The sequence below is a fragment of the Rhododendron vialii genome, chromosome 1a (assembly GCF_030253575.1).
Source record: "Rhododendron vialii isolate Sample 1 chromosome 1a, ASM3025357v1".
Classification (NCBI taxonomy): Eukaryota; Viridiplantae; Streptophyta; class Magnoliopsida; order Ericales; family Ericaceae; genus Rhododendron; species Rhododendron vialii.
In genome coordinates, this window is record NC_080557.1 from 43,770,782 (window position 1) to 43,909,259 (window position 138,478).

Consider the following 138,478-nt stretch of genomic DNA (forward strand, 5'->3'; position numbering starts at 1 on the left):
TGAACCAAAAAAGAAAGGATAAAAGGAGTCATGGAATGTACAAAAAATAAAGGAAAGGAATCTTGGCGCTTGCTCAAATAACAATGCTACAACTACACACAAACAAGCGTGCAGTGCACTAAGTGCAGTATGTGTGAAGCGCATTTTTTTTTTTGAATGTGCATGTAAGTATTTGCGTTTAGTTGTAAAATTAATGATTGCCCAACCCAAAATAGAACCGATAAACTTTGGTCACGTGCGGGGGACCACCAAATTTTCTGTTGTCTTCTTCTCTCCACTTCAACCAACGTTCCGGAGAATCGATAAAGCGCACTGCTCTCTACTCCACAGTCCACACTATCATCTTCTTCCTCTCCTCTGCTTCTCCCTAGCTCCCATTTCCATTCCATTCCATTCCCCATCCAATTAATGGAAGTTCCCAACAATAATCCAACCACAATATGCCACGTGGTGGGGATGCCTTATCCCGGCAGGGGCCACATCAACCCCATGATGAATTTCTGCAAGCTACTAGCCTCGAAGAGGGACGAAATCTTAATCTCCTTCGTCGTGACGGAGGAGTGGCTCGGCTTCCTCAGCTCCGAGCCCAAGCCGCCGGCCAACATCCGCTTCGCCACGATTCCTAACGTAGTCCCGTCCGAGGAAGGTCGGGCCGCGGATTTTCCAGGTTTCATCAGAGCTGTTCTGACCAAGATGGAAGAGCCCTTCGAGCGGCTGCTGGAACGGCTCGAGCAGCCGCAGAAGCCAAGCGTTATAATTCATGATACTTACTTGCCGTGGGTGGTGGGCGTCGGGAATCGGAGGGATATTCCGGTGGCTTCGTTTTGGACCCAGCCGGTGTCGGTGTTCTCAGTGTACTATCACTTTAATCTTCTCAAACTGAATGGCCAATTCCCTGTCGATGTCTCAGGTGCGCTTTTCTGCTATGTACTCCATAATTCAAGTGGAGTAACTAGGGCCGGTTCCGTTATGGTTCTTATTTTTTATTTTACGAGACAAATCATTCTATCACAATACATTATATTTAATTCAAAAAATAAATAGTAGAACACACCTAATTTTGCCAAGGCCACAAAAACACACAAACACTTGCGACTCCTCCTGTTAGGGTGTATAAGTGTCGGTCTGTGCGTGAATTTTTGCAAACAGATAGGAAGGGAATAGGGATAGGGCTTTCTGTCTAGTAAGTGAAGGTCCTAGTAGCTCTTTCGTAGATCCTTAATTGATCCACTCCTATCTTTATTTTTTAGAATACAAAATGCTTTGAATCTAGATGAACGGACACATATTTGGTTCGGATAAGATGTGTTCTAAAGAGTTCAATGTACGGTCCACAAGAAGTATACGATTCAGGTGCATCGGATGGTTCAGAATTTGTTTGTCTCCACGTCATTGTTTGGACATCTACATCCTTAATTAGCATTGTTCTTTTTCAATCTTACCTCGAATTCATATTTGCTGACTGTTTTTGGAACAAATTAGTATTATTCTTCCCAACAAAGATGCATTCTGAAGACACACAAAATGATATCCGTTGGTTATGATTTATGACGTGGCTAATGATCCCTACTGAGGTGTTATAAAGTCAGCATCTTTTGTCAGCAAAATAGTATTCCTGAAAATGATCCCAAAAACCCAACGGTCCAATCCAGTTCATTGCCGAAGGCCCGAGAGAAGTTGGGCCCAAATGAAATACGTACAAATATCCACCCCAAGTTCAAAAATAACCAAAATTGGGCACAATTGTTGTTCAAATATATATACACCCCAGTTAACAGAGTGTATCAGATTTTCTCACACCTTGGTCGAGCCAAATGCCTGTGGGGCCTGCACATATTGTGTGAGATCACTATCTAATGATGATTAGATTCATCTCATATTGCTTAAGTGTAGAATAGCTCCTTACTTAATATAATGTTTAGAGAATCCAGGCTAGCACAGTTGGCTTTCTCGGACCTGGAGACCCTGCCAAGCAGGGGTGCTTGGCAGGGGTGCCGAGCACATTTCGGTCGTCCAAAAGTGTTTTGGACGGCCCAGATGTGAAGGTGCCGAACAGATTTTTTAAAAAAAAGAAAGGAAAAGGAAAAAGATGTTTCGATCCGGGCCGTTGATTCCGAGATGAATGGCTGGATTGGCCACTTGGCATCCGCTCGGCAGGGTCCCCGGGTTCGGCTTTCTCACCCTCCCCCACAGTAGTTGCAAAGGTTCGAGCCCAGCGGGGGCATTGTTTGGGTTCAGGGTTATGGACAGCTTCTGAATCTTCTATGAACTAACATACTAACACCCCACTTTACCCCGTTGATAAATACAATATTGGAAAAAGAATACTCCATAATGTTCAACCTCTCCAACTACAATATTTTGTAGGACTTATAGTTTTTACTTTTTAGATGGTATGACCTCATTTCAGATCACATTTTAAAATTAAATATCACATCCCATGATGTGAGACTCAACAAAAATATCGCAAATAATCAATCCAACAACAAGATGCTACAACTTATGGATCTCAAATGCGGCTACATGATAGGGGATGTTGTTAACAAATACAATCCAACGTTACTTGCACTCGTTACAAGTAATGGGTGATCAGTTAATATGAGTAGTGCTATATGTACAGAAAGGGGGGGGGAGAGATTTCGTACCGACGGCCGCCGGTGGGCCGTCTCCGGCCACCGGACGGCCGATCCGAGCCGTCCAAAAATTCTAAAAAAAAAAAACCAGGGGGCCCACGCGGGAATCAACGGCATCCAAGGTGTGTAAGATGCTTGATCCGAGCACCCTTTTTTCGTGTATATATGTATATTCGCGGAATATACATATATACACGAAAAAAGGGTGCTCGGATCAAGCATCTTACACACCTTGGATGCCGTTGATTCCCGCGTGGGCCCCCTGGTTTTTTTTTTTTAGAATTTTTGGACGGCTCGGATCGGCCGTCCGGTGGCCGGAGACGGCCCGGCGCGGCCGTCCCTACGATTTCGGTACCGAGGAGGTCGGTACCAATATCATTTCTGAGTTAATATAATGTAGTAAATAATATTTCTATCCAATAATATAAATTTTTGAGTTGAATATGAAGTTTCTACTTGCCAAACCATCATGTTGTATTAGGTACAAAAATCTTACAGCATTCATCTTGTATCAGATTCACATTTATCCAGTTTTCAGCTACTTGAATGACAATATGACATATTACGTGGCCATATATGTTTCACTAGTGGCATCTTAGATTGCTGATGATGAAAAGAATCTCATTCCATGCATTGTACCTTTCTATTATGACCATCCAAACAGGGCCTTACTTTATTAATGCAATGTAACAGAGCGGGGAAACGAGCTGGTAAACTACATACCAGGAATTCCGCCAACCCGCATTGCAGACCTTCCAACAGTCTTCCATGGCGATGGACTTAAAACTGTGCATTTAGCTTGTGAAGCCGTTTCACGAGTCCCAAAAGCACAGTATCTTCTACTCACTTCAATCTACGAGCTCGAATCCCAAACCATCGACGCCATAAAGGCAGCAATTCCAACCCCAATATACTCGATTGGTCCATCAATACCGTACTTCAGATTAGGAGACAATTCCTCTCTATCTATTGATTCCCAGAACGGTGAAACCAGCTACATGCAATGGCTAGATTCTCAGCCTGAATCCTCTGTTTTGTACATTTCTCAGGGTAGTTTCCTTTCAGTTTCCAAAACCCAAATGGATGAAATCATTGCAGGGGTGGATATGAGCGGCGTTCGGTTCTTGTGGGTGGCGCGTGGTGATGCTTCACGGATTAAAGAGGGATGTCGTGGTAAGTACTATTAGAAAAGTATACAAGAAGCTTGAAAGCTCTATTTGGTGGTTGGTTTCAGAATCAATTTTGTGAATTAAAAGAAGACTTTATTTGTGAATTTGGATTCCGTAATAAATGAATGTGAAACTGATGAGGGTTTTTGTTTCAAAAACAACTTCAGAAGAGTGTTGTGAAATAAAAACGACCACCAAACAATTTTCACTTTATTTCTAAGCTTCCACAAATATTTATTCATCTCACAGTTTTACATCTTTCCCATTTTATTTCATCTCAGTAGCTATTTTTTGGTCTATATGTTATTATTGTGTTTGATGTGTTTTTCTTTTGATCCTTTTATTCAAAATAAAAACCATGTTTTGAGCAGATTTGTCAAACAAGGGGGTGTTGGTGCCATGGTGTGACCAATTGAAGGTGTTATGCCACCCTTCAGTAGGGGGGTTTTGGACTCACTGCGGATGGAATTCAACAAAGGAAGGTGTTTTCGCCGGAATCCCATTCCTCACTTATCCAATATTCTGGGATCAAGTTCCGAACTCCAAGACTATAGTGGAAGACTGGAAGATTGGGTGGAAAGTGAGGAGAGGAATGGGTGAGGAAGAACACTTGGTCACAAGAGAAGAAATTGCTGAAATGTTGCAGCGGTTCATGGATTTGGAAAGCGACGAGGGGAAAGAAATGAGGGGAAGAGCAAAAGAACTCAAGGAGGTTTGCCGAAGAGCGATTTCCAAAGGGGGTTCCGCCGAAACTGCCATTGATGCTTTTATTCAGGACATTTCGCGTCGTCACGACCGTTAAACCAGATTTTCCGTAGTTTGTTTTGATTGATTGGATCATTGTTTTGAAGCCCGTTTTTATAATTTGCAAGAATCTTTACGAAAATTGCAAGTTCAAAATAAGACTAGCTAGTGATCAAATGCTACAACTCCATTTGTTACAAGTATTTTTCTCTGTTCTTGTGAGCATTGGAGTATCGGAGTTTCAAGTGCATGATTTCCCTGGTACAGGATTGCCTCTTACACCAGCACTGTTTGGTCTAATAGCAAAGAGAGGGCCTGGTGGAGGCTCAAGGGGTTTATGGGGCAGGAAGGGGAGGAGCGTAGTGCTTGCATACGGGTTTTGATGGTGCCGGGGGGGTACATGGCGAGGTGCTCGACGGTGCCGGCAATGGAACCGGCGAGCATGTACTGGTAGAAGTGGAGGCCGTCGTGGGAGGGGGGGCGACGGTGTACATGGGGAGGTGGGAGCTGTGGGTCTGGGGAGTTGAATTGGGTTGCCGTCATACAAAGCTTGGAGTCTAGTAGATCTTTAGTGAGAGAAGTTGATTGTTTTTTGAGTAAAAACTCCATCTACGGAGCTGAGAAATGTTGGAAAGTTCTTACACCAGGGAGATCTACACCAGGACGTACTGCTTATCCTCGGGGTGATGGTCTGTCTTTGATCGGACCGAAGTGAAGAATAGTTTAAGTGTGAGTAAGTTAATTTAAACGCATCTAAATGTCGAACCAAAAAAGAAAACAACAAACAAAAATTAATTTTACATGTCAATCATATTAGTACAAAATGGTACTCCCTCTGTCCCATAATGTTTGCATTTTTAAGAATGCGTGTCATTTTTAAATTGCATATATCTTTTAATCCATAATGTTTTAGGCGATTTTTTGAACTTTGTTTAATAGAACAAATTAAACTCTATCAAACAAGATCCATATTGCTTATAAAAAAAATTATGGATTAAAAGATATAGTTAATTTTTTCATAAGGTTGGAATAGTAAAAGTGCCAAACATTATGGGACGGAGGGAGTAATAAAGTAACACGGTATACCAAATTAGATTTTTTTATTATCTTAAATTTACGTGCATCTTAATTTATTTCGAAAGATCAATCCCTGCAATCATTAATGTGAGTTCAAATGGTTTGAATTTGCATTTGATGTTTATCTCAAAATATATCTATATATATTTGATATTAGACTTATTTTAAAGGTACTATTATTATCTTTTCAATAATACCGATTTTATAGAAATAGAATGGGTAATGTAAAAATTATATGTAATTGACGGAATTCTAAAAAAAAAAAGTAAATAGAATATACTCCCTCCGTCCCATAATATTTGTCCGGTCCACAAAACGGAGACGTAAAAATAATACAATTTTTGTAAGAAAAATTGGAAAAAAAATTCAACAATTTATTAGATCTTGACGAGTTCTTTTAACTTATGAAAAAAATTTGAATTTTTTCTTGAAAGAAATACATTATTTTATAGTTCTCGTTTTGAGGACCGAACAAATATTATGGAACGGAAGGAGTAGTTGGAATTATAGTACGTAGAAGGGAGACATGGAGATGGGTCTCCATTTAAGAATGAGAATTGAGTCTCTATTTTGGAGACCCCAAATTGAGATGGGTTGAAGGGCATGAATTCTCCAAAATTGAGTTTTTGTGCTCAAATGGAGATGGGTTGTAGTTGCTTTAAGAGTATCTTCAACCCATCTTTAAAAGTCCAAAATGGAGAATGAATGTGACATATTAAAGATAGATTTTATAATTTATTTTTATTTTTTGCACTTTATGAGAGAATCTATGAGGACTCATCGTATTTTTTTAAAAATTTTATCTCCAAAATAGAAGTAGGATCTCCATATTTAAAAAATCAAAGGCAATTTAAGGATCCAAATATCTAAAAAGTTGGATAAGTCCCTTCTAGATTAGGGTTAGAAATGGTCAAAATATAGAACCGATAAACGCTGGTCACGTGGGGCGGACCACCAAATTTTCTGATGTCTTCTTCTTTCCACGTCAACCAACATTCCGGAAACCCACAAAGCGCCCTGCTCTGCCCACTCCACAGTCCACACTATCATCTTCTTCCTCTCCTCTGCTTCTCCCTAGCTCCCATTTCCATTCCATTCCATTCCCCATCCAATTAAGTTAATGGAAGTTCCCAACAACAAGCCAACCACAATATGCCACGTGGTGGCGATGCCTTATCCCGGCAGGGGCCACATCAACCCCATGATGAACTTCTGCAAGCTACTAGCCTCGAAGAGGGACGATATCTTAATCTCCTTCGTCGTGACGCAGAGTGGCTCGGCTTACTCGGCTCCGAGCCCAAGCCGCTGGCCAACATCCGCTTCGCCACAATTCCTAACGTAGTCCCGTCCGAGAAAGGTCGGGCCGCGGATTTTCCAGGTTTCTTCAGAGCTGCTCTGACCAAGACGGAAGAGCCCTTCGAGCGGCTGCTGGAACGGCTTGAGCACAATGATGGGATCAGGGGGTCTAGTAGCGGCGACCGTCACGACAAGAATTTTAAAAAATGCAATTATTATATGTAAAAAAAAAATTTATGCCCAACTTATATAGTTTCGCCACTATTAAATTTTTTTAGTATACATTTCGCCACTGCTAGGGTAAAATTCTAGTTCCGTCCTTGCTTGAGCAGCCGCAGAAGCCGAGCGTTATAATTCATGATACTTACTTGGCGTGGGTGGTGGGCGTCGGGAATCGGAGGGATATTCCGGTGGCTTCGTTTTGGACCCAGGCGGTGTCGGTGCTCTCAGTGTACTATCACTTTGATCTTCTCAAACTGAATGGCCAATTCCCTGTCGATGTTTCAGGTGCGCTTCTCTGTTAAATACTCCATAATTGCCAGCTAAGGCCACGAAAACACACGAACACCCGCAACTCCTCCCATGAGAGTCTGTGCAAGTGTTCGTGTGTTTGTGGGTGAATTTTTGCAAAGTGATAGGAAGGGATAGGGCTTCTATCTAGTAAGTGAAGGTCCTAGTAGCTCTTTGTAGATCCTTAATTGATCCACTCCTATCTTTTATACTTTTTATAAAATACAAAATGCTTTGAATCTAGATGTACCGATACATATTCGGTTCGGATAAGATGTGTCCAAAAGAATTCAATATACGGTCCACAAGAAGTATAGGATTCAGGTGCATCGAACAGTCCAGAATTTGTTTGTCTCCACATCTGTGTTTGGACATCTATGTCCTTAATTAGCATCGTTCTTTTCAATCTTACCTTGAAAATCATATTCATATATTGGCTGACTATTTTTGGAAAAAATTAATATTGTTCTCAACAAAGATGCACTCTGAAAGCATACAAAATGATATCCGTAGGTTATGATTTGTGACGCGACTAATGCTCGCTTTTGAGGTGTTACAAAGTCAACATCTTTTGTCATCAAAATATTTCTGAAAATGATCCAAAAAAACCAACGGTCCAATCCAGTTCCTTGCCAAAGGCCCGAAGAGAAGTTGGGTCCAAATAACATACAAATATCCACCCCAAGTGCAAAAATAACCAAAAATTTGGAGAGATTAATTAGGGCACAATTATTGTTCAAATATATATCCACCCCAGTTAACAGAGTGTATCAGATTTTCTCACACCTTGATCGAGCCAAAAATGTTGATTAGATTCTTCAATCTCATATTGCTGAAGTGTGGCATAAGTGCTCACTTAACATAATGTTCAACCTCTCCAACTAATATTTTGAAGGAGATATAGTTTGTAGATGGTATGACCTCATTACAAATCACATTTTAAAATTAAATATCACAAACCCACGATGCTAGACTCGACAAAAATGTTGCAAATAATCAATCCAGCAAAATGCTACAAATGTTGGATAGCTGCAGGATAGAAGATATTAACAAATACAATCTCACATTTCTTGCACATGTAATGGGTGATCACACAATATAATGTTGGAAGTAATATTTTTACCCAATGATATAAACTTTTGAGTTGGATATGAAATTTCTACGTGCCAAACCATCATGTTGTATTAGGTATAAAAAAAATCTTACAACATGCATCTTGTATCAGATTCACATTTATCAAGTTTCCAGCTGCTTGAATGACATATCACGTAGCCCTATATATATTTCACTAGTGGCATCCTAGATTGCTGATGAAAAGAATCTCATTCTATGCATTGATTGTACATTTCTATTACGACCATCCAAACAAGGCCTTACTTTATTTTTGCAATGTAAAAGAGCGGGGAAACGAGCTGGTAAACTACATACCAGGAATTCCGCCAACCCGCATTGCAGACCTTCCAACAGTCTTCCACGGGGATGGACTTAAAACTGTGCATTTAGCTTGTGAAGCCGTTTCACTAGTCCCAAAAGCACAGTATCTTCTATTCACTTCAATCTACGAGCTCGAATCTCAAACCATCGACTCCATAAAGGCAGCAATTCCAACCCCATTATACTTGATTGGTACATCAATACCGTACTTCAGACTAGGCGACAATTCCTCTCTATCTATTGATTCCGGTGAAAGCAGCTACGTGCAATGGCTGGATTCTCAACCCGAATCCTCTGTTTTGTACATTTCTCAGGGTAGTTTTCTTTCAGTTTCCAGAACCCAAATGGAAGAAATCATTGCAGGGGTGGATATGAGCGGCGTTCGGTTCTTGTGGGTGGCTCGTGGTGATGCTTCACGGATTAAAGAGGGATGTCGTGGTAAGGACTATTAGAAAAGTAGTATACAAGAAGCTTGAAAGCTCTATTTGGTGGTTGGTTTCTGAATCAATTTTGTGAATTAAAAGAAGACTTTATTTGTGAAAGAGATCTTTTCAAGTTCTCGAAATTTGGATTTCGTAATAAATGAATGTGAAAATGATGAGGGTTTTTGTTTCAAAAATAACTTCAGAAGAGTGTTGTGATATAAAAACGACCACCAAACAATTTTCAATTTATTTCTAAGCTTCCACAAATATTTATTCATCTCACAGTTTCACATCTTTCCCATTTTATTTCATCTCAGTTGCTATTTTTTAGTCTATATGTTATTATTGTGTTTGATGTGTTTTTCTTTTGATCCTTTTATTCAAAAATAAAAACCATGTTTTGAGCAGATTTGTCAAACAAGGGGGTGTTGGTGCCATGGTGTGACCAATTGAAGGTGTTATGCCACCCTTCAGTAGGGGGGTTTTGAACTCACTGCGGGTGGAATTCAACAAAGGAAGGTGTTTTCGCCGGAATCCCATTCCTCACTTATCCAATATTCTGGGATCAAGTTCCAAACTCCAAGACCATAGTGGAAGACTGGAAGATTGGGTGGAAAGTGAGGAGAGGAATGGGTGAGGAAGAACACTTGGTCACAAGAGAAGAAATTGCTGAAATGGTGCAGCGGTTCATGGATTTGGAAAGCGACGAGGGGAAAGAAATGAGGGGAAGAGCAAAAGAACTCAAGGAGGTTTGCCGAAGAGCGATTTCCAAAGGGGGTTCCGCCGAAACTGCCATTGATGCTTTTATTCAAAACATTTCGCGTCGTTGCGACTGTTAAACCAGATTTTCCGTAGTTCGTTTTGATTGATTGGATCATTGTTTTGAAGCCCGTTTTTATAATTTGCAAGAATCTTTACAAAAATTGCAAGTTCAAAATAAGACTAGCTATTGATCAAATGCTACTACTCCATTTGTTACTAGTATTTTTCTCTGTTCTTGTGAGCATTGGACTATCGGAGTGTCAAGTGCGTGATTTCCCTGGTACAGGATTGCCTCTTACACCAGTACTGTTTGGTCTAATAGCAAAGAGAGGGCCTGGTGGAGACTCAAGGGGTTTATGGGGCAGGAAGGGGAGGAGCGTAGTGCTTGCATACGGGTTTTGATGGTGTCGAGGGGGTACATGGCGAGGTGCTCGACGGTGCCGGCAATGGAACCGGCGAGCAAGTACTGGTAGAAGTTGAGGCCGTCGTGGGAGGGGGCGACGGTGTACATGGGGAGGTGGGAGCGGTGGGGTTTGGGGAGTTGAATTGGGTTGTCGTCATACGAAGCTTGGAGTAGATCTTTAGAGAGAGAAGTTGACTGTTTTGGAGTAAAAGTTCCATATACAGAGCTGAGAAAATGTTGGAATGTTCTTACACCAGGACATACTGGCTTACCCTCGACTTGATGGTCTATCTTTGATCGGACCAAGAGAAAACTAGTTGATGTATGAGTAAGTTAGTCCGAACACATCTAAATGTTGAACCAAAAAAGAAAACAACAAACAAAAATTAATTTTACATGTCAATCATACTAGTACAAAATTGTAATAACGTAACGCGGTATACCAACTGAGATTTTTTTTTATTATCTTAAATTTACGTACACCTTAATTTATTTTGAAACATCAATCTCTGCATTCGCTAACATGAACTCAATTAAATTTGTAAAAACACCAGTATTTTTTTATTTGTGAAGATTAACAAAGCCCCGTATATCAATCTACTTGAATTTTGACTCATCTCGATTTGTTGAAAGCTCAAAAATGAGTTTTAATTTATGACCGCCGAACAATTTTCACTCTATTTCTAAAGCTTCCACAATTATTTATTCATCTCATAGTTTCGCATGTCAAATTTCCCATTTTCTTCCATCACAATTGCTGTTTAATTAGTCAGGTTTTTGTCATTGTGTTGATACATTTTTGTTTTGATTCATTAATTCAAAAATAAAAATCATTTTTTTAGCAGATTTGTCAAACAAGGGTGTGGTGGTGCCATGGTGTCACCAGTTGAAGGTACCGTGCCACTCTTCCATAGGCGGGTTTTGGTCTCATTACGGGTGGAATTCAACCAAGGAGGGTGTTTTTGCCGGAATTCCATTCCTCACATATCCAATAATTGGGGATCAAATGCCAAACTCCAAAACTATTGTGGAGGACTGGAAGATTGGGTGGAAAGTGAGGAGAGGAATGGGTGATGAAGAACACTTGGTTACGGGAGAAGAAATTGACAGTATTTTGTTGGATTTTACCCATTGATGAGAGGGGTCCCAATTGAAAGTGACTCAGGCCCCAAAGTCAAAGATCTTAGCCACCAACAGCTGAGATTTTAGGCGCTGGATCTTGGCAATTTTGATTCTCGCGTGACTGAGCCTTAAATGGCTTTGGACTTTTGTTTCACCTTTCTTGTATATATACATGTATGTGTAAGAGTAGAAAGGTGTGGAACTGAGAGAGATCAGAGAGAACTAGAGTTGTTTGAGATAGGGTTTTCATGATTTGTATTTGAGTCGATTAATACAAAGTCGGAGTTTTTTCCTCTCATAAATTGTGTGTGACTCCCATAAAGCACAACAATTGGTATCAGAGCGTAGTTGTGAGGGTTGAGTCGCCGGAAAAAATGGTTTTTGGTCCTCTGTTCAGTTCGGTCGGATTTTGAAAGTGGTCAAAACTTGTTTTTGATCACGGTGTTGTGTTCGCACGGAGAATACGATCACAACAGTGCTTATCCGATTTTGAACGGCCAAGGGAAAAGAGTTCACGCGCTGTTTGGCGCCGGCGCGTGTCGGCAAGTGAAATCTAGTCTCAAGGTGTGTTTGCACGTGATTGCTGGAGGAAGGTGGTGAGTGGGTTGACACGAGCGTGTCGAACACGCATAAGAGCTTCTGTCCGAAGTGGGAACAGTCCCAGTCAAATAAGTTCCTTCACAGTTAAAGCATAGTTTGCCAAGTCAGCGAGGAGCGCTGAGTCGGCAATGAATATTCAAGTGCAATATTCCAGTTTCGTGTTTTGCGATTTTAGAGCCGTCTAAACTCCGATCTTCACGTGTGAGTAGTCGATTTTCGACTATTTCGACATTCCAAAACCAACTGTGTGCTCCGTTTTTAAAGATTCAATCTCGACATTGCTGGTGTGCATGTTGTATAGCCCGACGAGGTTATATTTGGTGGTCGTGAGTCAACTGTGAGCTCGGGAAGCTCATTGTTTCTGTGATTTCATGCTAGGAGGTGAGCTCCGTAAGATGGCGGAGGTTGGTACCAGCTCCATGATTTTGTTAACGGCAACCAGTTACGCGATTTGGAAGTCGAGGATGGAGGATATGCTGTACTGCAAAGATTTGTTTGACCCTTAATTTGGAGCTAAAAGGGGTCAAACCAGCAGAAACGAAGGCAGATGATTGGAAGAAACTCAATCGGAAAACGATTGGGTTGATCAGACAGTGTGTTGGACATGAGGTATTTCACCGCATAGCCCAGGAGATCGATGTCTACGATCTTTGGATGAAGATGGAGACGATGTACCAGTCAAAGACATCGTGTAACAAGGCATTATTAATGAGGAGACTGGTGAATCTGAAACTCCGGAGTGGTAACTCCATTGCCGGACATACCAGTGAGTTTCAAAGCTTGGTGAATCAATTGGCGAGCTTCGATCTGAAATTCGACGATGAAATGCAGGTCCTATTTCTACTCAGTTCCTTGCCAGATGACTGGGAGACCTTGGTGGTTTCTCTCAGTAATTCCGCGCCAGACGGGAAGTTGACCATGAATATGGTCTCGGATACCTTATTCAACGAGGAGGCTAGAAGGAAGGAGATGGGTACTTCCAACTACGACGGCACGCAAGCCTTAGTAGTTGATGGGAGAGGTAGATCTCAGGAAAGAGGCCATGGGAGTTCCAACCGAGGAAGATCTAGTTCGAGAGGTCGCAGTTTTGCCTGCTATCATTGCGGCCAAGAAGGGCATATCAGACGGAAATGCCCAAAGTATAAAGCAGAGAAAGGAAAGGATACGAACCAACCAGCGGAGGCTTCAACTGTTTCAGTACCTTTCAGATATAAGGATGATCTGGAAGATGCACTCATAGCAGCAACCAATACATCAGATGCAGGGGAACCAGACTGGGTGTAAGACTCAGGATGCTCAGTACACATGTGCGCGAACAGGAAGAGCTTTGTGGAGTACGAGGCATGCGATGGAGGGGGTGTCAAAATGGCCAATGGAACAGCTAGCAAAATTGTTGGCAAAGGGACAATCTGATTTCGTATGTCAGACGGAAGGAGGATGAAGCTCACAGAGGTTCGGCGTGTTCCAGGACTGAGAAAGAATCTTGTTTCTCTTGGAAAGATTGATGCGAGAGGTTGCACATTTTTCTTCTGAAGGGGGTGTTCTAAAGGTTTTCAAGGAAAACCGAGAAGTGTTGCAAGCAAAGAGAGTTGGTGGCCTATACAAGCTGGAGGGAGATGTTGTGACAAAAGGAGCTACTGTCAAACATGAGTTTAGCGGTACAGGATTCAAGAATAGTGGACAGGGAGCGAGACGGTCGCACAGACACACACTAAACAGACGCAGGAGAAGTCGCAGGGCCTTGGTCGATTCTCCAGCACAGATAGTTGGATCCAAAGGTGTGCAGGGGCTCCGAGAAGTTCACAGGGAAGCTCAGAGCAATGGGTTGAAGTCGTGTTTGAAAAGCTGTATAGCGCAAGTGACCCCGACGACTAGAAGGATCTCATTTACTCCAAATTTAATTAGTTACGGATATACCTCCGAAAAAATTCCTGCAGGATTGGGGGAGGTAGAGTCACAGGTTGCAAGGCGATGACTTTGCACGGCACTTTGTTGTGGGGGTGCAGGCACTCCGGTGAGGGGGTGCAGACACCTTTGGTTGGAGGTGTGGGTTTAGAATGACAAACTCTGGTTCATGGGATGCAGTTATTTGATCGAGGGGTGGAAGATTCTCTCATTGGGTAAAAGGGAGTGATTGTTGGATTTTACCCATTGATGAGAGGGGTCCCAATTGAAAGTGACCCAGGCCCCAAAGTCAAAGATCTTAGCCTCCAACAGCTGAGATTTTAGGCGCCGGATCCCGGCGATTTTGATTTTCGTGTGACTGAGCCTTAAATGGCTTTGGACTTTTGTTTCACCTTTCTTGTATATATACATGTATGTGTAGGAGTAGAAAGGAGTGGAACTGAGAGAGATCAGAGAGAACTAGAGTTGTCTGAGAGAGGGTTTTCATAATTTGTATTTGAGTCGATTAATACAAACTCGAAGTTTTTTCCTTTCATAAATTGTGTGCGACTCCCATAAAGCACAACATATTGTACCGCGGTTCTTGGATTTGGACAGTGATGAGGGGAATGAAATGAGGAGAAAAGCGAAAGAACTTGATGATTCAGCTGAAAGTGCGATTGATGATTCTTTTATTCAGGACATTTCGTATCATCGTGATTGTTGAAACATATTTTCTACTGTTCCGAGTGATTGATCATCTTTTGAAGCCTTTCGGAATTGTGTGCAACGATCTTTATAAAAATTGCAAGCTCAAAATAAGAAGCATTGGACTTTCAAATTGTCAAGTATGTGTAACAAAATTATGAACGGCTTGGATTCTCTTGAGTTATGAAAAACAGATACTCCGTGCCCTTTCAAGGAGACCTACTCGGGGTGACATGATTTCCAGTTGCCACGACGTAACACTGGTTTGGTAGATCTCACCTTCTTCTCCTGGAGCTCAGGCGTCATGGGGAGCAGTTGAAACTATCCAAATGAGAAAAAAAAAATTCAAATAAAAACAAATATATAAAAAATCCTAAAAGTACTTTTAAGTGCATAATGGGGTCTAATACGGAGTATAAGCAAGTGCTGAATAAAAATATTCCTCTTAGGATACATTAAGACATACACGGCAACTTTTTTGGTTGGCCGGAATAATTAAGTATGGATGACTCCGGTCTCATACTTTTAAAATACTACAAAAATCCTACATTCGTCGGATAGAAAAATAGCGTAATTTCCCTACGAATCAACATACTTCTTTTCTTTTGCTCCGACTCTTAAAGAGCATCATTCAACCGTTTACTCTTGAAGCACATCATTCACCGATTAGCTTTACAGATTTACAAACCAACCAGATGTAGATTTCACATCAAAGAACAGGGAAAAAAAAACCCTCTGCATGTCTAGACCCTACTAGTGTAAAATACCTATACATAAATTCTTCTATGTAAAGTACCTTGTGAATAGCGAATCTCGGGCAACATGCCGTTCAAAGTCGAGTTTGTTCAGGAAGTGGAAGGGCGAGGAGAGAGAAAGGGAGAGGGAGAGAGAGAGAGAAAACAATAAAATGTAAAGTACCTTGTAAATAGTGCTCAGATAAAAAAAGCTAACCGTAGTAAAATGAATTTTGCCTTCCCTCTTCACCTAATATGTTGCAACTTGGTTTTCTCCTTTGAATAAGTGAAGCAAAATGGATTTTGCCTTCCCCTTCTCCTTTGAATAGGCTGCAACCTGATTTTCTCCTTTGAATAAGTTATAAGTAGCTTGTTCTGGTTTTCTCCTTTGAATAAGTTAACTTTGGTCCCGATACCGAATCTTCTGTCGTCTTCTTCTTTCCACTTCACCAAAGGGACATTCCCGTAATTCAACCAACATCCCGGAAACCCATAAAAGCGCTCTGCTCCACAGAATCATCTTCTTCCTCTACGTACTCTGCTTCTCCATAACTAGCTCCCATTTCTATTCCCCATCCAATTACATAAATGGGACCCAACAACAATCCAACCACAATATGCCACGTGGTGGCGATGCCTTATCCCGGTAGGGGCCACATCAACCCCATGATGAACTTCTGCAAGCTACTAGCCTCGAAGAGGGACGAAATCTTAATCACCTTCGTCGTGACGGAGGAGTGGCTCGGCTTCCTCAGCTCCGAGCCCAAGCCGCCGGCTAACATCCGGTTCGCCACCATCCCCAACGTTATCCCGTCCGAGATAGGTCGGGCTGCCGATCTTCCAGGTTTCTTCAGAGCTCTTCTGACCAAGATGGAAGAGCCCTTCGAGCGTCTGCTGGATCGTCTTGAGCAGCCGAAGCCGAGCGTTTTGATTTATGATACTTACTTGACGTGGCCGGTGGGCGTCGGGAATCGGAGGGATATTCCGGTGGCTTCGTTTTGGACCCAACCGGTCTCGGTATTCTCGGTGTACTATCACTTTGATCTTCTCAAATTCAATGGCCAATTCCCAATCAATGTTTCAGGTGCGCTTTTCTGCTATATATACTCCATAATTCAAGCCGAGTAATAGCAAATATTCTTATTTTTTTAAGTACTCCTATCATACTATATCATTTTTAATTTAAAAAATACGTAGTGGAACAACCCCTAATTTTGCCGAGGCCACGAAAACAATCGAACACCCGCATCTCCTCTCATGAGAGTCTGTGTAAGTGTTGGTGTGTTTGTGCGTGAATTTGCATTTTTGCAAAGAGATAGGAAGGTATAGGCCTAAAGGGCTTCTATCTAGTAAGTGGAGGACTTAGGGGGAACTTTTAGAAGAAAAAAAATGTAATTTAAAATTCAAAAATCATGTATTGACGCAAATAATTTTTCTACAAATATGGATCTTGATAGATCTCATTGAGATCTTTTAAACGGTGCAAAAAAAAATTTAAAAAATATTTTTGATTTTCATTTTTATTATATTTGAGCTTAAAATTACATTCTTTCTGAAAAAGATTGTTTAAAAAGAAAGTGAATCGGCATCTTAGTAGCTCCTTAATTGATCCACTTTTATCCTTCACTTTTTAAAATACAAAATTCTTTGAATCTAGATGCACGGACACATATTGTCGGAACACATATTCGGTTCTGACAATATGTGTCCAAAATAGTTCGATGTATAGTCCACAAGAAGTGTAGGATTTAAGTGCATCGGACGGTTCAAAATTTGTTTGTCTTCATATCTGTGTTTGGACATCTGTGTCCTTAATTAGCACCGCTCTTTTCAATCTTACCTGAAAAATCATATTGGCTGACTGTTTTTGGAACAAATTAATATTTTTCGCAACAATGATGCATTCTGAAAACATACAAAATGAGATCCGTTGGTTATGATTTATGAAGCAAAATTGCTATGGGTACACCATTTGGTGTACACCAAATGTACACTGCCTTCTATAGAACCCACTTAGAGATTTCATCTAAATGATCGGAGCCGCTCAACTTTTTCAAAATATTTTTTTAAGTAACCTTGTAAAAAATCAACTCCATTGGATATTGGTAAATGCTTGATCGATTCTACGCCTGATTTGCTGATAGGAAATTGGGCGTAGAATCGATCAAGTCTTTACCGATATCTGACGGAGCTGAATTTTTACACCACTGCTTAAAAAAATGTTTTAAAAATATTGAGCGGATCTGATCATTTGTGTGGGACCCTTAAGTGGGTCCCATAGAAGGAGGTGTACACTTGGTGTACACCAAATGGTGTACCCATAGCAGGTCTCTTTATGATGTGGCTAATACTCGATTCTGAGGTGTTATAAAGTAAACTTCTTTTGTCATCAATATATTTCTGAAAATGATCCGAAAAAAACCGACGGTCCAATCCAGTTCCTTGCTGAAGGCCCAAAGAGAAGTTGGGTCTATATAAAATACAAATATCCACCCCAAGTTCAAAAATATCCAAGTTTTCGGAGATAGATTCGGGCACAATTGTTTGTCCAAATATCCAACCCAGTTAATAGGGTGTATCAAATTTTCTCACACCTGGGTCGAGCCAAATGCCTGTGGTGCCTGCACATATTGTGTGAGATCAATATCTAGTGATGATTAGATTCTTCAATCTCATATTGCTTTTACAGAAAGTTTACACACACAGCAGATCTGTGCACAGATTGTGCACAGATTTTATTGTGGGGCTCACCACGGGTCCCACACAAATCATCCGAGTCATTCATTAAATGTAAAACATTTTTTCAAGGCTCCGCTGTAAAAAATAAGCTCAATCCGATACTTATAAGTGCTCGATCTAACCATATAACTTTTCATTATCCGAAAATCTGAATGAAAAGTTAGATGGCTGGATGAAGCACCTATAGTTATCAGATTGAGGTTGTTTTTTACGGAAGCCCTTGAAAAAATATTTTACATTTAATGAACGACTCGGATGATTAGTGTGGAACCCATGGTGGGCCCTACAACAAAATCTGTTCACAATCTGTGCACAGATCTGCTGTGTGTAGCAGAACTCTTGCTTTAAGTGTGGAATATGTTCTTCTCACTTAACATAATGCTCAACCTCTCCAACTAATATTTTAACATAATGTTCAACCTCTCCAACATTTTTGTATGACCTCATTTCAAATCACATAAATTAAATATCACAGCCCACAATGCTAGAGTCAACAAATATGTTGCAAATAATCAATTCAACGGGACGCTACAATTGATGGATCTCAAATGCGGTCGCATGATATATAGGAGATGTTAACAAATACAATCCCACATTGCTTACATCTGTAATGAGTGATCACTTATTATAATTAATGTTATAAACCTAATGATATATAAACTTTTGAGTTTAATATGGAGTTTCTGACAGGCCAAACCATCATGTTGTGTTAGGTATAAAAAATCTTAACACGGTGTTTGAATGACATATCACGTAGCCATATATAATTCACCAGTGGCGTCCTAGATTGCCGAGGAAAAGAATCTCATTCCATGCAATGTACATTTTCTATTATGACCATCCAAACAAGGCTAAGTACTTTTATCTTTGCGTATAACAGAACGAGGAAACGAGCTGGTAAACTACATACCGGGAATTCCACCAACACGCATTGCGGATCTTCCTACAGTATTCTACGGCGACGGACTTAAACTTGTGCATATACCTTGTGAAGCCGTTTCGCGAGTCCCAAAAACACAGTATCTTCTACTCACTTCAATCTACGAGCTCGAATCCCAAATCATCGACGCCATAAAGTCAACAATTCCAACCCCAATATACTCGATTGGTCCATCGATACCTTACTTCAGACTAGGAGACAATTCTTCTCTATCTATAGATTCCCAGAACGGTGAAAGCAGCTACGTGCAATGGCTGGATTCTCAACCCGAATCCTCTGTTTTGTACATTTCTCAGGGTAGTTTCCTTTCAGTTTCCAGAACCCAAATGGATGAAATCATTGCAGGGGTGGATATGAGCGGTGTTCGGTTCTTGTGGGTCGTGCGTGGTGATGCTTCACGGATTAAAGAGGGATGCGGTGGTAAGGACTATTAGAAAAGAAATATACAAGAAGCTTGAAAGCTCTATTTGATGGTTGGTTTCAGAATCAATTTTGTGAATTAAAAGAAGACTTTATTTGTGAAAGGGATCTTTTCAAGTTCTCGGAATTTGGATTCCGTAATAAATGAATGTGAAAATGATGAGGGTTTTTGTTTCAAAATTAACTTTAGAAGAGTGTTGTGATATAAAAACGACCACCAAACAATTTTCACTTTGCGGATCAAAAAAAAAAGAAGAAGCAATTTTCACTTTATTTCTAATCTTCCACAAATATTTATTCATCTCCCAGTTTCACATCTTTCCCATTTTATTTTATCTCAATTGCTATTTTTGTCTATATGTTATTATTGTGTTTGATATGTTTTTCTTATGATTCTTTTATTCAAAAGTAAAAACCATGTTTTGAGCAGATTTGTCAAACAAGGGGGTGTTGGTGCCATGGTGTGACCAATTGAAGGTGTTGTGCCACCCTTCAGTAGGGGCGTTTTGGACTCACTGCGGGTGGAATTCAACAAAGGAAGGTGTTTTCGCTGGAATCCCATTCCTCACTTATCCAATAATCTGGGATCAAGTTCCAAACTCCAAGACTTTAGTGGAAGACTGGAAGATTGGGTGGAAAGTGAGGAGAGGAATGGGTGAGGAAGAACACTTGGTCACAAGAGAAGAAATTGCTGGAATCGTGCAGAGGTTCATGGATTTGGACAGCGACGAGGGGAAAGAAATGAGGAGAAGAGCAAAAGAACTCAAGGAGATTTGCCGAACAGCAATTTCCAAAGGGGGTTCCGTCGAAACTGCCATTGATGCTTTTATTCACGACATCTCGCGACATCGCGACCGTTAAACCAGATTTTTCCGTGGTTTGTTTTGATTGATTGGATCATTGTTTGAAGCCCGTTTTTATAATTTGCAAGAATCTTTGCGAAATTTGCTAGTTCAAAATAAGACAAGCTATTGATCAAATGCTATGTGTTAGAATTTTTCTCTTTTCTTGTGAGCACTAGACTATCGGAGTGTCAAGTGCATGATTTCCCTGGGAGAGAAGCCGTGAATAACTTTCTCACGGCTCCACGCAATTTTTTCCGTCCATTTTGATAATCAATGGCTGAGATTACTTTTCAATTTTGACCGGTTAATTAATTTTCACAAATTGTCCAAAGTTTTGGACGGCTGCGATTAGGTTTTACCCGTCAAAATTGGTTTTCTATCTGAACTGCCCCAATATAATTTTGGACAGTTGCGATTAGGCTCCATAAAACCTTCTTCACGGAAAGCTCAGCAAATAAGATTTTCTCTTCGCCTAGTACAAGATTGCCTCCTACACGAGTGTTTGGTATTGCAAGAGAAAATAAATATAAGTATATATAAATATCATGTAAACCATTAATAGAGTGTTTATTCCCGCTTGAGCCCATTCGGTTTTTGGCCAATCCAAACAGAAAAATGGATTCTTTGGATTGGCCATCTACACCCGTCAAATGCCGTTTATTCCCGCTTGAGCCCACTCTGGTTTTATTTTTTGAATTTTTGGACGGCTCGGATCGGCCGTCCGGTCACCGAAGTGTGCTCGGCAGGGCGTCTGGATTCCGATCGGGATTTTGGGACGGTAAAGGTAGACTTTCCAAACCTTAAACCATTTCAATGGTTTACATGATATTTATATGTATTTATAAAATAAGAGCTTGGGCAATCATGAAATTTTGAAATGATAAGTATGAGCTTCGAATTGCACGATGTTTTACGAACGATATATTTGAGCATGTGAATGACACGCGAATACTCGGGGCCCATCGACAGGTGGGTGCTTGACAGGGGATATCGGGGTCCCATAAATAGCCCGACAGGAGCTAAGGCTCGTATTGAATACTCAAGGCCTAACCTACAAGGTAGGTGCTTGGCAGGGGATATTGGGGTCCCATAAATAGCCCGGTAGGAGCTTTGGCTCAAACACACAAAGGATACGATATGTTAAGTCACGAGTTGAACGAATATGACTTATGATTCGAACAAAAGAAGGATTGGTGATAGTTGGACACTTGATCGTGATAATTGTGTTCATCTCCGTAGTCATTTGATTTTTTATCGTTCATTCTTATGTATTGCTCATTTGCATATAGAGTTTGCGTAGACTTTTCTACCGGGCGAGCGTAGCTCAAGCTTTATATTATTTTCAGGTGCTAATCCGGAATCATAGCTTGCATGCCTGGAGTGCTTGGAGTATGGACATTATTTTTGAAAGATAATCGAAGAAGTTACCTATTCATCTTTGTAACTATCTTTAGAAAGATGTATTTGTAACTTGTAATTCTTTGACTATGGAACATTTGTAAACTCTTTACTTCCTATTGATATTTGATATTTACGTTAATTTGGGGCCGTTGTGCCGGTGATGTAATATTTGGAAGTCCTATGGGAAATGGAAGTACAGTAATCTTTTGGTTATCGACTGGAATATTGTGAGGTTTTATTTATAAAAATCTCTTATATTTATGTTGAAAATCAAGGGCGTGACATTTTCCATGGGATCTTTTCATTCCATGGATGGTTCCAATTAAGGGGTAATGAATTTAGCAGAAGGCCTAGAAATGAGTTAAATTGTGTCCTTTTTCATTCAGGTTAATTTTTGTTGATTCGTTTCTTGAAAGATGGTTAAAGTTATGTGGCAAGCATATACCGATGACTAGTAGGGCTGTAAACGAGCCAAGCTCTTAATGAGTTGAGCTTAGTCTTTTACTAAATTAGTCTCTTTAATCAAGCCGAGCCTCCCTTAACAAACCGAGCTTTTGTTGAGCGAACCAAACTCCACCTGGCTCGTTTACTAAACAAGTCAAAAACTCATGGTCAAGCTCGGCTTGTTTACTTAACGAGCCGAGCTGAGCATATGCATGGTGCATGCTCATATAAGTTCCTTTTGCTCAATTTTGTAACAGCCCATTTGAATTGTGGGAAATGATGAGATAAGAAAAGGGAATGGGCCAATCAAACATTTCCAAAGGGGCTGTAAGCGTCTATGAAAGTATTTCGCAGTTCCACCCTTCGTTAATTTTATTTTTGTTTCATAGAGCACTTTCCATATTGAATTATTTGGTGTCAAGCATTGAAAGAAATCGGCATTAGCTTAATTGCTCTAATTCAGATGTTGGATGACTAGCAGACTCATCTTTGGTGTCCGGAAGTCCTAAACAGCTCTAGTACTTCCTCTTTCATGCAGTTCAATGGTTTCCTCACATTGTCGTAATCGTTTGCACTAAACCGAAGTTTTGGTTTTGCAATGACTTTACCGCATACTGAGATAGGCTTTGAGTAGGCATTTGGACTTAATACTTGATAGTTGATAGAGGTTACTTTGTCTTATGCATGATCTAGTGTCCATTCCATCTGTTTCGCAGACCACTACGGATCTCTAATCCTGCTGAACAACTTGATTTCTCTTCTTCTGTTGATGCGATTTTGATAGGAATTTGGTTGCTTTAATTGATTATTTTAGTAGATAAGTAAAGATTGTGAACAACGGTACCATAATTTTAAGTGGGCAATGGTTATGCTTTGGGCAATGGTTGAAGGATAGTGGAAAAAGATGGATACAGAGGGCTCATGAGGGGATGGATGCCGAGGATGCTTTTCCATGCTCCTGCGGCTGCTATCTGCTGGTCTACGTACGAAGCTTCAAAATCCTTCTTCCAAGAACTAAACAGTCGTACAAACAAACAATGTTGGTCACTTGGGAGATCATCAAGAACAAGGATCCTCGTTATTCTGCCTCTGCGGAATTGGAATCCCACTTTTTAGTGGCAGAGAGAAGTTTATAGGCTAGAAGCGAGCAGGATGAGCAAACGATTTTCAGGACGATCCCAGTTTGTGTTATTGGCATCGGCAAATAGCTCTTTGGTTGGAATAGAAATTTGTTTATTTATAAAGTAGATTTTTTAGGTCAATTTTGATAATTTTATTGATATATATATATATATTTGCTCGGCTTTATTGATTTGTATTTGTGAATAGTGTCCAGGTAAAAGAAGCTACCGTAGCAAAATGAATTTTATCTTCCTCTCCACATAATCTGTTGCAAACCTGGTTTTCTCCTTTGAATAAGGGCAAATTATAGTTACCCCCTCTAACTAACCCTCGCGTACACTTACCCCCCTCTAACTTATTTTTTAGCACTTAACTCTCTCAAACTAACTGAAATTCAAACGGTCATAATTTCAAACGGTCATAACTTCTTCGTCCAAAATCGAAAATATGCAAATTATGTATCGATTTCGAGGTCTTGAAGTCAGCTTTCTAATGACACCAAAATCACATCACAATTCAAAGCACACAGAAAGTTATGATCAAAAGAGTAAGGGCTGATAGACAGAAAGACCGTTTTGATCATAACTTTTTGTGTGCTTTGAATCGTGATGTGATTTTGGTGTCATTAGAAAGCTGACTTCAAAACCTCGAAATCGATATATAATTTGCATATTTTCGATTTTGAAGGAAGAAGTTATGACCGTTTGAATTTCAGTTAGTTTGAGGGAGTTAAGTGCCAAAAAAAGAGTTAGAAGGGAATAATTGTACGCGAAGGTTAGTTAGAGGGGGTAACTATAATTTGCCCTTAAATAAGTGAAGCAAAATGGATTTTGCATTCCTCTTCACCTAACCGGCTGCTACTGGTTTTCTCCTTTGAATAAGGGGGTGTTCGGACAAATAAGCCATTTTGGCTTATTTTTTGTCCTTATTCAAATTTTTTTCGTATCACTTGGCTTATTGTTATTTTTTGGGGGATTATTACATCCTCACGTCAAGAGGAATCTAAAAAGTAAAAAAATTTGACCGAAATCCAATTTTTTTTGAATAAAGCCGAAAAAAAATCAATAAGCCAATTTTTTCGTCTTTATTTGAAAAAAATTGGATTTCGGTCAAAATTTTTAACTTTTTAGATTCCTCTTGTCGTGAGGATGCAATAATTCCAAAAAAAATGACAATAAGCCAAGTGATGCGAAAAAAATTTGAATAAGGACAAAAAATAAGCCACTGTGGCTTATTTGTCCGAACGGGAAACTTTGGTCATGTGGGGGAATGGTGCTATTGGTACAGATTTAATATCTGTACCATTGAGTACAAATGACTTTTTCGGCCTCTTTTGGATTTTAAAAAAATAATCGGAACCGTTTATTTTGTTTAAAATAATTTGTTTATGATCCTTGCAAAAAATATGCTCAATCCAATATCGGTAAGGCCATGTACAAAACATCCAACTTTGTCATAGAATTCTGACTTGAATTCTAAAGCAAAGTTGGATGTTTTGTAAACGTCATTACCGGTACCGGATTGAGCTTATTTTTTGCAAGGACCATAAACAAAGTATTTTAAATAAAATGAGCGGCTCTGATCATTTTTTTTAAACCCAAAACATACCCAAAAAGGCATTTGTACTCAGTAGTACAGATTTTATGTCTGTACCAATATCATTTCTGTTCAACCAATATCCCGGAAACCCATAAAAGCGCACTGCTCCACAGAATCATCTTCTTCCTCTACTCTGCTTCTCCATAGCGACTAGCGAGATCCCATTTCTATTCCCCATCCAATTACAGAAATGGGACCCAACAACAATCCAACCACAATATGCCACGTGGTGGCGATGCCTTATCCAGGTAGGGGCCACATCAACCCCATGATGAACTTCTGCAAGCTACTAGCCTCGAAGAGGGACGAAATCTTAATCACCTTCGTCGTGACGGAGGAGTGGCTCTGCTTCCTCAGCTCCGAGCCCAAGCCGCCGGCTAACATCCGGTTCGCCACCATCCCTAACGTTATCCCGTCGGAGATAGGTCGGGCCGCCGATCTTCCAGGTTTCTACAGAGCTATTCTGACCAAGATGGAAGAGCCCTTCGAGCGTCTGCTGGATCGTCTTGAACCGCCGAAGCCGAGCGTTATGATTTATGATATTTACTTGACGTGGCCGGTGGGCGTCGGGAATCGGAGGGATATTCCGGTGGCTTCGTTCTGGACCCAGCCGGTGTCGGTGTTCTCGGTGTGCTATCACTTTGATCTTCTCAAATTCAATGGCCAATTCCCAATCGATGTTTCAGGTGCGCTTTTCTGCTATATACTCCATAATTCAAGCCGAGTAATAGCTTAGATTTTTTTTTTTCTTTAAGTACTAATTTTCGTTTTATGAAACAAGTTATCTTCTCACAATATATCATTTTTAAATCAAAAAATACGTAGTGGAACAGCCCTTAATTTTGCCAAGGCCACGAAAACAATCAAACACCCACAGCTCCTCCTGTGAGAGCCCGTGTAAGTGTTAGTGTGTTTGTGCGTGAATTTTTGCAAAGAGATAGGAAGGTATAGGCCTATAGAACTTCTATCGTGTAAATGAAGGTCTTAGTAGCTCCTTAATTGATCCACTTTTATCTTTATCTTTTTAAAATAAAAAATGCTTTGAATCTAGATGCACGGACACGTATTTGGTTCCGACAAGATGTGTCCAAAAGAGTTCAATGTATAATAGTGTAGGATTTAAGTGTATCGGACGGTTCAAAATTTGTTTGTCTTCGTATCTGTGTTTGGACATTTATGTCCTTAATTAGCACCGCTCTTTTCAATCTTACCTCAAAAATCATATTGGCTGACTGTTTTTGGAACAAAATAATATTTTTCGCAACAATGATGCATTCTGAAAACATACAAAATGAGATCCGTTGGTTATGATTTATGATGTGGCTAATACTCGATTCTGAGGTGTTATAAAGTAAACATCTTTTGTCATCAATATATTTCTGAAAATGATCCAAAAAAAACCGACGGTCCAATCCAGTTCCTTGCTGAAGGCCCAAAGAGAAGTTGGGTCTATATAAAATACAAATATCCACCCCAAAGTTCAAAAATATCCAAGATTTTGGAGATAGATTCGGGCACAATTGTTGTCCAAATATCCAACCCAGTTAATAGGGTGTATCAGATTTTCTCACACCTGGGTCGAGCCAAATGCCTGTTGAGCCTGCACATATTGTGTGAGATCAATATCTAGTGATGATTAGATTCTTCAATCTCATATTGCTTTTAAGTGTGGAATTTGTTCTCACTTAACATAATAATGTTCAACTTCTCCAACTAATATTTTAACATAATGTTCAACCTCTCCAACATTTTTGTATGACCTCATTTCAAATCACATAAATTAAATATCACAGCCCAAAATGTTAGAGTCAACAAATATGTTGCAAATAATCAATCCAACAAGATGCTACAATTGATGGATCTCAAATGCGGTCGCATGATATATAGGAGATGTTAACAAATACAATCCCACATTGCTTACATCTGTAATGGGTGATCACTTATTATAACTAATGTCGTAAACCTAATGATATATAAACTTTTGAGTTTAATATGAAGTTTCTGACAGACCAAACCATCATGTTGTGTTAGGTATAAAAAATCTTAAACACGCTGTTTGAATGACATATCACGTAGCCATATATAATTCACCAGTGGCATCCTAGATTGCTGAGGAAAAGAATCTCATTCCATGCAATGTACATTTTCTATTATGACCATCCAAAAACAAGGCTAAGTACTTTTATCTTTGCGTATAACAGAACGAGGAAACGAGCTGGTAAACTACATACCGGGAATTCCACCAACACGCATTGCGGATCTTCCTACAGTATTCTACGGCAACGGACTTAAACTTGTGCATTTACCTTGTGAAGCCGTTTCGCGAGTCCCAAAAGCACAGTATCTTCTACTCACTTCAATCTACGAGCTCGAATCCCAAATCATCGACGCCATAAGGTCAACAATTCCAACTCCAATATACTCGATTGGTCCATCGATACCTTACTTCAGACTAGGAGACAATTCCTCTCTATCTATCGATTCCCAGAACGGTGAAAGCAGCTACGTGCAATGGCTGGATTCTCAGCCCAAATCCTCTGTTTTGTACATTTCTCAGGGTAGTTTCCTTTCAGTTTCCAGAACCCAAATGGATGAAATCATTGCAGGGGTGGATATGAGTGGCGTTCGGTTCCTGTGGGTGGCGCGTGGTGATGCTTCACGGATTAAAGAGGGATGTTGTGGTAAGGACTATAAGAAAAGTATACAAGAAGCTTGAAAGCTCTATTTGGTGGTTGGTTTCAAAATCAATTTTGTGAATTAAAAGAAGACTTTATTTGTGAAAGGGATCTTTCCAAGTTCTCGGAATTTGGATTCCGTAATAAATGAATGTGAAAATGATGAGGGTTTTTGTTTCAAAAATAACTTCAGAAGAGTGTTGTGATATAAAAACGACCACCAAACAATTTTCACTTTATTTCTAATCTTCCACAAATATTTATTCATCTCACAGTTTCACATCTTTCCCATTTTAGTTTATCTCAATTGCTATTTTTGTCTATATGTTATTATTGTGTTTGATATGTTTTTCTTATGATTCTTTTATTCAAAAGTAAAAACCATGTTTTGAGCAGATTTGTCAAACAAGGGGGTGTTGGTGCCATGGTGTGACCAATTGAAGGTGTTGTGCCACCCTTCAGTAGGGGGGTTTTGGACTCACTGCGGGTGGAATTCAACAAAGGAAGGTGTTTTCGCTGGAATCCCATTCCTCACTTATCCAATAATCTGGGATCAAGTTCCAAACTCCAAGACTTTAGTGGAAGACTGGAAGATTGGGTGGAAAGTGAGGAGAGGAATGGGTGAGGAAGAACACTTGGTCACAAGAGAAGAAATTGCTGGAATTGTGCAGAGGTTCATGGATTTGGAAAGCGACGAGGGGAAAGAAATGAGGAGAAGAGCAAAAGAACTCAAGGAGATTTGCCGAAAAGCAATTTCCGAAGGGGGTTCCGTCGAAACTGCCATTGATGCTTTTATTCAGGACATCTCGCGACGTCGTGACCGTTAAACCAGATTTTTACGTGGTTTGTTTTGACTGATTGTTTGAAGCCCGATTTTATAATTTGCAAGAATCTTTGCGAAATTTGCTAGTTCAAAATAAGACAAGCTATTGATCAAATGCTATGTGTTAGAATTTTTCTCTTTTCTTGTGAGCATTGGACTATCGGAGTGTCAAGTGCATGATTTCCCTGGGAAAGAAGCCGTGAATAACTTTCTCACGGCTCTACGCAATCTTACCCGTCCATTTCAATAATCAATGGTTGAGATTACTTTTTAATTTTGACCGGTTAATTAATTTTTATGAACTATCCAAAGTTTTGGACCGCTGCGATTAGGTTTTACCGGTCAAAATTGGTTTTCTATCCGAACCGCCCCAAAATAGTTTTGGACGGCTGCGATTAGGCTCCATAAAACCTTCTTCACGGAAAGCTCCGCAAATAAGATTTTCTCTTCCCCTAGTACAGGATTGCCTCCTACACGAGTGTTTTGTCTAATAGCAAGAGAAAATAAAAGAACTTTGCCACAATGTGGTAGTAACTGGTAAGTTAAAATGTTTAAACATCATAAATTAAACGAATTGAATAATAAAATTGTGTTCGAAGTTTTCAGAGAGTTTTCAAAAAAAATTCAATCTTGATCATTTAAATTAAAACTCAATTCCGAGCTTTCAACAAATTGAGATGAGTCAAAATTGAGTTGGTATACTAGGCTTTGATAATCTTCACAAATAAAAAAAAAACTGCCTTTGCTGCTAATATAAATGAGTCCAGTTAGCAAATGCAGAGATTGATGTTCCAGAATAAATCGATGTACGCGTAAGCTTAAGATGAAAAAAAAAAAGAGCTCAGTTGGTATACCATACGTTATTACCATTTTGCACTAGTATGTATGATTGACATGTAAAATTAATATTTGTTTGTTGTTTTTTTTTTTTATATTGACGATTAGACGTGTCCGAACTAACTATCCTCCTCTTTTGTCCGATAAAGACCATCCACCCCTAGGTGCATTTCACAAGGTACGAGGCGGTGAAAAGGGGGCTGTTGCTGACGAGGGTTTCTTCGGAGAGGGCGGGGGAGGAAGAGGAGTGGGCGGTGCATGCCACCGCCGCAGGGGCGTTGGTGGCGGGAGTTACGACACCGCTTGATGTGGTCAAGACTCAGCTGCAGTGTCAGGTAAAAACTTGAGTCTGAATTTTTTTGCAATACTATGCCTAAGCTAAAGTTTCTTGGAAATTGTTTGTGCTTAGTTGATTTTTCTTACTTCGGTTTAAGAGTCCACAGTGGGAATGCTTACATTTTTCCATGGGATCTTTTCATTCCATGGGTGGTTCCAAGGGGTAATGAATTTAGCAGAAGGCCTTGAAATGAGTTAAATTGTGTCCTTTTCCATTCAGGTTAATTTTTGTTGATTGGTTTCTTGAAAGATGGTTAAAGTTATGTGGCAAGCATCTACCGATGACTAGTAGGGTTGTAAACAAGCCAAGTCCTTAATGAGTTGAGCTTAGATTTTTACTAAACTTGCTTATTTAATCAAGTCGAGCCTCCCTTAACAAGCCAAGCTTTTGTCGAATGAGCCAAGCTCCACCCGGCTCGTTTACTAAACGAGCCGAGCATATGCATGGTGCATGCTCATATAAGTTCCTTTTGCTCAATTTTGTAACAGCCCATTTGAATTGTGGGAAATGATGAGATAAGAAAATGGAATGGGCCAATCAAACATTTCCAAAGGGGCTGTAAGTGTCTATGAAAGTATTTCGCAATTCCACCCTAGCACCTTAATTTTATTTTTGTTTCAGAGTGTTGGGAAATTTCGGCAGTAACGGAAATTCTAGAGAACAATTTCATTGATAACATAACAATTACATAGCTACAAATACATAACAGATTACAATGAACGAGAGATACAAACAGAATTTGTAGAAGATGAACCGAATCATATGTGATACCACAGTCTCCTTAAGAAAGATTCGCCGCCTACCCTGGGAGTTGTAGGTTGCGTTGGCGACTTCTTCCCAGGGTTTGCTCGACTAAACCGCAAGCCGTCGAAACACCACCGTCGATCGTCTTGGCGAACTGACTACCGCTTGTCTCTCTTTCTCAAAGAACAATATGCTGGAAGGTTTAGTAGCACACTTGAATTTTTGATCCATTCTCCAAAACGTGAGCCTCCTTTATATAAAGTGAAGGAGGTATGAGAGGCGTAATGCTGCCATCAAATGCTGATATGAATTCAGCCATTTGAATGAGGGAGGTTACAATAGTGAATGACCATCATGGTAAGGGATTACGGGAGTTACGAAATTCACACATCAATACGTTTATTGATTGTGGTGCGTTCAGATACAACGAACCAGGGACATGCACGATTGCCTCAGGAGACTCTCCGGTAGCCCCGATTTCATACACCGTAAATTTCCAACACATGTAACACTTTCCATATTGAATTATTTGGTGTCAAGCATCGAAAGAAATTGGCATTAGCTTAATTGCTCTAATTCAGATGTTGGATGACTAGCAGACTCATCTTTGGTGGCCGGAAGTCCTAAACAGCTCTAGTACTTCCTCTTTCATGCAGTTCAATGGTTTCCTCACATTGTCGTAATCGTTTGCACTAAACCGAAGTTTTGGTTTTGCAATGACTTTACCGCGTACTGAGATAGGCTTTGAGTAGGCATTTGGACTTAATACTTAATAGTTGATAAGAGGTTACTTTGTCTTATGCATGATCTAGTGTCCATTCCATCTGTTTCGCAGACCACTACGGATCTCTAATCCTGCTGAACAACTTGATTTCTCTTCTTCTGTTGATGCGATTTTGATTTTCTCTATAGATAGGAATTTGGTTGCTTTGATTGATTACTCCCTCCGTCCCAATTTACTTGTCCCAGTTCTATTTTAACTGGATAAAAAAACTAGTTATATCTTTAAATTAGTAATTAATTTTATATCCAATATGAATCTTATTTGATAGATCTCGATTTGTTCTGTAGTATTTTAGTAGATACTTAAAAGATTGTGAACAACGGTACCATAATTTTAAGTGGGCAATGGTTATGCTTTGAGGATGCTTTTCCATGCTCCTGCGGCTGCTATCTGCTGGTCTACGTATGAAGCTGCAAAATCCTTCTTCCAAGAACTAAACAGTCGTACAAACTTAACTCAGTCACCTGAGAGACCATAAAAAACAAGGATCCTCGTTATTCCACTTTTAGTGGCAGAGAGAAGTTTATACGATTTTCAGGACGATCCCAGTTTGTGTTATTGGCATCGGCAATTAGCTCTTTGGTTGGAATAGAAATTTGTTTATTTGTATAGTAGATTTTTTTGGTCGATTTTGATAATTTTATTGATTTATATTTGATGTGCTATATAACTTTCTTTTTTCCCTTCTCTTCTGCGAACCTTTTTTTTTTTGATAGGCTTCTCTTTCACGAAACTCGCGAAGTGGGTAGCTTAATTTTCATTCTTTGTGCTCCTCTCTTATCATTTTTGATAGAATTTTCTCATTTGATCTTTTGGCTCCTCGTCAACAGAAGTTGTGTCAAGTGATTGCTTGGTTAGCTAGCGAAGCACGTCATAAAACGAATTGTTTTTTTTCCTTGGATTTTTGAGGACTCAATAAAGCTGTTTTTTTTTTCTTGGATTTCTTTTATTTATTTCAAATCTACATTCTTAGTTGCTACTGTACGATAAATAAGTACTTATTTTTTAAGAAAATAATTTCAACATAAAAAATAATGGACTTATTGAAATATAAAAATATGTAATATGGATCTTGTTTAAAAGATCCCGATGAGATCTTTTATACGGTGCAAAAAAAAATCCAAAAATTATTTTTTATTTGCATTATTTTTGAGTTTGAAAATGTAAAATAAGTACTTATTTTTTAAGAAGTTATTCTGGAACGGGGCCGAAATCATTTTTGCTATCATAACGCATGAGGGCATCCACATCTCTCTCTATTCTTCTTCTACAGCTACAGTAGCAAGTAAATTACTCAAAAGTGTGTTGCACCAGTCTCGTGGGCTACCTCGCCGCTTTACAGAATTTGTAGTTTTGCTACAGTTACTTGTTATAAGAGCATGTACATCAAGCATAGCAAAATTACCTATCCAAAAAGGCACTTTTATGTTTTTCCAATTCACTTTTTCCCTCGACTCTACACCAGACTCTCTATCAAAAAACCAAGAAGACTCTCTATCATAAAATATACCCAGAACTCCTATAGATCAACGGATGAAAAGCAGAGAGCTGGAGATCAACTCACATCCGGATGAGGAAGGAGAGAGAAAAAATAATATTTTATTGGATACCTTCTCAACAGTAGATCGATATATCTAGAAAGGTTTTTGGATTGAGGTAAAATTGCTTCTTGTTTACCTAGGCTGCTGTAAACTGTTTTGGTGCCTTTAATTAGGTAAAATAGCTAAAAAGGTAGTTTTTGTTATTCTCATGTACATGCTCTAAGAAGAGGGGAACTATTCACAAGCTACTTAATATTTTATTGTTTTATTTGTGTTCTCCTTACGTTTCTTTCTTTCATTATTCTGTTATTAGGACCATGTAGAGCAAAAACTTGATTATGTGAGCTCTAGAGACAAAAATTAATTATGACTTTTTAGGATAAAATAATCAAAAAAAATAAGATCTTCACATTGGTTTAAATATATTGAAAATTGAAGCACTTAATTTTTTATCCTTATTTTTTATATGAACAATAATTCCTCTGTAGCAGCCGAGGAATTCCGTCGTGGCCGGCGAACACGATCTGTCCCCGGAATTTTGTGTGTTTGTTTGGGTGAGTTTGAATATTTTAATTGAGAAGAGAATGAGAATAAAAAGCCTGATGCAGTAGATATTTTAAAAGTAGGTAGCTAAAATAATAAAGTAACTTTTTGAAGTGTAAATTGATCCAAAATTTAGAGAGTTTGGCACGGATGCTCTAACAGAGAAGAAAATATAACATGTTTGTTTGGCTAGGTTGTGTGAAAACCGAGGTGGCCGGCACTTTCTAAGAGCATCTCTAGGAGCCTCGCTCCAACCCTTGCTTGGCTTGCTTCTCTCTCTCTCTCTCTCTCTCTCTTGAAAATCGAGGTGGCCGACACTTTTTAAGAGCATCTCTAGGAGCCTCGCTCCAGCCCTTGCTTCTCTCTCTTTCTCTCTCTCTCTCTCTCTCTCTCAGCTGCAGCCTCATGGTCGGAAGATAGATTGGAGATTGGTGCTGGGTTGTGGGTTTCCTGGTGGGGGTCTTCTGATCGCCGGCGGTGCGGACCAATCGCCGGTGTCTAAAGGAAGAAAATCTGGAAATGGGTGAGAAGGGATGCGTGTGTGTGAGAGAGGCAAAGGGTCGATGGGTTTGAGAGTGTGTGTTTGAAAGAGAGAGTAACAATGGCTGACTGGCAGTGGAGGCAGGGATGGTGAGAGAGAGAAAAATGTGTTGTTTTTGTTTGGGATTAGTGGAAGGACCCACTAAGGTGATTTATTAGTATTTTTTTCTGAATGGCTATGGTGTTTGAGGAGATTGTTGTGTTTACAAATTTAGTAGCTAGCTATCATCTTTTTTCTCACCAAAATGGCTAAAAAAATGGTCTAGCCGTTGGAGATGCTCTAACAGGAGAATGTGGATTCCTTTTGCTATTCCAAAACGTTAATGCAAGAGGCACATTGGATTTCAAAATTTTTGATCGATACCACACTGACGCAGTCACACAGGTTATCGTCCTATAAGACTACTTTTAATTGACCAACAGTTGCTCGTTTCCTTTTGTCCAACAGTTGTTCTTGTTTCCCAATGTATTTTAGTACTACTAATACATTACTCCTCCATTCGTCCCAATTTGTTTGTTCAATTGTCAAAATACGTGTCTTTCAAAAATATATTTATTTCTTATATTTTATAATATTTTTTATGATTTCGAATATTTTGTATAATAAAGTTAATTGAGATATATCAAACAAAATTCATATTACATATTAAAAATATTACGAATTGAAAATTATAGCTAATTCTTTAAAAGGTTAAAAACTCTCAAAAAAATCAAAAAATAGACAAAAAAACTGAAACGGAGGAAGTAGTACAAAAGTGGTATTGTCAATGTCAAGTTCTTTGCAACTAAAAATACAACTGTTTCCCAATGTATTTTAGTACTAATACATTAGTACAAAAGTGGTGTTGTCAATGTCAAGTTCTGTGCAACTAAAAATAAAAGCCAGTCCGACTACCCTGATTGCTCTATTTTTTCATTCGTTCAATTTTATTGTTCGTCTCGGTGTTTAAAGGTAGGGATATGTTTTTACACTTTAATTGGTAAAAAATATGTCCGACCGGTAACAATTTAGTTTTAATCCAGATCGACCATCCAAAATATTTTTAAACGACAATACGAGAGCGGTGGTAGAGCTGAACTTTTGGAAAAATTGACGGATCAAAAAAAAAGAAAAAATCGACTGATCGGTTCTGTTTTCGGTCAGGGTAAGGCTGGTTTTTTTTTTCTGACCGGACCGAAATTGGTTAGGTCTCGGTTTCCTGAAATTTTCGCCAGACCAAACCGAACCACTATATATTTTACACATATAAACTTTAAATTAAAAGGACATTTTATGTTTCGAAATCTCTGGCCGGACTGATTCCACCCCAAACCGCGTGAACTCAACTCCAATCGGGATCGGTCCTGAAAATATTTGGACTGAACCAAATCGGTCTTCGAAAATTTAACCACGAACCAAACCGAACATAACCGAATCACCCCTAGCTACGTACTACAGTCCCGGGTTCATTTCCCTCAGCTATTTTTTTTTCCTTCTCTTTTACCCCGGCACCAAAGCGGAAGAAACCCTAATTCCGATAAGATTCACCCGGATTTCGATATAATCTTCTCGTCAATATTCGCAATCTGTCTACCTCATTTGGGACAATGAACGTTGTATCCAACACTAGCAATTTCACCCCCAAGGTAACCAACCCACTACTACATAGATTATTGATCACAGTGACAATTGTTTCAATCAGTTCTTTCAACTACGAATCTGCTTGTTTATACAATCTTCTATCTCTCTATATATATATTTTAGCATACCAAAGAGAGCTTTTTTTTAGCATACCAAAGAGATCTGAGAGAGTTTAATAGTATTAAATTATTATTGACATAATAATACTGCAATGTAAGGAATCCTGAATTTCACACAAATCCGTACACAAACGCACATGAGAACTACGAAACTCTGGTCATGCGGAGGGGACCATCACACCCTTATTGCTTGCTGTGTTTTGTTTGCAATTTTGAGATTAAAAAATTCTATAGATTTGCGTATTTTTTCTGTTTTTAGTAAAAAGATTTAACATTTGGAAAAGACTACAATACACACCCCTTATTTAGGTGTGTATCATATGCACCCTCTAAAATGTTATGAATTGTAGAGAAAATGTTACGATTCGTATTACCAAAAAGTTACGAAGTGTATAAAGGTTACGAGATACACTAAAATGTTATGAATCAAAATGAAAATGTTATGAATCGTACTGTTGAAAGGTTATGAATTCTAGAACAAAAGTTACGAAACACACTAAAATGTTATGAATAAACCTTAAAATAGGTGCATATGGTATACCATTTTAATTAAGGAGTGTGTATTGTAGACTTTCCCTTAACATTTTGACGAACTCTTTTATTTTTTGAATAAAATGTACGCTATGTACATCCAAAAAGTATAAAATAAGTAAAAAATTTGACCAAAAATCACTAAAGACGAAAAAATACGAATGTCGAAATAGTCAAAAGTTTAGGAGAGATTATTTCTGAGAGGAGAACCAAACAAAGTGAATCATGTTTCGCCTTCTTGTTCCCACTTCAGCAAGGGGCATTCCTGTCGCACAGCCTACAAATACAACTTTAAAATATAATTCCAAACACAATCGTGTCCCCTTTCGACAAATATGAACTCATGTGCATCGAATAGTTCCGGTGCAATGGTTTAAAGGTATGTTATAGTAGCATTGCTCTTCCCGTTATTCAACTAAAGCCCTCTGCTTTGCCACCTCGGTACGCTGTATCATCTTCTTCCCCCCTCTCTCCCTCTCTCTCTCTCTCTCTCCATTTCCGGAATCATCGTCCAGTTAACTCCACACTCTTTCGTATATATAAAAATGGGATCCATAAACAACCATCCAACCACAATATGCCACGTGGTGGCGATGCCTTACCCCGGTAGGGGCCACATCAACCCCATGATGAGCTTCTGTAATCTGCTTGTTTCCAAAAGCGAAGAGATTCTAATCACCTTCGTCGTGACGGAGGAGTGGCTCGGCTTCCTCGGCTCCGAGCCCAAGCCGGCCAACATCCGCTTCGCCACCATCCCCAACGTAATCCCGTCGGAGATAGGTCGGGCCGCCGATTTTCCCAGCTTTCTGAAAGCTACTCTGACCAAGCTGGAAGACCCCTTCGAGCGGCTTCTGGATCGGCTTGAGGCGCCGAAGCCGAACGTCATAATCCATGATACTTTCATGAAGTGGGTGCTGGGCGTGGGGAGTCGAAGGAATATTCCGGTGGCTTCGTTTTGGACCCAGCCGATGTCGGTGTTCGCAGTGTTATATCACTTTGATCTTCTCAAACAAAATGGCCAATTCCCTGTCGATGTTTCAGGTGCGCTTTTCTGATACATATTTTAGGAGAAGGAAAGAGATAGAAACGGATAGTACTGTCCCAGTAACCTCCAGATTATATTAATCAAGTTTGGTTGACTTAGCAAAGCGATATGCTATAAATTCTAATGATATTGGTTTCACCATCCAAACAAGGCTTACTTTATCTTTGCATGTAACAGAACGTGGAAACGAGCTGGTAAACTGCATACCGGGAATTCCACCAACACGCATTGCAGATCTTCCTACAGTATTCTACGGCGATGGACGTAACGTTGTGGATATAACTAGTGAAGCTGTTTCACAAGTCCCAAAAGCACAGTATCTTCTACTCACATCAGCCTACGAGCTCGAATCCCAGATTATCGACACCCTAAAGGAAGCAATTCCAACCCCAATATACTCCATTGGTCCATCAATACCATACTTCAGACTCGGGGACAAATCGTCTACTATATCTATTGATTCCCGGAACGATGAAGGATGCTATCAGCAATGGCTGGATTCTCAGCCCAAATCCTCTGTTTTGTACATTTCTCAGGGTAGTTTCCTTTCTGTTTCCAGAGCCCAAATGGACGAAATCATCGCCGGGGTGGATATGAGCGGAGTTCGGTTCTTGTGGGTGGCGCGTGGCGATGCTTGTCGTATTAAAGAGGGATGCGGCGGTAAGAAGTATAAGTATTTTCTACAACTAAGTTCGAACCTCTATTTCGACGTCGTTTTCTGAATCAGCTTGTAAATTGCTAAAAACTTGGTTGATTGAGGGTTTCGAAACTTGCGTTTTCACATTCTTATGGACATGAACTCCATTCAAGAAATTATTGAAGAGATCTTTTCAAATTCTCAAAATCTCAGATTCATTTTATAAGCGATACGATATGATCGAAAATGACCACCAAACAAGATTCTCTTCTTCATTTCTAAACTTCCACTGATTTTTATGTTGTTTCACATGTCAAAATTTTCGTTTTTCTTTCATCATAATTTACTGTTTGTGTTTGATATGTTTTTTTTGCTATTCTTTGTTTCGGAAGTAAAAATATTTGTTTTGAGCAGATTTGTCACACAAGGGGGTGGTGGTGCCGTGGTGTGACCAATTGAAGGTGTTATGCCACCCTTCAATAGGTGGGTTTTGGACTCACTGCGGGTGGAATTCAACCAAGGAAGGTGTTTTTGCCGGAATTCCATTCCTCACTTACCCAATATTCTGGGATCAAATTCCGAACTCCAAGACTATTGTGGATGACTGGAAGATAGGTTGGAAAGTGCGGCAAGGAATGGGTGAGGAAGAACACTTGGTTACGAGAGAAGAAATTGCTGGACTCGTGCAGCGGTTCATGGATTTAGAAAGTGATGAAGGGAAAGAAATGAGGAGAAGAGCGAAAGAACTTGAGGAGATTTGCCGAAGAGCAATTTCCAAAGAGGGTTCAACTGAAACTGCCATTAATGCTTTTATTCAGGACATTTCGCAACGTCGTGACTGCTAAAACAGATTTTATGTTTTGTTGTTCTAAGCGGTTTGAAGCCTTTCGTAATTGTGTGTATCAATCTTAATGAAAATTGCAATTATGTTAGAATTTTGTGCAACAATCTTTACGAAAATTGCAAATTAGTTCAAAATAAGAAGCATTGGACTTTAAAAGTGGATCAAGTACGTACGTGCATGATTTACCCAGTAATATAGGACTCCCTCTTACACCGGTATTTGGAAAACTCTGCTCTATATATATTTATTTGGATTTGGACTAGACTAAACTAGTAGTATTTTATCGGACTTAAAACCAACAGTCGATTCTAGGTTGTCAAAATACATGTGGTTCTAAGGGGCAAGTAAAAAATTTTAAACATCGTAAATTGAACAAATTAGTACGAGTAGTCTTATAGTACACATCCCTTATTAAGGAGTGTACCGTACGCACCACGATTTTAAACCTTTGGATTTCAAAGGGAATAATCCGGACCACCCATTTATTAAATCAATTAATAAAATTAAAAAAATGGCTTAGCAGGTAACAAGTTGTTCTCTTCTCCTTGACTTTCTCTCTCTCTCCCTCATATGTAAAATACTACAAATTATATAACATAACCACAATTGTTATGACAACACAAAAAATTGGTACTTTCTTTCCACAATGTGTCGTACCAAAAGAAATCGATCAAAAGATACTAGATACAAGACCAAAATATGTCGTAGCACAATCAATAATTATTATACTCAAGTAAGATACATGTTTAAAATATCACAAATTAAATATCGTATAATTTGACATCCACTAACGACATTTAGATTGTACATTCAATTTATATTTGATATGAAACCTAGTTCTCTATTGTAGTTAAATGTAAGGTAGTCATGCAAACCGTGATACAATAATGACAATTAAATCCGTTGAAACTTCAATGACTAACTATGTAATTTATCCTAAAAAATAACAACATTCTTTTAAAAGAAATAGGAATGAAGGGTGCATGACTTGAACTCCAGATATTTTAGATAAATGTCCAAACTCCAACACCTTATCATTATGGTACACAATATTGAGAATTTGTAATACTAAAAGCTATTAATTATATAATACTTTCTTGTTCGTTGGGGTCCTATTTCCCAATTGAAATTTGAGAAGACAGTGGCCTCAAATGCCTCTGTCATAGTGCTGGGCTTGCACGTGTAGATCATATTATAGCCTATGTCATATTGGTGTAATCAATATGTCGACTATAATAATTTTTTTTGAAAGAAAGTACAATGACAATAAATTACAAAATTATTTAGATTGTACTTCCACAACCTAGTTCCAGGGACCACCATTAAATTTGGATTGGTATGCATAGGGTGAAGGTTTGGCACCGATCCACGGGTCAAACATATAGTGCCAATTGTTAAATGCACCGCCCTGAATATTAATAAGATTGGGTAGTAATATAATTAATTTCACCAAATACAAAAAGGAGAGTAATTTTCACACTCTATTTTTTGATATTCACGCATATTTTTTTCTACTCCATTTTAGTGTCGAAAATGTATGTATTTGAGACAGTTGGATAATTATTTTTTTTAGTGACATCTCATTTTTCCACGAAGGAATTTTGATTTTTTGAATTAAATTTTGTAGAGAAAGAATCTAATTTAGACTAATATTTTGAGAGAAAATTGTAGTTGCATTCGAAAATTTGGATACAGTACTTATTTTTTGGTGAATTTCTTGGATGAAAATTTTGTGAGAGAACTTCATTTTTAGTTTAAATTATTGAGGTATTGTATAGGAAAAATTAAAATTTGAAAAAATAGTGCGGAGGGAATTGAAAATTAAGATAATATGGTGGAAATTTTCAAATTTTGAAAAAATTATGTGGTGAGAATTGAAAAAAATTAGGTTAAGTTTCGTACAACACATTGTGCTATGGTAACAACAATCTATGGTATTGATACAATATTTGTGATTATTTTATTCAATATTTGGTATTTAATTTACGTATATATTTTGTTTCGGTATAACTATTGTGAATTTTTTACAACATATTTTTATTTTGTTAAGGAATATATCATCACAAAAAATATATATACAACAGGTTGTGGTAAGGTAACGCCACTTTATGATTTTATTATAACAATTGTGGTTATATTATTTAATTATGGAATGGTATTTTGACGATTATAACTATCGTTAACTGAACAAGCTAATTGAATTTTTTTTATACGACACGTTGTGGGTATGAAAACGTCAATATATAATGTTGTCATAACAAATTTGGTTATATTACTGAATTTGTGGTATTTTAGACACGTCTTATTATGGAATATTTTAATCAATTTCCTTTGGTACGACACATTGTGGTAAAAAAAACGTCAATTTATGGTATTGTCATAACAATTGTGGTTTGTTACATAATTTGTGGTATTTACATATGTTTTTTTTTTTATACGACACGTTGTGGTAAGAAAATGACAGTTTTAGGTGTTGTCATAATAATTGTGGTTATTTTATAAAATTTGTGGTATTTTACAAATATTTTTGGATTGGGTATAACAATTGTTGATTCTGGTACAACAATTTTTGATTTTGTTACAGAATATCATATGAGTCAAAGAATTTTTGGTACGACTCATTGTGGTAAGATATTGCCAATTTATGCTGTTGTTATAACATTTATGGGTAGCATTATTTAATTTTTGATATCGTACGCATATATTTGGTTGGGATACAAGTATTATGAATTTTGGTACGAATAATTATTGTTACATAATAACAATATTTTTTAATTATGAATAACCTGCTAATGACCTGTTGAACAGGTAAATTTTAAAGTACAAGTCGTAACTAGCACCATTAATATGCATTAGAAAACCAAAAATCGGCATAATGAGAATCACAAATTGTTATAATTTAGACATACGGTATACTCTGTGTACCATAGCTTTCTCCAATTAGTACTAGTGGTAGATTGTGTTGAAAAACTTAATTTAAACAAGACTACAAGAGATTGCCTTTTTCACAGAGGCTCCGCAAACAGAGTCTCCGCGCCACCCCATCTCACCGTTCGTCTCGTCAATGGACGGTCCGATTTTAAAGAAACTATTCTCGCGAATAGTTTAACTGTTTAAACTATTCACGAGAATAATTTCTTTAAAGTCGGACCGTCCAACACATATTCGAATGGTTGAAATTGATCCGCTCTGCAAACACCCAAATCACGGACCCTCTGTGAATTAGATTCTCTCTTTAAACAAATGGATCGAACAAGCTTTAAACAATTGTTGAACATAAGTCACAACTCAGTAACTACAAAAGGTAGAAGTGCCAATACATATAGGCCTTGTTGATTTGGAAAATGATATTGGCACTCTAAAAATTGATGCAGGCACTTTAAAATTGTGTCTGCATCAATCAGGCACAATTTTGAAGTGTCAATATCATTTTCCGTTCATTTTTGGGTCTCAAAATCTCTAGGCACAGTTTCCAATAAATTTTCTCTATCTATATCTCTCTCTCCACTCATTACTCTAAAAAAACCTCCCTCAAAACCTCCCTACAACTCTCTCTCCCTGTAAGTTGTCCATGGTGTTGTTTCCCATTTTCTGCTTTCGTTTTTGTCTGTTTCCATCGGTGTTATTTTTATCTCTGATTTGGAATTTGCACCTTCCTGAGGCAATTAGATGGACAGATTGCTAGCTCCACGTGATCCAACCCTTAGAGGCGGTGTGTTGTGAGCCTTTGGCTCAACTAAAGATCTAGACATTAGCTTGTCTCTTTGTCCCAGCATTTCATGTGTATTTCTCTGCGATTTGTTGGTTGTAATTTTCCTTTTCATTGTTGTGAATTGAATCGCTGTAAGTGCCGTTTGGCTTCTTAATGGAATATGCTTCGGATAAAAAAAAAACTCTCTCCCCCTGTCCTGCGAGTCGGATTGGCACAGAGGTGTTTAGAATTAAATACAGAAAATCTTACCACTCTTGATCAACAAGCACCAGTGGTCTAGTGGTAGAATAGTACCCTGCCACGGTACAGACCCGGGTTCGATTCCCGGCTGGTGCATTACGTTTTCCTTTTCCCACTTTTTTCCTACTCCCATTTTTTTGCTTCCTTTCCTTTTGGTCCTCGGAGGATTGAAGAAACCCTAATTTGAATACTAATCTTCTCTTCTCTCGTGTCTACCATCTCTCTCTCTCTAAACCCTAATTTGAATACTAATCTTCTCTCGTGTCTACCATCTCTCTCTCTCATCTGCGACAATGAATGCTGTATCCAACATTGACGATTTCACCCAAGGTAAATGCTAATCGGATCTTTCTATCTACCATTAGTTTTATCTCAGGAATTTTTCATGCTTGTAATCTTTTTTACAGACAACACCGAGGGAAGCGATTCTGATTCCAACGCCGACGAATTGCCAGAATACTATCAGCCAATTTCCAGCGGCGACGACGAACATGACGAAGATGTTTCGGATCCCGCGGATTCCAATCACAACGACTCCGATTTTCATCGCTTAGCAAACGGATATGCACAGGGCCTGGGAAATGAAATATGCTCCATCGATCTAAGCGATGGAGAAGAGGAAGGACAAAACAATGAAGGCGAAGGAGGAGAAGAAGAGGCTGCTTCCGAATCGGAGATCGTGAGGGCGTTCAGAGAGGACGAGAGCCGTCGCAATGCTCCGTTGCCGCCGGAGGCCGCCGCGAGAGTCGTGGAGGCGATGCGCGGAGTGTCGTTCAGCGGATTGGCTCCGGATTGGGCGGATCGAGTGCCGGAAGATCAGTGGATCAATCAGCTCAGAGGATTGAGAAACAGTTCGTGATTGAGAAACAATTCTGAGGAGAGATGTTGACTAGTTTTTTGTTTTTCGTTTTCCATGAGATTAGTTTCTTCTCTTGTCTATTTGGGGAGAAGAGACTTGAATTTGCTGTACGAATAATTTGGCAAGAAATTGAGAGACTGGGAAATTATATGTTACGCTGCTTACAATACAGCCAAACAAATCTCCAATGTTTTGTGTAGTATTTCCCAATCGAAATCAAGGTATTAGTAGTATGTTAGTTAAGTTAGATTACTACAAGGAGTATCGGCGTTTTCCATCAGCTCGAATCAAGAACCAAAAGTACCCAAGTATTGGTAGACGACCAGTTGAACACGTTATGCAATACTGGAGAATGAGGCTGACCAGGCAATCTCCGCGAGGCTTCGTGGATGCAACCGGGCTCCTCTGAGAGATGGCCAATGATCATCATATCCAGTGATTTAGAGGACGAGGGCACGACATCCAGGGTGGTAGAGGACGATGATGAGGAGGAGCCTAAGGAAGACCCTAGCTGAGGCCTCCAGTACACCAGCCTTCTCTTACTCTCTCCTCCCACAGCTAGTATAACTCTCTCTCTCCTCTAGGTGCATAATTAACGGTTCAGCTCATCGCACGCTATTAGGTGAGTAAATAATGCCTTAGCATTACATCTTTTTAACCAATGTTTTGAGGGCTCCTCCTCATCCTCGTCGTTCTCTACCACCTTTTGATGTCATGCCATCTTCCTTTGAATCACTGGATATGATTATTGGCCTAGAAGTCTCAAGCTTGTGAACCAAATGCTTCATTTTTCATGGTTATTGGGTTGCTATTCATCGAGTGTAAGGCTGTTCACCGACTACCTCGAGCATCAACAGGCTTAATGTCTGCCTCTTTAATCCAATTTTCTTGACAATGCCTGCCATAACATGTAAAATGATTGACACAACAAACCTCAGCTGCGTTAGAATAGCACAAAGATTCAGGGGCTTTAAGCTACACAGAATTCTAGTATTGCAATAGTCTCGAGCTCAAATCGTAAAGGACAGATCATTGTATAATTTCAGTTCTTGGGATGGCTACTCGTGAAGTGCAGATTTGGTAATTACCAAGATACTGAGTGAGCTGAGCTTAGAAGTCGAAAGCTACATTCCGTTAGTGGGACGAGGGACTACACATAATCGAGAAATTAGTCGAGACAAAACTTTGAATGACCTGATCATTTGCAATTAAAAGAAAAGAAGATAGAACGACTCGAATCAAAATCGACATTGCTTCATCTAACAAAAGACAATGTATTTCCTGTTTGATATCAATTTAGTTTCTGTTTGGCAGAAAGCACAAAATATATATATTCAGAAAGATAGAATACTATCCAAAGAAAATCAACCACAGAGAGATCATGTTCCATGCAGAAAGCTATAGTGAGTAACATGTATCCAATCTAAAAAAACAGCAGCAATTAGATATACATTAAGCTAGGCTAGATATTACCATTATTTTTCTTTCGTTGCCGCAAGATACCTGATACATCCATGAGAGTGTGCATCTTGGACGCACACAGCGTGGCACTATTGGTCCATCCCAGCATTCTGTCTACGAAAACTACTTGTCCCGTTATTTCATTGTACTCTAAACTATATAACAATTTTTTGTGTTTTGGTGATTTTCATCACATCAGAATTCAGACAACTTTTATAGATCGGGTTGAAAGTGTCAAAATTTGAAAGATAAATTAAATATCGAATGAGTATAGTAATGGGTGTGGTCCTAGAACTACTCTTTTTTGAAACAGAGAAATCCACTGGTCATATTCCAATGGTGCCACTCTAGTGTGCGCCCAATGGGCCTCCCTCGCTCTTCTTCTCCTCTCCACGACTCTTGTTTCTCTCTCTCTCTCTCTCTCTCCTCATGAGTCTTCACTCACACTCCCCCTCGCTGGGATATTATGGATGTTATAACAACGTAGGAGAATTGTGGAGTTTATAAATACCAGAGCAATTGTCTGACTAGGCCTCTCTCAGATCTTGGGATAGAAAGCATGGAGTTAAGAGTACTGAGATTAAAGCCTTGTACGCAAGGGCATTTGTGGGTTCTTTCCGGCTCATCTCGATGATCGGGATTGTTCATCGTTTGGTGCTCGTTGACCACGCAGTTTTATTGAAAAATGATTGTCAAATCAAATATATATCGATCAAGAAACTTTGAGAGAGCACGTTTTTCTTGTAAAAAAAAATCAATTGGCAAACTGAACCTATTTATCTCAAGATGAATCTACGGCGATCCTGCATTCATCGATACCCAATTAAGGTAGGAGAAATTTTTTTTTTTTTTTTTGCATAGTCGATGTTCTCCAGAACCTAAAAAATAGTAATTGTTCCGATCATCGAAATGGGTTTGGAAGCCTTTCAAAAAAAAAAAAAGGGTTTGGAAGTAACCCACAAATTGCCACAACGTAAACGTTTCAGGGATCGGAGATGATCCTGTTTCTCATCTCAATTGGATAAGAACAAAAGCTCAGTTGGCCATTGGACTAGATTGAGAGAACACACGCCACCTTCAAGAGGGGACACGTTTCATAGGCGCCAATTATTGTAGCCTACGTTGCACCCTGTCTAAATGACACGTTGCGTAGCTGGGAATTTCTTATTGTTTCAAACATATTGACCTTTAGAAAAATATTTACGATTTGTTTATAAGGCGAGTCAATCTCCAACGAGCTTTAATCGAATCGGTTGCAATGCAATCTTGATTGTCTTGAATTTGTTAAGCGTCATAAGTCAAACGAACTGAATGGTAGCTTGTTCATGTTGGTTCGAAAATGTGATGCATGAGCTTCGGTAAAATATTCAAACTTAATTTATTTATATTTGAAAGTTTGAACGAGCTTTTAAGTACAAATTCAAACTCAAGAAGCCTACTTCGTTTATCAACTCTACCCTTGGACGTTCTTTTGTTCTTGCATATTGAGATTGGAGTTTGTAAAAGAGATTGGCTCATTCACGGAGAAGCCGTGAATAAGTCATTTGTGGAGCTGAACCATCTTAGCCGTTTATTTTGGCATTGGACGGTCTTGATTTTAATGAAACTTTTTCGGGAAAGAGTTTAACTCTTCCTCCGAAAAGTTTCGTTAACATCCGCACAGTCCAAAAAAATTTTGGACGGTTGTGATTGACTCCTTAAACACTTTTTCACGAAAAGCTCCATGAAAAAGTTTTTCTCGAACACCATTAAATGTTTGGTTTCGATATCAGATTGGACTAAGATAGGCTCAAAATAACCAAAATTGGACCTAGTGTTTTTACCATAACAAGAGAGATTGGGAGAATCCATTGCTATTCTGAAACAAAGAGATGTACTCTATCCGTCCTATAAAATTGGTCCCCTAGTAATTTTCAAACATAAAAATAATGTGTTTACTAAATTATTTATTTTGATTTTTTTTCCATCTTTCAAAAGATCTCATCGAGATGTATCAACAAAAATTCATATTGCTCAAAAAATTATTTCGGTAAATATATTATTTTTAAGTTTAAAAATTACACGTAATTTTGTAAAGGACCAACTTTATGAGATAAGAGAAGTAAAGAAAATGGGTTTACTAGGGCCTGTTGGCAATTTCGGATACGGCCCGGGTTAGACATCTTGAAAAGTGGAAATAAACTGTAGAACCGTTTGGTTCATTTTCGGGCCGAAATAAAGGAGGCCCGGTCCACAGTCTCCAGACCAGACCCAAATCAAGAAGAATCTTCATGCAAAATTCAAGTAAATGAGTCTCCCCTATTCTATGCCCTTTTTCTGTTGGGAAAATGACGTTCTGGACATGTTTTGATAATTAATACCCGTCAAGAACATGTTAAGAACATTTGTTAATGCTAAAAATGTCCTTGGCGGGTATTAATTATCAAAACACATCATTGACTGTCATTTTTCCTCTATTTTGGGAAAATGACGGCCCAGGATATGTTTTGATAATTAATACTCGCCAATGACAAGTTGAGAACATTTGTATATTTTTCGAATGCCTGTTATATATCTTTGTTGGGAAATTCAGTTAAATATTTTTTTCTGTTGAGGATGGGTAAGAGGGTAATTCCACTTAACCACTCACATCAGCATCGTTGAATAATATTCAAAGATTTATGCATCGTATATGCAGAAACCAACATGCTTTAGAGGCAAAATTCCCTACCTTCTTTTGGGAACTAAAGGTCAAATATAGAATTCCTAATCCATCACCAACCACATGTATTTGATCAACATTGGTCCTACAGTTTAATAGTTTATATGTGCTACAGACTTACCCCCAAAAACAAAAAAAAACAAAACATTAGTCCGACAGAAACAAATTCGACCACACATTGGGTTAGAGCCGGTCCACACCGAATGTATAAAAAAAAAGGAGTCTTGAGCACCACATAACCATACTCTAAGGCATTGAATAAATTTCTGTGGCAGCCTAGCCAGTTTAACTCCCCCTTTTTTTGGGACTAGGGCCCTGCTGGGGCATTGTAGGCTACAAAGCCTCGTATGGAGCTTCAAAACATATTCCGAACCGTTTAGATCTAGACGTGAACACCACCCTAAGAAAATCAAGTCGGTTAGGCATTGGCAACTTCGCTAATTTTCCTATGCATTTTAAAAGTGTATTGGTTGTTCATCTACTAAAGAAAAATGTGATTTACTTATTGACTTTCATGCTTGATTGTCATTTTTTACGGAATTATTATTCGGGTCAAAATATACGACATGAACGGTGCGAATTTTGAAGTGGTCTACTTTTTTTTACTTGGCCCTCCTTTCAAGTGGAGGAAGAGTTATTGTGGTGCTCTAGATTCTCTCTACATTACACATTGTTGTGAGGTTAAACACCAATTGTATAAAATTCTTTGTCAATATGTGGTCGAGCACGGTCGCCCTTGATATTTTGTGGCCCTTAGGAGAATTTTGAAAATCGGCCCCTACACAGATTGTTGCAAATATATATACATACAGTCAGTCTCAAATGAGGGAGTTCGTATTTTAGTTAAAATGCGGACCTCCTCATTTCTCTCATTTTCCAATCGAATTTCGATGATCCAAGCCACTCAATGTGTTCAGAATGTGATTTTAAGGGTACCCGCCAGAAATCGGCAAAAAAATTGATCGGCAAGGGCTTCATCCAAGCAGTTTTTGTTTGAACCGTTCAATAAAAAATAAACAAAAACTGCTCGGATGAAGCCCTTCCCGATCATTTTTTTTGCCGATTTCTCACTAGTACCCTTAAAATCATGTTCTGAACACATTGAGCGGCTCGGATCATTGAAATTCGATCGGAAAAGGGAGGTCCACATTTTATTAAAATAAGGTGGTCCTCATAAGAGCCGGACTCTATATCAGTCAGTCTCAAATGAGGGAGTTCGTATTTTAGTTAAAATACGGACCTCCTCATTTGTCTCATTTCCCGATCGAATTTAGATTAATGAACTTTCTGAAAACAAATGCTTGTATTCAATACGAAAAAACTAAGAAAATAGATCATGAAATAGATTTTAAAAAATGAACTTTTCTTTCCTGACCGACTAAAAAAAAGGGATTCGTAAACTGTTAACCCTTAGTTAGCTGACTTGCTAACCTTGGCCGAATCACGTGACTCAAAAGATTAACATCAAGTTATACAGTAGCTGCTCAGATTTTGTTTATATTTTACTTCCATCTCCGGTGCCTCACCAACATCGATGTGGGACTTTGCCCAAGATGCGTTCTTACAATCTCTCCACCTTATGATGCAAGGTCCTTGTTACATTAACCCAGCAACCCATCCTTGGTGGTCATGGTGTGATAATTAGCTTTGTACAACACATCATGAGGCTTGTACCCAACTATAGAGGCAGCATTTATCATGTATACCAGGGTCAGCATTTATCATGTATACCAGGGTTGTGCTCTGATAGACATACTGTTGTGCGGAAGCGTTAACAAACACAGAAATAGACGTGATTATTTGCTATGAAATTAAACAAATCATCGGGGGGGGAGGGGGGGGGGAGAGAGAGAGAGAGAGAGAGAGAGAGAACACAAAAATATACGTGGTTCGGTAATGAATACTTACTCTACGGGCAGTCAGACAATCGAAGGTTTCACTATATGAAAGTGAACGGATGCTCAAAGGGCTACAAATAAGATCTCTCAAAGCTTCTCTCTTGCCTCTTACGGAAAAAGATGCTATGAATGCAATACCATAAGCAAAAACTCTGAAAATTGCTTATATATGAATTTGTCCCGTCATAGCTCGTTCGGACGAAGTGTTCGTCGGTCTGGACCAGAGCAACTGAGAGCACTTATCAAAACCAGGACAATAGAACGTGGCTTGTCCGAAACAAGACCAAGACTTGGTCCGAACGAGGGTGGCTTAAAACTCCAAAAACGCAAAACAAGTGCTAGTCCAGACCACCAAAACCTTGGTCCAGACCACGAAAGCTGAGAAGTTCAAAAATGAGCCAAAAACTACACATACCTTATAATTGGTGAACAATTATCTTGTTAATTGAACGACAAAATCGTAGGAGTATATATGAGGTTAAGCATATACGTCTCTTATCTTTAAGCCTTATCTTGTTCTTTTTCTCATCATCAAAAGTCAACATTTGTAATTGTAGTTAGTGCGATTTAAACCTCTATCGATCAAATGCATTGAACTACATGGTTTTATCAATAAAGCCTCATCTGCTTTGTTGCCTATTTTTAGTTACACACATCCTTCGGTTGAATTTAATATATCTAGCATGTGTGATCTTATTTAAGAAAAATGTTTTGATGAATAAATTTGGTAAATTATCCTCGTGCCTGACACGGACGTTCTAATAATAATGATTAAATTATCTCTTTTTTTCTTCTCTTTAAACGTTCTAATAATGATTAAGCCCAAGAATGCGTCCATGGAAAAAATGAGAGAAAAACTTTGGTGCTCCCCACATGGCGAGTTTCTAGTTGGTGGCCAAGTTGGGATCCAGGTGTGACCACAAATTCAACGCCCCAAATAAAGCATCATCTAAGGGGGAATGCCGGCATGGATTTTGCCTCAAGACTTGAGATTGGTCTTTTTCTTTTTTCATAATCGGATGTTCAGACCAGTTTGCTCTCCCCTCGATTGATTTTGGCAGCCTGAAGCTAACGACTGGGGAAATCTCCAATGGCCCCTAGGTTTTGGAATATCCGGCCTACATAGAATTCGAACCATGTCATTTTATGAAGGACAAATACTTATTAGCTTTCTCATGCCCGCTTACCTTGATTGCTTGGGGTTGACTTGAGATTGGTCTTTTCCACCCTCTGGAAAGTAAAAGCTGAAATAAGGTGGATTACACAAGTTGATGATAAATACTGTATTTTGTTTGACCTATCATATGCCGGAAGACAAACGAGTTCAGCTTTTCTTCTTCTTTTTTTTGGGTAATGCAGAGTGTTCTGTATCGACTTGCACACACCTTGAACTAATCCCCATAATTCCTCCTTCAGCCGTTTCACACGCTTACTCGTAAAGGTAAGATAGCCCTAATAGTGTCATGCATCATGGATAACACTGCTAACGACACAATATTTTTCTTCTTTGTTTTTTTTTTTTTTAATTTGTAGAGAGTCTAAAAGAATTAAATAGAGTGGTGAATTCAGTTCTACGAAAAGGGTGGGAAGTAAAATAAGATTTCATAGATTGGTTGCATCGCAAAGTTAGCAATGAACCCAGGAGATCATGAGTCAAGTCCCCGCAAGAGTGAATCAAAAATTGAAATACCTCGAACGCGCCCCGTGCTTTTTCAGCCAATGGAAAATTACTGCACGATTACCGGGACGACTTCGATGATCGATCGACTCGAAAAGAGAACTATACTTCAACGCAACATGTAATTTTCTGATACGGGGCTGGGAGGGCCACCAAGCCCCAATGACGGTGGTAGTTGCGGTGGCAGTGGTTAAACAGAGTTTCAGTTTTAATTTTGTAGGAGATGGGAATCGTCTCAGGATTTAGTTAAAAAAAATTCGAAGTAAAATTTGTTCGAGCTCAAAGTAAAATCAGTCCTTAGAGCATCTCCAATGAGAGATGCCAAATGTGATGCATAAAAGCTACGTGCACAGCATTCTGTGCACAGACCCCTTTTTCTTCAGCTTCGGGTCGCACAAAGATGATCGGAGCCGTTCATTTTGTTCGCCCCAAATTCTGAAGTGATTTTGGGTGTTTTGTTAACGCCTCTAACGATATCGAACGAAGGTCATTTTTTACAGAGACCTCAAACGACATATTTTGAACAAAATGATCGGCTCCGATCATCTTTGCGCGACCCAAGGCAGGAGGAAAAGGGATCTGTGCACAGCTGTTGTGCACGTAGCACAGCTCAGTGTGATGGGGAGTGTTTAACGTTCAAATTTGACATTGGAAGAAAAACCAATCCACATGCTTCTCGTTGACATGGATGAAGGGGGGAAGCATGCCAATTTTGACATGGATGAACACATATGCCAAATTTCAAAACCTGACGGTTATGATTTTGAAAATGTTCCTTTAGAATTTTTTTTTTTCCGTTTCAAATAAATAGAATTTGACATAAGGATTTGAGAGAAAGGCTTCGATGTCTAATTGAAGATGCAAAAATGTCACGTAAGCCTTCAAAAAAAGTTTGGCATCTCCAATATAAAGTCAAGGGTTGGAGATGCTCTTAATTTGCAGAAGGAAGGAGGAAGCCGATATGACCAAAAAGCCTACAGATGGTCTTTCCCCAAATAGGAGAGTTCGTCAATTCGATCCCAAAAACAAAACAAAATAAAGTCTAGTTTGGACCCAGGGATGCTATTATAAGCATCCCGCTTGGTAATAGTGCCGAATGGCCCATACGTCCTTTTATCTCGACAATCGACAGTTCGGATTTTAATCTGAGCAACGGACAATCCAATTTTATGCACTCAGATTAGATCCGGCATCTCTGCCAAGAACAAATGCTTGGCAGCATCTCCCATCCGGGTTTGACGTTGGTTAGAACCTAAGGGGTTTAATGTGTAGTATGGTCCCTGAAATTAATACTGGCAGCGGAAAAGTAGCCGCCTCCATAAAAACTGGGAAATAGAGATGGGTACGGGAAGAGGGAGAATATTAGGATGAGTTCGTGATATTGTCTAAACGGTTTTCGATATTTTTGTTATTTTAGTCCAAAAATACCCATTATTCTAACCGATTCATTTTTTTTTAAAACCTTCGTTGTCTAACATTTTTGATAGTTTTAGTAGAAATAAGTGATATTTTGCGTCTATCTAAAAAGAGTGTGTATATATATATATAGTGAACTCACATCAAGTGTGAGAGAGAGACATAGATGGGAAGGGGAGAGGGTTCAACTTTCAAGTGCCGAAGCCGTGTCCCCTCCTAGTCTCAAGGAAAAAAAGGGCATAGAATTCAGGCGCGTTATTTAGTTCAAAAAAAAGTCGAGCGTGAACAAAGTTTCAGTACACAACTCTAGATATAATAAGCATGTTCGGAGCATCCGATGTAGGGAGGTTCATGTGTATCGAACGCCTCTAGATACAATTGTGTATTAGAATTATTTTCGTAAAATTGCTCTATAAGTTCTTGTACTCAAAATAATTCTACAACTACTATTTCTATTTTTAAAGAGAGGTGAGCAGTGTTCACATTACTATTTCAATTTTTGTTTTACCAAGGTGCGTGCGTTAAATTCTAAATCACATAAATAGTAGAATGTGAAAGGTATGTTGGAATTGGATCACATAAATATTCCTGATTAAACCTCTGCATTTTGGAAAATTCCTGAGAGTTGGACAATAATTCTACAAGTACACATGCACTGTCACACAAATAATCAATGCAATCAGATTCTTAAGTGTTTGATTAATTCGTCAAATATATATATATACAGAGTCCCCTTCTCCTAAGGACCACCTTAACTTAATAAAATAAAGACTTTCCTTTTCCGATAGAATTTCGATGATCCAAGCAGCTCAATATGTTCAGAATATGATTTTAAGGGTACTCGGGATAAATCAGCAAAAAAAAATGACCGGAAAGGCTTCATCCGAGCAGTTTTTGTTTATTTTTTATCAAACAGTTCAAATAAAAACTGCTCGGATGAAGCCCTTCCCGGTCATTTTTTTTGCTAATTTTTCACAAGTACTCCTAGAATCACGTTCTGAACACATTGAGCGGCTCGGATCATCGGATTTCGAACGGAAAATGGGAGAAATGGAAAGGTCATTATTTTAGTTAAAATAAGGATCTCTTTATTTGAAAATGACTCTATATATATATTATATTTGCTATAAGTGATCTAGATTTTTTGACAGTGTCTTACCAATAAGATTAGCATCTTAATTCTTTTTTTCTTATCAGCAAAACAAACTTTTATAAAAAACTCGACCAGGTTACATCGAGGGGAGGCATGGAGGATAAAACTACTACAATTGCCAAAAGAAAGAAAAGAACAACAATAACAACAGAGAACCTCCAACAGAGAGATGGAGGAAAAACCAAAACTCCTCAAGAACACTACTAGAGTTTCAACTTTCGAATACCGTCTAAGAAAGCCTTAAATTCCTCCACTGAATAGAGCTACTTTTTTTACTATTGGTGTCGAGATACGAAGCAGAGATTTGGGCTGTCCAATGGAATCCAATATGAAGATTGAGAGGATCCGAACCAACAAATAACAATGTTTTTAGATTTTAAAAAATAGGGAAAATGACGGCCAAGAATGTGTTTTGATAATTAATACCCGTCAAAGATATTTTCAACATTAACAAATGTTCTTAGCTTGTCCTTGGCGGGTATTAATTATCAAAACACGTTATGGGCCGTCATTTTCCCTAAAAAATAAGTATGAGCTTCTACTAATGTGTTCGGTAACGTGGTTTCTTGCGATTCAAGAGCGGAGTTAACCACAAAAACAACATGCGCGTAAGCTGTCCTAAATACTTTAAGCTATCAAAACATGAAAAAGAAAGAAAAATGCTCAACTTGTTATAGGATAATTCAAAATACAAATGAGTTTGTTCCACTAACTACTTATTTTTCGAATCAAACGTGATGTATTGTGAAAGAATGAAATGCCTTGTAAAATAGGAAATCAGTACTTAAAAAATAAAAATATTTGCGGAACGGTGCCTAAATACTCATCTTTCAAATAAGTACTTATTTTTTGAATTAAAGATGATGTATTATGAGAAAATGACCTGTTTGATAAAGGAAAAAAATAAATAATTAAAAAGTAAGAAGCTGAGCAGGACGGACCTGAGTTGTTATATTCCTGAGTGGCCAAAGAATTCAACCACTTATGTTTGGGGGATTTGACTAAGACTGATTTTGGTTGAAATTTGGTAACGTTGACTTTTTCTAAATTACTAGTATATTATTTAATGATTGCAATAACCACAAATTTAATGTTGCCGACTCCAAACGATATTGATTAATTAATTAACTAATTATTAATTTTGAGCAATAGGAGGGGTTCCAAAAAAGAGTTGACAGACACACTCACAAGTGATGTTGGGATGGTGAAGGACAAGCAATAGAGACATGCATGATTAGTTTAATTGGACCGAGTTAAATTAATTAAGAATAAATAAATTAAACTGACAGCTGACAGTATATATACCTATCCTAAAATGGTTAAAAGCCATAAAACAGAGGCCAGGAACCCTCTTCCTATAATTAACCATGCACTCTTTCACTGGTGTCCAGTTATTTTGGAAGAATTTTGAGTCGTTTTTAATTAATGCGCTAAGCAGTGATTAGTTTCCGGGGCTTCCATTCATATTTCCACTACTGGAGGAGTACTAATTAGTTGCCTGACTTGGTTTTGATGTTTTCTAAGAAAATAAATGTCAAACTTTTTATTTTCTGGTGTTCAGTTAGCATATAAAAAATATTTTCAGAAATCTATAAAATATATAGTGTAGAGAGAGGGGGGCTTAAACGGTAGAATTGAGAAAAATATTTTAAGAAATCTCTAAAATATATAGTGTAGAGAGAGAGGGGGGCTTAAACGGTAGAATTGAGAGAGAGAGAGAGAGAGAGAGAGAGAGAGAGAGAGAGAGAGAGAGAGAGAGAGAGAGCAAATTGAACATGGAGCAATAGGTTCATTTTGGAAAATAACTTACGGAAGATTTAAGAGTAAATAATCTTTATCCAATTAATGGAAAATATTTTACATGTAAAATGATGTTTTTTTTATTTTTTATACAACCAAACACCGAAATATAGGTAAAACATTTTACATCGAAACAAATGGAGCATTAGTGAGAACAATGTTATACTGGTCCTATAGACTACAAATCCTGTCTAAATTTTTTCTCATAAATTTAACTACATATTACCACACACTCATGTGAAACCCCACATTTTGGGGGTTCAGTTATCAATAGCCCTGAACTCACAAAACGCTAACGACGGAGCTCAAATCTTAACCTAGTGCTCTCACAAAAAAAGAACCAGGTGCTATCATTGGGCTACAAGCCCGTTGGTGCCTAATAACCTAGTTGCTCCGGGTTTTTTCCGTGGCTTGACCAAAGCAAACTGGACTTGCACCTGACTACGTGGCAATTTGGATTTTCTCGACCCATGTAATAGTTTGGGGAAGGGGTTTTCGACCGTACTACAGGGTCTTGCCGAGATGAAATTCACGCCATTAATTATCGAGATGGACGATTCGGATGCCGCACTATAACCCTTTAATGCGGCCCTGACCATTCAATCGTTTAACGCTAAACTTTTATCTCTTAACAAGTGTCGGCTAGACTTGCTCCTGAGTCGTAGACACCGGTTCGACTGTGTGGACAACCCTTTGGGAGTTTGGATTTTCTTGGCGATGAGTTGGCCTTGGCCAATGAGTCGTCAACTGTAGATTATGGACTTATGGCGAACCAAATTTTTTTCTTCCGGGCCTAGGCTGTGTTGTTTTAAACTTAACTTAAATCTGTAAAATTTATTCTTATTTGAATTTTATTCGTATTTTTTAGTTTTGCGCTAAACTTTTATGGGTTATTGATTTGTCTCGACGAGAGGAATCGGAAAAGTAAAAAAAATTTACTTTTACCCAAGTATTTTGATAAATAACCACTTTTTAGCACACAAAAAAAAAGGGGGACATTTTTAGTTAAAAAGTAGTAGTAGTTATTTCTCAAAATACTTGGGTAAAAGTAAAAAAAATTATTTTTCCGATTCCTCTCATCGAACTAACAAATGAGAAAAAAAATTTAAATAAGGACAAAAAAAATCATATTTTAATTAAGTTTAATTTAAGTTCAAGAGAACGCAGCCTAAAATGACTCGTTTGTTTTTTTAATTACCTTGCAAATACTCAGCTTTTTCTTAATTAAACATGAAATTATCTTTTCCTTCAACAAATTAAACTTACAAGTCTGGGGAAATTAAAGTTTACTTTGAATACAGCACGGTTTTCAAAAAAAAAAAAAAAAGTGGCTTCTTGGATTATTTTTTGTTTTGTTTTTATTCAATTTTTTTTTGCATTTGTTAGATTTGCGCCAAATTTTTGTGAATATGATTCGTCTCGATAATCAGAAAAGTAAATAATTATGACTTTATTCCCTTTTTTTTTTTGAAAATATCAAAGAAAAAGTGCAAAAAGTAAAAAATTGGATAAAAATCATAATTTTGTACAGGGACTTTGGGTTGGTGCTTGCAGTGAGGTGCTCCAAGCCGTCGGATCGTGCATCCGACGGTTCGAATCTTATCTCGGCAACCAACGATCGAGAGTCGTTTCATTGTCGAGATGAGATCCGAGCCGTCATAATCCGACGGCTCGAAAATACGCAGCACGATATTGCACACACCACTGCACAGCACCATCCTCTAATTGTTTCGTACCCTTTCGACTCATCTCTTTGAGACGAGACAATAATTTACTACAAAATTAACAAATAAAATAAAAGGGCAAGTTGACTTTTTTTCCCCTTTGGAAACTAGGCCTACCGTACTAGTCCACTCCTCACATAACTGGATTTCTTTTTTGTTTATTTGTAAAAAGTTGAGATGTAATATTTATCAAAAGATTCTCATAAAGGAAGGTTGGGAGCTCACTCCTACGGACAGGGCGTATAAGCACGTAGATGCACCGTATAAGCATGTAGATGCACCGCCTTACAGAATAAAAAAAAAAACCCCCAAAAGAGGACAAAATCAAGGAGGACAAACTCCCCAAAGAGAAGACAGTATTAAAACAAATAACAAAATAACAGAAGCACCGCTAAGACATCCATCGCCACTCTTTTCGCAACCACCTTGATAGACTCGTAATTCACAAAATAGGAACATATCATTAGGTGGTGGTCGCCCAGCAAACGTGACATACGGTGTCAGATCATATGTGAAAAGATTGAAATTGAGAAAGGTGGTGGACAACATCTTATCCGTAACCACTGAAACCGAAGCCTCAGAACGCCGCCAGAAAACGATCTCTCTAAAAAGTTCCCAATGAACGCCCGAACTTCAGTCACAGGATTCAAAGAGAAGACGGTTCGACAGTGAGAAAAAAAGAACAGAGGGTGAGGGGGGAGGGGGGGATTCAAGATTGGAGGGGAATGATCCCTCCCCTTCTGCCGTCTAAGAGAGAGGGGAGGGGAGGGGAAGGGTTGTCGACTGCTAGAGTTTGGAGATTTTTTCCCCTACTGATGACTACATAACCGTATTTCAAGGGAGAGATAACGTAGTCGGCAGCGAAAATCGTGATTAATACGTATTTTGACCAATAAACAACAGGAAATGGAAAATTAAATCCGTTCCTCCAATCCAGAGATACAACAAACAAACAAGCCCCACCCAAAACCTAATTGGCCTCCTTCCTTCCATACGCGCACCAATAGAATTGGGTCAATTGACTCTGTTGCCTGCCCCTTCCCTTCCCTCTATAAATACACTCCTTCCCTTCCCTTTCTTTCCCCACCATTTTCATCACCCTCGCTCTCAAACATACCATCCAATCATAATACAGTATGGGAGGATCTGTAAAGCTCAGGAGGGATAGCGCCACGGACACTACTAATGGCGGCCGCCGTCGTGGAGGAGGGAGGTGGCGCTATCTATCCTGAGTTTCACGGATTCTTCTTGCTATCGCTCCGGTGCAGCTTTCAGCCTCTGGGATTCGAAATTTCTTTCATCTAGGTATGTGCTGGCTAGCTAGCTGCTGTGTTCTCCTGCATGTGGGATACGAATCATATATATGGATCCAACTTTTCAAAACAAAATCATGAATCTAGCTCCTGATTTCACTAAATATGATCTAACTTTTCAGGCCGAAAAAACCATGGCGATCTTTTCGTTTTGATCTTGTTATGGTTTCTTACGATGATAAAAAAGAAAGAAAGAAGAGATCTTGTTGTTTCTTAGACGTACTTCATTCGGTTTTCCATCCATAATCGCGGACTTGCGTTCGTTTACCGCGTTATTGTATGTTTGTTCCCGTGCAATTTCACCTGCAGATTCACACAAAAGACTCTTTTTACTGATCCAAATAGAAGGAGAACGTCAATACTGAGGTCTTTTCAGTACCGATGATTCGAACTCCTCTCGAAGGGATTAGATGACATGTCCGGAATTGATCTTTTATCAAATTTTCAGCAATATTTCAGGATTGTTCCCATCTAATTACTGCCTTTTACGTTTTAATTAATTTCACTTTTTTAAATTAATCATGGAATTAACGTAAGGCGTGACTGATCTTTTCCGCTGGAGTGATGATCATGGTCTTTCTTCCTCGTCTTCCTTTGTAGTTACTCTTGGGTTTTTTGTTTTTTTTTTCTCTGATTCCGTACATAAAAACCATATAAATAATTAACGCATATTCTTCTTTTTATTTCGAGTGGGAGTAAAAAATATTCTGCCATTTATCTTACTATATATAGTTGTCCCAGATATCATAATAATACTATGATACATAATCTTGAATTTTCGCATATGCTTCTTTTTCTTTTATAGAATATTTTTTTTCATCCTTATCATGATTCCTGAATATATACAAAGCAATATATTCTTCCTTTAACCTGATACCAGGTTGATTTTTCTTGTATGTTTAAATAGGGGATTAGGGGAACTTCTAGGAGATTATTCTTTTGTTGTCTCTCTTATATTGTGGCATCTCTAGAGTTACGAATTACAACCGGTTTTCTGTATTTCTTCTTTACTTTTGATAATAAATTCTCTTTCTCTTCACTCGTGTATATATCCATCCTGAAAAACCACGTAGTATATCATGTGCCTCTTGTGATTTCTTGTTTGTTTTCTCTCTCTCGTTTAGCTTGCATTTATAGCGTTCATTATATATATATCCCACCATATGGGCATTTTCTCCTTTTGCTTTCGTATTCTTTTGCTCATATACAGTACGTAGTTCGCATGTGGGATTTGCATCATTCGTACTCAATCGAGTTGGTTACAATAATAGAGTGCAGTACTGATTAAAGTGAGGAAAAACTTGTCTAGTTTTATTTTAACAAATAAGAACAATGCCTGCGTTCTATTGAACTATTGAACTTAAACTTAACTTAAATCTGAAAGTTGTCCTTATTTGAATTTTTTTTTCATTTGTTAATTTTGCTCCAAATATTTGTGGGTTATTAATTCGTCTCGACGATAAAAATCGGAAAAGTTAAAAAATTTTACTTTTATCCAAATGTCACATTTTTTTTTGTTGCTAAAAAGTGGTTATTTCTTAAAATACTTGGGTAAAAGTACAATTTTTTTCTTCTAAAAAGTGGTTATTTTTAAAAATATTTGGGTAAAAATACAATTTTTTTTACTTTTTCGATTCTTCTTGTTGAGAGACTCGAGACAAATCAATAATCCGCAAAAGTTTGGGGCAAAATTAACAAATACGAAAAAATTCAAATAAGAACAATTTGCAAATTTAAGTTAAATTTAAGAGAACGCAGCCTATTATTATTTCGAGTAAATAATATTGGAGTTGTGATTTGCGGAAGAGGCAATTACTCGATCTATATCACGAATAACAAAGACGGACAAAAGCAAGGCGAGCTCGAAATAATTATCGTCCCACACAACAGACTCCGGTTTCACCCCTAAGCAATTTTTTTTTTGTCATCTACGCAATATATATATATATATATATATATATATATATATATATAGGTTTTTTCAGGTCCACACCGTCCGGACCTCCCATTTTTCCGATCGATTTGCGATGATCCGAGCCACTCAATGTGATCAGAACGTGATTTTAAAGGTACCCGAGTGAAATCAGTAAAAAAATAATCGGAAAGGGCTTGATCCGAGCAGCTTTCTGAAAAAAAGCTGCTCGGATCAAGCCCTTCCCGATTATTTTTTTGCTGATTTCACACGGGTGCCCTTAAAATCACGTTCTGATCACATTGAGCAGCTCGGATCATTGCAATTCGATCGGGAAAAGGGAGGTCCGGACTGGAAAACAACTATATATATATATATATATATATATATATATATATATATATATATATATATCGGGACGGTTCAAAGGACACCCAAAAAAATACCTTATAAATTTTCAATCAAATTTTGATAATCCGAGTCGCTCAATATGATTAGAACGTGATTTTAAGGGTACCCGCGAGAAATCAGCAAAAAAAATGACCGAAAATGGCTTGATATGAGCAGTTTTTAGCTCAAATTTAATGAACGGTTTAATAAAAAACTATACAAAAACAAGCACTTTTCGGTCATATTTTTTGTTAATTTTTTGCGGACATCCTTAAAATCACATTCTGCACACATTGAACGGTTTGGATCTTAAAATTTTGATCGAAAACTATGAGATTGAGATTTGGAGTGTTTTTTTCAGGTATTTTTTTGGTGTCCCTCAAATCGTTAATCTATATATATATATAAATAGATAGATAAACGATTTCTCTGAAATAACATCTCCTTAAGTCTTAGATCTTGCAAGAATGTACGAATTAATAGAAGGAATTAGATCTTCTTTTGTCCTTAATTTGGACCAAACGGGACAATTCAGATTTCAATCATCCATTGCTGCAATTCATAATTTAGAGTTGCTAAAAAACTTTTACTGATCGAAAAGTCTCTTAAAAAATACGAACAGTCGATTATACATACTAATGTATGGTTCAGATTTAGATTATCTCATACAATCAATTATAATTATTACTGTATGGTTCAAATATAAACTGTTTCATTTCGTTTAAAATTTGAACCGAAGAGAATCCGAACTATTAATAAATTGACTAGGCACCTACCTGAAAGTACATTTACTGGAGTAATAAATTTTTTGTCCTAAAAGAATGTTGTTCAGATCAGATATTTATTTTTTACCATGGGAAAAAGGATAGTACGCAGTATTTAAAAAAAATTGGCAGTATAGTGGGGGAGCTGGGTATTAATGGCGGTCAGTCTGAAATCTGATGAATATGGTAGTGTGTTCCAGAAGGAATCCCTCAGCGAGAATTAGGGTTCGCATTGAATTGTTTTGCAGGCTTTTTCAATTATGGGGGGGGGGGGGGGGGGGGGGGGGGGGGGGGGGGAGGAATGGGGATGAATTTAACAGAACTGTGGATGTTGACTCCTTTCCCAACTCCTTCGTATAGGTGAGTCTGAGTGATACTTTACTTCCCACCTTTTCTTGTACCTGTTTTTGCTATTGCTCCTGGCTAGTGGCTCTAATAAGCGAACCGAATTGCTCGTGTTTCGGTTTGTTAAGGCAAAACTCAGCTCGGTTCTGTTTCACTCGTTTAGTAAACAAAACAAGTTTGAATTTTAGGTTTGACACTAAAAAACTCGGCTCGTTTGAAGAGAGGCTTGTTGAGTAAATTAGCTTGGCTCAATAGTTATCCCGAGTCACATGTAGGATTACCATATACACATCTCGACTAGTTTTTACGGAATTTATTTTACCGTCTAATGATGGGGTCTAGTTAAAGTTGGGACAAAATCTTGTATGAATTTAGCTTGGAGTTTATAGCATCTAATGAAAGACAACAAAGTCATAAATCTCAATGTCTCATAAGACCAACTGAGTTCTCCGGAGTATTGTATTACTGATGCACTTCCACGATGTTCAAATCCCCTGATATTTCCGTTCTTCCATGCATAACATTAAGCAAACGAGAAAATCTTTTCTTTAACGGCGGAACTGTGAATAGTTGTTTACGGAGCCAATCGTGACTGTATGTCCAAAAGTTTCATTAAAATCCGGACAGAATAGAACACTTTTGGACGGTCGCGATTGATTGCTGCTGTAAAGAACTTGTTCACGGCGGAGCCGTGAATGAATAAGTTTCTCTCTAAGCAAATATTTCTAGTTTCCCATTTTAAAGAGAATACAAAAACTCAAATCCATCACAAAATTGGCAACAAAAAGTATAAAAAATGAACCCAATTTCATAAAATTTGTGCCACAAGGGACGGCAGGGGTGCTGACCGTAGAAACGGCACTTTTTGGCTCAGTTGGTACACATTAAATGGGACAGGATTCTTTGCACAGATGATTTGAAAACCACTCATTTTTTTTAAATAATTATTTTATGATTTTTTTTTTGGTTAAAAAATCAGTTAATCGGATATCGGTAAATGCTTTTTTGAATTTGTAGGATACCTCGGATCTCGCAAAGATTATTCGAACCACTCTTTTAAAAAAAAAATTCTCACGAAGATGATTTTTTTTTTGATCCGCACGAAGATGATTTGAATCACTCATTTTTTTGAAAATATCTTTTTAATGGTTGTTTGTAAAAAATCAGGTCAATCCGATATTGGTAAGAGTTTTTTCAGAATTCATAAGATGTCTCAAATCTCACAAAAATGATTTGAACCACTCGTTTTTCAAAAAAAACGTTTTTATGATTTCCTCTACAAAATCAACTTAATCAAATACTATCAATAAAGACTTTTTTAGAACTTGTAATACGGAGTATAATTTTTTTTGATAGAATGAGTGATTCGAATCTTTGTACGGCCCGAGATGGGCCCCACAAAAATCGTGTGTGCGTGATTTGTGCAAAAGAATCTTGCCCGATTTAATGGGTACCAAACAAGGACTAAACAAGCGCAAACAAGGATTGCCTAACTGCACCAAAACGGCACCGTTTCTTAAGGTCAGCACCCCAGCCATTCCTTGTGGGCAGCAGGGGCCCGTTTCCATTTGTTCCAGACAGAGAAGATTGCTTCAAAATTGAGTCATTGGTCCCTGAAGGAAGGGGGGCTGCTGTCCCGGCTAAAACAATATCGTTCCGGGTCCAAAAGCTTGATCTGAAAATTTACTTGAAAGATCTCATCGCGTACTAAGGCCTTGCAAAAAATCAAATCGATCGAGTATATATAACCTAGTAAACGTTTTGGATCAAAGCTTTTGGACTTGGGACGACATTGTTTTGGCCGGAAGAGCAGCCCCTTCTTCCTCCCCTGAATTTACATATTTTTGTGTACAGTTTACCGTTCGTCCAGACGATAATCAGTTAAAAAGAAGAAGAAGAAGAAGAAATATCTTTGATCTCTCAGATAATAAAAAGAAGAAGAAAGTGTTTTTGAAGAGGCGCAATTAGAGAGAGGTACTCCCACTGGGTACTCCAATTTTGTTGCGTGGATGATATGATATGACTTTAGGCGCACAATGTGTGTGGGTGTCTAGTTAAATGGGGACAACGAGCCAGTTTTGGCTGTGACAGATCTCTATCTTTCTGATCTTCCTGCTCCTATAATAGGATGTTTCAGATTTTCTGGATTGTGTGTTGAGGCCGGCACCAATGTGCTTCAACAGAACCACCCATCACTCCCCCCCTGCCCAATAAATAAATCAACTGTTTTTCTTTTTTTCCCTACTGTTACGCTACGTACTGATCAGGTTGGTGATATGTCAGGTGTCGTTACAGATTTATCGATATTAGTACTGTTATTGTCTCGCATCGAAGAATTTACGGTAGTACTCCCTCCGTCCTTTTTGAGATGTCCCAAAATGATGTGCTTATTTCAATACTTTTCAATTTTGGATATATATATTATCATATTACCCCTTATTTCTCCCTCCCAAATTCAAAATTTGAACTTGATTTGAAAAGAAAGTGGAGTAAATTATTGACATGACAAGAAAGTTGACGAAAAGTCATAAATTACAAATGGGTAAAATAGTAAAATTGACACAAAGTCAATATAATTATGATTTTTTATTAAATTACGTGAAAGTCAAAATAGGTGCAACAAATTGGAACGGAGAGAGTATACATACTATATGGAGTATATTTATTAAAAAAAAAATTAAATAAAATTTAAAAGTAGTCTGGAACCGTCCCGTACTGACCAGTACCATTCGGTATTCGACCGACACTGTCGGAGTATTTGATTAGTACTGTCTGTTATTGACTTTTATACTAAAAGAGAAAAATAAATAGAAAAGTAGTTCGGTAGTGTCTTGGTACATGCATGCCGGTACCGACCGACATTTGAGCCGGAACGAATTTAAATAGGTGAGATACTGGAGTTGATCAATACATGTACGTACGGTCCGCTAGGGTAGGGCTCTTTAGGCATGAGAAAATTCTACCAGGTCTCAAAGATTCTGTATCTCAGAATTATTAAGGCGGATACTAGTACTATTTCAGTATGTTTTGTATTTTGAGTTTCTCTCGTTCAAATTTTCTTACACGATTATGCAATTGAAACTGCAGATATATATACACCCGAATTTCGGTACAGGAACTACATTATCTGAAATATGGTATTGACAAATTTGAGGCTGATCAGTTTTCCAAAGTGCTAAAGGGTCTTTTTTTTTTTTTTGTGAAGGAAAAAAAAAGAGTTCATTTCTAGACGTACGAAAGAAGAATTGTTTACTTTTCAGGATCAATATGCCAAGTTGTGATCTCAGAATTTACAAACGAGAGCTGCTATTCCCCCTCCCCTGACACACACACCCCCCGGCCCCACCTCCCCTTTTCCGGAATTACCCCCCGCCTCTCTCTCTCTCTCTCTTCCTTTTCTTTACAGTTTCTTTCTTTACAGTTTCTTTCTTTCTTTTTTTCCTTTTCTTTACAGTTTGATTTTTTTTTTTCATTTTATTTCTTTTTCTTTCTTTTTAGTTTGAATTTTTTTTCTTTAATAATAGGTTCAGGTCTAATTTTAGGCTTTGTAAAGTAATTAAGAAAAAAAAAGTGTTTCAATTGATCATATTTATACGACTGTTTTATTTTTCTTTTTTTGTCCTTTATAGATTAAAAAATATAGTTACAAAAATAAGTGTTTCAATTTTCAATCCGTTTGAACCAGTGCAAAGATGTTATTTTTCTGATCATTTCATCTTAAATGGTCGCAATAACTTTTTGGTTTCAAGGCCTTTCAATGGACATCCTAAGAGAGTCTTAAAACTAAAAAATAAGTCTTACGGTGTTTTGTTGAAATGGCTTAAAAAGATATGAGTAATTAAGTAACGAAAGAAATTAAAATAATATGATCAGAATAAAAAAATCTTCACACCCGTTCAAACGCATTAAAAATTGAAGCACTTAATTTTTTAACCATATTTTTTAATATATATAAACGGTCTAAAAAAATTAAGTGCTTAAATTTTCACTCCGTTTGAATCGGTGCAAAGATCTTGTCAATATAATCATAATAACAAGATTTTTGCACCGATTCAAACGGAGCGAAAATTTGAACACTTAAGTTTTTTTTAGACCGTGTATATATTAAAAAATATGGTTAAAAAATTAAGTACTTCAATTTTTAATGCGTTTGAACGGGTGTGAAGATCTTTTTATTTTGATCATATTATTCTAAAGAGACATAATCAAATTTTGTCTCTAAGGCTCTCATAATTACGTTTATGCTCTATAGGATTGCAAATTGATAGGTTCGATTTTTTTTTAACCCAAACGTTGCCGTTTAGGGGCAGCAGAGCCCAATGAATTAAAATGGCGGAGGGAGGTAATTAAAAGGGCTGAAGGAGGATAAAAGCGGAAAAAGGGTGTGGCAGCGGGAGAGGTGTAGTGTCAGGGGGGGTGAGAAAAGCAATTTACTTTACAAACTCTATGGTGGTATCTTGACTTTTGAGTGGATTGAGACTTGACCAGAGTTTTGGTACGGAACTACTGGGGGAATAGAACTCAAAACGGACCACAAAATGAGGTTTCCACCAACAAAAAAGGACGACGACTTGACCAGAGTTATGTCATTTTAGCTGCTTATTCGCACTAAGTAATAAGGTGATTCACAGTGGTATAATTAAAAGTTAATTATTTTTAAAGTTAATAATATTTGTGCAAAAAATAGCTCATAATGATATAATCAAACTTAGCAACATCCTTAAAAATAATCAAATTTTTGGTTTTGGATAACCAAAACTAGCAACCTTTTTCAATAATCAAAATTTATGAACCCCATACCACATAAGTTAACTGGTTCCAAAATTTGTATGCACGCATGTTTCAACTGGTATTTTTTTTTCTTTTCTTCTTCGTCTCTATATCTTTTTCACTTCACCCACAAATTGTTTCTCTTTCTTTCCCTCTAAAAGTGAAACTTATATCTCTCGATCATCTACAATTTGACTAATCGTCATCGGATTAATGTATTTCACTCTTTTTTCTCGTTTATATTTTATTCTCTTTTTTTCCCCAAAATTAAGTGAGGGAATCGATATATTTCTGCCAAAAAAAGAAAAAGAAATGGAAGGAACTGAATGGCGGGAAACAGAGAGAGAGAGAGAGAGAGAGATTATAGTGGATCCCTTATTTTAGTTATGGACTTGGAATGACCATTGTGGATCTCAACATTGTTAAGTTTAACAACCTCTTAAATGAATAATCAAAAGCTGATGTGTTAAATTTTGATTATCCATTTTTTATTATACCACTGTGGATGGCCTAAGTTTAGACATTTTAGCTGTTTGTTCACACTAAACAACAATTTATTAGTTAGTGGAAACAAGTACTTCACATTTTTCAACAATTTTTCACTCACATACCCATTTACAACTTATTGGTTGGTGGAAATAACTTATAATATTTTTTAACAACTTATTGATTAGTGAAAACAAGTAACAACTTATCAACAACAACTTCTTTCTCAATACTTATTTCCTACCGGAAACACCCCCATTGTATACTATCTCATTGACGTGTTACAAATGTATTGGTAGAGTACTACAACTCACTTACCATGTTCTTTACCAGTGCAGTCAATGGCGACTCCAGAAGATTGTGAGCATGATGTCATTCACAAACATAAGTATGAATTAAAAAAAAATTAGCTCAACTAAACCTCTCAATAAGTAGAAGACACATATGTCAAGTGTATTGTATAATGTACAGTATAAAAAAAGGATAAAGACATGAACTTCTACGAGGGCATTGAAAATGTTAATCGCCATCACCTTAATTACTGTAATTTGTAGCGTAGATACCGACACAATACCAATGACAATGTAGACTAAGGTTTCGTTTCAGAACAACTTCTTAAAAAATAAATATTTATTTTTTGTTTTTTTTAGTTTTTTGACTCCGACTTATTTTTAGTTTTGAAACGGGTCTAATTTGATGCGGCGCTGCATGCTATACCCTTTGAGGCCCACCCCTTTGAGAAACACGCGAGAACGGCCAGAGCCGCGCATGTGGCAGGGAGAAATCAACTGGTGTGGTCTGTAGCCCACGGTGGTGACTAGTGTCAATACAATAATTTGATGTGATCAGTTTTTAACCAATTAGAATTCTCAATATCATAATTAGCAAAAACATAATTCCCATGGGGTCCGCCGACCCCACCTCTTTCCATGTAGCATGTCGCCAGTTACAGTGGCACAACGTCACATAGTATTATCCAAAATATGGCTTCTAAGAGTACGTTTGAAAAATCTTCTTATTTTATAAATACTTATTTTGGGGCTTTGTTTCACAAAATTCAAATAAACAGTTTATTTTTACATTTTTAAACTAAAAAATAATGTAAATAAAAAATAATTTTTCAAATTTTTTTTGCATCGTATTAAAGATCTCAATGAGATCTATCAAAGAAGATCTATAGTGATAGGAAAATTATTTGCGTAAGCACATGATTTTTGAGCTTGAAATTACCTTTTTAAAAAATAAGTACTTATTCATCCTTTTATGGAACACACTTTATTAGTAGACAAAAAATAAGTTCTTATTCCGATTCTGAAACGGGCCCAAGATGGTTACATAGCATTGCTCTTGCTATCCTTTGTCAAAATATAAATAATAAAGTTGTCATTTTCTCATAACAGCTTAAAAATTTAGACAAATTAGTGGTTAACAAATTAATATGGTATCAGAACAGGTAATAGATTTCGTGTTCGAATTTCACCGCCTGTCTAATGTTAAAATATTTACACGTGTTTAATTCGCTTATGGAGGAGAGTCTGGCTACACATGTGAAGGCACATTAAAAGTATAAATAATAAAGTTGCCTTTTCTCTCTAACAACTTAAGCTTTCAGAGGAGTTAGTGATTAACAGTTTAATAACTACTCCTATAATGGTTTAGTTACGATCCCATGAGATCATTGGAAAAGAAGGCGCCCCCAAATGAAGGGGGGTTTTGTTTTGTTTTCCGATAAATTTTTTTTATATATCGTTCTAATTTTATCGGATGTCCTCGAAGGGTTTATATATATATATATATGAAGGGGGTTTTCTTTGTTACAGTGCCCTCTGTTTTTTCATAATTTTTGATGTAAGATATTAGGGCTTGGTATTTCGTAGTAATTCTTATTCCCTGATGTAAAAATGATACCTCGGTCAAAAAAGAATGTGTGTTGCGAAGCTGGGACCTCTGGGTGGTAAACCCATCCATCTTGGCTGATCAACCAACTGCACTCTATCTCTTGGGGTTGATCTGCCAATATGTTTGTATAGGAGATATGCATTAATGCAGTATGCATGTTTTGACAAGATTCCTGTAATGCATTAACGCACTGCGGAATTCTTTCGGATCAATTACGCGTACAATTCTCGTTGTTAAGGTTTCGTTTCAAAACCTAGATGAATCAATGTGGAATGCTATGCATCCGGAATCTTTTTCTAACGAAACTAATTTAGTAAACGAGGAGGTAAATTGCAAATTTTAGCGTGATATGGACCGCTGTTGCATTCTAGAATAAAAGGTCTGATGATGAATAATGTTAACATAAAATTAATATTTAGGGGGCGTTTTCGCTAAACTAGAAGTTGTGGACTATTTTTTGTAACTATTTATAGTCAAGTTGTTTTCACTAAACTAAAAGTTGTAGAAAATACATTGGTTAGTGGAAGAAAATATGTTGAATTCTTTTAATTTAGTAAAAACAACTTAACTTTTGATAAAATAATTTAGTTTAGTATAAACAACCCAACCAAAATCAAAAAGTTGTAGGTGTAGATGTTTTTACTCACTAAACATAAAAAAACGCATTATAGTATCTGTAAGAAAGTAAGACAAAAAGAGCTTAAGATCGATTCATAAATAAAAAATGAATCTCACCACTTTACGAAAATCAATTTTGTAAATTTTGTTTGTTTGTTTTGACATGTTACGTTTTTTATATTAAAAAAGAACGATTTTGACTTAATTCTTTTAACTTTGGAACATGAAGAAAAGAAATGAAAAGAAAGGAAAAAAAACTTTGAGGAAAATATAGAGCAAAACTCACTGTGCTTAATTTTTCGTTTTCTTACTCCATTTCTTTCCCATAAAGTCTACAACCATCGAACCCAAAAGGCGGTGGCCGGCCACCACATGTCATTAGGGCCCGTTTCGAGTCTCGCACGGATGATCTGAATAGTTCAATAATTTTAAAAAAAAACCAAGTCAGCATGAGAAAAATCAGCTCGATCCGATATATGTAGGTGCTCGGATAAAGCTTTAGTCTTAGGATAATCGGAAAAACAATCTTCCATTTTTTTTCGATTTTTCAAAGATGAGAAACTTGATTCGAGCACCTACACATATCGAATCATGCGATGACTGTAGTGCTGCTCTTTTTTTTTTCCCTGTTTTCTCTCTAACCAAACAAGAGAAAATAAAATTTTTAAACAGGTTCCGAACAAGCCCTCAGGGTTTTTCTCCCCCATGGCCCACGGTGCATTTCAACGGCACCGTTTCATTCTCATGTACTATCAGGCTTACAACGGCGTCGTCCGGTTTCTCTCAAGTCGATTTTCTTGCGCCAAACCCTCTGTCACGAGAGCCACCACTCTCTCTCCTTCCCGCCCCCGCCCCCGCCTCCGATTCACCTCCGCCGCACACCGCTCACACCACCACCGCGATCTTAAATTTCACATAGTTAGGTATATTTTCGTACCCCTGAATTTCTATTCCATCACAATCAGAACACAAATCTCGAACATCTCTCTCTCTCTCTCTCTCTCTCTGTCTGTTCGTCTAGGCAGCAATGGACGAGGATACTACCACTTCCAACATGCTTCGCCGCATGTCAAGCCGGACTCGTAAGGTTGCGACGAAAATGGTCGCTGCACTTGCAAGCAGCGACAATCGAACACAGGTATCTCATTTTCCTTCCGTTTTTTCGCCTATCATTTGAATGCACAAGTTTTACTAGTAATTTTAGGGTTTAACTGAAAGTTTTGTAATTTGTATACCTTGTAGGCAGCCCTTGCTCGTCTTGAAGCTTTGGAGAATGACAATCCTGGAGCAGAGATGATAGAGATCAACAGCGATGACGAAGCTTCTCTTGACGACGAAGACCAAGGTTTATTCAAAATTGCTTTTTGTTTCCTCTTTACTAATCATTTTTGTTGGTTTTTGTTATCTGCAATCAAAGCATAACATTGATTTGGTGTTCTTTTAAGTTTTAATAGAGTATGAACAATTTGGCTTATTTTTGTCTTTATATTTGAATTTTTTTGAGCATGGATCACAATTTTTTACTTTTTTGATTCCTCTGTCAAGAAAACTAATAATCCACAAAAATTTGACGCGAGACTAACAAATACGGAAAAGAATTGAATAAAGAGTAAGACAAAAAAGCCACTTGGCTTATTTAGCCAAACTAGGCCTTAATTAAATTTGAGTAAAATCTTCAGTTGATATGAGTTCAAGTTTAATTAATCGTAGAATTGAAAGAAGAGTCTAGTGGTTAAAGCTCATTTTGACTTGTCTTGGAGTAAAGGAATGGAGATGGTCTTGGGTAGTTTTTAGAAGTTTGAGTGTGAGTCAAGATTCATAAAGGGCTGGAGTAGCATAAGCTTGTGTGATTGGTCTTAGGAATGACAATGCCTTCATGAAATTTTGTTTCTTGTAATTTGGTTCTTGTTGAGCATGCGAGATTGCGAATTCGTTTTTAGCTTTTGGCAAAACTGTTTATTTAATGATTGCCAGTTCTTCATATTCTTAACCTGGTAGCGATTTTGTTTTTGCACTGTTCTTTTTTCGACTTTTTTGGTGGATACCTTGCCTGAAATACATCATTGAGGAGATGATTTTGAAAGATTAACTAGCCAAGTTGAAACTAACTTTGCCCACACTTTTCATAATGTGGTATTAAGATAATGGATTTATGGAGAATTTATCGGGGGAATGGATAATCATTTAGCCACTTCAATTCATCTTTTCCTTCACTATTTCCTTTCCCGCTGTAAATCCCTCTACAATTCCTTGATCCAGTCACGGCCTTCGAAGTTCCACGTGCTAGTTGACTGAGATATTTTGTTTCCATTTTCAGGCCAGACAAGAAAAATTTAATATGCAACCTTTCCAAGAGGAAATGGACTTTCCTCTGGTTTCTGAATTGTTTAAGATACATGTTCAATTGAGGGGATATATTGATCGTCGAATCTATGTCGTTCAATTTAAATTTGCTTCAAGACTACATAAATTTAGTCAAAGCTAGAACTGGCGCAGCAGCGTTAACAAGTGACAAGCAAATATCATGAGTTTAATCTATTGACTAGGCATACTGTGAGGTTCTTGTGACTAGAGAACCTTCCCTCTTCCTGATATGTGGCCTTTTTCTCTGACATCCAAGATTCAGTGGCTAAATTCCCTCCTGCATATGTGCATTTGCAAGACTGAAGCAAGTATACTTAGTTTCACGTTACTCCATGTCTTGTAGAGAAGAATAAACGTAGTTCAAGTAGCTTACTCGTAGAATACAGTCCTTTTCTTCTATTTGTTTTCTATAGCTTTTTGCTTCTTCATTCAAATTACCCTTTCTTTTTTTTTTTCACCAGTTTACACAAAGAAGCAGTCAAAAAGCACAAAACGTAAAACTCGTCAGGCAAAAGCACTTGAGAATGCTAAGAAGGCCCCCAGAACATTCCTGGAACTTTTGCATGAGGTAAAAATAGAACTGCTGCTTTGTTTACATTTCTCTATTTTCCTTTCTTTCAAGTCATGTTTCTCTTTTTGGCATCTATTTTCCTCTATGTTTGGATAAATGTATTCTGCAATATTCCTTAAAATACAGGCGAACCTGGAATCTTTGTCTCCTCACTTGCCTTCCTATTTAAGAGCAGCAGTGGGCCCTCCAAGCTCCTCCACACGTCGCCATTTCTGCACTGTTTGTGGATTCACTGCTAAGTATACATGTGTACGCTGTGGGATGCGGTTCTGTGCAATCCGCTGCCAAAATATACACAATGATACTCGTTGCCTAAAATTTGTTGCTTGAATCATAAGAGGCTTAGGCTACTGAAAGTTGTAAGATTCATCACATTGAAAACTTACTTTTCTATTTCAGAGCTCTGTTTTCATATTGTATACCGAGATCACATCTTTTGTTGCCTTAATCTTAGCCTCCAGGGAACACAGTTTCATGCCAATGGTGCCATTTCTGACCTTGTACATTTTGTGAATGACATAATCAGTCAGAATTAACTCGAAACTTAGTTGTCCAATACCTGATCTATCTTGCTCACATTCCTGGACTTCTACATTTTCCTCCATTTGCCAGTGTAGGGTGCATGTGGCAGGTGTGGCTCACTAGCTCTTACGTAGCAAATTTCTCTCAGTTAACATACATCTCAGGTACCACTTTGCTTGAACCAAATAAAGTTTTGCACGTTGTTAGTCACAACCACTTAGATAGTTCAGTAACGAGTGAGACACATTTAGGTTCTTTTGGCTGATTAGGTTTTGAGTCATTTGGGACATTTGAAAATTTTAGGCAACCTAGTCCGGCGACTCCGGCCATAAAGAGGATATGATGCACTCACCAGCTCTGTCAATTGATTTAAGGAATTTTATGATGTTACTGAGGCCAATGGGTTTATTTTCTGGGATTCTTTAGTTTCCTAGGCAAATGCATATTGAGTTTGTTGCCTTTCTTGTTGAAACCTTTTAGGCAATTGCACTGATGAGTTTAATCATTCAGAAGCAGTTTGTAAAGGATATCGATTCTGGACGGCACCATGCCTCTCTTGCTCCGTTCGTATGAAACAGTAGGTTTATGCATTGATTGGCATATGGTAACGTTAAAAATGTATAAAGATGTGGAATAAACATTAAATCACGGTACAGTTATCCTACAATTACCATTAGAATGGGTTGGGCAAGTCGTCCATTCACACAAAGGTCTTAGGGAAACATTTTGAACTTGCTACCTTGAAGTATTTCGATTAGGAAAATTTCTTCATTCTTAGTTTTACGTCATCAGTCATGCAAAGCAATTAACATAGAAGGGTGCATATGTAGTCTGAACCACCCGAAAAAAAGGGGCTCGGCCTTTCATCAATTTGGTCTAGTGTTTCCTCTATTGAGACATACGTCAGGTGAGTGGTATTAATCAGATATGAAGCTGTGGTAAGATTGAATTTTGGGTAAGAATCTTTATGCTGATGAAGTGGGTAACAGTTGGTAGTTGATGATCCTAATCTGCTCAATTGTGAATAATCCTGATGTTTGAGGTTAATCTGACCTCAGTTTCAGCCATCAAGTACCAAACACTCAATCTCCGGTTCGACTGGAGTTAGGTAATGAATGAACTTAAGCAAACCATAAGCCGCTCATCGATTTTTTAGTATGGTAGCTTCAGAGCATGGTGGAAGATGGATATCCATATGCCAGCAGAAAATGCTTGACAGCAAATTGCTACGTAGATTTACCAGGCTTGAATGTACTTGTTAGAAAATAAAAATTAGGGTTGAATGCTTAAGCCTGCTACCCACGTACCCTGACCTTGTCTATTTTTGGCCTGACCTGTCTGGGTAGATGATTTGCTTCAATCAAGGTACTGATTAATTTGGAAGTCAATACAATGAGGAAGGTTTGGGTAGTTTGTTTTCCCGTTCTTTAGAAGGCTGAAAAGACCATCAGTACTTAGACATGATTTCGACTATACTTTCAAAGATTAGGTAGCAAACCAAGGGAATCATAAGGGCAAGTACATGTAAATGTATGTATCTTTGTGCTTTTTTCTTGTCGTGTTTTGGTGCATGCCTCTGCAAATTTTTAATTATCAACTTTAGATTTTGATGTCATTGAAATGACCTGGTCTATAATGTATTGTTGGACTTTTCTGTTCATCTTGGATATTCTGATGAGATTAGGTATCTATTTCCAGGCAGTAATGAAGTTAGTTATGCCTGCTGCCTCACAAGAATTCTGACATCCCAGTTGAAACACCCAAAAAGTTAACCTTGAAGACGAAACCAGTGCAGATCTAAAACAACCTTGAAGATTAAACTCCGTGACATACATTATTCAATGGAAACATAGAATCGAATTCTTGGTAACAATCCAGCAAAACCAACAAAAGAGAAAAATGCTGCAGTAGGCTGCAAAGGCAATTGCAGGTGACCTAGATGCATGATGTTCTCCAAACATTGGAGATCAAGAATAAGCAAAACTTTCATAAAACTAGTGACTAGTGAGAACATCTTCTTATTTGTGGAAACAATTTTGCTCTGTTGATCAATGTCTTAGCATGGAGGCAGATCGGCTGGAGGGGGTGATACGGACTGCAATTTCCCTATACCATTTTCAACCAGGAATGACATAGCCAGACCCCAGGCGAGATGAGTGTCTATGTGACAGTGAAATAACCAAACTCCTGTTTCAAAAAGAAAGGAAAAGGAATCAATAAAACGAGGATAAGTTATGTACATGGTCGCAATCGAAATGGGTTAAACTGGAATATAGATTCATGTTTGAAATTACCCGGATTATCAGCAACAAACCGGATTACTGCCCATCCGCCAACAGGGACGTCAATAGTATTTCGTACAGGTGGATCAATGAGGTTAAATGATGGTGTATCTCTTCTACGATTAAAGTTACCAAATCCTTGTCCGACAACAAAGAAGTGGTATCCATGGAGATGTATAGGGTGGTCTTCTGTTGAGAAGATACCTGTATCTTGAAGCACAATTTGTACCGTGGATCCGAACTTTAGTTTATAGAGCTTAGTCCCAAACCTAGGTTGCCACAGTGCACGACTCACGGTGCCCGTGTAGTTGAATTTTATCGGCGGCACAGGTGGGAAGTCTGTTGTGAAGATACCGGGTATGTTTTGGTAATACGCTTGGAGTAAAGAGGCCCTTCTTGGCAACACAAATGACACATTGTTCATGCTGGCAGCAAAACGAGTATTGTTAGGCCCTTGGCATCGGGGTCCAGGAGCGCAGTTGACAAACCCTAACCCAATTGTGAAAAACAAGTTCTTGTCAATCTTGGTCGGGACTGCAACCTTGCCGAAACTTTTTAATTGTGCCGAGAATGCCGTCACGGTCGCCGTGTCGTTGAAGGCGGGTAACCGTGGTAAGATCGGTCTTGAGGGAACCCCCCTTTTGGCAGATTGATATTCAAGGATTGCAGTTGTGGTGGTATTGTCAAACGGCGCATTCTGGGCAGTAGCGTAGGCACGAGCTGCCATGTAGTAGCGTCCAGGTGTCTGATCGGCAGTGAGAAGGACATTGGTCGTCTGACCGGGTCCCAACATGATGGTGGAGGTGGTGAAGGGCTTGGTATAGGCGGCGTCGGCTTCCACAACGGTGAGTCTGTGGTTTGCCACCTTGAAGAAGAGTTGTTGATTGAGTGCAGCGTTGATGACTCTGAGGAGAATTGTATCCCCTGACTGCACAGGGAATCTTGTGGTACCTGAATCATCATCGAAATTTACGACACTCAATGTTATCGCCATGTGATGGCAAAAAAGGAGCGACTACAAGTTGTCAAGCAAGATTTGTGCAAACCTTTGCTGGAACATATGTATAGATCACCCGGTTGACCATTTATGGTGTATGCATCGGACACATTGGGTGCTCCCCCCGTGAAAATTGCTAGTCTTTGGACACTAATAACATCCCTGTTCCACCATTCTCCTGCTCATCATAAATCAATATCGTCGTTATGTTGAGCTATTGAATGAGGAAAACGGTGGTTAATTCATCATTTGAGAGGGAAAGTTTGAGAGATTTTTTATTCGCTACCTAGAATAACAGGGATTTCATGCTTGGGTTTTGGGAAGGGGTATGAGGAGCCCAATTTAGGTAAGACTATCAGTGCTCCGTGAACAGTAGCTCTAAGAAATCTGCTGTGAGCATGCCACCAGAAGGTTCCCTCCTGATTTTCAATTGGGAACCGGTATGTGTAACTTGCTCCTGGCTGGATTGGACACTGAGTCACGTACTCGGGGCCATCTGCCCATGGTGTTCTCATCTGGCGAATTCCATGCCTGATATATGGAAGCACATTGAGCTCATAAGCATATGAAACCCTGAACATGCATTTTGGACATACAATGCATATATTGCAGTTTTTACAGAAGTTTAGTTCTACCAGTGGATGGTGACGTTGTAGCGGCCACTGTTCAGGACTTTGACAACAAGTGTGTCTCCATTATTGACTTGCAATGTGGGCCCCGGATACTGACCATTAACGGTGAGTATATTGTGGATTCTGCAGAGTCTGTTCTCTGGAGTTTGTTGTACCTATTTCAAGAAAGATCACATTTAGACCCGAATTGAAACGACAAATGAGAGGAGCAGAAGAAGAAGATAGAATATGACATACAACAAAGTTGCGGTGGTGAGTCTTTGCATTTGCAAAAGAACCCATCAGAGCTAGTAGTAAGAACAGAAGGCCTAAGAAGAAGCAGTTGCACTTCGGCTTTACATAGCCGTTATAAGCCTCCATCTTCTTGTCTTCACCCTTCAGCCTTCTGTTGTGTGAAGCCTAGAGTCTTATTTGAGTTAACACTACGTTACAGACTCGTTATTTATACAGAACTGAGGGCATAGGAACTGTCGATTTACTGAGAAAACTGGAAAGAGGTTTTTGCCTTTTGGGAGATTAGGTTATCAGTCAAAAGTGACACCAAAAGTATAAGGGCAAGCAAGTCCAACTCTAAAGGAGTTGGTGCACCCATTGTTGAACTAATGAAAGATTCAGTTATGGACTGATTGTTAAACTACTGCATGTTCTGTTATTGATCACTTTCAGAGTAGGGTTCATATTACTGAGATTAACTGCACTTTTGAATTTGATGGCACAAATCGTACGGTTTACAATTATATTAGACTGTGGTCGGCAGAACCAGTGAATTTGAGAGTTATGGTGAAGTTGGTTAGCCAAACAATCCACCTGGAGATCTATGGATGGTCTCTAACCAACTGCTACATGGTCTCTAACCAACTGCTACTCATCATGAAATTATTTACCTCAGTACTCTTCATTAGAATTTTTTTTTTTTGGCGCGGTAAGGGTTGTTTGGTCTAACATACGCATACCTCGACTAATCTCCCCTCTGATCAGGTCACCATCTAATATAGACCTAAGAATTCACGAGAAAAGTTCTGCGGCCTAGCTAGTACAAAGAACTATTTGCCTTTGTTGGAAGTCGAAATGGAGACTTCCACAAGGCACTTAGACCTTCCGTTTCTACCATGTGAGCTAGATCAAGAAAATTGAACACGCATTGAGAGGTCATGGTGTAGTGTGATGGCAAGCGATTTTATTCTCCACGGGCTGAACGGGTTCGAGTCACGGAAATTAGCCCTTCTACAAATTGTGAAAGTAATGGTATCTGTCTGTCACCTTTTCGGACATATGCATTCGTATCGATATATCAATTTCCATTAGCATGATGCCCTCTATTAGTTCACATCAATCTAGACCGGAGCCAAGTGTTATTTGCTTAGAGCTCTGTGACTAAGGGTGGAGGGATGTTACAGCAAATGGACTTAGAAAAAACCCAAGTTGAAATAGCATAGTACGATTGGTGTAGTCTTAAGTATTTGACCTACTGTCCATACATCCCGCCTCAGCTCTTGGTGGTTTTAGTCACGAGAATTAACCTTCGAACAAATGATCTTTTCCGCAATCGTGTTACTCTCTCCGTTTCTGAAAGTTACCTATGTTTTACAACTTTGATTCAACCAAAGCAAATGAATTAAGGCCATTAAGCTGCTTACGGCTACGAAAACGCGATGACCGAAAACATGTAATTATGGATAGTAAAACTGGATTAAGTGGGTTCTATAGTTTTATTAGTGCATAAACATCTAATCCATGAATAGCTACCTAACCAGACCAGGCCATGCCAAAAGGTTCGGTTACCAATCGCACTGACATAGGAATGGTTGTAGCCCGCCAGGTTTAAAAAAATGACTTAAGGTATCTTAGGTACATTCTCTAATCAGTATGCTTTATTTAATTTCAAAAAGATTTAAAATAGAATCAAGTGAGGCTTTACTATAATAATTTAATCAAAGTTGAAAGAGTCCAAGGAAGAAACCTTCCAATATCTTGAAACCCACTCAAGTTGACCTTGACCAACCGGCGCACCACGAAATATCCTTTGCCACCATTGTTTGACCCTTCCAAAAGCTTTTATTGATTAGAAAATCTTTTTCTTATTAATCAGATATTTGAATCAACTAATGAGCACCTCAATGAATCCCACACCAATTTTACCGTCCATTAGCAGAGCAGAAATTAAACTCTGGACAAATCCATATATAGATTTGTCCTGTGGCAGTTGATAGCATCTAAAAGGTTTCGAACGTGAGATCTAGGAGGAAGTAAACCCCTAACTACCAAGCCTTAGAAACTTTTTTTATTTATTTATGTTTGCAGCAATGTTTTACTAGCATATGCATCTACAATAAGAGAAGAAATACCACTAGAAAAATTATTGCTGAAATAACTTTCTTTGTGCTTGTGTGAATGGCTGCATTGGTTACTTTGTTTGAACCAGTTCTTCTTCACAAGCAACATAAGAACAATTTCTTCTTCCTTTTGACTGTCAAAAAATCTGAAATCAATTCCTTTCAAACAAATACATCTAAAGGGAAGATACACCAGGTGTGATGATACCACAATGATTGAGGTTCTACACTTCTGAGGCTAACATACATGTTAATGAACTTCTACAACATACACCTTTGAATATACAAATTACAAACTCTTTTCAAAGAAACAACTACCCATACGCGTACATATACAAACCAAATCCCCAAGAAACAAATAAACAAATGAATCTGACATCCTTACCCTATTATTGTATTGAAATCTTGACTGTTTCTGAGGTAAACCAACCTTTGTAGCAAGTTTTTGCTGATAACTAGGTGTTTCAGCCAGCTTACGCGCACCTCGACTAATCCCCTTCATAGCAAGTTAGCAACTTAGCTTAGCAATGACTCAAAGATAAAGTCACCCCTTGGTTCTTCCTTGGCTCTGGAAAAAAACCCATGGTCTTCTTTTAGGGGTTGACCCATGTAATTGCTCATTGAGTTCCCAAATCCTGAGAATCCGAAACTCCCTGGACTCTGCAGCATCTCCAGTGTGAAGCGTGTTTCGCCTTCAGATGTGGGTAGCCTCGAATTGTGGCTTGGATTTGTAATTGAGTTGGTGTTGGAGTAATGGGATGTAGTCGAAGGTCTAATGGCCATGGACGCATTGTTGGGCAAAGGCCTCGCGGCAGAGTGGTTACCGCTGCCGCGTGCTGCCGGAACTTCGTGGTTATGCTTTCCCTCATAGGTTGTGATCACTGATCTGGGGTCGTCGGATGCTCGCTCGACGTGTTTTCTGACGGGACATCCTTGACTTGTGCACTTGTAGTAGCTCCTACACAAGTTATCAACAAGCCAACATATTAGGCTATCTCTAAACCTGATATTTTTTTCGTTGTAAACAAGCTGGCAGCACTACTTCTGAACATATTTCTAGAACAAAGATGTCCAGGTCTGAATTGTTTACTCTCTCTATTGGGTAGGCATCTAACGAGTAGTAGTAATAAGAGGGAACCCTGCTTATTAAGCTTATTTTGTCTCTGAATCTTCCCTTATTTGGCGTATCAATTAGGACGCAATTAAGCAAGGGCTACCAAACAGGCATTTAATCTGGGACAGAAACAATATTCTGAAGTGCAAGGGTAAGCAGTGCAATCAACTGGATTGAGTATGTCTGTTGTTTCCCATGAATGGTGTCCAAAAAGTTTTCTAGCATATGGACTTTGAAAGCATCAACCTTTCGACATTAGAGAAAAAAGTAGGGAAAATTTAAGGTTTTAATTTGTTACCTTGGATTAGGATTTCCCTTGACGACCTTCTGCCCATATTTCCTCCATCTATACCCGTCATCAAGGATATCAATATTGCTTTTTGTTTGGACTACAACTCTTGGTTCCCTTGATGTACTGCTCCCAGCAGCGGATATACCTTCACTTTCACCCTCAAACTTCCTGAAAAAACGAAATCGAAAATTAACCAAGATCCTCATAGATTACCCAACAATCAAAGGACATCATCTCAATCAAACTTACATTCTTTTGGCAGCAGTTTCCTCTTCATCGTACTCATCATCCCCGATAGTGATCGAAGAATTCTCTGGTGTCGCACCAGAATCCATCTGTCCATTGCCATGTAATGCATAGGACTGATCTGGGAATTCACCGGTCGAATGATTAGAGTGTTGAATTGCTTGAGAAGAAGCTGATGATGATCTCTTAGTAGAGTGAGGCTTTGGGTGGTTATGACCCCCCTTGTAAATAATCTCTGTGATCTCCCCACTTAGTAAAGACCTCTCAACCTTCTTCTTAGTTGGGCAATTTGGGTGTGTACATTTGAAATAACTCCGCGGGTTTTCGCTCCCTTTCACTTGCTTCTCTCCATATTTTCTCCAATTGTACCCATCTTCTGATCTCCTCTGCTGTCTTAGGGACTGTGATGATTGTTTATGCTGATCATAATCTGATTGAAACCCACCATGGTTTTGGGAATTGGTCTGTATTGTGGAAACGTATTCGGGTTTCACCGTAATGTTTCTTGTAGATAAACCATCTGAATTGGTCATCTGTTGATAACCCCAGTTTTGGCTTTCCTGATAGTTTGAACAATTTTGTGTTAGAGAATCAATACCATGTTTGTTTCCTGATATTTTGAACTTCATTATTAAAGAATCAATACCATATTATTGGGTACAATGGATCGTAATGCGACATACGTGATGGACCTCTCCGCCTAACAATTTAAGGTTTTGGCGTTGGCTACAAAGCTTTTTTGTAGCATCAAAGGAGGGTTCATTTCATCCCATATCAATAACTACCATAAAGCTCGCACCTCACAATGACAGACTCGAGAAAAGTTGAGACGATAGACCCAAGAAAAGTTACATGCGAGTCTGACATTTTTGTATTGAAAAGCATAACTTTTCGGGATTGTAAACGATTTTTCTTCACTCAATGAGATCATATGTGCGAAAATCGAGGAGAAAATACAGAGAAAGAGGCAATCTATCTGGAAACATACAGTGGGAACTTGAGACTGAAAGCTTGTTGCAGATGATGTTGGAGGCCTGGTTTCAGTCCCGAAAGAGAAACCAGAGTACTTATTTTGCTCTTGTTTGATGCCCTGCTCATGGTGGCTAGAATTGTTCTTCCAATTGAAGGCCTGAACTGGAAAAGACCCGGTAGTTGGAGATGGTAGAATCTGCAAATAATTTGGAAAACAAAAGTTTAGTTTCTTTTATGTGGATTTTCATAATAATAAAAATAAAAACAGTGACCATATAAACAAAAGTCATGGGTTGCCCTCCTAAGTCCTAATGCTTTATTTGGGTCCCGATAGATCAGAGGAAAAATAAGTATAAACCCCTCAAAGTTTAAGCTAGGACTAGGGTTGTTAAACGAAGTAAGCTATTCAAGCTCGACTCGTGTTGGTGGGTACAGTACGAGGTCATTTAGACTTGAGCAATAAACAAGTCAAACTTGAACACTTCTTTTAAATTGGTTTAGATTTCAAGCCAAACTTAGTAACCCGTACTCTATCTTCATTAAAAGCTCATACAATATCAAAGGACTCAAGCTACTACTCGGCTCAGCTTGATTAAACATCGGCTCAAAATCATAAACAAGACCAACTCGAACACAATTTTTTAAAAGTTCGTTGCGATTTCAAGCCAACCCCTATCAACCCACTATTCGAATCTTCGCAGCTTGTCTGTGGCTCTAGTTTTGGTTCCAAGTCCAACTAATTCCACCCTAATTGGTGTCCAATAAATTTGATTTTTGGCATACTTCATGTTCTCAACAAGCAAAATAAAATGAACTATATCGATCATTGATGTGAGATCGTAAGAAATTTTTTACGGGCCAGGATTGGAGACGAGCCGGACTCATGCCTCATGGTTTTTTTTTTCCTCTGTATTCTCAGCAACCAAACAGAGCCCAGAAAATGAAATGCAGAAATTACAAGAAAGAACTAAAGTTAAAGATGTAGACATACGTTGGAAGAAGGGAAGAGAACAGGTGAGTCCAAGAACTCAGACAGGTTAAACCCAGGAGAGAAGTTGAAGAAAGAAGGGGAGACAGCATGGGGTGAGGTCGGGATCGAAGGCGGCGGAATCGACTTGAATTTGGGCACGCCGGAGCCGGTTCTCTCGGCTATGCGGTCGGACAGTCCGCGGCTGACGGCGGAGGAGGAGGGGTAGTCTCCGGCGAGGAGGTCGGTGAAGGAGGTGGCGGAGGATGACATGAATTGGGTTTTTGAGAAGGAAGAGAAGTTTGTTTGTGGTGTGATATGGGTAGAGGCCATTTGAAGAGAGAGAGGAGAGAGAGGGGGAAGGGGGGTTTATATGGTGGTAGGGGTGAGAAGAGAGGAGGAAGGTGTGGGGGAGATTGTATTCGTATTGAACAAGTAACAAGTAAATAAATTGAGAAAATCTTGTTCACAGAGCAGCTGTAAATAAGTATGTATGGAGCTCAATTTTGATTATTCAAAAGTGTTTTTGACGATACGGATTCAAGTTAATATTTTACCGATCGAAGATTAAAAACACATCTAATTGTTAATTGTCGAAACGGACGGCTGAGATCGCTCAACTTCGTAAAGAGCTAACGGCTCCGGAAATAAATTTCTATCAAATAAATTACCACCAAAAAATTACTCCAACAAGTAAATAAATACTCGGCAGAGCAGCGAGCGGGCATAAAAAACAAATAAATGTATGATATCTGAAGTCGTGAGTTTAAATTCTGAGGATGCTTTTAAGAAAAACTTAAGAGTTATTTGGAGGTTTTGTCCGGTCGTTAAATTTTTAGCGATTCGAAAATTAGTCGGTATGAGCAAGTAGCTCGGACATCTTGTTACTGAGAACAAAAATGCTATGTACAAAGAAATGTTACCTAAAATATACTATTTATGATCGGTCACCGATATATTTATGGCCGGTCATAAATAGTATATTCCATGTCATTTTCGAATAAAATTTCTTTGCATCGAAAAGAACTTTTTTTCTCTCACCTACACAGTGTGTGTTTTCTCTCTCTTGATATTTTAGCCGTCTCGCCGGAGGCATCTTCCGAGAAAGATGCTAGATGTTTGACCGTTGAAAATGGTAGGGTACTAAAAAAACCTTTTTTGTTGGTCAAAATTTGTGGGTTTGACTGGCTGGCTAAGCACAAATTAGATAAGCCAAAAAAAGAAAAATGCTACGTGTACGTGCAGGGCATAGATGGATATGTCGAGTCCCACACAAATGATTCGAGCTATTAATTAATTTTGAGATATTTTTAAAATTTGTCTTGAAAAAAATCAACTTAATTAGATAATGTAAATACTTGACTCAATTGTATAATTTTCTTCAAAATTCACTTGGAATTCATAATCTTCAATTCTTATATTCTGAACGAAAATTGAACGATTGCAAGTACTTTCAGTTATGAGCTAATTTTTTTTTAAAACAATATGAAAATTTTATTTTAAAAAAAATCAATGAATAACTTAGATCATTTGTATGAGACATTTGAAGTCGGCCCCACTGAGTGTCCTGTTCCTACCACGCGGCCTAATTGTAGGAATAATTATGTTTTTTTATAATGGGAAGATTGAATATGGTATTTGTTGTGATATAAGAGTTCTATGCTGCTTATAAAAATTTAGTGGTTTTGGGTACTGCCGAGTAATGACTCAAAATCTCCCATCATCAACTCATATAGTTAACCATGACCATGAGCCTCGTTTGAATGCATGATTGTGAAACGGATAGGAACTAGTAGCACAACCTGGATTTTCGATAAGTGAGATCGGAAATTTAAACTATGTGTAATTCAAGAACGAAATCTTTGATTTGTTTTGAGGAACAAACAAACTAGCGCTACATTTGAAAATTTTGTGGGTAGAAATTCTATTTGAGTACTGCTATATACACCGACCATTTTGGACCGAAACCGTACCGACGGCCGCGCGCGGCCGTCTCCGGCCACCGGACGGCCGATCCGAGCCGTCCAAAAATTTTAAAAAAAAAAACCGAGGGGCCCAACGCGGGAATCAACGTCATCCGATGTGTGTAGGGTGCTTGATCTAAACACCCTATTTTTCGTGTATACATATATACACGAAAAATAGGGTGTTTAGATCAAGCACCCTACACACATCGGATGACGTTGATTCCCGCGTTGGCCCCTCGGTTTTTTTTTTTAAAATTTTTGGACGGCTCGGATCGGCCGTCCGGTGGCCGGAGATGGCCGCGCGCGGCCGTCGGTACGGTTTCGGTCCAAAAATGGTCGGTACACATAGGATTTTCCATTCTATTTTGACTCTTTTTTTTCTTAAGTACAAAATTCTTGTATGGATTGGGACAAAAATAAATTTTAAAGTGGGGTCAAATTAGTAAAAATAGGATAAAAATTATCCTTATCTCTGTGAAAATTTGATAGCCAGTGGGGTCAGCTGCCCACTCTTGTCTCTATGTCCCTCCGCCACTGATAGGAACACGACGTGACAGTATCGCAAGAAGATCAGTAAATTTTATAGGAAGCCAAATTGCGTGCTTTACTCCTTGTTCGGTTTGGGTTTTGAGAGAGATTTTTTAAAGTAATGAGTGGAGATAGATAGATACAGTGCTCAAAAATTTTGAGACCCCAAATCAAACAGGGCCGAGTTAATGTGGGTAATGCGTGCAAAATGCAAAAGCAAAAGAAATGAATATTGCAATCAAAGCGTAGCTGCGACCATTTCGAAGGCGGCATATAAACGTCTTTTTTTAACTATAATATCTAACTCTTTTTTTTAAACTATAGTATTATCTAACTTGTTCATGACTTTATCGATATTATTCGACATGTCGAATTTTATCGCAAATATATATATATTACTTCTTAAACAGTTTAAAGAATCTGGATGAATCTCCAAAATGAAAGTTTGAAGAGATGCTAATATTTTATATACCAGCGGAGGTTAGCAAAGTGTTAGTAGGTTAGTCGGCCACAAGGAAATTCAAAGGTTATCAATAGTCCTGAATCCCAAACGCCCACGACGGGATGTGTAAAATGGGAATTCTGGAGGGGAGCAAACCTCCATATCTATAGCCAAAAGTAATTCTCATCTCACTTGTTAGTTTTGAGATGATGCAAATGTGATTTGATTTTTCATTATATACTATTTAGCTTCTGGCATATTATGTGCCGCAGATCCCGGCATACCCCCACAACAAAATAAATAAAGCAGGAATTTTTTTGCGCAGATTGGAACAAGTGGAATATCTTGCTCCTCGAACAATGCCACGTAGTGTTTCAATTTTTTTTTTTCTCACCGCTCTGCTACGTAGTGTGACATTGTGTTCGCTTTGGGTATCCAATAAATTTTTTATACAATTATTACTCTCATTTCTCTATCCCTCCCTCTCCACTCATTAACCCAAAAACCTTCCCGTAAAACCAAACCAATCCAAAAAGCTTGCCGTAAACCCAAACCAAACAAATACACGGCTGCATAAGTTGAAGATGAGGACAATTGCACGTGCCAAAACTTGTGTCGCAAAACTACCACCTACTACCAAGGAGGAGTACAAGACATGAATCAAGCCATGTTTTAGTTTATTTGTCAAAATTTTGGATGAATATGGAGGACGTGGATGTGTTCAGATACTAATAAGAAGACGTACAAAACAAGTACTCGTATTAGGCAAGAGGCTGCTCTGCTCGCTGGGAAAACTATTTCTGAAATTTGAATAAAACTATTTCTACGCAAAAATAAAACGACGTATATATAACCATTTCGTTATTTCTGTTTTCTAAAACTAGAAAACGGAAGTGGGAAAAAATAACCAATCATACATACGAAGTGTTAGGATCAGATATGTCATTCTAGGGAGTGCCAAACAATGTTTCTCTGTTTAGGATCAGATATGTCATTCTAGGGAGTGCCAAACAATGTTTCTCTGTTCCCCTCCGCCCCCTCTCCATCAACAGATTGGGATATAGAGCGGATATCAGGTTAACTGTCAATGGGTGCTATATCAATTGGCTTCACATCAACTTTTTTTAGCGTTAGTTTACCAATTTCAATATTATGCTCTCTCTCTCTCTCTCTCTCTCATCACGTCACAGAAAAAAACCCAAAAAAGAAAGCTATTCAATTACGACTACAATTCAAATTGATATTCATATGTGGCATCAGTAGGAAGTTCTATATTACGTCTAGTGGGGAGAAAATTGTTTCAAATGAACGGCCGGCAGTGAACAAACAATTGACTAATTGGTCTTTAAAATTGTAGGGATGAAAATAGAGTTAACGTGTACCATATCCGATAGTATTTATTTTCTGGGTGTATTCCCCATAAGAACCCGGGAAGGATTTATCCACCTCATACGTAAGACATTATAACTCGGTATTGGATCTTTCTGGGTGTATAAGAACCGGGGAAGGATTTATCGAACTTCGCATGGAAGACCTTATAACTCAGTATTCGATCCAATAGATCGATTCATTTGTGAATCCAAACCAAACGAAAGACTTATCGAGGCCTCTCGCTTACCAGGTGAACACAATCAACTCTCGGGTTTACTTCTCACCCAGGACCTAAAGCAAGCTAAAATGAAAGAAACTATGGTCTCAAGGTGCCAGTCAATTCTCATTGGCAATTGGCAATGCAGATAGTAACATACGTCGTGGCAAGGGTGTGTAACGTGACTTTGACAGAATAAGGTACGGAAATGAACTTTGACTCTATACCAAGAAGCCGAGAAACTAGTCAGCAATTGCCTATCTTAGTTGGTAGGTGAAGTTACCTTCTTAACTTCCATCAAAAAATAAAAATAAAAAGAAGCCGAGAAACTGGGAAAATTATTTGGTAGTCCTGGGAAAATTACGTAGTTCTCACAGAAATGTGTAGTGAATAAAGGTGTTGGGTACCACGTGATCGAAGATGCCCCAAGACTACCGAATAATTACTCTGAGAAACTGGGAAAGGGTCAAAGAAGTCGAAACCGGCCCACCCAAATAAAACTCAGAAATCAGCATGGTTCTGTTTTGACCAGAGATTTTGCTTCCCCCCACCAAGGGATCCAAATGTCTTTCCCAGCACAAATGACTTGCATGCAGTCAAGGTCAAATGTTGAATAGGCTATCAAGAATATGCAAATTCTGCAAAGATATGTGGTGGGCAGAGTTTGATCACATCACCATATCATGGCGTACAATGAACTTTTGAGCTTGACAGTATGCAAACAAAATCTGCAGCCCCAAACATTAGCAATTGGGGGGCCCAGTCAGTTGCAGTTTTACATCGAAAATTACTTTTCATCTAAAATGATTTGCACACACAAAAAAGTCCCTTTTTCCTGTTATTTTCCGGTATTTGGTTAACCATTGGAAAATATGTTTCAGAACCATGAAGATGAAGGCATCCAAAACAGCAACACAGAGGTAGGACAAAGGCAAGGGCGCAGCTCCGTAAGTGGAAGTGTGAGGGCGACTGGAAACACTTGATAGTCACCGGGCACGAGTCAGCTAAGGCCATGGCGCAAGGTTGAAGTGTATGCACAAATGACATACAGGCTTTTTGTCGGGCTTTTTCCCTCTAAACCCATTTTACTTAAACTTTTAACCAACCAAACACGCTGGATTAAATAATTTTGAGGAGAATATTTTCCGTTGAAACAAAGGGAGCCTAAATTTTGAATGTCAGTGCAGGTAAGATGGAACTCAGTACGATACACTCATTCTAAAAAATATGCCAGTTGGTTTACTTATATGCCTATTGTAGTCTCGCAATATTTTATCCGGTTAAAATGGCCAGTACTCACTGACTCAATGTTGTTCCTGATTTACTACCCTATCCATTGCGTTTGAACCTGATGAACTCATGACCTATGTAGTAATTGTTTGTTATAAATGCTTTCGCATCTCGATGACAACAGTTCTTCTACGATCCGTTTTCGAAATAACATGCACGTACATATGCAGATGCAGCTAGCCCTACCTCTCTTCTTTTGCTTCATAAAAAAGAGATACGGATTCCTATACAAAAGGCTTCGATATGCTCATATCTTAATATGCAATCATGAAAAAGGAGGATAGTTTTTCCAGTTACAGAAGGATAGTTTTCCCAGCTACAGAAAATAGAAAAAGAAAAGCTTCTGCAATTAGTTAGTTCTAGGGCCAACATTATCACATTTAATATATTATAAGATTACAGATGCTAAAATTCCTTGAAATAAGCTAGCCAAAGATTGAATGGTTACTTTTTGGCATAAGTGACAGCCATGGGATGTTGAGGGCTGATTTTGAAGCCCTGAAGGGCCTGCATGGCAACTGAGGACTGCACATCATCCTCAAACTCAACAAAGGCAATACCTGGCTTTGCTTCGATCATTCGGACTTCCCTGAAACCAGGATACTGGTTGAAAAGCAACTGCAGCATCGTACTCGTTGACTCGTGGGGTAAATTCTGTATAAATAGAATATTGTTCGGAGCTGCAGCAGATTCTTGTGCACCCGGCTTTCCAAAGGAAGCCTGTATGTCATACACACACCAGAAGTTCAGTGAGTTCACTAAGTTGAAAAGCACAATAGACTGCCAGACTCAAATCTTTAAAGAATATATGCATATGCATATGCATATGCAGGGGACAACCCACAGTCATAGCAAAATGGGTACATGAAAAGAGTGGAAAAGTTGGAAGTGATCCATGAGCACAGTTATCAAATGAAAACTCAATTCATGTATTTGTATTCCATTTTTTTCATGTCACATATTGAGAATTGTAAGGCATTAAGGGAACAAGCGGAATAAGGTCTTTCTAAAGTTACAAAAAACATCCGCCGCAAGGCATTAACGAAATGCCACAAATAAGGGAGTGTCACCCCTTTACAAAAAGGGCTAAAAAAGCCAGCATATTTTATGTTGAATTATGGCAAGAAGGACTTTTTTTTATCCTCAACAGAAAACCCACGTGAAAGTGCCCCAGCATGCCTAGGGAAAGGGGTGGGGTTCGGAAACAACTGAATATGCGATATACAAATGCAGGAAACTTACAGTTGGGCCTCCATTGATGTCACTTCTGGTACCATTAGCAGTAGCAGAACGCTGTGGTTCTTCGCCACGCCTCTTTCTGTCAGCTGTAAATGCAGATGTAGATAAAACAAAATGAAACCACAGATAAGAATGGTAAACTCACGTAGGTTAACGAGTTAACCAATGGAAAACCCAGTCATCAAACTGTAAATCAATATAGCATAGCAAAACCAACTACAAGTTAATAAAAGAAAACCATTTTATATATATGAAGGGGGCCTACGATTAAATGGTTAAAACGAGGCCAACCACTTGGTGCGGAAAGCTTTCAGGAATGCAGTCCGCATATGAAAAACTAAAGTTCCTTACTATTATTACCGAAATTGAGGAGAAGAAAAAAAACATGCCGAAGAAAAAAACACGAAAAGAAGACAAATAAAACTATACTCCAGCCTATTCAGAACAAAAACTTCAGATTTCAGATACCAAATTTATCACATGCAGCTAAAGTTTGAAATAGTGTAAATACAAATTCAAAAACTGAAATTAACATTGTTCCATGATAAAAGATTGGGAGGACGGAAACTGCAGAATGACATCTACTCACCTTTTTCCTCTTGCTTCTTTTTCTTGTCTCTTGGTACATATGTACCATCTGCTTTAGCTACACACTCTGACTTTGTTTTTGCATATTGTATCCTCTGCATGGATTCGAAAACTTGGTCATGTGGTACAAGAAATTTGATATGCTCTAAAGAATGTAATCTTGATGAAAACCTTTAGGTAATAATCAAATAGATCAAGCTGCTGCAACCTTTCATCTTATTAAGATATCAAGATATTCTGAATTTGATGAATGAGGTAGAGCATTAAATGATTTTCTCAAGGCAACCTTTTAATCTATGCATTTATACATCAAATTAGTAGACAAATTTCCCGCTCCTCTTTCAGGTCATTCTTATAAATTACTCCCCTTGGTTGCAGCATCTTCTCTGACATTTCAGGAATAACTCCATTAGCAGGACATGGGGTGTAGTGGACATCCACAGGCCTAAGTCACGTCATTAAAGCTTCCCATTAGGATTGCCAACTCTATTAGAAACTCGACAACAGGAAACTCATCACACGGCTTACATAGATTCGTCAAAATATTTTCGCAAATCTTTGGAATAGTGTGATGTACCAGATGTGATGGTTAAGATACCTTCGGAGGGATTCTAGGATCTTCTTTCACTTTCCCAATCTCTTTCTTTTCCTTGACGTATGAAAGCAGAATTGTAGATTCTAATCACAACTCGCTAACCCAACCTATTGCAAATCATGCAATCCATTGGTCTACTTCCATAATCATGATCCTTTCCCTAAACTATAAACCGTTCCCTAGCACCCAAAAGCCTATAACAGGTCTCCACAACTCCAGCAGCAATTCTATGTTATTCAGCAGTTAATTACTTGGCAAACCAACCTCAATTCCTATCAATCATCAGTGACACAGACCTAAAGATTCCACAGATGCTACTTCTGCGATCAACATAGAAGGTCATAAGCCCCAAAACCTCGTCTTACACAGCCAAATTACAACTCAAACCTCCACGAACTCAAACTCATAATCCATGATCCTTTTAGTCAAATCAAAATAATAATAAGAATAACCAACCTCAAAAACCATATATGTTTGCCCTGAATCAATTCTGGTAATGGATTTTCCAGAGTGTCGATGCGTATTTGTCCCGCAACAAGGAGATGACGGGTCTATTCTGGAACTAAATTGATTTCTAGAAGTTCAAAATTACATAACATTGTATCAGTCTATCAGGTTCACATATGTAAAATCCACCCATCTATCTATCAACTACTCCCTCCCAGAGCTGCAAACGAACCGAGCTGCTCGGCTCGGCTCGGTTCGTTTAGTAATTGAGCCGAGCTCGAGCTCGAGTTTTAGGCGAGTTTAGTAAATGAGCTAAGCTCAACACTCAAAAGCTGAGCTCGTATATATAGGCTCGGCACGTTTAAAGAGGCTCGTTAAGTAAATTAACCAGACTTGGATCGTTTACAGCCTAGCCGGGTTCAAACTCGAGTTTTAGGCTCTTTTAGTCAACGAGCCTACTTTGTTGAACATAAGAAAACAAGATCTATCTTACAAAAGTACTACTATAATTGATAGATATAATCAACTTTTTAATCCAGTTAGAATAGAACGAGGAATAAACAAATCGGGACAGAGGGACTACAGTTAAACGCGAAATTTAGGCCTACCATAGGTTTATCATAGAACGGAAAGTTCTGCATCTGCCGCACTGCATTGCTGGCAGCTGTAACGTCACTAAACACAACCCACGCTTGTCCTCGAAGCTTAGCAGTTTTCAACGCAACGATGTCCAAAACCCGTCCGTACTGTGAGAACAAAGCATAAAGAGATCTCTTCAGCTCTGCTATGACGAAAGAAAACGGTTGAGGTAAAAGATTAAATTAATCCGTAATCGGTTGATTGTGATGCGAAATCGAGTGTAAACAAGTTTACCTTCTTTCTTGACCTTCTCGTTGAGATTCTTTACGTAGATAGTTTGATTAGGCGGAATGTCGCCGGAGAGCATCATCGCTCAGCACCACTGCCACAGAGAGAGAGAGGGTTTGGGAAAGGAGAAACGTTCTGAAAATTCTAGACTTCTAACGATCTGAGCCCTAACTGAAATCCAGTTATAGTAATGGGTTAGTCTAGCGACTCTAACCAGAAGATTTTGGGCCAGCGAACGTTGGGCCGGGCCGAAATAGTGAGTTTTACCTCTTTTTGATCCCCATTTTAGCAGCTAAAATTAGGATGGCAGCGGACAGGGACGGGTGGGTTTTGCCGTACCCGATCCCTATCCGAAAAGCACCATACTGCTCCGACCTCGCTTGGAACGTTGACCGGCTAATGCGTGGGCGAGCTTGTCCAACCTTGATTGGGGAACGAGTTTACTTGCCCCATTCGACCCCGTAAAATTGAGGAAAAAAATTATGCAAACTAAAATACTATACCTTAGTCGTTAAACACAACTTAGGGATCGATAATCAATTCATTTCCGTACTATTATTTCTCTGAACTTGTATTATGTAGAGACTCGTCAGCAATTAATGAACAAATTTTATGAAATTGATTACCGATACAAATACAAACAAAGTCTTTGTAAGTGGGGCCCGCTAGTTTAATCAGTAAAGACACACGTAAGTTGGACCAGACCGTTTATAAAAAAAGAAAAAAAAAGAAAAAAAAAAGAGGCTTTTGTTTACTCCCTTTGTTTTTCTTTGGAAAATAATATTAACACTTCAAAAATTGATGCAAACATTTCAAAATCAGCGTAATTTCAAAGACATTTTTTTTTATTTTTTAGAGTGCCAGCGACATTTTTTTTTATTTTTTAGAGTGCCAGCTCCATCAATTGTCGGAGTATCAATATCATTTCCTTCTTGTTTTTGATCGGCCGAAAACCCGCTGAAACTCAACAGCTGGTCGAATTACTATGCATGGTTTAAGATATATGGGTACTGAAACTTCCTTATGGTTATGGGTATTCTTCTCCCTATTGAAACGGTAAAGCAATTATGGGTAAACCTCCACATAATTATATCCTTTGAGAGCATCTCCAATCCATCCAAAATAGAGGATGGATGTAACACATTGAAGGGAGATTTTGTAATTTATTCTATTTTTTCTTCACTTTTTGTACTTTTTGAGAGAATCTTTGAAGGACCCATCATCCTTTTTAGAGTTTTGGAAGAATTTTGTACTCAAAATTTACTTTTGATCCTCCATTTTTAGAGGACCAAATTTACTTTTAGAGGACCAAACTCTAAAAAGGACGGTGGGTCCCTCAAAAATTCTCCCAAAAATTACAAAAAGTGAAGAAAAATGAGAATAAATTATAAAATCTCCCCTCAATATGTCACATCCATCCTCTATTTTGGAGAAAAGAATACGACTATTCTTCTTTACTTTCTTCCACTCTCCTCCCCATCCCCCTCTGCTTCCGAAACGGAAAAACTATAATTGAGGTGAGTATATTTTATTGTTTTCTTTTTTTTTTTGCGAATAGAATTATTCACATGCATAGATTTTATTGTTTACTTCCGTCTTGTGCGTTAAAAGAGTTAACGGACTTTTTTTTTTTTTTTTTTCAGTTCGTTGTAAAGTTGGCCGTTAGTTTGATTTGCATTTTTCTATTTTGATGATCTTAACACATTTTCGTTTTTGGTACGTTTTTTTTTCCACTTTATTTTCTATTTCAATGTTCACTCAACCATGCACAATTAATACATTGAGGAAACTGATTATTATTTTTTTTTGACCAAGGAAACTGATTCCTTTTCGTTTTTTTTTTCCTTCTATCGTATGTGTTGGTGTACACTGCATGGGAGGTAATATTTTTTTTCTATAAATAAAAACTAAAAAGAGAGGGTTGGATATTAAATAAAAAGACTTGATTGGGTAAACAATGACATGCTATAATGAAAAATACATTGATTGATTTCTGAAATTGCCGTGGAAAGCAAGATATATTGTGTCGTTTCCCTATCAAGTTTTGAGCTTTCTAACGGTACATGTGACAAACCAAGTAGAGAAACCTTTGTTCTTCTCAGTAACATGAGTTTAAAACATAGAATGATACTCTTTCCTAATTATGCATATTATTCATAAATTTCAATGTCGAGAAAATGTTCTGCGATAATAAAAAAGGATTTACAACATAAATAATTTGAAAAGTCATCACCTATGGGTTCGGGCCTTCTTAGACTCATTTCATCTTTTTTCTCTTCCAAAAAAAAAAAAACTCCATCTTTTTAGTCACTTATTTGGTGACTATGCTTTTATAAACTTTGTCTACCCCGCCCCCTACATTGGGTTTTGCTCTTTTCTATTAGCAAATTATCTGTGCCTACGGCACTCCAAACTATGTCAAATAATTTAAATTTAGTGAGAACATGATAAGTGTAATTAAAAATTTGAGAATGCATAAGAATTTTCTTTAAGTACTGTATTTTTTCGAAAACCAAACGTGAATCAAATCTTTTTACCAGAAAAAGATTGGAATATTGGACTTTCAAAGCACGTTTTTTTTTAAAATTCATGTTATTAGGCTTTTAAATGGTTGATTAGTGGTTAAATAAATTGAAATTGAGATGATGTTGGATTTTATTTAAATCTTGATGGATGTAATATATTTTGATGTTGATCTGTTTTAGATAACTTCTTAAGACTTTTAGACATGGAAAAACTGATCATCTATGGGTATGTGAGTCAATCCATTTTATTTGCGTTCAATACATACAGTATATAAATTTTTTTTTTATACTTTTATGCTCTTTTCTTCAAAACATATTTCCATCAAAACATTGGTTACGGAGACTATGGACTATACTGGCTGATTTTTCAGAAAGTGAAAAAATAGTTAGTTTTTTATTCAACAAGTTTCTACCAATTGTAACACCATTTATTTGACTCTCATTTTTTTGGTGTGTACCATTTATTTGACTCTCATTTTTTTGGTGTGCGTTCAGAATTACAGGATGAATAGTGAGAATGAAATTAATATGGTTTCAGTGACTAAACGAGTGGAGACGCATGAGGATGCTCAAGTTGTAGTTGAAGAGCAAAATATAAAAATTGACCCACAAATTGATAAGCATTCTACCTACAAAGACTAAACTGTGATTTTTAGTCTACTCACTTTGAAAAATACATGGTTCCAGTGACTGAGCGAGTGGAGATGCGCGCATGAAGCTCAAGTTGTAGTTGAAGAGTGAAATATACAAATTGACCCACAAATTAGTAAGCATTCTGGCTACAAAGACTAAACTGTGATTATTAGTCTACATTAGTTGAATACACTGTAATTTTTTATATATAAAGAAATAAATGAGCCTCTCGAAGCAAATGAAGAGCAAACTGTTGAAATTGATGGGATTTGCCATTGGTAAGGATGGGTAATTTGTTTAAGCCAGGTCCGGAATGTCTTGCGTTGTGCCTTTTAGGCACGGGCAATTGTGGTCATCAAAGAACGACTAAAGTGAAGCTACAAAGGAAATACCACTTAGGTTCATTCCAAATCACATCTACCTCACAGTATTAATTTTTGCTGGTTACTGAATACTGATATCCTTTTCAACTGCTCCATTCTGCAAGGTTAACACTTAACGACATTTGAGAGTTCTAGGTATATTCTTCTATAATGCTATCTTCTCTTGAATCTCTTCTTTCTTTGAGAGTTCTGAATTGCTCTTTATCTCCTCCCGCTGTTGGTTTTAAGTTTATCATATGCTTACTGATCAAAAAAAAAAAAGAGTTTATCTTTTTTTGATGTCGTATACTAGGTATTGTTGACTTTTCATTTTCTTTTTTTTAACTCAATTAATTGTGTCACGAACACAACTGTTTGGATTGCTTGGCATGGAGTCTTAAGTTTCAGTTGCTTTATGGATTTCAGTCCTCTGAAATGAGAGTAAATCTTACTACTTTTAGAACTACACATTATTTGACTGTTATGTATCGATCAAGTTGGTGCATATTTGTTTTCCATGGTTAAAACATAGATGATGGTTTTGTATTAGTATTCCAGTCTATGATGTCAAGATAGGTTATATGGTATGTGTTGGAACATGTCGGAATGCGAATATGAAAAGTTCCATCTCCAGAACTGAACTTAAAAGATTGGTGCGTAATATTCATTGTATGGACCCGGCCACCACTTATGGATCATGTGTTGCACGCAGCAAAGACCACCAATTTGTAAGTATATTTGTATTCATTGACACATTTGAATACTAACGGATGGCTCTCTATTTTTTTTTCTCACTTGAAATCATCTAACATTCGGATTAATTTGGTTCCTCAACCAAAAATTCAACGCCTTTGCCCAATTTTTATCGACCGATGAGAATTATTTTACCTCAACTCATCAATGGACTGATAATTTGCATTCTATATATCTATAACCCTGTGTAATCTTGCTCTTCTATGTGTGTAGCTCTCTTGCTTCTTTGTACATGCAATCAATGTTTCTAATGGAAAAGGATTAAGGTGGATTTGATACTCTTCTTTCAAGGGAACTGGAGTTGAAAAACTATTTTCTGAATAGTTTTCCTTTTCCTTTAGTCAATATGCATGTTTGCGATGTTTTGATTTCAGAGTTTGAAAAACTAGAGAAATGGCTGGTAATCAAAATATTTGTATTCATTCCCTCTTTGATGAGAAATAGCTATTCAATTTTCGTGTCCCAAGCAAATAAAAGATGAGTTTGTCTATAGTTTACGTCGATGTAGTCAATAGTATAATGAGTAATTGATTTTTTGTGGTGATAAAATTATGTTGGTATGTGCTTTTAGGCACGATTTGTTTGCTCACACCTGGCTAAAGGTCACTCAAAATCATATTGAATAACGAATTCTTCGACACGTGCCTTCAGGCACGGACAACCCCTAAAATACTTGATGCTTGAAATGGTATGATCTCCAAGAACAACACCTGCTACGCTTTGAACTTGGCTCGCGCAGGGGCGCTCAACTTTTTTGGCTCCTTCCCTGCCCGGAAGTTCGCTTATGGCAACTAAGTTCTAAAGCATTGGTCAAGATAGTAGAAGCAACAAGGAGAAAGACACCTTTCAGTTGAAACAATATTTGTTTTTATAGTGGCCAACCTTGCAATGTCGAAAGTCATGTCGAGATAAAAGTGAAACCACCTCAAACTTCTTTCATATCGAGTTGATTAGGTAGCTAGATGTGAAACCACCTCAATCTTCTTTCATTTCGATGGTTTTTTTTTTTTTTTTTTCCATTTTGATGTTGCTTTGATGTGAATTTTGCGAAGACATTTGGGTTTTTGTTATGTGATCAATTATAATCAAATGGTTAATATAGCGTAAAGTTAAATTTTGTTCACAAGAGCCTTCAGGCACAAAGTTAAATTTTGTTCTCAAGGGCCTTCAGGCACGAGTATTCCATTAACTAAGCTCATACCTAGCTAAGGTCACTCGAAATCATATTAACAAATTCATGAAGGCACGGGCAAATACTAGTACTAGTATTATACAAATCGCGTCGGTGTGGTGGTCTCCACATTTTGTCTACATAAATCTTGATCGTTTGATTTAACATACATTTCTCTGCATAAATCCTAGCCCTTTATTCATTTCCATTCTAATACCCCGGCAATAAACGATTTCCCAGTTATTCTTTTTTTTTTTTTTTTGGGTCAAACAGAAATTGATTTCCCAGTTATTCATTTCCTATACGGCAATGCAAAGTGGGCAAAGTTGAAAATGACAACAATTGCTATTCTATTCCCAAACCATAAATTGACAAACATTAAAAACGGCAACATTTACAGCAATAATTGCTATTTTGTTCCTAAACCAATTTCATTGTTTTGTATTATAGATTGTTTTGTATTATGGATGCTTGAAATTGCTGTTTGATTCTCATTTTCCATTTTTCGGTAATGAAATTTGGGTGAACGAATCTCTCTCTCGCGCGCTCTCTCTCTCTCCCTAATCGTTTTCTTTCCACTTCTCTTTCCCATCTCCCTCACTCTCGCCCTCTTTCCAGTGAAAATACAAATCGCGACGATGTGGGGGTTTTCTTCCAGTTCTCTTTCCTGGCCCCGTGACTCTCGCCCTCTCTCTAGTTCTCTCCCTACAAGTATGACTCTTTCGTTCTCTCTTTTTTTTTTTTTTTTGATTAAATCTTTTTCGAATCTTGCACATATTTTGAATTGACCAACTCTTCTATTTTTCCCAAGCAAAATTATTTTTGGTTAAATCTTTTTCAAAATCTTGCAACAATTTGTTTTTTCTTCAGTTCGTTTCTGAAAATTATAGAATCAAAAGCAACAAACGGAAACCAGATGACTGGAAAGAAAATTAAAAAAGGTAAATCTGTCCACACAAATAATCTGTGCACAGATTTTGTTGTGGGCCCCACCACGGGTCCCACACAAAATATCCGAACCGTTCATTAAATGTAAAACATTTTTTCAAGGGTTTCCGTAAAAAATCAGCTCAATCCAATACCTATAGGTGCTTGATCTAATTATCTAATATTTCATTACCTGAAAATCTGAATGAAAATTTAGATGATTCGATCGAGTATCTATAGGTATTAGATTGAGCTTATTTTTTACGAGGACCCTTGAAAAAATATTTTACATATAATGAACGGCTCGGATCGTTTGTGTAGGACCCGTGGTAGATCCTACAACACAAGTGCACAGATGTATGTGTGATTAGCAGGGTTCAATTAAAAACTCTCAGTGTGGACAACCAGATAACCACAGCCATGAGTATTATTATTAAAGATTAAAAAAAGGATTGAACCATGACCACAACCATGACTAATTATTGAATTGAATGATTCCTTATCTTATAAAGTTTGATACCATCCTCTTTTTTTTTGTTTCTTAGCACGCATGTTTCGCTAGGATTGTAATGATTTATGAGCAATTGGGTAGACTAGGATTGGAGTTTTGGATATACACGCATTTTTGGTAATGATGATTTCTGAACATGCCCGTGCATTGAAAGAGAATATATGTAATAATTTATATAGGGGCATTGAAAGACATGGTAAATGAATTTTTGGTAATTAATGTTTTTTTAGTTAAGTCGATTTTGTTTAAATGATTTATTCTCATTGTTTGTTTCATATTCTGAATTTCCAGTTTTTGGTAATGATTTATCTCTCCCTAAATGTTTTCTTTCCAGTTCTCTTTCCCGTCTCCCTCACTCTTGCCCTCTATCCAGTACTCTCTACTCTCTCCACAGGTAGGACACTTTGTTCTCTCTCTCCTTTTTTTTTTAAACGGTTGTGACGGATGTGAATCGAAAAATGTGTTGTTTAGAATTAGTTCTTTATTCTTTATCCGCGTGGAATCCTCTCTTCTTTTATTTTCTTTCCCCAGTTCTCTTTGTTCTCAAAAACCATATATTGCACAAGCATAAGCTATTAGTTGTTGATCAGAAGAACATGTTTTGGAATATGGTTTAGAAATTATGAAATTTCCTACTTTAAATTTTGCGTATCAAACCGACCCCTTATGCAGGTCTATCATGCGTATCGAACTGGCCCCTTATACAGGTCTATAATTGTTTTACTACTGCATGAGAATGATTTGGTTTAGTTGTTATAATCTAATTAGTTGTTTAATTGGTATTCTATGTAAAGTGATTCAACAGTGATCATTTATTTTGTTTTTGTTGCATCTTGAACCACATATATACATAGGTTCAGGTTGGTTTTTATCGGATCAAAAAAAAGGTTGGTTTTTATAGCATGTTGCAAAACCATGAGAAGAGAACGCCTGTTAGGTGTTTGATAGAATGCCCTGTTGGGTGACTGACAAAAAATGTCTATTTTGCTAGCACTTGAATGTGTAGTATTTTACTGTGGTGTGGTATGTCTGCCATACTATAGTCTCTCATACGCAGATGTTGTAGAGTTTCATCTTTGATACGATGTAGACTATAGTCAATAGATTATTCAATTCCAATTTTGGTCCATACACAGTTGTTGTAGTGTTTCATCTTAACCAAAAAACATGCCTAGGTTCTTTTCAAACTAACATCCAGCGGAATAATGAGGTTAGCAGTTGGGGCTTCCCCCTCACAGTAAATACCATTAATTTAGTTCTTAGGTTCATTCCAAATCACATCTACCTCATAGTATTAACTTTTGTTGGTTAATGATATCCTTTTCAACTGCTCCATTCTGCAAGGTTAACGACATTTGAGAGTTCTAGGTATATGAGATATATATATTCTTCTGTAATGCTACCTTCTCTTGAATCTCTTCTTTCTTTGATTTACATACTTTAATTGAATTGCTCTCTATCTCCTCCCGCTGTTGGTTCTGAGTTTATCATATGCTTGCTGATCAGAAAAAGAGAAAGAAGAGTTTATCATATGTTTTCTTTCTTCGTTGCGCTTCATTGTACAAGGAGTTGCTGCTTTATTGAAGAGAACGAATTTGTCGGTGGATTGGAGGAGGAGAAGGTTAGACGGTTCATGGTTATTGGCTCAAGGGGTATCATGTTCATTGGTTATGACTCATGAACATGTCGATGTCGGAAAAGGACAAGGTTATTCTGTACATTAGTTATTGCAGTATTCTTCTTCATTTGACTGTGGTTCTGTAACATTGAACTTTTATGTTTCCGATGGGAAAGTAGGGGACGAAGTGAAGAGAATTTGTTTTTGTTCATTTTGACGCACCATTGCTAAGATCAATTTGTAAACTTCTTATGTCTCAGATTAGTATCAAGTTCAATGTATTGGTATCTCTCTTTTCTCTTTCAAAGCACGCATTGGTATCTCTTTGATGCATTTAGGTTTGTGGAGATCTATGCATTTGAAGAGACTATATTTTCTTGAATATTGAATGGATGCTATTTTGTATATCTTGCAAGTTCATATGGTAAGAAACAAAAACTGCATTATTTTTTTCTTAGAAGCTAATTTCTCTCCAATTTTTTCATACCTTCCGTTCTCTATTTTCTTTTTCTTTTTTTGAACGGTGAAAAAGGAATATTATTTTAATAAAGAAATCCTACACCACGGCAACCAAAAGCTATTCAAGCTCCAATGATTGACAAGATATCAATTCGAACAACGCCCAACAGAGCCACCCCCAAAAGGAACCAACAAAACAGTACCAAAACTACAGGAAGACAACCCCGCACACCCACAAACAAAAACATCTCCACCCCCCATTCAGGACAAGACACCCCCCACCCAAAAACCAAAACATACCCCACCAAGGTCCCACCCCAAGAAACAAAGAATAAGAAAACTAGGCCTGCCCTGCCACTTTGTCAGCTCTGTCCAAGTCTTCAGCTACCAAATCTGCAAATTTGCTTATGACTTCATCCTCCTCGCCATCATACCCCAATCCCATGATCTTGTTGCAGGTCCAAATTGTTTGTGCTTCGTCCAGAATTATTCTATTTCTGTTAATAACTCCATCTGAAAAGATAAATGCAGAGAGTGCTAGAGCTGCAACGACAGACCTATATATACATCGCACACTTTGGTTTGTTATTCCTACTCTTGTTATTGAAGGAGTTTCTAGAATATCATTAACTGTCTTCCTCTTCTTTTTCCCTTTTACCCCATTTATGGCAACTTTAATTGGTGCAAAAAGAGGTTCATTTTCAGTTCGGTATGCTTCAATATGATGTTCAGGAATAATTTCATCCTTGTCATTTTTCCCTCTTAAATTTTCAGCAATAACTTGATTTTCCTTAACTGAATCCTCCACCCAACTGTCATGATTGTCAACCAAATTACTTAAGTTTGCTCTTGGAATCTGAATGCACGTATTCAGCCTTACAAAAGTTAGTGGTTCCAAATTGATATTGAGTGTTGTGTTGTTTGCTGTTGTCTCTCTCGTACTATTCATGACCTTTCCACTTCTCCAAGCTGATGCCTCAACCCTCGAAGAAGAATTAGCTGCCTTATCATTACATCCTTGCATGTTTATATTTATTAGCTGTAATGCTCTCTGTTTTGTCACAATAGCCTTTCAGCTAGGGGTGTGCAAAAAATCCGAGCCCCGACGGACCCGACCCGAAGGGTTTCGGGCGGGGCCGAACATATGGTTCGGTCGGGTACGGGTACAATGTTCCAAAAAAATTAGTTTTCGGTTCGGGGCTCGAGGTGCTGTTTTTTCTTACCCGACCCGACCTGACCAAAAGGCACAAATTCATATAGTTTACTTCGGTTTTGGTCGGACCCGACCCGACCCGACCCAACCAAAAAAATCGGTTACGTGGACGGGTATCCCCCCTCCTTCGGTTCAGGTCCCAAAAATTTGATAACCGACCAGTCGGGGCCGAACCCGACCCGTGCACACCCCTACTTTCAGCTTCCGCATTAGTTTCTGCCACCTCCTCAACAATTTCCATCTCATTTTCCAACTCGGCTTTGTCTACATCGAAGTCGAACGATTCATCATCCTGAGGATCTGTCTCAACTACGGCCTCTTTCACCTCTTTATCATTCCCTTTCTCTATTTTCTTTGACATGGATTACTAGAATTTGATTTTGACAAAAATTATGATTTGATCTTTTGGTTTCATTTTTGTGACATTAGTTTGTAGTTCATTCTGTTTGTAGTAGTTGATTGAGATGTGATATATTGACTTGGGATGTGCTTTATTTCTATTAACAAACTTGCATTGGTGAACTTTAGAAGATGATATGTAGGATTTATGTTGAGGTCATATTGTGCTCACTAGAGCATTGTCTGGGCCAACATTGGATAGTTGTTGTAGTGCCATAGGCACGGGCAATATCATATTCGTAGAGTAGTTAAATGTCCGGTTTCTATTAGTCCATTAACTTCTTAATTATTGACATTTGATTTAGGCATTGTTTGATTGAAGGTTGCATTTCATGCTCTCAGTAACAAGTTTACGTAGAGGATGGAGGTTGAAAGACCTTAGCTTTCTCTTCATATCGTAGTGGGGGAAGGCAAGTTGCTGTATGGGATTAATTCACAAATATACTAAGGTAATTGTTATGCCGAACACAATTGAGAATATAACAAATCGACAAGTAATAAATAAGAACATAAAGATATACGTCGTTTCGTTCAAGCACAAAGTAAGAACGTACTCCACGGGAAAAGAACAAGATGATTCACTATAAACGGGGAGAGAAACAAAGAGTCGGCTATACTCATAACTCTACTTGAAGCACCAAACAGATATATAGGGACAAATCTCTGGTGGAATCCAAAAGGGAAACACAAATCCATGGTGGAACTCTAAGAGATGAACAAAACTCTAATATCTAAGCCCTTGAACAAAAGACCGTAACCCTAGGAACTCCCAAGGTCTCAATTTATAGGAAAATACTAAATAAACCTAAACCAAATAGGAATGAGAATCCTAGTCAATTTAGGAATTCTAATCAATTTCCAACAAATCTCTACATTGACTTGAATTCAATTGAACTCAACACTATAAGCAATCCTCTCCTTCAATTGCTCATCTCCCCCAAAAGCCCCCCATGGAGCAATCACCAATGGCACAAACAAGCAAGCTTCAAGCACGCCTGTTTGACCTTGTAAACGCGACTCAGGAAACCCAGTCGCACAGGCCTCCAAATTGAGCATCTATCTTCCAACGGACACCTCCCACCCAACGCATCCCTCCCGAATACACACGAAGATCTGCTCAAACTCCACACGGAGTTAATTACCGACTCCACCACGGAATTAAAACTGAGTCAACCTCGAATTCACCGATGAAGAACCCATAGATGTAGCACCCACAATCGTACTATCATCAAGCACATAGAGGTTATTCGATTTCCAACCATTCATCAAAACATGAGCACCCTTCAAAATCCTCAACACTTCACCTTCCGCGGTATGCTTCCAACCCAAAGAGTCAAGAGTACCTAAAGAGATAAGGCTCCTCTTCAAATCTGGTACATGTCGAACACCAAACAACGTCCTCACAAACCCATCATGCATTCTAACTTTAACTGTTCCAATCCTAACAATTCTACAGGGCATGTTATTCCCCATAAGAACTGTACCACAGCTGACCGATTTATAAGTATTAAACCAATCTTTATTTGGACACATATGGTAAAAACATTTGGAGTTCAGAATCCATTCAGTATTCAAACAGACATCACCGACACTCACAGAAAGAACCATAAGTGAATTATCGGAATCCTCTTCAACAATACCAACAACAACCTTCTCTTCAAAATTGTCCTTATTTTTCAACCTATGACAATTTCTCACCATATGCCCGTATTTTCTATAGTAAAAATACTTTACTTCCTGATTTGTGGAACAAGAGCCAGAAATTCCTCTACTACCAGTCTACCACTATCCCTCTCAAAAGGTCTTCTTTGCGCCATCAAACCATCAGCATAAACCTCACTTTTATCGGATATTTTTTTCCTTAATTCCTTTGAATATAAACTAGATTTAACATCCTCCATGAAAATCATGTCTCTCCCGTAAAGTAGAGTAGTAACATAATGCTCATAAGACGCATACAAATAACATAACACAATAAGGGCTTGATCTTCATCATCAATCATAACATTAATATTTTTTAAATCCATAATAATTCGATTTAACTCATCTAGATGGTCTATTACGAGCGTACCTTCCCTCATATGAAACGTATAAAGGCGCTGTTTCAAATACAACCGGTTGGTAAGAGACTTCGTCATATAGATACTTTCCAACTTCAACCAAATATCGGTAGTCGTATCCTCCTCCCCGACCTTGCGAAGCATATCATTGACTAAACACAACTAAATCAAACTGAGTGCCTTCGCATCGAGATCCTCAAACACACTATCCTGTATATCAGCAAGCTTATTGGATTTTCTCAACAAAGTCTTGTGTAATCCTTATTGAACAAGCAAAACCTTCATCTTAAAACACCATAAACTGAAGCTAGTGCTCTGCCCGTCAAACTTCGCAATTTCGAAACGAGTCCATTGAAACGATCACCAATTGCACAATACGCAGCGAAAAACGAAAGCCTCAGATTTAAAACCTGGTGCTCTGATGCCAATTTGTTGTGCCAAACACGAAATTGAGAATATAACAAATCAACAAGTAATAAACAAGAACACAAAGATATGCGTGGTTCTACTCAAGCACAAAGCAAGAACGTACTCCACGGGAAAAAGAGTAAGAGGATTCACTACAAACGCAGAGAAAAACAAAGAGCCGACTATACCCGTAACTCTACTTGAAGCACCAAACAGATATCTAGGGACAAATCTCTGATGGAACCGAAAAAAGAGACACAAACCTGATGTAGAGCGGGTCGCGTCCACGTTCCTCGAGCGACTGGACTGAGCACAGCCCAAACCAAACTGGAGGCGAGGTGACAATGGCAGAATGCCCGTGGGCCATAGGATTGAAGCGAAACGGCCCACTGATCAATACTCATTTCCTTTGGAAGATGACTAACGTTGCTTTTCGGCCGTTCGATGCTGTCTAGCCTTTTGAAAGGCCTATTTTGCCATTTATAGTAATATTTAGATTGCTAATAACTTTTGATAGAAAATTTTGTTTTAGTTGCCGCTTGTTTTAACAACCTTAGATTTCTTCCTAGTATTTAATTTTCTAGTCAACGTAGGATTTTTTGTTTTTGGTAATTTTCGTATTTTCTGTAATTAAGGACTGATTCTCAGCCCTAATCGTTTCCTAAGTTGTTTAGGGATTCTATTGCCCCATTTATATTCATTGTAAGCCTTAGGGCACAGCAGCTTTTGATATTGATTTAATAAAAATCGATATTTATCTCAAATTCATTTTTTCAAAGAGGGAGTACCCTGGCTCAAACATTGTTCGTGTATTTTTTTTGCAAACAGTTTCGTAAAAGGAGGCTGCGCTGCATCACCCTTGGTGGAACCCTAAGAGATAAACAAAATTCTAATATCTAAGCCTTTGAACAAAAGACCATAATTCTAAGAACCCCCAAGGTCTCTATTTATAGGAAAACACTAAATAAACCTAAACCGAATAGGAATAGGAATCCTATTCAATTTAGGAATTCTAGTCAATTTCCAATAGTAATAAGCAAATAGACAGAACTGTGGCCTATTAACTTCTTTCGTAATGTACTCTTTCCTATTAACTTTTTTATCTTCTTGAAATGATTGGGGTTGGTTAGTTTTTTTTTTCTTTTGGTTAATTAGATGTAGAGGATTTGTTTCTCCTTTCAAAATAGAGAAATGGAGCGTGCATTTTGATGCCCATCTATGCTATGTTCATTTCTTTGGTGTTGAACCTGCTGCATCTATGCCATGTTCATTTCTTCGGTGTTGAACTTGGTATCTTTAACTTTTGTTTTGATTATTTCATTTTGGCCAAAATTACACTATTCGATAATTCATTTTAGTTGTGTTCAACGTGTTGCGTCGTGCCTTCAAGCACGCCAATTTCTAGTGTGTGTGTATTGTTACTTTCATTCATAATTCCTCTCGTAAACATTGATAACAAGAGTCATCTTGTATGCTGGTTTTGGAGCTGTTGTTGTTTTGTTCCTACTTCTTAGGCGATCTTCTTCAGTTTCTTCTGCGGAAGTTAGTTTTGGTTGTTTTTCTTGGGTTTGGTTTTGTTTCTAAGATGTCTTCTTCTTTTCCTTGTTTTCTTTTTGGGTGTTGGTGTTGTTTTTCTTTTTGGGTGTTGGTGTTGTTTTCCTTTTAGGTGTTGGTGTGTTGTGGTTGTTTCTTTTCTTTTGTTGGCTTCTTGTCAACGTCTGTTTTGGGTCTCGGGTAGCTCTTGTTTGTCCTTATTCCCTTTAATCTTTGTTTCCTTTTAAAAAATTAATAAAATTTCTTTTACCGAAAAAAAAGAAGAAGTCAGTTTGTATGTACACCATGCAAAAGTTTACGCGCTTTCTATACAAAGAAGAAAATTACTCCATAGGACATGCTTATTGAATGAAAATGCGCTAGCTAGCTTTTGGTGGCATTTATGTGTTTGCTGTAGTTTTCAAAATTTGTGTTCCATTTCAAACATACTACAGAAAACTTGTATCTATGGCGACCCCTCTACCTATGCAAAATTAGCGGGGGTTTAATTCATCGCAACAGGAGTACTTCACCAAAAGTCTAACCGTCTAAGAACGAGAGCCGGTCATCCAACGAAAACGGGGGAACGGGGAATTAAGGAACTTAGAACAACCGTTTTGACTTTGGGTTTGTTCTGGAACGTCTGCATTTCAAAACTCCCTTCCGGAGCTGCTTTTGAGTTTGATTCCGGAACTGAAATCTTGCCAAAGTCTCCTTCTGGGTTTTATTCCGGAGCTGTTTAAATTGACTGGCCGTGACACCGAAAATCCTATATGTACCGACCATTTTTGTAGGGAAACCGTACCGACGGCCGCGCGCGGCCGTCGGTATACCGTCGGTATGCTCCAGTCGGTGTAAATAGCAGTACTCCTGTGACACGTCACACATCCATGCAATTTCCACTGAGAATGTAATTTTGTTTATTTTCTTTTTTCTGCAGGCCTTTATATATACTACCTCTTTCTCCGTGGTCTGTATTTGATCTTTTTTTCTCGTTATACCCTTTGTCAAGTTATTAATAAAATTTTGTTGCCTATCAAAAAAAAATAAAAAATGTACACCATGCAAAAGTTTACGTGCTTAGAACATCCCTATTGTAATAAGCAAATAGATGTGAATAAGCAAATTTAACAACAATACTCAAAAAATACCCCACATTATAATAAATAAAGTTACAAGTCTTTCAACAAATAATTATCACATATTTCATAACCAAACTTAACAACTTTTACCAATAACCAAACTCAAAACTCAAAAACTCAAAAATACTTCACATTGGAATCGTCTCATCGAGACGAATAATTTAGTGTGGTTGGGTGCGTAATTGAAACTCGTTTGCGATTGGATAAATGTGCATTATGTGTTGCGGGGTTTTTTTTTGGTTAGCAATGCAAAAATAACCAATGTGGAGGTAGAGTTTGTTAGGTTTGATTATGGATTAAATGGATAATTAAATACTGACGTGACACATTTTGATTATTGGTTTTGATTATCACCCTATTGCGGATGCTCTTATTAAATTTCTACAAAGAAGAAAATTGTAAGCCATGTTTAACGAATGAATGCGCTTTGGTGGCATTTATGTGTTTGCTGTAGTTTTCAGTGACAGTACCACTGCGAATGCAAAATAAGCCGGGGAGGGGGGAGGGGGGTTTAATTCATCGCGACAGGACTCAGGAGTTCACCAAGTCCAAGGATGAGCTCGGTCATCCAGCGAAAACAGGGGAGCGGGGAATTAACTAGTACCACTGAATTGAGCACAAACTCTTTGACTCTGGGATTGTTCTGGAACGTCTGCATTTCAAACTCAATCATGTCCGCGAAAAATAAATATCAGCGTGAAATTAATACTATGTGGAACGTGATCATTTGGCAAAATAAAGAGGCGACCGGCGTTCGATCTCGCACGTCTTTCTTTCTGTGTTTTGAAAACTACACAAGATGAAGACAAAAAAAGATGAAATTAACTGAATTAGGTTTCTCACCTGCATCTGTTCGAGAAGTCCCTCTTTTTCAAACTTTATACACGCAGTAGAAGAGTTGACACTGACCTCTGTGGGATTCTGCTCCCTTGGGTATGTGCTTTCTCTGCTGGGAAAACATCACTCTGCCCCATATATTGCATCATGTGGACAGTTTTAGTAATTCCATATACGGAGGAGTCCACCGAAAAAGCAGTACTGCAGATTTCATACTGCGAATCGATTACTCCTTAAAATATGTAATATCTATAATTTCTTTATAATATGTAATGTTATTTGTATAATAACAGAGCTCACTATTTGAATCCTATACATAAATCAAGGGTCCAAATCTATCCCCACATAAATCTTAGGGTTGAGAATTTCAATGGCATTTTTGTAAATAGCTTACATTTTTTTGGACAAAAAAGAACACCGTAATTTTCATTCAAAATTTGAAATGCACGTATTCCATTATTCTCCTTCTTCCTCTTTATTTCCCCTTTTCTCTCTTTAGCTCTTGAAATGGAACCGATTGGAGGAAGAGAGGGACAAAGTTCGCTCGGGGCGGTGGTGGTGATCCGATGTCGTTTGCCAATAAAACCCAGGTGGAAGGCCATGATGGAAGATGAATCATTGGTGTAAATGGAAAAGGCAAACCCAACTATGTTTTTTCATCTTTTACTTCCTTCATTTTTCCTACGAACCCAACTCTGTTTTTTCATTTTTTCCTTCCTCCATTTTTCCTACTCGCACACACGGTCAACGACCTTAAAGTTCTCGGCCCTTGGATCTATTCCTACATATCAATATTGGTATATGTGTTGTTGTCTTATTTTGTTAAACTAAGGTACGATGCTTAGCTAACCCATTGGTCAGGGAAGAAGACAGCAGCAAACCATTTGTGTGCGCGTGTTTGAATTTGGATACAAAAGTAGTTGAATAAATCAACATGTATGGTGGAGCGGTACTAGAGATTTGCATAAATAGAGCTGTTTAGGGTAGTAGATCCAACCGCGAGGAGTTGTTTTATGCAAACTCAATAATGCCACAGCCTCAGATTTGGATTAGGTAGCACATGGTAAGATTCAAAATTTGCGAAAGTAGCATTATAATCCCGTATAAATCAGTTAATTCATTTTAGTTGTGTTCAAAATATACGTTGTGCTGTGCCTTCAGGCACGGGCAAATTGTAGTCTACAATCTATAATCTAGTATATATATAATATGTACAATCTATAATATCTTTCTTTATAATCTGTAATCTATAATTTCTTTTTTGGGCGTGTGATCTCATGCATAGCACAGATGCCGTGCTTGTTCAAACGTACTAATACAGTAATGCATGTTTAATGCTTTCGATCAGCTTAGCTCACAATTCCTTGTAATTGAGGTCATCTGATGAGAACCACATTTCAATTCCTCCATCAAACTACGTACAGCATAATAATTAACTTTGACTCTAAACCCTCTCCTTTATCATGTAGTAGTACCCCTTTCCTCTCCTCCTCATGAACTGGCCTGGCCTGGCCTACACAATGAGAGATTAATTATCCATTGTTCCTTGACATATATCTTAATAGCATAACTTAAGTGCATGCCTTACAGTGTTATTGTATAGTCTGTTATCAAACACACACACACACATATATATAGAACCAACACAATTATGTTGGGCCGGACAACTCAAATTATACTGGTTAAGTGATCACTTGCTTATAACGCAATAAGAACTATAGAAATGCGTGGCTATCAGTAGCTAGGTTGAGTCACTTGACCTCACTCACTTGCAGTTTCATTGAAGGACTGTATATGTTATGGGCATATTTTACTATTTTAACCCTACTTAAACAACTTTACTGTCCTAATTAACAAGTACAACAATTTGTGACCCTAGTAAAAGAGAATCTCCTGCTTGGCTTCAAATTTCAAGATGGTAATTAAATATTTCAACATGTGAAATCCTTTTTGATAACCTAATTGATATGATTGATATGATTATTTCTCCGGATATATATGAAATATTAGGGGAGGTGGAATTCCATACCCCTCCCATCAAGAACTAATTGATATGACTATTTTGCCCTTCCGATATTTGTTCTCACGTGGTTTGCCACGTGACGCAGCAATCCCATGCACAAGAATCACTGAATAATTCCTTTCCACCCACATGCACTCCACCTGCTTTATAACCTTCTCCTCCAACCTAACTTTCCCACAAAAATCTAAAATGGCTCTTCAATGGCTAATCTTAGTCGGTGCAATTTGGCTCCAATCCATCAACGGCACAAACTCAAACTTCCCGGCCTACTCCTCCGAATTCAAGCGCCTCCTCTCCCTCTCCCAACTCCAACTCAACAACCTTGCCTTCGCCTCCGACGCCGGAAAGCTCCTCGGCTTCATCTCCGGCGTCACCGCCTCCCACCTCCCCCTCTGGCTGGTCCTCCTCATCGGCTCCGTCCTCGGCCTAGTCGGGTACGGCGTCCAGTACCTGTTCCTATCTGACCACATCCCTTCCCTCTCCTACGGCCCCGTCTTTCTGCTAACCGTCTTGTCCGGAAACAGCATCTGTTGGATCAACACCGTCTGTTACATGATAACCATAAGCACCTTCCCCTTCGACCGCCACGTGGCCGTGGGGTTGACCACTAGCTACATAGGGTTGAGTGCTGAAATCTATACGGATTTGGTCAGTGTTTTTTTCCAATCTTCTCCTTCTTCTTCTTCCCCTACCGAAACGGCCAAAGCTTACCTCTTGTTGAACTCTGTATCTCCTCTAGTCGTGTGTGTTTTCTGTGCACCGATCGTCCGGTGCGCAAATAATGGGGTGTCTAGAAGATTGGAAGGTGGGTTTGTCGTGATGTTTGTCATAACCATAGGGACTGGAGTTTTCGCAGTGATTTCGAGTTTCGGTAAAATAGCAAGAGGGTTGCCACCGTTTGTGGTTGTGATTGGAATGGGGGTGTTTCTTTTGGCACCGCTAGCGGTGCCTTTGGTTGAAAACGTAATGGAGAGGTTTCAGAAGAAATGTTGGTTGAGGAGACAGGGGAGGATTTATGATGTGGGTCAGGTGGAAGGCGGCGGCGGCGGCGGAGAGAGGGCGGAGGAGGGGCGGAAGGAGGCGGAGGAAAGTGGTGGTGGAGAGAGTTGTGAGGTGGTGGAGGAGGTCAGGGTGACGGAGAGGGCGGAGGAGGGGCGGGAGGAGGTGGTCCAGGTGGAGGAGAGTGGTGGTGGTGGAGAGAGGTTTGAGGCGGGGGTGGAGGAGGTTGGGGCGAAGGAGATGGTGAAGAGGGTGGAGTTTTGGTTGTATTTTTTGGTTTACTTGTGTGGTGCAACACTTGGACTGGTTTATTTGAATAATTTGGGTCAAATAGCAGAGTCTCGAGGGTTCCGGAGGACTTCTTCATTGGTCTCCTTGTCTTCTTCGTTTGGGTTCTTTGGCCGTCTATTGCCATCTCTTTTGGCCTACAATTTCTCAAGGTACTCTCTCTCTCTCTCTCATCTCCACCCCTCTGTATGGTTATATACATGTACGAGAAAGTATTTTATGTAGCTGTGACAGCATGTGACGTTCTACTCACGATTATTGATCGTATGTGGGCATGACGTGGGGGATCCAAGGCCGAGTTGGTAGTGCTTGAGTGTTCGGCCAGCTCCACCTCTGATCCAGCAACGGAGTCAGAAATTTCACTACGTAGGGGTGATCGTGCATGCGAAAAAAAAATATAAATACGCATGCATAATTATGTAAATACATTAACACTCAAATAACATAAATACATAAATCGGTTTAACTAATGAGATTGATCTTGATGTATGTGTCTTATTTTTCATTATTGTTCATCTTTTTTTTTTCATTCATCACAACTGGACGAATTCGGTACATGGGCTTTCATGTTACTTGATTTTACCAGTCAAAAAACAAAGAATTAGAAGAAGTCTAGAACAATAATTAGGAAAATACATACGTACAACTTAAATTTCACCAAAATTACTTAGGGTTTCCAAATCTCTTCTCCTTTGTCTCTATTTTCTTGAAATTGCCTTTGAAATCTCAATAATTGGGGATGTTTGTGTCAAGAGAGAGAGGAGGGGGGGCGGGGGAATTTGGTGTGCCATTGAGATTTTATGGCAAAAAGAAATAAAACTGTAAAACACTAAACTCATCTAACGAAATGTGAAAGTTTATTACTTGAATATTCACAATATTAATACTATAGTTTTATTTTTTGTTATATTTTAGCCCTTAGCCTTTAGTATTAATGTTACAATTTTAATTTTTTTTTCAAAATTCTACATAAGAGCGAGCCTATATACTTTCATAGGAAAATTTTTTTTTATCATGTAATAGAGTGTCTCTTTTTCTTCTTGCAGGGGCGACCGCCCCTACTGACCCCTCTCTGGTTCCATCCCTGCTCGGATCCCACCCGTGCATAAACGAGTGTGACTAAACTTGAGTGAAACCGGCCGAGTTGGTACTGCCGAGTAAGCAAAGAGTACTTGAACGTACTAGAGACATTAACGGGCCCATCAACTTAAGACTGCACCAGGAGATGAGAAGCTTCATCCGAAATGTAAAGGGAAAATGAGGGCTCAAAACGTATTTTGATAATTAATACTATTAAGAACAAGTTAAGAATATTTGTTAATGCTAAAAATGTCTTTGACGGATATTAATTATCAAAACATATTCTTGGCCGTCATTTTCCAAAATGTAAATATAGTAGTATGTAGTTAGCAACTATTCTTGGGCCCCCCAAAAAATGGGGCGTGCACTAGGTACTCCCAAGGTCGGCCCTGAAATTTTAAAGGCCTAAAGCAAATTTAAAAGATTAGAAAAGCCAATATAAGTGGCTAAATATAGAGTGAAAAGATTAAAATTTAACTAAATAAATTTGTTATACCATTGAAAAAAATAATCAAACGTAATGCAGTACCGTTATACCGGTCATACACTGCATTTTCTTTTACTATTCATGCTATTAACTTTAATTATAAGAATTCTACTTTTAACAATAACAGAATTATCTATTTTTAACTCTTTTTTAATCAAAGTTTGTTGAATAAGAATAAATTATTTAGGTTTATTTATAAACAAAAGTGGCTTATTTTGTGAATTTGATATTAAAAGTTAGAAATAAAATTAAACAAACAAAAGAAAAAAAAACTTATCAATTGATGGTGTGTAAAAGATTTGAACCTCTTGATCTTGAGCAATACCTACAACTACAAAAACATACACCTAACTAATTTATAATGCAAAAGGTGTAAGAGCTATATATTATTTATTCTTAGATTCAAAAGAAAAATAAGGGGAAAAAAACCTTTTTCAAAAGAAAACCTCCATAGGAGTTGAATCAGGGATTTCCAATCCGAATTTCACGTACCTCACACATGTGAGACCACTTGTGTTAGAATTGACATTGTGTTGAAACATGGAACATTTATGTATATAATTTTTTTTTATGAAAAATGAGGCCCTCGTTTTTCTGAAATTTTGGAGGCCTAAAGAGCTGACATCTCGGACTTTAGCCCAGGGCAGGCTCTGGGTACTCCGCCCACGGCCAGGTGAAATTCAATTATTCGGTCGGAACAGGTGGATAGGATCCCATTTTTACGTCCCCATGCCGTCCGTGTGGCCCCACGAGGCAAAATAAATGCAATATGGAGCTTCTCAAAAATTAACTACTCATTCCGTCTATTTTTAAGAGTTCTGTTTCGTAATTTCAATTTATTAAAAAGATATTATTATTACATTTTTCACATCAATTTTTATTTTCACTTTTCTCCTTTATCCTTTATAAAAATACAGAAATGATATTGGTACACGAAAAAAGGGTGCTCGGATCAAACATCTTACACACCTCGGATGCCGTTGATTCCCGCACAAGCCCCCTCGTTTTTTTTTTTTAAATTTTTGAACGATTCGAATCGACCGTCCCTACGATTTCGGTACCGACCCCGTCGGTACCTATAGCATCACTCATAAAAATATCCGTTGTGTTTGGTTGAAAGTTTAGTTTAGTTTAGTTTTGGTAGTGGGTGGAGAGAGAAATAGAGTAATGATTGAAGATAGGGGCAATGATTGGAGAGAGATAGAGAGAGATGTGAAAGTAATAATTGGAAAAATAGGATAATGATTGGAGAAAAAAGTAGGGTAATAATTGAAAAACAAAATTAAAACAAAACTAAAATGGCAAACGAACAAAGCCGACATCATTACATTTTCGATTATTCTAACGGGTGCCTGGATGCACCGGGTAATGGCCGGTTAAAGCCAAAACGGCTGTGCAGGAAAAGTCCGTTGGAGCTACCTTTGGAGGAAAAGTCTACTCAATTGTCAGGGTTACAGCGAATTTGTGGGAAAAACGTCAATACCCCCCTCCACTTTTCTAACTATTACACAACCTTCCTCCTTTTTTCATAAAACCTTGTCCTTTTCACCCTTTCCAAATACCGCATGAACTTCTCCTATACCCAGGAAAAGAGTTTTTGTATTATACTTGGGGTGTTTTTGTAGTGAAAAATTTATAAATTTTTATTTGTGGTTGAGAAGTTGTTAAGTGTTTCTGATAGTGAATAAGTTGTTGATAAGTTTGTGAGTATAGTTACTGTAGTAAAAACAGTTTTTGTTGACAATTTTTTGTAAGTGGAAACGAAATGGTAAAATGTTAAAACTTTTTGGTTAATGGAAACGAGATGGTAAAATACGTTAAGTTTTTAGTATTTTTTGTTAGTCGAAACGGGGCATTATGTTGCATTCTTGTAAACTTAATTATTTTTTTCGTTGTGTATTATGTTCATTTTTAAAATTTTGTTAGATTTACATTATAGTTTTTGGATTAATCATTCAATTCGACGAAAGGAGTCTAAAAAGTACAAAATTATGATCGAAAACTTTAATGCTAAAGACCAAATTTTTCTAAAAAAGATTAATATAAGACTTAAAATTAATTATGTCACTATTTTTACACTACCGAAAAAAAAAATTTAGAGGGGCAAGTCCTTACACTATTCTTTTGTTCAAATATATATTCTTTTTTAATATTGGTTGAGCTTATTAATGTCTTTCCTTTTTGAAAAAGAATAAGAGTTGCTATATACTATCTTTATATTATGACGGTGAAAATAGGAAATAACAAACAAGCATAGTGGAGACGAACATAAAATTATTCATCTATATAAATATTATTCATACAAACATCATAAGAGTAAAAGTACCAAATAGTAAATCCCAAGGAACTGGCCTGGTGGTCAATGCTTGAGACGTAGGGTTTACTCCCTTTAAAATCTCAAGTTCAAAATCGCTCAAGTTCTATCAATTTCTTGGAGACTAGTTCTTACAAGGCATTTATTCCAGCTGTAATTAGGGCTTCTGCTATTGAACAATGAAATTTGCCCTGGTATTAGTTGAAATGTGTTTGAGCTAACCAAACATTAGATTACTAAAAATATATATAAAGCAAGATAAGAAAGGGGGAGTAAAAATTTGTAAGCAAGCCGCGTTCTTAATATTTTAAATCAATCTTTTCGAAATAAATAAATAAATAATGAGTAAATTTGACGTTAAATTAATTAGATATCCTCATAAAATAGGTATTCATATACAATGAATAATTTGGGTCAAACTCGACTTAGTGGAGTACTAGTTTTCACAACTTTTTCCTGGAAAAAGAAGGATCAGTTCGTGCAGTACTTGGAAAAGGTCAAAAGGACAAGGTTTTACTCCCTCCGTTTCAAATTTTTTGTCTGATTCGTAAAATGGAGTGTTAAAAATAATATAATTTTTACAAAAAAATATCAAAAGTTTTTTAAAAAATTACTAGATATCAATGAGTATTTTTAATTTGTGAAAAAATTTTGAATTTTTTCTTGAAAAAATTGTATTATTTTTAACATTCTGTTTTACGAAGCGGACAAAAAATTTGAGACGGAGGGAGTATGAAAAAGGAGGAAGGTTTAGTTAGAAAAGTGTAGGGGTTATTGACGAAAGTGCAGGTGTTATTGACGTTTTTCCTACAAATTCGCTGCAACCCTGACAGTTGAGTAGACTTTTCCTCCAAAGGTAGCTCTGACCGACATTTCCTACACAGCTGTTTTGGCTTTATTCGGCCTTTACCCAGTGCATCATAGCACCCGTTAAAATAACCGTTGCATTTTTATTCACTAATTTTTTAAAATAGAGACAAAATAGAAAAAATTTCAACTTTTATTCACTTATTTTATAAAATGAACATTTATTAAAAAACATCTCTAAATAGCATATTGCGCTCTAAAAAAGAGACTGAAGGAATAGTATTTATTATTTGTTGAAATTCTACCCGAAAAACTCAAGTTGTGCCACACAATTTTGAAATAAAAATTGTGTGAAATAAAAATGGTTATGGAACTGTCGCACTGAATAGACTCTCCTTAGTTTTTTGAGACGTAACAGCCTTATTCGTTTGATAACTTTGGGTATTTTAGTTTTGGTAGTGGGTGGAGAGAGAAATAAGATAATGATTGGATAGAGGGGTAATGAGTGTAGAGAGATAGAGAGAGAAATGAAATTAATAATTAGAGAAATAAGATAATGATTGGTGAAAGATATAGGGTAATGATTGAAAAACAAAGTAAATATGTTAAAAACGAACAAGGCCGTTATTTTTTTTCTTTTTTTTTGCCAATATTATATACATCGGGAGTTAGTAAAGTGTTATTATGTCCACAGCCGAAGAATTCAGAAACTATTCATAACTCTAAATTCCAAATCATCCATCGTGGGATTCGAACTATGTTTCCACGGAGAAATGCTTACCAACTGAGCCAAGAACTTACTGGATGAGACATTAGTCGAGACAGATAATCGGTGTGTATTTTACCGTACTCCGTAAGTTTTTCAAAATTCCCAACCACGTCCACGTGCGGTGGCGTAGCAGAGAGAATTTTCCCATTTTAGTTGGAGGGGTTGCTTGTGCAACTTTGTTGTCACCTTGTGAAACTTGTGGTAATTAAATTGTGCAACTTATTATTGTCAACCTTGTTATTACTTGGGGCAATGGATTTGAACGTGTTAAGGTAAAGGTCCAATCATGCCACTTATTTTTGCCCTTTTCCCATGGGTTTTTCGGAATCATAACACAGGTATACATAGAGTCGGTTTTGAGCTAAAACTTCTGTTACGGTCGCTTTAAGTCCTTAAAAAAATTTGAATTTTAAGGGACTCTCCTACGTTTTTACCCCTTATAATAGTCCAACAAAAGGGCGTTCTTTTTTTATTTTTGCTTTAAGCACTCCCTGAAAAGTCAGGGTCAACTCTAGGCTTATGGGCAGACTTACACACACTTCAACTAATGTTGTAGTGTGGTTAATTTAATCTTCCACTTATAGGGGTCCTAATTAAAATCAGATCGGAACTCGAAATCTTTGAAAACTACATATGATAGCCAATTTCTCTAGAAACGTACATTATTATGGGCATTTTACCTCTAGGTTCAAAAAATAGAAAGTAATTCCCATCAAGTCTCTTCTAATTAACGAAACACAAAAATTCTATGAAAGTGCCTAAAATCCTAAACGCCGTAAGTACCTAACCCTTAATGCACCTTATGAAAGTGCCTAAATCCCAGGGTACCCTATAAAAATGCCTAAACCTCTAGAGTCCCTATGAAAGTGTTTAAACTACTAAAACCCTATAATAGAAAAGTGCACCCTAAAACCATTATGGAAATGCCTAAACTTAAACCAGAGGGCTCTATGAAAGCGCTTACCTAAACCGTAGGGTACCCTAAACCTTAGAATATTCTAAAACCTAAAATCTTAAGGTACCCTAAAACCCTAAAATCCTAGGGTACCCTAAGATTTTAAGGTACCCAAAGGAACTAGGATACTATAAAACCCTAGCATACCCTAAAATCTTAGGGTGACACTTCCATTAATGATAAATGTATTTTTGTAAAACTAGACCTACTGGTAATTAAGTATTATCTCTCCTTAATGAAAATTAAGTGTCACTTTTCTGTACTTAGTGATAAATTTCTTTATTATTTCTTAATGATGATAACTCAAGTGTACGGCTGCTTATAATAAAAAGAGAGAGCTGTGCACAGACCCCTTTTTCTCTCGCCTCGGGTCGTACAAAGATGATCGGAGCCGCTCATGTTGTTTAAAATATATCGTTTAAGGTCTCTGTAAAAAATGAGCTTCGCTCAATAGCATTAGAGGCGTTAACAAAACACCCAAATCACTTCAGAATTTAGGCCTGATTGGCTCCGATCATCTTTGTGCGACCTGAGGCGGGAGAAAAAGGGGTCTGTGCACAGCTTATTGTGCTCGTAGCTTTTTTGAAAAAAAAAATGAGTGTACTGTGTAGCTTAACGTACGTACGTTACATTGTTTCTAGAGAAACCCTATATTTGCCTACATCAAGTTTTCAAACGATTTTTAATTAAAACATGACGTGGACACTCTCAAATACTGCCACTTTTATGCAAACCTCATTCTGCATGTGAAAGTAGGTAGCTAGTTAATTAAAGTAATTATATTCTTCTTGTAAGAGTTTATACGTCAACAATGATTTTGACTCTTTCCCAAATAAAAAACGTTTTGAGTGTTGCTTGTGACTTTTTCAGTTTTTGGTTGTTATATTTCAATAATTTTTAGTATATATGGTTTAAAATCAAGGCTAATTAAGCCCTATGAGTTAGCTAGCTTGATAGTCTTGGTATGAGACTCAGTGATTCGCTCCATGATTTTTAAGGTCTGATATTTCTTGTGCCAATAATTCTTGAGGTCATTTTATATTCTAAAACGTGTGAAATGGCTATGAGAGGAACTGTGAAGATTAGTCCGAAGTGTGTGCAAGTTAGCCCATTACATTCTACATTACCGAAAAAAGAAAAAAGAAAAATCGAGGCTCATTCCATTTCAAATCGTAGAAATAAACAACTAGTAGCGCGAATCCCTCGATGACAGATCCTATAAAAGACGGCATGATAGGAGTATAAAGTTTAAAAAATTATTTCAGGGTCCACTATAAATATTTGCCGACTATAACATTGCTCCTACTAGAATTTTTTGTTCATTTCGTTTTCAATAATTTTTATTTCAGGAGTAAATGCATGGCTTCAACACCAGCATCCATAGCAACAATAATGGCCCCGATGTCGGCATCCTTCTTCTTACTCCTCATCAAAACCACCCTCTCCCTCTACGTAAGCACGGCTGTCATCGGCCTGTGCACCGGAGCCATCACTTCCATCGCCGTCTCCACCACCACCGAGCTCTTCGGTGCCAAGAACTTCAGCGTCAACCACAACATCGTCGTCGCAAACATCCCGATCGGATCGTTCGTTTTCGGGAACGCCGCGGCCCTCTTGTACCGCAGCAAGATTAACACGGAGGACGGAAGGTGCATGGGGACCGAATGCTATCAAACGACGTTTGTGATCTGGGGATTTCTTTGTATGTTTGGGAGTTTTTTGTCTATAATTCTTTATGTAAGAACAAAGAAAATGTATGCACAGAGATTATAGATCATAGCAAGTTCTTCCGTGATTTTGATGTTGTAGTTATAGGAGTAATTATTGATCAGAAGTTCGGGAGCACCGCCACATGGTGATATAGAAACCGACTCATCTTATCACGCAGCAACACAACGGATCACACACCCGTTAAGCAGCTTGATTTCTGATCGCAGGTCCCTTCTGAAGCAATTGATCACCCTGATGTGGTTTGATCACAAATTCCGAGAAGCTAACAGATGTGCGGACTTAGCGGCAAAAGCAGCACTGAATCTGGAACTCTGTGGGCAACGAATATATAAATAATTCTAAACAAGTTTAAATTTTAATACGTATCTCACAGATATTAAAACGTTTTTACAAATATCAATAAACTTCTCTCAAATATCGATCCATTTTTTATCTATTATCTACTGGTCTCGGCTGAGGTTAGCATTTTTCATATAACTCTCCAAAATTTTGTATTCAGACTATTACCAAATTTATTTTGACTGGGTGAGTGTTTTCGTAGTCATTGACGTGAAGTTGATGTTAACATACCTCGTGTTCAATCGAAAGACAATCTAAGGTATGGTCTCCCTCTCCCATACGCTGCTACTGATGTTACTTCCTCCTTACATATTGAAAATTCACCATGAAAAATTGTGCCATTTTTTAAATCAAAAATTCAATTACTTCCGTGTATAATTTTTTGAATTTTTTCACACCAAATTAAAGTACTAATTGAGATCTTTAATATGGTGCAGAAAAATTTGAAAAATTATGCATGAAAGTAGTTGATTTTTTTATTTGAAAAATGGTAAGAGAAAGAGTGTGACTCTCAATATGGAACGGATGGAGTAAAAGGCAAGTCATCCTCTCTTTTTTACCTTCTTTATTGGTATTTTCCATTTTCAGTTTCTATTTTTTTTATCCGCAAAAAGGGTGGGACAGGACGGGACGACCATCGTAACAACCCCCTTGGACACGGCCATAGGGGCTCCCGACACGCTGTGAAATATCCGGTTGAACCATAGTTACTGTCCGAAAAGACAGACGGTTACCACAACACCACTTAGATACAAGATGATAGACTCCAGTCCCTTGCCACTGGCCGCCTTTGGGAAGAGAGAGGCCTACCATGGAGGCTACCACCTTTCTTATTCAAACACTAACTTTGTTTTACAAAACAAAATCACAATTTGAACATCACAAACACGTCATGCATGAAACATAAAAGGCGTGCGCAAAAATTCTTAAAACTTTCATCTATTTTGATTAACACTTTAAAATTCTGATTTCTGGAATTCTAAGAACCGTCATCACTCTACAAACAGGTCATGAAAAGGATTTGCCAAGTGGGTATGCGAAAGCTAATAAATGTTTATTCTCCATGACATCGCATATTCAAATTCCGGCCAAAATTTTTAAACCTTGGGGCCACTGGAGGATACGCCCAGTTGTTAACTTTAAGATTTCGAAATTAGTTCAGGTGTGCGCAAACTGACCCGGACATCCGGTAATAAAAAAACAAACAGGGCATGAATATAAAAGGTGTTATCTAACTTTTCACGCAACAAACAGGGCATGAATAGGAGTGAACAGAATCCAGACCAACTAAAAACATCCTTGGCAGGAGTTCCGCTAAGTCAAGGGTGGGGCCTCGTCTAAAGACAACACACGATGACTCGTTCAGAGTCCGTGTAAATGAAACCGTCCGATGTGTATGAGCTTTATTTTTGTCGCGTAGGACTCATGTGCGTCGATCGAATCCAAACACATTTGTACCAAGATCCGTGCACGGACGTCTGTCAAACGTAGCATTGCTCTTAAAAAGAATTCCCTACCAACAAGGGTTTTCTGATGACTGATGCTCAAAGCGCTTAGAACACATACTGTAGTAATACGAATACGTGGTTGCTCCAATTCTAGAAGTCCATTATGGGGCCATGATGTCGCAATCAGATTGACGGATTCATTCGATATGGCAATCCCATTGAAAGCATCACAAATACACAAATGCATAAGATCCCCCACAAAGTATTTAGAGTCAATATACGACAGACGGGACCATTTCTTCAGAAAACATTGCATAAATTTTCAATGCGAAATGGAACAGGTCCCTTGTCCCGAAAACCTTGTGTATAAGATCTCCCACCAGGTACGTAGAATCAATATACGACAGACTGGACCGTTTCTTCCGAAAACATTGAACGAGTTTTCAAAGCGAAACGAAACAGATCCCCTGTCCCAAAAAGTAACGAAGCCAAGTCGTCATGTAGATCTATAGAGTTGCCATGCTAGAGAAGCAACATAACCAAATAAAAAAAAAGCTTCAAGTCCTAATCAATTGGGATCAACTACATAAACTCGTTAAGCTCTGTTGAGGACATCATATTTTATGATATCCAAAAAAAAAGTCCAAATCTTTTTGGATTACTGCCTCTAAAGTCGATTTTAATCTAGCCACTCGACAACTGCACCGACTTACGATAAAGTTAGCTACAGCCTACGTTACTGATAGTGAGAAGGAGGGGTAACTACATTAGGCGTACGGGCAAAATATTTTCACCAATCTTTGGAATAGTGTGATGTACCACATGTGATGGTTAAGATACCTTCGGAGGGATTCTAGGATCTTCTTTCACTTTCTCAATCTCTTTCTTTTCCTTGACGTATGAAAGTAGAATTGTAGATTCTAATCACAACTCGCTAACCCAACCTATCGCAAATCATGCAATCCATTGTTCTACTTCCGTAATCATGATCCTTTCCCTAAACTATAAACCGTTCCCTAGCACCCAAAAGCCTTTAACAGGTCTCCACAACTCCAGCAGCAATTCTATGTTATTCAGCAGTTAACTACTTGGAAAACCAACCTCAATTACTATCAATCATCAGCGACACAGACCTAAAGATTCCACAGATGGTACTTCTGCGATCAACATAGAAGGTCAAAAGCCCCAAAACCTCGTCGTACACAGCCAAATTACAACTCAAACCTCCACGAACTCAAACTCATAATCCATGATCCTTTTAGTCAAATCAAAATAATAATAAGAATAATCAACCTCAAAAACCATATATGTTTGCCCTGAATCAATTCTGGTAATGGATTTTCCAGAGTGTTGATGCGTATTTGTCCCGCAACAAGGAGATGACGGGTCTATTCTGGAACTAAATTGATTTCTAGAAGGTCAAAATTACACAACATTGTATCAGTCTATCAGGTTCACATATGTAAAATCCATCCATCTATCTATCAACTACTCCTTACCAGAGCTGCAACCGAGCCGAGCCGCTTGGCTCGGCTCGGTTCGTTTAGTAATTGAGCCGAGCTCGAGCTCGAGTTTTAGGCTAGTTTAGTAAACGAGCCAAGCTCAACACTCAAAGCTGCGCTCGTATATATAGGCTCGGCATGTTCAAAGAGGCTCGTTAAGTAAATTAACGAGACTTGGATCATTTACAGCCTAGCCGGGTTCAAACTCGAGTTTTAGGCTTTTTTAGTAAACGAGCCTACTTTGTTGAACATAAGTAAACAAGATCTACCAGACAATATCCACATCTCTTACAAAAAGTACTACTACAATTGATAGATATAATCAACTTTTTAATCCAGTTAGAATAGAACGAGGAATAAACAAATCGGGACAGAGAGACTACAGTTAAAAGCGAAATTTAGGTACCATAGCTTTATCATAGAACGGAAAGTTCTGCATCTGCCGCATTGCATTACTGGCAGCTGTAACGTCACTAAACACAACCCACGCTTGTCCTCGAAGCTTGGCAGTTTTCAACGCAACGATGTCCAAAACCCGTCCGTACTGTGAGAACAAAGCATAAAGAGATCTCTTCAGCTCTGCTATGACGAAAGAAAACGGTTGAGGTAAAAGATTAAATTAATTCCGTAATCGGTTGACTGTGATGCGAAATCGAGTGTAAACAAGTTTACCTTCTTTCTTGATCTTCTCGTTGAGATTCTTTATGTAGATAGTTTGATTAGGCGGAGTGACGCCGGAGAGCATCATCGCTCAGCACCACTGCCACAGAGAGAGAGGGAGAGAGAGAGAGAGAGAGGGTTTGGGGAAGGAGAGACATTCTGAAAATTCTAGTTCTAACTGATCTGAGCCCTAACTGAAATCCAGTTGTAGTAATGGATTAGTCTAGCGACTCTAACCAGAAGATTTTGGGCCAGCGAACGTTGGGCCGGGCCGAAATAGGGAGTTTTACCTCTTTTTGATCCCCATTTTTAGCAGCTAAAATTAGGATGGCAACGGACCGGGACGGGTGGGTTTTGCCGTACCCTGATTCCGATCCGAAAAGCACCATACTGCTCCGACCTCGCTTGGAACGTTGACCGGCGAATGCGTGGGTGAGCTTGTCCAACCTTGATCGGAGAACGAGTTTACTTGTCCCTCTCGGTCTAGTCGTTAAATACAACTTAGGGATTAATAATCAATTCATTTCCGTACTATTATTTCTCTGAATTTTTATTCCGTAGATCCACTTTAGACTCGTCAGCAATTAATGAACAAATTTTATGAAATTGATTACCGATACAAATACAAACAAGTACTTACATACAACGCCCGGAGGAGAAAGAAAGCAAAAGCAAAAATTTATAAAACCAAGAGAGTCTTTGTAAGCGGGGCCTGCTAGTTTTTTTTTGTCTGCAGAAAGGAGAAAATTTTATTAATCTGAAGGGCGAAAGAGCGTTTAAACATCAGAAATGATAGAACCCCTGGGGGAAGAGTAGTCGTCCACAATTCGGACGAACCACTAGAAATGGCTTTCTTTGCACAAGCATGCGTAACCCGATTACAATCACATTTAACAGAATTAAAATCACAAGCTAAAAACAAGCCCTTGAGGGCTTGACAATCATGAACTAGAATAGCAATATCCTTGGCTAGAGTCTTCATCGCCACACAACTCTTGACAATAGCTTCCACATCGGATTGAATATAACCTTGGAAAGACTCAACGCAAGGCCCAAGTACAAACCATCCCGAATGGCGTACTAATCAAACGAATGATAGGTACTCGTAGTCACGAGAAGTTCTTGAATCCACAAGAGAAACAGACAAAGTCTAAGATTTTATTAATGAAAAGTTGCATAAACATTAGGTTACAACCCTTTTTATAGGAAAAAGGCGTAACCCTGACAAAACCCTAACTCAAAAACGAAAATTTCCAAAATTTGGAAAAAATAATAAAATTGAAAAAAGGAAAGAAAGACATGGCTTTCCCAAAAAGAATTAACTTCTACGGAATTATACGCGAAAAGTTATTAACGAAACAAATATTTCTTAAAACAGCAAAAACGTTCAATTGGAGGCCTAAACGAAGGAATTAGGCCGAAAAACACCATCAGTCACAAACTAGGGTGGTGAGTATTGATTGCAACGCGAAAATGAGTCAGCCCACCAAGTTTGGGCCCGATCCGAGCTCGTCCGAAAGTTGCCAAATCGGGTAATTTGCAATTAAACAACCTTTGGGCTTTCGAGGGTTCAACCGGTCCAATTGATCATGAAATTGGGCCTCCATGTGTTCTACATCAGAATACCAACATGAGTTTTGATTGAAATACCCAATAAAATTCCATTTGCTCCCCTAGCTATGGCACCCATTCCCACCACAATTAGTTTTTGATCGGGGTCTGCTAGTTTAATAAGTAAAGACACGCGTAAGCTGGACCGGAACGGTTATAAAAAAAAAAAGAAAGAAACAAAGAGGCTTTTGTTTTCTCCCTTTGTTTTTGTTTTTGATCGGCTTGTTTTCTTTCGTTTGTCAAACACCCGAAAACCCGCTGAAACTCAACAGCTGGTCCAGTTACTATGCATGGTTTAAGATCTTTTTCTCTGTTTGTTTTTTTCCTCTTCCACATAATGATTTCAAAGAGAGGCCTGGTGCGAAAAGAAAACAGGAAGTTGTCCGGAAAGAATCCTGGCCAAAAAACACAATCAATCAAGATGTTTATGGAATTCTGTTTGGTTTCTTTAAAGTCGGTTGGAAGCCAGCATAAATGAAGCTTATATATGTACTATTAGGTAAAATGATTTAATTAGGAGCATTTTTTCTCGACTTCAATCTGACTCTTCCTCACTGGACGATAGAATTGGCCGTCAAAAATTAGTTGAGATGCATGTGCCTAAGTTGTCTCGGACCCCCTAAGTTATCAAAATGATACTGTCATTAATTATTTCTATCGATAAGTCAAGATATATATATATATATATATATATATATATATATACACAAATTATCAAGTGAGGGATCCCTCATTTTAAAAAAATGAGGGACTTTCATTTCCCGATCAAATTTTGAAAATCCGAACCGTTCAATGTGTGCAGAACGTGATTTTAAGGGTCCCCGCGAGAAATCAGCAAAAAAAATGACCGGGAAGGGCTTCATCCGAGCAGTTTTTTTTGAACCGTTCAATGAAAACTGCTCGGATGAAGCCCTTCCCGGTCTTTTTTTTGCTGATTTCTCGCGGGGACCCTTAAAATCACGTTCTGATCACTTTGAGCGGCTCGGATCATCGAAATTCAATCGGGAAGGAAAGTCCCGCATTTTAAAAAAGTAAGGGATCCCTCACCGGAACCTGACTGTATATATATATGTATGAAATGATGACGTGCTATGTGTAAGGGATTATATTAATACGATCAGTCTCGATATTACTAAAATGGGGAGTCATATATATATTTTGTTACTTTCATTCATAATTCCTCCCGTAAACATTGATAACAAGAGCCAGCTTGTATTCTGCTTTTGGAGCTCTTGTTGTTTTGTTCCTGCTTCTCAGGTGGTCTTCTTCAATTTCTTCTAGGGGGCTAGTTTTGGTTGTTTTTTCTTGGATTTGGTTTTGTTTCTAAGATGTCTTCTTGCTTGTTAGTGGAGGTGTTCTCTTTTCCTAGTTTCCTTTTCGGGTGATGGTGTGTCGGTGTTGTTTTCCTTTTAGGTATTGGTTTGTTAGGGTTGTTTCTTTTCTTTTGTTGACTTCTTGTCAATGTCTCTTTTTGGGTTTCAGATAGCTCTTGTTTGTCCTTATTCCCTTCAATTCATCGCAACAGGAGTTCACCAAAAGTCTAACTGTCTAAGAACGAGCCGCTCTTCCAACGAAAACGGGGGAGCGGGGAATTAAGAAACTGAGAACGACCGTTTTGACTATGGGTTTGTTCTGGGACGTCTGCATTTCAAAACTCCCGTGCGCGGAAAATAAAACCAGCACGAATTAACGTGGAACGTGATTTGGCAAAGGACGACCGGCTCGCGTCTTCTTTCTTCTGTGTATTGAAAACAGCACAATTTACTAACTAGGTTTAAGAAGTCCCTCTTTTCAAACTTAGAACAGTGTCGGGTGGGCACGGCCACGTGGTGCCCATGCACACATCTCGACCGTCCAAACGTGTTTGGACGGCCCATATTTGTGAGTTTGATTTTAACATTTGTAGGGTGAGGATGGGAAAGTGAGGAGTGATAATGTTTTAATCTTAGCCGTTAAAAGAAATGACTGAGATTGGGTGTCAAATATGGTGTTCACGAATCCGGCCCCTATATATACACACAATAGTGATCCTATCAGGGATCCCGGACAAAGCACAAAATCCGGACATCTAATGTGCGCTGTTGGTTCTCATCCAACGGCTGGGAAAAGAGAAGGCAATCTTGCAAGTTCAAATGGCATGCGGGTCACGGGTTATAACGAAAACGGGTTAAAACCCACAAAATAGATCCAGCCCTCTTTCCTCTTCCCCTTTCACATTCAAATAGAGAGAGAAGATCGACGAACAGCACAAACGACCAAGAAGAAGACGATACGAAGAAGAAGAAGATTGAACCCAAAAAAGAAGAAAAAGGTATCAAGGTATGTCTCTCTCTCTGGCTCGTTCTCTATCTAACGGCCGGGTTAGGTTTTTTTTTTTTTTTCCTGTTGCTCGATCAGGGTAAATCGAACCAGATATGCATGAAATGATGACGTAATTAAGTGAATGTACTTACATTTAGGATATATCAATACGATCAGTCTCAATATTACTAAAATGGGGAGTCATATATATATTTTGTTACTTTCATTCATAATTCCTCTCGTAAACATTGACAACAAGAGCTCACCCTATAAATGAGCTGATAGATTACTGATCCTTGCTGAAAATTTGTTTGCTGGGAGCCCCATGATCTAATGGGATTATTTTGCTGTATTTGTTGCTAATGGTCCTAAGCTGAAGAATGAGCTGAACTCTGCTGAAATCTTGCCAAAGTCTCCTTTTGAGTTTGATTCTGGAGCTGCTTAATTTGACTTGCTGTGATTCATTCAATTTCCATTGAGAATGTAATTTTGTTTCTTTTCTTTTTTTTTTGCAGGCCTTTACAGTACATCTTTCTCCATGGTCTATATTTGGTCTCTCTTCAATGTACGTACCCCTTTGTCGAGTTTTTAATAAAATTTTGTTGCCTATAAAAAAAATATACACCATGCAAAAGTTTTCGTACTTAAAAAATTTCTACAAAGAAGAAAATTGTAAGCCATGTTTATTGAATGAATGCGCTTTGGTGGCATTTACGGCCAAATTTCTACAAAGAAGAAAATTGTAAGCCATGTTTATTGAATGAATGCGCTTTGGTGGCATTTACGGCCTGTTTGGCTGGGTCCTTAAGACCCCGCATAAATCCTTCTTAGATTACAACTCCTGGCCCCACTTTTTCTCTTGTGTTTGGGAGAGGAAAAAACTTTCTCTTGCCGACCAGAGGCGGCTCTATGTAGGGCATTGCATGGTCAATTGAACACCCAAACAATTTTTTTTTGCTTAGAATATATGTAAAATTATGTGTTAAATTTTTTTTTGAACACCCAACTTAAATATCATTGAACACCCAATTCTAATAATCTTGAACATTTAACCCAAAAAAATTGAACACCCAACCCAAAACTAGTTGAACACTCAATCACAACCCAATTATAGCTCATTAATCTAGATAATTTGAACACCTAACACATTACCTCAAATAAAGCTCCTCATTATAATTAAAACATTGAAAAAAGAAAGAGAAAATGAAGAATTTATAGGTGTAAGTATTATTTTTTATTTTTGTCTAGTTAGCTTATAGAATTACAAACAAAGCTTTAAAAAAACTCAACTACATTGCAAACCCTGTTAACTTGAATAATATTCTTCGAATTTAAGACTGCGATAGAAAATCTCATCATGTCATCATAAGGAACGACAATTTCGAGAAGGTTAGTCCCAACATACTCGCTATAATTTCTTACAAAAGGTTTTTAGTAGATTAAAATGGTTCAATGTCGGCACAAAATATGAAAACTCATATTGAACAACTGTAAAATTTTACCCCCTCCATTCTCGAAACACTGTCTACTACGCAATACAACTACTTTGAAAAAAAATATTTGTTAAAAAAATAGTATATCTTTTTAAGTTCTTATTTCGCTTGGTAGTTAATTTTTTTAGAATGGAGGTTATGTTTTTTTACCGCATAATTTATACATGTATCATTGGTTAATAGATCAACTGGTAGAGTTAAGGTAAATCCTGAACACCCTACTTTAAATTTTTGAAGCCGCCACTGGACTGCCGACGCCGGGATTGCTACTTCCCTCTGCCCGGATTTTTTAACGACAAGAGTACCCCTGTCGTTGGTTATGCGGGTCTTGGGAAACACAATATTGCCCCTGCTTCTCCTCTTCCTCACATGTTTTGCTCCATTTTTCTGTCATCCCACAACCGAGAGGAAGAGAGAGCAGAGAGAAAAGAGAGGAGGAGGTCGCCTAATAGTTTCTGGTGACTCCACTGCAGCGGTGGAGGCTAGAGGCGGTGGTGGTCCGGCGGAAAACCCCAATCTCTGCTCTGTCTAAGAATGGGTACGTTCATCAGTGGTGGGGAAGAAAAAAAAGGGTTTTTCTCTCCCCTAATTTCAAGCGGCGGTGGGTTTGTGCAGATGATGGGTGGGTGGGTGGGTGGGTCGGTGAGAGAGAGAATGGGTTTGAAATTGGGGGCAATTATCTTCACCTGAGAATGGGTGGGCGAGAGAGAATTTTTTATTGGCTTAAAATTTATCTCCTCAAAAAATTATCAAAATACTGAATTACAAATTTACCTTTCTTATGAGGTTAGCCTACTCTTCTTACGTATCACCTTTCATTTTATATCCATCCTCCTTTTATATCCATCCAAAATCAAATTCTCCGTCCAAACGGATTGTTCTGTATTTGCTGTAGTTTTCAATGAACCCACTATGAACGCAGAATAAACTGGGGTTTAATTCGTCGCGACAAGACTCAGGAGTACTTCACCAAGTCCAAGAATGAGATCGGTCATTCAGCGAAAACGGTGGAGCGGGGAATTGAGCACTTACTGTTTGACTTTGGGTTTGTTCTGGAACGTCTGCATTTCAAACTCGATCATGTCCTATTTATGTTTGCTCCATAATTGGGATTTTTTTTTAACCCATCGATTGGACGACACATGATAAGGGAAAAATTGAAAAGATGAAGGGGTGACTTTGGTTCACCATGATAAATTTAGTTTTAATTGAATAAACTAATTAATGTCAATAAAACTATAATAAAGTTTTAAGGATTATTTACCTGTCAAGAGGCCAATAAATGGTATGATTCCTTTGTTAATTGAATATTATATGGCTTGTTTCTTCCGTCGATCAAGTGATATATGTCAGAAGGGAGTATATCCAACTTTCCCATGATCAAAGGAGCAGTTAACCACGATCAAAGAGGCAGTTTTTCCAGACGTGGATTTCTCATTGTTCGTGGAAGTTATTTGCCAGAGTCTGAAAGGAGGTTCAACTGCCGCCTTGGAGGGAAAATTCAAATTCAAACTTAAGAGGGCTTTTATTTATGATCGAGATCAAGACAGTTTGAAGAAGACACAATCAAAGCCAACAAACCTTTATCTTTTCTTTTCTAAGAGTAGTTATAACTTGTAATTGTTCACTCGATTATCTTAATTGATTGTTCTTCTACTTTGGGGATTAATAAAGTCCATTTGTTAGTCTTCTTTCATATTTTATCCACTTCATTGTTTGTTTTCAAAGAAGTCCTGAAAACGGCAAGGAACCAAACTCTATTTTTACACCCCACATTCCAGCAAATCATAATACAGTTGTCTCCGTCGATTTCCCGTTGATTGGATACAAATAAGAAAATTAGGTAACAATGGAGCAAACATGTCCTCGAAAAATAAGATTAGCGTGAATTACTCCGTGGAACGTGATTTGGCAAATATTTAAGGGCGACCGGTGTTCTCGCACGTCTTCTTTCTTCTGTGCATTGAAAGCAACACAAGATGAAAATGAAAAAGATATAGTACTCCAACATGAAACTATACCGAATTAGGTTTCCGGGATTGTTCAGCTAAATAAGTTAAGTGACTTATTTTTTTGTTCTTATTCAAATTTTTTTCGCATTTGTTAGTTTTTTGTCAATTTTTTAGGAATTATTGCTTCGTCATGATGAGAGGAATCTAAAAAGTAAAAAACTATGATCGAATTCCAATTTTTTTTGAATGAAGACAAAAAAATTGACTCATTGGCTTATTTTTATCTTTATTCAAAAAAATTAGATTTCAATAGTAATTTTTAACTTTTTAGATTCTTCTCGTCGCGACGAAGCAATAATCTCCACAAAATTGACGAAAAACTAACAAATACAAAAAAAATTTAAATAAAAACAAAAAAATAAGTCACTTGAATTTTTTAGTGGAACAATCCTAACTAGGTTTCTCACCTGGATCTGTTTAACAAGTCCCTCTTTTCAAACTCAGAACAGTGACACTGACCTCTGTGGGATTCTGCTCCCTTAGGTATATGCTTTCTCTGCTGGAGAAATTTTTCAGCCGGGTGGGCACGGCCACCGGCCCATGCACGCTTTCGGCTCAGGCTTAGATTTGTTATGGTGGAGTAATTTTTAAGTGCAAAATTACCAAACACCTCTCAAATCTCGATTGTCCAAACGTGTTTTGGATGGTCCAGATTTGTTTGGATTTGAAGAGTGTTTTGGTAATTTTGCACAAAAACATTATCCCAACACATTTGGATCCAAAACACGTTTGGACAATCGAGATGCGTGTACTGACACCACGTGGCCGTGCCCACAAATTTTCTCATGCTGGCTGCGAAAACGTCACTTTTCGCCATTGCATCATGTGGACGGTTTTAAATTCCATATACATAATCCACCGAAAAAGCAGTGCAGATTTCATTCTGCGAATTGATTGCTCCTTAAACAAATCCTGTCCACAAAGAGAACATCGCAACTGAAGCAATCCAAACTCCCTTATTTGTCCTCGTCCACACGAATTGACTTTTACTTTTTTCAATTCACTTTTTCACACGCCCAATGATAAGATAGTAAATTCATATGGATAAAGATAAAAAAAAAAAAATTATAAACAAAAAAGTATAAAAATCATTTTCCTATCCATATATCTTCTACACTTCTACAATCTAAGTATCTAACTGTCCATAACAGCCAAAAAAAAAAAAAAAATCTATCCATCCATTATTTGTAATTAATCTATACTACAATCTACGATCTATTTATCTATGATCTATATAATTTCTTTATAGTCTGTAATGTTAATCAATCTATAATCTTCAATCTACGATCTATAATCTATTTATGTATGATATCAATAATCTACGATCTGTAATCTATTTCTCTGTTTTCTTTTTTTTCATAATATTTGAGAATTCAGGAAAAATCGGCCACCTCATTTCCCTTTCAGCCATGCTCTTCCTTCCCGGCCATAAAAACATGAAAAATCCACCTAATTATTTATTAATTAGTAATGCTTCACCTTAATCTCCCTTCTCTCCCTTTCCAATGCTTTAATTTCCTCCACCATACGTAACACCGCATGTTTCTTTACGAATATTGGTGTGTGAATGGACATATAAAATAAATTCACGAATATGTTGATTTCCATATCTTTATGAATAAGTTACGTATTACACCTTTTTAACACTAAGAGTGAAAGAGGGATTCTCCATTGCCTCCGGCAGTGCTAAGACATTTCAATTTAGCGGTTTGAAACTTGTCACTTTTCAACACATAATTTTTTCTTTAGACTAATGCGTATGACTAGGTATTTACGAGTATGAAAAAAAAAAAAACTAATTCCTTGCAAAAATTGCAATTTAGAGAATGGTCGGTTTGGATTGAGAAAAATGAGTATCGTAATATTTCACACAAAAAAAAAAAAAATCCACGACAAAACCTAATTTTATGGCTTTCTACAATTAATTTTCTTCCTCATTTTTTTCCGCACAATATGTAACTAGATTTCCATTGAACGATGCCAACTCCGCTGCCAAATCCTAGCTCCGCCACTGGGTGTAGGCCACTCGACACTACCTCCCCTTTTTTTTCTTTTTCTTTCTTCTTTTGAAAAGCATTGATAAAAAAACTACACAAAATTCCGTATCACATCTCTCCGCTTCTCTCATCGAACATTCTTTTTTTCCACCCTTCTGCTTCTCCAAGTCATTCATACTACTATTCGTTGCTAATAAGAAAATAAATTACCTGAATTTGTGTGCGTGTGTGTGATCTCATGCATAGCACAGATACCGTGCTTGTTCAAACTTAATACAGTAATGTACTAGTGCTGTGTGATGTTAGATGCACCTCCCATTATCAATCATCTTTTAATGCTCTCGATCGGCTTAGCTCACAATTCCTTGTAATTGAGGTCATCTGATGAGAACCACATTTTAAGACTGATCGAGCACCACAATATCTTCTTCCCCAGCTTCCTCCGTCAAACTACGTACAGCATAATAATTAACTTTGACTCTAATCCGTTTCGGAACGCGAAATAAGTACTTATTTTTTAAGAAGACAATTTCAAGTTCAAAAATGATGGGCTTATTGAGATCTAAAAATATGCATTATGGATCTTGTTTGAAAGATCTCATTGAGATCTTTAATACGGTACAAAAAAAATTGAAAAATTATTTTTCATTTACATTATTTTTGAGTTTGAAAATATGAAATAAGTACTTATTTTTTAAGAAGGTGTTCTGTAACGGGCTCTAAACCCTCTCCTTTCACATGTAGTAGTAGTAGTACCCCTTAATTACTTCCCGTCTCTCCTCCTCATGAACTGGATTGGCCTACTACACAATGAAAGATTATCCAGTGTTCCTTGACATATATCTTAATATATAGCGTAAGTAAGTGCATGCCTTACAGTGTTATTGTATAGTTTGCTATCAAACATTTATATAGAACCAACACAAATGCGTTGGGCCGGGCAACTTAACTATACTGGTTGAGTGATCGATCACTTGCTTATAACGCAATAAGACCTATAGAAATGAGCGGCTATCAGTAGCTAGGTTTTGTTGTTGAGCTGAACTCTGCTAAAATCTTGCCAAAGTCTCCTTTTGAGTTTGATTCCGGAGCTGCTTAATTTGATTGGCTGTGACTCATTCAATTTCCTCTGAGAATGTAATTTTGTTTCTTTTCTTTTTTCTGCAGGCCTTTACGGTACCTCTTTCTCCGTGATCTCTGTATTTGGTCTCTTCTCGATGTACCTTTTGTCGAGGTCTTATTAAAATTTTGTTGCTTATAAAAAAAGAAGAAGTACACCATGCAAAAGTTTATATACTTAGAGCATCCCCATTGTAATAAGCAAATAAATGTAGATAAGTAAATTTAACAACAATACTAAAAAAAACACCCGACATTGTAATAAGCAAAGTTACAAGTCTTTTAACAAATAGCCAAATTTCATCCATTTCATAACCAAACTTAACAACTTTTACCAATAACCAAACTCAAAACTCAAAAACACTCTACATTGGAATCGTCCCATCGAGACGAATAATTTGGTGTGGTCGGGTGCGTAATTAGAGATTCAAAAATAACCAATGTGGAGGTAGAAATTGTTAAGTTTAATTATGAATAATTAAATACTAACGTGACACATTTTGGTTATTAGTTTTAATTATTACCATTGCGGATGCCCTTACTGACGTGACATAATTTTCTACAAAGAAGACAATTGTAAGCCATGCTTATTGAATGATAATGCGCTTTGGTGGCATTTATGTGTTTGCTGTAGTTTTCAGTGACAGTACCACTGTGAATGCAAAATAAGCTCGGGGGGGGGGGGGGGGGGCGTTTAATTCATCGCGACCGGACTCATGAGTTCCCCAAGTCCAAGGATGAGCTTGGTCATCCAGCGAAAACAGGGGAGCGGGGAATTAAATAGTACCACTGAATTGAGCACAAGCTGTTTGACTTTGGGTTTGTTCTGGAACGTCAGCAATGTAAACTCAATCATGTCCGCGAAAAATAAAAAATTCAGCGTGAAATTTATACTATGTGGAACGTGATAATTTGGCAAAATAAAGAGGCGACCGGTGTTCGATCTCGCACGTCTTTCTTTCTGTGTTTTGAAAATTACACAAGATGAAGACGAAAAAAGATGAAATTAACTGAATTAGGTTTCTCACCTGAATCTGTTTGAGAAGTCCCTCTTTTTCAAAAGTTATACACGCAGTAGAAGAGTTGACACTGACCTCTGTGGGATTCTGCTCCCTTGGGTATGTGCTTTCTCTGCTGGGAAAACATCACTTTGCGCCAATTATTGCATCATGTCATGTGGACAGTTTTAATTCCATATACAGAGTCCACCGAAAGAGCTGTGCAGATTTCATTCTGCGAATTGATAAGTACTCCTTAAACAAATCCTGTCCACAAAGAATTTGACATCGCGACTGAAGCAATCCGCATGCACTTCCTTTTTTCAGTTCACTTTCTCACGCGTCCAAGGGCAAGATAGTAAATTCATCCATTTCTCACACGTCCAAGGGCAAAATAGTAAATTCATATGGATGAAGACAAAAAAAAAGAAAAAAAAAGGCGTGGATTGTAAAAAAAAAGAAGTGTGAAAATCATTTCCCTATCTATATACTTCTACAATCTAACTATCCGTAACAAAAAATAAAATAAAAATCTAACCATCCATATAATTGGTAATCAATCTATAATCTACAATCTATTTATATAATCTAAGTATAAAATCTATAATTTCTTTATAATATATAATGTTATCTATATAATAACGGAGCTCAATATTTGAATCCTATATACATAAATCAATGGTCCAAATCTATCCCCACATAAATCTAAGGGCTGAGAATTTCAATGGCATTTTTGTAAATAGCTTACATTTTTTGGACAAAAAAGAACACCGTAATCTTCATTCAAAATTTGAAATGCACGTACTCCATTATTCTCATTCTTTCTCTTTATTTCCCTTTTTCTCTCTCCCCTGAAATGGAACCAATTGGAGGAAGAGAAGGACAAAGTTCGTTGGGGGCGGCGGTGGTGATCCATTGTCGTTTTCCAAGAAAACCCAAGTGGCAAACCATGACGGAAGAGGTATCGTTGATGTAAATGGAAGAGGTATCCCAACCCTCTTTTTTCATCCATTCCTTCCTCCATTTTTCCTACGCCCACTCATAGTAACTGATCTTGAAGTTCTCAGCCCTTGGATCTATTCCTGCACATCAATATTGGTATGTGTGTTGTCGTCTTATTTTGTTAAACTAAGGTACAATTCTTAGCCCTTAACCCATTGGTTAGGGAAGAAGAGAGCAGCAAACTATATAAGTTAAATAGATCAACAGCAGTACTAGAGATTTGCACAAATAAAGCCTCATATTTGGATTAGGTAGCACATGATAAGATTCAAAATTTGCGAAAGTAGCATTATAATTCCGTATAAATCAGTTTCATTGGCGGGAGTGATCAATAGTTTCGGTAATTCATTTTAGTTGTGTTCAAAATGCGTTGCGCCGTGTTTTTAGGCACGGACAAACTCTAGTCAATCTATGATACCGTGCTTGTTCAAACTCAATACAATAATGTTTATAGTGGTGTGTGATGTTACATGCACCTCCCGTTATCAATCATCTTTTAATGCTCTCGATCAGCTTAGCTCACAATTCCTTATAATTGAGGTAATCGGAGAACCACATTTTAAGACTGAGCACCACAATATTTTCCCCAACTTCCTCCATCAAACTACGTACAGCATAATAATTAACTTTGACTCTAAACGCTCTCCTTTCACATGTAGTAGTACCCCTTAATTACTTCCCGGCCTCTCCTCCTCATGAACTGGCTTGGCCTACACAGTGAAAGATTATCCGGTGTTCCTTGACATATATCTTAAAATAGCATAACTAAGTGCATGCCTTACAGTGTTACTCTCTCCGCCCCTTTTTAAATGTCCTGCTTCGTAATTCTAACTTATTAAAAAGACATCATTATTACACATTTCATATCAACTTTTATTTCCACTTTCTCTCTTTACCCTCTATGAAAACATCATCATTACATTTTTACTTACTAACTTTTCAAAATTGAATTTACTTTTACGGGCAAAATGAAAAATTCACCAACTTTTACCCACTAATTTTACAAAATGGACACTTATTAAAAAACAGCCCAAAATGGAATATTGGACTCTAAAAAAGAGACGGAGGGACGGAGGGAGTATTGTGTAGTCTGCTATCAAACATTTATATAGAACCAATACAAATGCGTTGGACTGGGCAACTCAAACTATACTGGTTGAGTGATCACTTGCTTATAACACAATAAGACCTGTAGAAATACGTGGCTATCAGCCTACCAGTAGGTTGAGTCACTTAACCTCACTCACTTGCAGTTTCACTGAAGGACTATATATGTCATGGACATATTTTACTATTTTAACCCTACTAAAACAACTTCACTGTCCTAATTAACTACTGTAGTACAACAATTTGTGACCCTTAGGAGTATCTCAACATG

General features: G+C 38.0%; 11 protein-coding genes, 1 non-coding gene and 1 pseudogene across 15 annotated transcripts in view; 9 read left to right on the forward strand and 4 right to left on the reverse strand.

Moving 5' to 3' along the window:
- The window catches only part of LOC131318441 (UDP-glycosyltransferase 87A1-like), a 10,378-nt gene extending 5,632 nt beyond the window's left edge, over window positions 1-4,746 (forward strand). The window contains exons 1-3 of one of the 2 annotated variants that reach the window (XM_058348195.1): window positions 314-910; window positions 3,327-3,806; window positions 4,174-4,746. In XM_058348195.1, coding sequence (XP_058204178.1) covers window positions 409-910; window positions 3,327-3,806; window positions 4,174-4,604 — 1,413 coding nt within the window. In that variant the 5' untranslated portion in view covers window positions 314-408 and the 3' untranslated portion in view covers window positions 4,605-4,746. Of the gene's footprint in view, window positions 1-313; window positions 911-3,326; window positions 3,807-4,173 lie in introns of those variants that run through there. The other variant, XM_058348206.1, reaches the window with a different exon arrangement.
- A 1,811-nt stretch (window positions 4,747-6,557) lies between these two features.
- Window positions 6,558-20,580, forward strand: LOC131318443 (UDP-glycosyltransferase 87A1-like; annotated as a pseudogene).
- Window positions 20,581-25,085: 4,505 nt separating this feature from the next.
- On the forward strand, window positions 25,086-28,648 carry LOC131335730 (UDP-glycosyltransferase 87A1-like). Its single transcript, XM_058371219.1, has 3 exons — window positions 25,086-25,697; window positions 27,213-27,692; window positions 28,083-28,648. The coding sequence occupies exons 1-3, from the start codon at window positions 25,202-25,204 to the stop codon at window positions 28,511-28,513; spliced, it is 1,407 nt and encodes a 468-aa protein (XP_058227202.1). The 5' UTR covers window positions 25,086-25,201; the 3' UTR covers window positions 28,514-28,648.
- A 7,861-nt stretch (window positions 28,649-36,509) lies between these two features.
- On the forward strand, window positions 36,510-38,766 carry LOC131324057 (UDP-glycosyltransferase 87A1-like). Its single transcript, XM_058355882.1, has 3 exons — window positions 36,510-37,147; window positions 37,329-37,811; window positions 38,203-38,766. The coding sequence occupies exons 1-3, from the start codon at window positions 36,652-36,654 to the stop codon at window positions 38,631-38,633; spliced, it is 1,410 nt and encodes a 469-aa protein (XP_058211865.1). The 5' UTR covers window positions 36,510-36,651; the 3' UTR covers window positions 38,634-38,766.
- A 3,843-nt stretch (window positions 38,767-42,609) lies between these two features.
- Window positions 42,610-42,680, forward strand: TRNAG-GCC (transfer RNA glycine (anticodon GCC)). The gene has a single exon. It is a non-coding gene; the product is annotated as a tRNA-Gly (tRNA).
- Window positions 42,681-42,714: 34 nt separating this feature from the next.
- LOC131335600 (uncharacterized) lies at window positions 42,715-43,624 on the forward strand. Its single transcript, XM_058371044.1, has 2 exons — window positions 42,715-42,914; window positions 42,992-43,624. Exons 1-2 carry the CDS (start codon window positions 42,878-42,880, stop codon window positions 43,441-43,443), a joined length of 489 nt encoding a protein of 162 aa, XP_058227027.1. The 5' UTR covers window positions 42,715-42,877; the 3' UTR covers window positions 43,444-43,624.
- A 26,876-nt stretch (window positions 43,625-70,500) lies between these two features.
- Window positions 70,501-73,187, forward strand: LOC131334297 (SWR1 complex subunit 6). Of its 2 annotated transcripts, XM_058369244.1 has the most exons (5): window positions 70,536-70,694; window positions 70,793-70,909; window positions 71,014-71,116; window positions 72,597-72,703; window positions 72,833-73,187. In XM_058369244.1, exons 2-5 carry the CDS (start codon window positions 70,799-70,801, stop codon window positions 73,034-73,036), a joined length of 525 nt encoding a protein of 174 aa, XP_058225227.1. In that variant the 5' UTR covers window positions 70,536-70,694; window positions 70,793-70,798; the 3' UTR covers window positions 73,037-73,187. The 2 variants fall into 2 exon arrangements, with proteins under 2 accessions (XP_058225218.1, XP_058225227.1); XM_058369235.1 differs by having other exon boundaries at window positions 70,501-70,909.
- Window positions 73,188-75,018: 1,831 nt separating this feature from the next.
- LOC131334289 (laccase-12-like) lies at window positions 75,019-77,696 on the reverse strand. Its single transcript, XM_058369229.1, has 6 exons — window positions 77,377-77,696; window positions 77,143-77,294; window positions 76,794-77,038; window positions 76,557-76,685; window positions 75,523-76,461; window positions 75,019-75,415 (listed from the first exon to the last, which is right to left on the reverse strand). Exons 1-6 carry the CDS (start codon window positions 77,497-77,499, stop codon window positions 75,285-75,287), a joined length of 1,719 nt encoding a protein of 572 aa, XP_058225212.1. The 5' UTR covers window positions 77,500-77,696; the 3' UTR covers window positions 75,019-75,284.
- A 1,886-nt stretch (window positions 77,697-79,582) lies between these two features.
- On the reverse strand, window positions 79,583-83,423 carry LOC131326102 (probable WRKY transcription factor 26). The gene is made up of 5 exons (XM_058358703.1): window positions 83,088-83,423; window positions 82,113-82,292; window positions 81,128-81,684; window positions 80,885-81,046; window positions 79,583-80,430 (listed from the first exon to the last, which is right to left on the reverse strand). The coding sequence occupies exons 1-5, from the start codon at window positions 83,394-83,396 to the stop codon at window positions 79,989-79,991; spliced, it is 1,650 nt and encodes a 549-aa protein (XP_058214686.1). The 5' UTR covers window positions 83,397-83,423; the 3' UTR covers window positions 79,583-79,988.
- Window positions 83,424-89,122: 5,699 nt separating this feature from the next.
- Window positions 89,123-92,787, reverse strand: LOC131318520 (U2 small nuclear ribonucleoprotein B''-like). Its single transcript, XM_058348355.1, has 5 exons — window positions 92,621-92,787; window positions 92,356-92,528; window positions 90,707-90,800; window positions 90,121-90,203; window positions 89,123-89,598 (listed from the first exon to the last, which is right to left on the reverse strand). The coding sequence occupies exons 1-5, from the start codon at window positions 92,694-92,696 to the stop codon at window positions 89,323-89,325; spliced, it is 702 nt and encodes a 233-aa protein (XP_058204338.1). The 5' UTR covers window positions 92,697-92,787; the 3' UTR covers window positions 89,123-89,322.
- A 6,720-nt stretch (window positions 92,788-99,507) lies between these two features.
- On the forward strand, window positions 99,508-101,418 carry LOC131318528 (uncharacterized). Of its 2 annotated transcripts, XM_058348373.1 has the most exons (3): window positions 99,508-99,707; window positions 99,831-99,890; window positions 101,003-101,418. In XM_058348373.1, exons 1-3 carry the CDS (start codon window positions 99,697-99,699, stop codon window positions 101,175-101,177), a joined length of 246 nt encoding a protein of 81 aa, XP_058204356.1. In that variant the 5' UTR covers window positions 99,508-99,696; the 3' UTR covers window positions 101,178-101,418. The 2 variants fall into 2 exon arrangements, with proteins under 2 accessions (XP_058204356.1, XP_058204350.1); XM_058348367.1 differs by having other exon boundaries at window positions 99,508-99,890.
- A 9,927-nt stretch (window positions 101,419-111,345) lies between these two features.
- Window positions 111,346-120,682, forward strand: LOC131318544 (protein NUCLEAR FUSION DEFECTIVE 4-like). The gene is made up of 2 exons (XM_058348399.1): window positions 111,346-112,627; window positions 120,237-120,682. The coding sequence occupies exons 1-2, from the start codon at window positions 111,378-111,380 to the stop codon at window positions 120,658-120,660; spliced, it is 1,674 nt and encodes a 557-aa protein (XP_058204382.1). The 5' UTR covers window positions 111,346-111,377; the 3' UTR covers window positions 120,661-120,682.
- A 3,513-nt stretch (window positions 120,683-124,195) lies between these two features.
- Window positions 124,196-124,777, reverse strand: LOC131318550 (U2 small nuclear ribonucleoprotein B'' 2-like). Its single transcript, XM_058348412.1, has 2 exons — window positions 124,580-124,777; window positions 124,196-124,486 (listed from the first exon to the last, which is right to left on the reverse strand). The coding sequence occupies exons 1-2, from the start codon at window positions 124,653-124,655 to the stop codon at window positions 124,293-124,295; spliced, it is 270 nt and encodes an 89-aa protein (XP_058204395.1). The 5' UTR covers window positions 124,656-124,777; the 3' UTR covers window positions 124,196-124,292.
- Window positions 124,778-138,478: the final 13,701 nt, after the last annotated feature.

Coding starts and splice junctions, on each gene's coding strand:
- LOC131335730 (XM_058371219.1), top strand. CDS start 25,202: ATGGGACCCAACAACAATCCAACCACAATATGCCACGTGGTGGCGATG. Junction 25,698..27,212: donor ATTCCCAATCGATGTTTCAG/GTGCGCTTTTCT, acceptor TGCGTATAACAG/AACGAGGAAACGAGCTGGTA. Junction 27,693..28,082: donor GATTAAAGAGGGATGTTGTG/GTAAGGACTATA, acceptor TGTTTTGAGCAG/ATTTGTCAAACAAGGGGGTG.
- LOC131324057 (XM_058355882.1), top strand. CDS start 36,652: ATGGGATCCATAAACAACCATCCAACCACAATATGCCACGTGGTGGCG. Junction 37,148..37,328: donor ATTCCCTGTCGATGTTTCAG/GTGCGCTTTTCT, acceptor TGCATGTAACAG/AACGTGGAAACGAGCTGGTA. Junction 37,812..38,202: donor TATTAAAGAGGGATGCGGCG/GTAAGAAGTATA, acceptor TGTTTTGAGCAG/ATTTGTCACACAAGGGGGTG.
- LOC131335600 (XM_058371044.1), top strand. CDS start 42,878: ATGAATGCTGTATCCAACATTGACGATTTCACCCAAG. Junction 42,915..42,991: donor CATTGACGATTTCACCCAAG/GTAAATGCTAAT, acceptor TCTTTTTTACAG/ACAACACCGAGGGAAGCGAT.
- LOC131334297 (XM_058369235.1), top strand. CDS start 70,799: ATGGACGAGGATACTACCACTTCCAACATGCTTCGCCGCATGTCAAGC. Junction 70,910..71,013: donor GCAGCGACAATCGAACACAG/GTATCTCATTTT, acceptor TATACCTTGTAG/GCAGCCCTTGCTCGTCTTGA. Junction 71,117..72,596: donor TCTTGACGACGAAGACCAAG/GTTTATTCAAAA, acceptor TTTTTTCACCAG/TTTACACAAAGAAGCAGTCA.
- LOC131334289 (XM_058369229.1), bottom strand. CDS start 77,499: ATGGAGGCTTATAACGGCTATGTAAAGCCGAAGTGCAACTGCTTCTTC. Junction 77,039..77,142: donor TACAACGTCACCATCCACTG/GTAGAACTAAAC, acceptor TCCATATATCAG/GCATGGAATTCGCCAGATGA. Junction 76,462..76,556: donor ATACATATGTTCCAGCAAAG/GTTTGCACAAAT, acceptor ATGATGATTCAG/GTACCACAAGATTCCCTGTG.
- LOC131326102 (XM_058358703.1), bottom strand. CDS start 83,396: ATGGCCTCTACCCATATCACACCACAAACAAACTTCTCTTCCTTCTCA. Junction 82,293..83,087: donor TTCTCTTCCCTTCTTCCAAC/GTATGTCTACAT, acceptor AATTATTTGCAG/ATTCTACCATCTCCAACTAC. Junction 81,047..81,127: donor GAAACTGCTGCCAAAAGAAT/GTAAGTTTGATT, acceptor TCGTTTTTTCAG/GAAGTTTGAGGGTGAAAGTG.
- LOC131318520 (XM_058348355.1), bottom strand. CDS start 92,696: ATGATGCTCTCCGGCGACATTCCGCCTAATCAAACTATCTACGTAAAG. Junction 92,529..92,620: donor CGAGAAGGTCAAGAAAGAAG/GTAAACTTGTTT, acceptor TCGTCATAGCAG/AGCTGAAGAGATCTCTTTAT. Junction 90,204..90,706: donor AAAGAAGCAAGAGGAAAAAG/GTGAGTAGATGT, acceptor CTGCATTTACAG/CTGACAGAAAGAGGCGTGGC.
- LOC131318528 (XM_058348367.1), top strand. CDS start 99,746: ATGATTTATTCTCATTGTTTGTTTCATATTCTGAATTTCCAGTTTTTG. Junction 99,891..101,002: donor ACTCTCTACTCTCTCCACAG/GTAGGACACTTT, acceptor CTTGCTGATCAG/AAAAAGAGAAAGAAGAGTTT.
- LOC131318544 (XM_058348399.1), top strand. CDS start 111,378: ATGGCTCTTCAATGGCTAATCTTAGTCGGTGCAATTTGGCTCCAATCC. Junction 112,628..120,236: donor TTGGCCTACAATTTCTCAAG/GTACTCTCTCTC, acceptor TTTTTATTTCAG/GAGTAAATGCATGGCTTCAA.
- LOC131318550 (XM_058348412.1), bottom strand. CDS start 124,655: ATGATGCTCTCCGGCGTCACTCCGCCTAATCAAACTATCTACATAAAG. Junction 124,487..124,579: donor CGAGAAGATCAAGAAAGAAG/GTAAACTTGTTT, acceptor TCGTCATAGCAG/AGCTGAAGAGATCTCTTTAT.